Consider the following 144,179-nt stretch of genomic DNA (forward strand, 5'->3'; position numbering starts at 1 on the left):
CACACTCTCTCTCTCTCTCTCTCTCTCTCTCTCTCTCTCTCAAGTGTATGCGCGCGCGTACACACACACACACACACACACACACACACACACACACACACACACACACACACACACACATGTGAGCACACAAAGGAGAAGGAGACAGAGATGGAGGAAGATTACTTTTTAGCTTACACCTCAGAGAATGAGAATTTTTAGGTCAAATGGACCTTTTATAAGAGTTTGGCCCATTCACACATGGGCGCCCACAGTGGTCGGTCGTTGCTAAACTACTGTAAAATAAGATAAGTGGTGCGTCTCTCATTGGTGATCACCTACACAGCTATTGGACCGATTGGCCTGGTCCATGACTCAATCAAATAAATAAGATGCATCCGCCGTCAAAGGTGATAGGGTGTCTGTGAGGATTAACATGCCCCCCTTCCTGATGTAGATTCCGTCCTCAGAAGCTATTGAGATGAAGCCTATTCGTCGAGGTGGAAGAGCATTCAAGATTGAATGTCCTTAGTCTTGTTTAATCATTGCAAAATCAACCAAAATTGGCACAGTAACTGCATTCTCATATATAATAAAAAAGCATATGCAGTTGTAGGCAGATAAATTGATTGGTAACAGAATATTAAACAATTTGTCAGCAAAATAAACATCAAATTGTAATATAATCAAACGCATAAATAATTATAAATGATGTAATGATAGATGTTCTATCCAAGAATAATAAACACAAAGGTCATCTAAGAAAGCTTCGCAAAACTCCCTCAAATATTCTCTAAAAGTGGTGTTTATTACTCTTTGGAAGGTAGTAGGAGCATTGGTTAAGCCAAAAGCCATAACACGAAATGGGAACACTCCAAATTCACTTATAAAAGCCGTTTTAGCTTGGTCCTCTAGTGAAATTGTGATTTGATTGTATCGAGAGTACCCATCCAAAAAGCTATAAGCTTCCTTTCTTGCAACTCTTTCAAGCACATGTTCTGAATATGGCAAGGGGTAATGGTCCCTCCTAGTGGCGGCATTGAACTTCTTGAGATCCACGCACACGCTGAGTTTGCCATTCTTTTTTGGCACAATCACTATTGGAGACACCCATTCTAAATGCTCAATAGGATATATGAATCCGCATTTGACAAGCTTTTCAATCTCTTCTTGAACAATCTTTGCATAGTTAGGATTCATTGGGTAGGGTCGTTGCTGGACTCGTTTTGCCATGCTATTTATGGGAATTGTGTATTGCACCACGGAAGGTGGAACACCTTTCATATCATGATATGTCTAGACAAACATATCCTTGAATCCCTTGAGAAGTTCTTTAAGTACATACTCCTAAGTCTTTGTCAGATCTTGGGCAATGAAAACAGGTTTGGACTCTTCTCCTGGGTCTGCTAACTCTATCTCGTTAACTATCGCTGGATCGTCATAGACTCCATTGCTTCCATCGATATGTTTTCTTTGATCCTTTGTATACACAACCTTACGCTCCTCCATGGTGGAGGATTGAAATGATCAGGTGCAGGGTGTAAGTCTGTGGGGTCTTGTTGTTCTGTGGACTGTGATTTCACTTCTGCTTCCTTTTGTTGTTGAGCTAAATCTCTATTTTGTCGTCTCCTTACGGTACGGCTCAACTTTGGCTTCTCTGTAGCCTCTAGCTGTGCGATGTCAACGGGTTGTGGACTACACCACATAATGCTTTGAAGGTATTCACCCCAGTTATCTACCAAGTTTCGATGAGCATCACATGCCCCTATAAAATTAAGCCGGTAGATTTCTCTTCATTTATTCTAGCATGCACATTTGCTCGATATCATCACGTCTTACATCTCTCACTCTTCTTGTCTAATTTTTGATTACGACCGCTCTCTAGTGAAGAGCTAGTAAATGAATTGCTACTTGTGTCTTTTTCTCTCCTGGATAGATTGTCATCTAGGGTACCACTGGGGCTTGAATGGTTTGTCCCCACATTTGCACTAAGATTTAACTCAGATTCTTCGTCCTCAGAGTCAATTTCAAATGATGATTTTGACTCCGAATCGTGTAGGCTATAGTCTTGTGAGACACTACTGGTTCCAATGTCAGTCAAGCCTTCATCCTGTAGGTCATCAGAAGATATATGCATTGCTTCTAGCATATTTAAGGGCACGAGTTGTGGCATTTCATCCCCCTCAGGTGTTACCCAGGTTGTCCCCCTATTTCCCCAAGTGTCTATGGTTGCTACTAGGTGGACCCAACCCACATTGTCAGACTCAGTCATCCCAGGTAGAACATCCATATAAGGAGAATCTTCCCCAACATCAATGTCCATTTTACATGTGTAACAAGAGTGAAGTGCCGTGTCAGATTTATGATCAATTATAAATTTGTTTCCTAGAGGATGTGCTCGAACAGTTACAAGATCTACAACACCATATTAAAGAGTTTGAGACTTTATATGTAATTTGGGAATCACCAATGTCTTGAAGATTTGTCCATATGGACAAATCTCAAACTATTTATTAAGAGCAAAGCCTTCCACAAGGTAGTACTTGAAAAGATCTTCCAAGCCATTCCTCTCAAAACTTTGGCTCAGATTTGACCATGTGGTCAAATCTTAAGCTCTTGTTAAAAGTGGGAATTGGGAAACTCCCAGATTCACTAATATGATGCTCTACTTAAATAACAGAGTCTTGGAACTGCAATTAGACATGGTTTTTAGACCAGTCATGCACCATTTTTGATTCCCTCATGAAAAGGACGTCCTAAGATTATCTCAAATAACATAGTGTGCTTGGAGAAATCCATAACAGTGAAGGTATTCCTTATTTTGTGTCCAAAGACCTTGATCTTGAGATCTTCTAGCATCCCAATAGGTTTAACAATAGTCCCATTGGCCATCTTTACTACTATGTTTGTGGTCCCAAGGTGAGGTCTTCCCATAGTTTCCCAACAATTTTTAGTCACAATGCTGACCCCAGCATCACCCCATCAAGGATTCACTTCACAGTTAATCCCTTGGTAGTGATTGATATGGTCGCATTGGATTCATCGCCCTCAAAGTATTGTTCCAAATTGTTATAAGGTATTTCTAAAACAGAGTTCTCATCTAGGTTGGGTTGTGGATCTAAGTGTTCCTCCTCTATTGCCATCTCCCTAGCTCCATCCATCTGTGAAAATTGTGGTAGCCCGACTTTTAGTTCTGCATTGAGGAAAGCTCGAAGAGCTAAGAATAGCTCGGGGTCTCCATATAGTTTGGACATGATGGTGGTTCTAACTTCTGAAGCCATGAAATCCATCAATTTGGTAATATTTAGCAGTACCTTTTGGGCTTCAGTCCCTTGATGCGGGGAAGATGGGATCTCCATTTCTTGGATAGGTTCAGGTAGTCCCTCTGTAAACATTCTCTCCAACAAGAAGTGAGTACACCCACTTTCCCATGACTTCAAGTCACTTTCTTCTTGGATGACACTAGGTATGGCCAGGGGTCTATGGCTAGGGGTCTATGGACTTTGTGAGGTTGTTGTTGCATAGGAACATTGTGTCTGTAATCTGGATCCGCCTAGGTGCTGGCTCTAGATCCCTTTGGGTCTCTTCTATCAAACTCATTAAGTGCCTGACTCGCTCGATCTCCTCTGTAGGGTATGGGTAAGTTCCTATCTTCTTTTTGTGTCCTGGCCATTGTGGCTCATGACGATCTTCCTTGTTGGTTTCTTTCCTGGTGGTCGTTTTGCTCTCCATGGTTTCACCTAAATCAGAATCCTCTTTAGTGTCGCTCATATATACGTGGTCGTCATCAGTCCCTATGTTGGTCTTTGAACTGGGTTCTGACTTTGTTGCTATTTGCTATCTCTTCCTTCGTGTTTTCTTCTTCTTCTGAGATTGGGCAATTGATGTCGTGTCTCTTTCCTCAAGAATATAATTTTGTTTTTGGAGCATCGATCGTGTGAGTACATTTATTGGTACCACATGTGTACTTTGTGATGGCTCCTCGATAACCTCAATCAAGTTTAATGGCGTGATCTTTGGTGCATTTGGATTATTTTAACATGGGGCAATCAAATGATCTATGCCACATCAATTAGACATGAGTGTTGGCATTGTAAACGTGCTTGCTTGACTGGTTTGCATTAGTATAGCATTCTTTTGTAGCCTAATAGGACACTCGCCTACACGATCTGGACCTCCACACTCGTAGCATTGAAAAGGTGGTCTCTTGGTAGTGTAATTGATATTTTGGCCTCTTGCTGCAAGAGCAACTACTTGATAGAAAGGTTTGACTTGTTACCAATAGTCCTCCATGTATTATTGTGGACTTTCTTCAAGTGCATCAATCCCATAGGCAATATTAGTCTACATCTTTCTCACAACCTTCCAAACCAACAATAGATGACTCACAACCCACTTGATTCATAGAAGTGATTCTTGAATGTGGTGGTTGTGGTCCTAGCACTGAAGGTGGTAAGGGTGTTATTTGAACAACATTTTGGGCCCTAGGGACCATGTGTTGTGACGTTTGTTCAAGAGTTGGGGCTAGCATCAATGCAGGCAGTTGAGGTGTGTCCGTCCATGCTAGGGTTGGTCTATTGGCCATTGCGCGCTTAAATATATGCAATCCTTGGGTTGATGACCATACCTCCCAGAGGCATTGCAATTCCCATTAAATTTTACTCTACGTAGGACATTCATTGGTACTATGCGGACCATAGTAAACTGAGAACCATTGTTGCTCCCTTCTTGGATACATATGATTGTTTTGTGGAGCATGATTGTCTCTAAGACTCTCTTGAATGGCCTTGGTGAGGTTTGCTAAAGTCATCTCAGATATCTTTGGCTCCTTAGCAATAGGCTTTAGGGTCATTGGCTGATGCCCCGATGGTTGCTAGTTAGTAGATTTAGGCTCAATAGACACTCTTTCTCCCTGATACATTAAATTATCCTCCAATTGGATCGTATTGGTGGTGACTGCTTCCCAAGTGGCGATACCTCTAATGACTAGGCCATTGTAGATATCCTCATGTCATTATCCCCTGATGAATCTTTCAAGCAATTGGTTATTATTGAAGCGCTCATTTGGATTACAACGAGAATTCAAATGCTTCAAGCAACTAATAAAGTATCTCACTGATTCCCCTTCCTCTTGTTAGGCTTTCTGGAGCTGAGACACTACACCCCAAAGTACGCCCTCTCGTATGTACTCTTTCAAGATTAGTCTTCTAAGAGTAGGGTAAATCGTTTTTTCTTCCACCCTTAGGGTTATATACCAATCCCCAGCCTTCCCACTTAAGGTTAGGCTTAAAGCATTACTCTTATGCAGGTCATTGTGTTCTACTAGAGAATCACATATTTGTTCAAACACTTTGATATGCTTCCTCACATCCCCGTCTCCACTAAATTTTTGTGTGAGCTTGACTATTTGTACTGCCTTACTTCTAGGCTCCCTATTAGGTGTGTTACACATATTCTCAACAATAGATCGACCGATAGCTTCAGCAAACGTTGCCAAGTCACCTAAGTGAGCAAGCATCGTGGGTGAAGGCGCTCCAGAGACTACATGTGGAGTAGGTATTGGCATTGTGCTTGGCACATAGAAAGCCCTTGGGTTCCAAGTTTGGTACGGTGTTGTGCCATGTAGCGGCCCAAAGTTCATATGTGTGGCCCTAGGCATAGCAGACATTGGATGTGACATGCTAATGCTAGCCGGTATGGTCCCATTGAAAAAAGAGTTTGAGTGTTGTGGTTGTGGATCATAAGTTGTTGAAACAATGGGAGGGGTAGGAGCTATATGAGTACGAGGACCTATAGGTGAATATGATTGATACACACTTGTAGGTATTGCCGGCATTGAGCTACCATGTAGTGGTGCTTTACTAACAAATGAGGTCCATGGTCTGTTCCTTGGCATACCCATCACTGGGGTAGCCATGGTGTCATCAAAAGAAAGATGAGCTAGACTTGGAAAGGTAAAGCTATCACTTGTGGGCTCAGATTGTACTGAGACCCCTAGCAAAAAAACATATGGAGGATCCATCGGACTCACCAAGGGAGTCTCCATTTGTGATAAGGTTGGTTGTTTAGCCTTCCCTGTATCCAAGAATCTCATGAGACCCGTTGAAGGCATGTGGATCCCCTTATTCTGTCTCTCTAGCTCAATAACCCTATGGATGACCTCACAAACTCTTTGTTGTTGATCCTCTACACTAGTAGCACCCATTGTGGATTGTAGGATATCTAACCAATCCACGTGATAGGTGTGACATGTGTATAGGTTGGTTAGAGTCTCCATTTGTAGTTAATACTCTCAGTTTTTGTTTAGAAATGCTCCATCTAGGATTGAGGTGCTAGGGGTGTCCTTTGAACTAGATGCAATGTGGCTCTCTATGGGTTGACCCTTAGTGGTCGCTAATTTAGGAGCACTCGATTGCTCGCCTAGCATGGATGTTGAGATAGGGGCTTTTGCTTTTAACTCTCTTCGTTGCTATGCCCTATGTAAGCTCTCGTCTTCCTTTTTCCTTGCTCCCAAGGATATATCGCTCAACCTCTTGCACTTAGGCAAGGCTTCTCCCATCAGGTAGTATAACCTCGGAGGGGAATAGCATTGAAGAGTCAGGGGGTGCAATGAATGGAGTATTCATGTGCACACTCTCCAGGAGTATGGGGTCTACGTTGGTCATGAATGGAAAATTTACTTCTCCACCCCCCTCATTTATATCGTTAGATCTATGTTCGGAGTGAGTGGCTCTACTAAAGGTTTCCTTCAAGTGGCTAAGCACGCTTGGCCTGGACCGTGGGCCCATGTCATGCATGTCTTGGCTTGAGCTATCGAGATTAGGCATCGGGTAACCCTCCATGATGTTGTAGTCAGAGGAAGAGTCACTAGACGCAATAAGTGGGTCTTGAGTGGTGCTACCTTGGGTTCTTACTGAGAGTCTAGAGCCTAAGATAGAGGAATAATGAGTGCTAGCGTAAATAGAGACACTCTCTGTGTGCTCGTCCTCTAAAACACGACCAAAGCGTCCTCTAGCACACGACCAAAGCGTAGGTGCATGTGACTTCAACACTCTAGAGATGTTGGTGAGTGCCCGTGAAGGCTGCTCACCTAGTTCTTTAAGTGTTTACAACCCAAATTTTTTGCTATTTTTGGTTCATTTTTTTAACCAAGCCATGGAATATGGCGTGTGACAGCTCAAAACGAGCGTCTTGGCTAGGGGGACGTACCATGCTTTACATCCCCCCATTTGTTACATATAGCCCTCAGAATTCTAAAACTAGTCGTTTCCTAAGTGGGGAGAGGGCTAAAACTAGTAAGTCCAAAGGGTGAGTGTGAAGGGGTTGGTAGAGGACTTGAGGAACTCTTCCCATATGCCCTCCCTTCACTTGAGGTCCTAGTCTTATTATATAAAGTGGTGTGTATAATATATCATAAGACTGAGGATGGAGGCTTGGGCCTGGGCTTGGGCTTGGGCTTGGGGAAAGATCCCGATTCCCTTCTTTTAAGATAAGGTTTTTTAAATTTTTTGTTTTTTCTTTTGTCCCAAATATCTAGAGCGTTTTTATTTTTACATTTTTTCCAAAAAAACTTTTTCTGAGGATAATGTGGCCGCGTGGACGTCGAGCTCCCACAGTGCACACAACAGCTTCTGTGAGCTCTGTCTAACCTCTTTTGACCTAACATAGCTAATTAACAGCTAACTACCTCTGCTAACACACTGTCAATCAGAATACACTTCAAACTCACAGACATTCAACTCTACTTCTCACTGTCTACACTCACTAGCGGATCTACTAACACTTGCAAAACTAACAAAAATAGTACAATGCAGCACTAATAGAGCTTACAACCGCTTAATAGAAGTTGACAATACCTGCTAATTTGCCTTTTATAGTCACTTAACTGTAGCTAACAAAAACCTGCTAATCTGCCTATTGGCAGCCACTTACAATTCTCACACAACATAGCAAAAAAAAGAAAACAGATGGAAAAAAAGATTCTAGAGGTAGCACTGAGTGCTCCTCAAGCTTAATGCAAGGCATTCCTCGACAGTGGTGCCAAAAATGTACGCTTTGCCGTACGTGTTGAAGCTGGGAACTTGCTAGTGCACTGTGTGCGAGCCTCGAAAGACTGCAAACACACAACTAGAAGATCCTAGCAAGCTCAAAGGGGCAGGGGTGTGTCACTCATCACTCAATGCTTCTATTGTGAAGGATCCTGTGCTTCAAAGAAGAAGGAGCCGCCGCCGATGTCGCGCTCAACCGCCTCACCGCCGTTGATGATGTCGCAATGCTCGATCACACACACACACACACACTCTCTCTCTCTCTCTCTCTCTCTCTCTCTCTCTCTCTCTCTCTCAAGCATGCACACACACACACACACACACACACACACACACACACACACACACACACACACACACACACACCTGTGAGCACACAAAGGAGAAGGAGACAGAGATGGAGCAAGAGCACTTCTTAGCTTACACCTTAGAGAATAAAGATTTTTAGGTCAAATGGACCTTTTATAAGAGTTTGGCCCATTCACACATGGGCGCCCATAGTGGTCAGTCATTGCAAAATTACTGTAAAAATAAGATAAGTGGTGCGCCTCCCATCGGCGATCGCCTACACACCTATTGGATCGACAAGCCCGGTCCATGACTCAATCAAATAAGTAAGATGCATCCATCGAAGGTGATAGGGTATCCGTGAGGGTTAACACTTGGTTGAAATTGCTTAAGTGGATGCGAGGATCTACTAGGTCGTCTCAATGGATGAATATTTCTCTCTGCCCTATCAATTGGAGCACTACTTGTGGAAGGTGCATCACTAGTCTTCTAAGTTTTCACTGAATTTGAGGTAACGTCCTCAAATATGACTTTTCTATACTCAGATCTCTTTGATAGACTTCTTCTGCATCTTCGACCCACTTGAGATAGCATGTGAACTATAAATAATTTTACGATATTTTGGGTGCCAGAGAAGATATTCCATTTCTCCATCTACACCATAATCAAAGAAAATACATGTGTGATTTTGGGTCTAACTTCTTGCAAAGCTCCTTTGACACGTGCATAATATGCCTCACATTTAAAAACATGCAAATGACCATAATGTGGCTTCTTTTTGGACCACAATTCTTTTAGAATAATCTAATGGCATACTAAGAGACCTGTTAATGATATGTACTACTGACATTGCCTCTAACCCGAAACCTTCAGCCAGATTCGCTCGATTTGTCCTTTATGCAACTCCATTCTGATTAGGTGTGTAAGGGGTAGTGAGCTACCTTGTAATACCTCTATTGCTATAGAAATTCTTAAACTCCCTAGAGACATACTCTCCACCATCACCAGTTCTCAATTTTTAGCTTTATGCTACACTAATACTCTACAAGTGCTAAGAATTTTTGGAAGTAGAGACGACTCGATCATCATTATGACGCAAAAGATAAATCCACACCTTCCTAGTGGAATCTTCTATAACCCACAAAATAGCTAGGTACCCCTAGAGACTTAGTTGGCATAGCAATGCAAATGTCACTATGAACAAGCTCTAGTGTGGCTGCAAACGCTTCCTATTCAATGTCGATGAAGTGTTCTTAATCTTTTTGCCATAGATGCAATGTTCACACATAGAAAACTTGGTAAGTAACCAAAATGTGCCAATGTTTTCATTCTCTTTTGGATCATATACCCTAGCCGACTATGACACAACTCAGTATATGATAGCTCGACTATGGATATAAAATCCTCTTCTACACATGAAACAAACATATCATAGAGTGTTCCATGCTTCTAACCTATTAAGGATAACAAAGTTTCCCTTCTTGAACCATTCCCAAAAGTTGTCTTTAATCCCAAGTCGTCAAGCTGACTAAAAATATCAAACTCTTTAGTAACTTGGGGACATGTCTCACATTCTTGAGTATGAACTCCATGGCATTTGTTAGAACTAGCTTAATGTTTCCAACACCATGCATCTCGAGCTCATAAGCATCACCAAGCTTCACTATGTGTCATAAAAACGTGGCTCTGTGTGCCATGTGAACACGCTTCATTGAATTTCAAAACCAATTTTGTACATATCTAGATAGGAGTGTCTAGAATCCTAGGAGGATTAGTACTAGCAATTTTGTAAGTCTGCTTGTAGGACTTGCATGTATGGAGATGAGTCCATTAGATTCGGTTTTCCAGTTTTGGAACCCTCTTGTGTATATGGATTGTACAGACGTTTCGAAAGATGTTACTACACTTTGGTGGACATCTGATGTAGATATAGGCTAGAGCAACACGTCAATTCAATTCCTTCATCAAATGGTCCATAGATCAACGAGTTATGGCCATTCTAGCACTTGAAACTCACATGTGTGCACATTTGCACATTTCCTGACTTGCCACCCAAAAAGTTTGTATACAAGAAGCACAAGGGCCAACATTATTCAGTGCAAGTGCAGATCAACCCAATGTTTTTGCATCCTTTAGTGCCTTAGTATTTTTGCTCCACACCACAATAATAAGCCTAGATCAGCCAACATTTTGGTGTTTTGGCTGCAATAATAGGCCTAGACCAGCCTTGTGTTTTGTAGTGTTTTGGGACACTCCTCCCACTCTTGGAATAACATGCCTACCATTGCACATAGAACCATGTGCCTTGAGCATGGAAAAATAGCAACCAAGTTTATATCGGGCGTTGCATGTGGGGTGCACGACAAGAGGATAGATAGATGTCCCAAAGATAATGATGTGGATGATGATGGAAATGATGTTGTGGCAAGATGAGGCATGGTGACAAGAGCATGTGGAAGTGGCAGAGTGAGAGGAACGTCAATTGACGGCCAAAGCTGAGACCTTAGACAAGAGTGCAAGGCAAACATGGAGTCCAGACTGCATGAGAGTGAAACCATGCACGAGGCAAACGTAGAGGCTAGATGACAGGAGAGGGCATCCATTTGCGATTTCATCACCTCTCTTGAAGGTTGATCCTATTCCTCCTCATCGGAGCTGGATTATGAAAACTTGCCAAGACCATCACGGAGGTGACCAATCCTACATGAAACATCAATGAACCAATTCTTGAGAAGATTACGTTCAGTAAGTATGACAGTAAGATGGATGCAATTGTCATCTATTCTTGGCTGCATCAATTTACATCTTATTTTGCTGTTATTACAAAGTTTGATAAAAACAAAGCTCTCGTGGCTTCCATGCATCTCATGGGTGATGGTATCACTTGGAAGTATGAGTGGATGGAGAAGAAGGAGGACTCCCACAAGGTGGACCATGCCAAGTCTCTCCTCATTCCCCCCTCTTGAGCTTAATTGGGAGGAGTTTGAGGAGGATCTAAAGACTCACTTCTTGCCTCCGCAGTACCTGACGCAATTGGAGGATTTTTGTGCTTTGTCTCAACAAGGTAAACATGTGATGTCGTATGCTAAACATGTGTCCCAATTAGGTGGACAATTGAGGAAATTGGATAAGGAAAGGCTAGAGGCCTTTCTCTTTGGATTGGACCACTCGATCAAGTTGGACATGGAAGCCGATGATCCAAAGACATTACAGGACACGATGCAAGAAATAAAGCACAACAAGGGTGAGCTCAAGATGGCCTACGATAATGCTAACTCTTCCTCTACGGACTCCTTTAAAGACAAGGATTTTGTTTTAATGGGAATGGTAACAATGGTAACAATTATTTGTCTTAATTTAATTGTCCATCTACATCTCAATCTAAGAGTGAAAAAGGTAAGGATAAGCGTACAGGAAAATCTGATAAACACAAACTCACACCTAATGAGAAAGTTGTTCAAGGAATTGTAGGTGGTCAATTAAGTAAAGAACATGCATTGTATGCAAAGAAATGTAGATGTCTTTGTTGTCACATGGTAGGTCACATGAAAAAGGATTGTCTTAAGAAGGAATCTAAAAATGAGCGTGCTACTGCTTCACCTTCTAGCCTACCCCTCAAGTGAATGCTATGAGTGTGGTGGAGCAAGAATCTATGCAAGCGGGGAATTTTGATGATGAGGAACTAATAAAATTCTATGGACATGTTAATAGTCAAGGGATCATTGTTTTTTTGATTCTAGAATTTCTCAAGATTTTATTAATGAGTCTCTTTTGAAAGGTATACGCCTTCAACCTTCTCCTATTCCCACCGTTCCAATGCAAGGGTTCTCTGAAGGCATGTATGCTTCAATCTCTCAAAAAATGTAATGATGTAAAATTAATGATTCAAAAAACGCGATTCACTCATTGTTTTGTAGTCTCTAATCTTGCAAGGTGTGACATCATTTTGGGCATTAAGCGATTAAACTACATTTTAAGTATTGGAGAGCTATTAGGGAAACATTGCTAAGCTATCAAGTGCATTTTGAGCTGAAATGGATTAGGTCAAATCAACCATTTAGATAATTAGCATTTTTTGGCAAGTGACTAAAATATGGATTTGAGACCCTAGGTACTTGTGTTTAGATTCATCTATGTGGCCTATGAGTTGGTGATGTTTGGAGCTCATGTGCTTGGTGAATCATCAAGATTTTCTTGTTGATGTGACAATTGGCTTTTGCGGTCTAACATCCTGTTTAGTGTTTTTTTAAGAGTAGATAGGGACTGAGTGTGTTTTCTAAGAGATTGATAACCTCTTGTAGCCTCTATGCACTAGTTATGTCAACTTAGTCCCACAATATGACATTTATGTATGTGGTTCTTGTTGTCTTTATAACTAGATAGAGTCTCGAGGCTTTGTAACCCTTGAAATTACATTTGAACCTTTGTTGGGGACAAGGTGATCTAAACTAGAGAAAACCTCAATGCTTGGATATCATTGTCCATCACTTCCTCTAGGTTTACGTAGAGAAAAACACCAACTTTCAGAAATTGCATAGTTGAGGATCGTCGTCTTCAATTGTGTATAGGTGTATTGAGAGTAGTCATACTTGTTGAGGGCCTCTAGGAATATATTAGGTTGTTTTGGAGTGGTTGCTGGGGTTGGGATATGTCAAAGTCTGGAAGTTAAACTCATTCCATAAAAAAAAAGAGAAAAAAATCAATGTGTGGACACTTCCCGCTACTCGTACTGTGCTTTGAGTAGGATTTCCTGACTATCTCACCCTCAAAATTGTCATCATTGAGCTATGTGAGAGTTTTCAGGTTTCAGACTCCTAAGGTAAGCTTAAAAAGCAATCAAACAATAGTTTTGATCAAAAAATGATCTTGGGGGAGCTGAGAAAACATTGTGGTAAGTCAATACAACATCAAATAAAATTTTCACATTTCTTCTAAAATAGAGATCATTATCTCTTTTGTGAAAAAAGTGTCTCGATGGCTCTAAGTGTGTTCACACACATCATTCTAACATATATTGTAACAAATCCCCTCCTGGGAGTGATGCCGTGAATGGTAGCCAGCACATAGTGTATAGGGAAGTGCCATGCCCTAAGGACATGTTCAATCCACAAGGGAAGCAAGCCTAAAGCTTTGCAAAAAGCTTCAAACTTCTCACAAGGCAATGCCTTTGTGAACAAATCTACAAGGTTGTCCTTTGTCAGCACATAAGACAAGCTGATATCTCTCACTGAGAGTCTATCCATGACATAGTGAAATGCATCTCAATGTGCTTTGTGGGAGCATGAAAAATTGTGTTCCTTGCAACTGTGAGTGTGATTTAACTATTGGTGTAGATGATGTTGGTAGTGTCCTGTCCAACACCCAATTAAACATAAGGTGTCTAAGATATACACACTCAACCGTAGCTATGAAGACTTCCTTGGACCCAATCTCACAATTGAAAGTGGCCAAATTAGGTTGCTTCTTATTGAACCATGATATGCATGAGCTACCAAGCATGAAACAAAAACCACTTGTGACACTTGTAAGTCATAACAACCAGCCCAATCTGAGTATGAAAAAGCAAATTTGGTAGCAATGATCCCCCTTTGGGATAAAACAACCTAAGATGTAACATTCCACTCAAGTAGCAAAAGATTCTTTTGACAACCTACCAATGTTTTTTCCTAGGCTATGCTTAGAGTCTGATGACTTGTGAAACTGCAAAATGAATATCCAGCATAATATTGTATACATAAATAAGGCATTCGATAATTGCCTAGTAAAGAGTGACATGTGCAGGATCCCCACCATCATGAAGAATCAATTTTAATTTTTTTTCCATTGGAGTAGCAATGGAATTTTTTTTCCCATTGGAGTAGCAATACGTTCGCATTCCTCAAGTCTAAACTTACATAGTAATGTCTCTATGTATCTTGCTTGATAGAAAGAAATACCTCCATCACACTGTTTAAAATGTACACCCACATAATGATGCAAAGCCTCAATTCTTTAATCTTGAAAGTAGCATTCAGTTCAACCTTGAATTCAACAATGTGTGTCTCATTTGGACTAGTAATCAACAAATCATCTATATATAAAATGACGATGAGATATAGATAACCCTCACATTTTATATAAAAAGTGCTTTTAGTTGGAAAATTAGGAAGTCCTTGTTTAACCAAATGAGTGTTAGATTTCCCATACCAAGCATGAGGAGACTGCTTCAATCCATATAAAGCTTTCTTGTATTTGCACACTTTCTTTTCTTGTCTTTGCCAAAATTACGAGGCTGCATTCCATATACTTCCTCAAATATATCACCATTCAAGAACGCAATAACAATGTCCGATTGACATACACTCATTCAAAATAGGCTACCAAATTACATAGAAAAAAAATAGTATTCATATGACAAGTGAGAGCTCTTCATAATCAATGCCTTTTACCGTGCATAACTTTTTGCAACAAGTCTGGCCCTGTAGTAATCAATGTCATGATTTGGCTTACATTTTAACTTGTGAACCCACTTCATACGAATGGCCTTTTTTTCAGGAGGAAAAGCACATAAAATCCATGTTTCATTTTCTATAAGTGCATCATATTCTATCTCCATTGTAGCCATCACATTTTCTCAATTACGTGCTTCATTAAAAGAAAGAGGTTCCTCTTCATCACATGAAATAGGAACAACCAAAGCATAACAATGTGATGCATATGATGCATGGAAAGAACTTGAACAAGTACAACTAGACATAGGTGCATCTAATCTATTGTCACACAAAGTATACACTAGACATTTAGGCATACCCCTAGCCTCTTCATTCTTAGTCCTTTCCACATCAAGTACATCATGTACACTTGCATCAATAAGAAGCTGATTTATGAAAAATTTGAAGATCCCCATAGGATGTACATTTGCCTTATTGAAACTTACATTGAACCTTCCACCCTATAAAAAGAGGCAATAGAGTATCAAACATATCCTATGAGCTTACGTTGTTATCTTTGGTAAATGTATCAAGGGATGAGTGGAATCCTCTACAAATATTACATCTTGTGAAGCCAATGCATGCTTTATTTGAGGATGGTACAACCTGTAATCCTTGCTTTCACGATTGTAACAAAAAAAAAAACATTTGACAGCTTTATCATCCAATTTTTTGTGTTGCTCTTGTGGTACCAAAGCATAAGCTAAGAAAACCAAAGCATAAGCTAAGAAAGCAAAGATGTTCATGTGATCATTAGATGGCTTATTAACATGCCATGCTTCATAAGGAGTATTAGACTGTAAGGCTTTGGTAGGAAACTTGTTTACATAAGAAGCACACATGAAAGCCTCCTCAAGGCAAAATGAATGTGGAAAAGCTTGACTCTTGACCATACATCATGCCATCTCTATAATTGACCTATTTTTTTTTTCTTTCAGCAACACCATTTTGCCGAGGCGTATATGGCATTGTACATTGTTTCTTTATCCCATGACTAGCCAGAAATGCATTAAACTCATGAGACATATACTCCCCTCTCGATCTGAATGGAGGGTGCCTATAGCACATTTAGAGACACTTTTAACCATAACCAAAAAGTTTTTGAAGCACAAAAACATTTCAAACAGAGCTTTAAGTGGATACACCCACGCATGCCTGTAATAATTATCAATAAAAGTCACAAAGTACAGGTAATCACCCAAGGATGGAGTTTTCATAGGCCCACAAATATCACTATGCACAAGTTGTAACCTTCATAGAGCCTTACTGAGCTTTCAAAAATTTGAACACTACATCTTACCCAAAATACAACCTTTACAAACATGCTTAGAAGGTGCTTTAAGAGGTGAAAACTCTACCCACACTTCTCATACAAATTGAGCTTATGCAGCCTACAATTTGAAATGAATTTCATCTCTAGAAGTAAGATCATGAATTGTACATCTGTAATCCACAATTTTAATAACAAGACAAAGTCTTGCAAGTGAAAATATAGAAAAAAGGTTCTTTTTGATCCCTGGTACATAAAGTGCATCAACAAGTTTAAAAGCACTACCATTCATTATAGTTGGCACAATCTTTCTAGCTCCCTCGATTGGATAAGAGGCATTGTTGTCATGAGTGACTGTACTCCCATTGAGGATAACCTCCAAAATGGTAAGTAGGTTAAAATGCAAAGTAATGTGCTTTGTAGCACTATTGGAGAGGGCGAATAAGAAACACACCCAAAACACACACAAATGCACCTATATAGCTCAAGGTACTCACAAGACTAGACAAAGATTATGGCTATGTTGATTTGAAAGGCAACAACTAGATGGTGTACAATGATCGATTAGATTTCTCTAGTCCAATTTGATTTGTTGTTCTTGAGCATCACACTCCCTCAAGATCTCTTTTCTTCAATGACGACTTCTTTGGCAATATGGACAACCCTCTTCCTCCTTCTCTAGCACTATAGGATCTCACCTTCATGTGCTATGGCTGCCCCTCCTCCCTCCCTGGTAGCCTCCTATAGCAGTGGCCCCTCTAGTCTCCCTTTCTTTTTTGGTAGTCTATGAAGCTCTCTTCCTTCTCATGCTCTCCTTCTTGCTTGGTGGCCCTTCTCAAGTGTACCACCCTCATGAGTTCATCCCAAGGCAGTTCTCCTACATACATGGAATCAGCCCCTTCTTACTCCAAAGCTGTTCTTGTCTCCTCTCTCTCTAGTGCCATGGGTACTCCCTTTCAAGCCACGGTGAGCCTCTATATATTGCACACCTCTTATCTTCCTCTAGTGCTCCCTCTTTCCTCCCGTTTTCTTGGTCCCTTTGGCTTGCTTTGCTCTCCCCAACTCACATTAAATTTTTTTGATTTTTTTACTCCCTCTTCAACATTGGCTTACCTCCATGCAAACCTCACTTTCACTTCAAGTAAATTTCCAATGGAAGGTGACACATATTCGGCAATCCACCCACAATTTCTCATGCCATAGCACAATAAAAAGACTTTTAACTTCCTATGCCAAGGACTCATGGCCTCCTATGAATACAATGAGCCATAAGGGTGGCTCTTGGGTGAAGAGATCTCCGTTGGGAGAACACAACCATCCTTATAAATCTTGGAACATAGAATTTTTCCAAAAGACAACACATACATATTGTAAGGTCCTCCTCTTAGCCTTACTCTTGCTGAAATACATAAGCCATCGACTTTTCGAATACTATCGAGTAAAGCACCCTAGCTACCCACAAGACACTTTCGGTTTTAACCATGGGAACATGGATACAATCAATGCAAAGCTATCCATGAGACATTTTCGGTTTTCACCATGGGAACGTGGATATAACCAATGCATGGAATATTGGTTTTATCTCAAGAAAATATAAATGTGTATAAGAAAAACAAAGAAAGAATAGGATAAGGTGAAAAAGTAACTCGTTGAAAAAAAAAATCCACTAGTTGAAAGTATCTTGTTGAAGAAGCCACTTGTACTAAAAGTAGCTTCATGCATAAGCCACTTGTAGGAAATTACCTTCTTGCATAAGTAGCTTGTTTGAGAAGCTTTGAAAAGGAAGAAAGCCTATCAAAATATGTAAAGTAACTTATCACGATAAGTTAAAGGCCTAATAAAATTAAGCTTAAAAGGAGGCCTTCCCTACTCATTAAAAGGAGGCCTTCCCTACTCATTAAACACTTCTTCTCTTCACTTCACTTCATTTCTCTACATATTTTGATAGTGCAAGCTTGATAGTGAGCCATGAAAAGTCAATGCTAATCCTCCTTCACACACACACCTACACATCCCTCTCTCCTCAAGAGAAGCCATAACCATAATCCAAATCACCATTTCTCTCTTCACCTTCTCTCTCTTAACCTACAAGATTTCCATAGCTTGAATTTTTCTTAATCTCTTTCTATTCCCATAACCAAATTGGAGGTTTTCAAGCAAAGGGAAGCGGAAAAGATCCGGCCACCGTCAATACACTTTCCGTTACTCTTCCAAAGCAAGGAGAAGACCCTACTATCTACACATTAAGGTTCCGAAACCTTAAGCCTCTTTAAACCACTTGATTAATCCTCTCCACGGTATTAAAGGAATCCCTTTCTATAGGATAATTTGTTAATCATTCATACACCATTACAAGCATATTTTACGATACACTAGCAAGTCCACTCTTAGGAACTTCGCCATTTTTACACTACCATGCATAGAAGGGTTTTACTTGTGTATAAACACTCAAAGGAAGTTTTGATTAATTGCCCAAGTTGTAAGTTGGTGCATCTCGAATGTTTTGTGTGTATCACGCATAGATCACATCAAAGCAAAGACTCATTATAGAAAGCATATGCATTGTCCATTTCAAGTTTGTCTGCTTTCAAGTTTGTTTTGCAAATTCGAAGGGGGTAATAAGGGGATAGCTTCACGGATGTCGTGACCGTGTTGCTTGAACATAAAACTCCCATCGCTTCCATGGAGATGCCCCATGGATTGCAAATGATGAAAAGGGACCAAAATGGGATTCATCGAAGTCGGGGATAACTTGAAACTTACGTAGAGACAAAACCTTAAACTTCCATGAGATTCGTTGTTTTCTTAAGGTCTTGTTTGAATAGAAAATTAAAAGGAATTAGGAATTAAGGGTTTATAATTCAAGGAGCTTAATCTAAAATTTAAACTAGGATTAAAAACTTTACCGAGAAGAATGACGTGAATAGCCCTAGCATAACATAGCGATTTAAGTGTGAACCTGTCTTTATGTTTGGAAAAAGACCGGCGCAGGTGTTTACCTGTGGGATACAACGGAGGATGGTCCTTTTAGGCTAGGACTGATAACCGTTGGTCTATGTTTGAGCTCAGGGTTCATTCATTGCTTTAGAAATGGGATTGAATGGGAGTGTGTCCCAGCCGGGTGGATGTGACCCGCGGATGCGTATGGAAATCGGCCTAGTCCGGGTAGGCCCGATGCCGACGGGAAAAGGAGGAAGGAAAAAGGATCCATGGAGGGATCTTGATAAGGGAGGAAGATGTGATTTAATTAAGGAACTCTTCAAATTTTTTGGGAAAAAAGAACCTTGGAAAGGCTAGGAACCTAAATGGGCTATTCCGCAATTGTCCTCATCAGTCGGACCTTTGCTCTTCTTCTCGGGATTATTGATTTAAAAGGAACCTAAAGTAGATTATTTTTGAAGCCTTTCCCACACAAGATAAAGAAAAATAAGAATTGGAATCTGTGTAAAGGCGCCGTCTTCTCACGTGGCGGAGGAGACAGGATACCCGAGTCTTGGGACGAGGATCGGGATATGCGTGGAGAAGTATATGTGATTGTTCGAAAGATAACTAGATAATCTTACTAATATTAAAGGAAAAAGGAAGTGAAAATATTCTATAGAGAAAAATGTGGGAACGACCTGATAAATGCACATTTGCAAGGGTATGCAACAGTTTGCATGCTGTTTTCAAATGCTTGAAATGTATTCTTGGTTCGCCATAATTGGAATATTGTTTTCTAGTATCATAGTACTACCTTGTGAAGGTGCATTTATCAAACGGTTCGGTGGGTGGGCGGATTCCGGAGGGTTAATTATTGGCCAGAAAGTTGAACCCAATTTTATGTTGTCTTAGCAATTAAGTCCAGAGCGGGGAAAAAGGGATTCCGATCTACGGAGCGGGGAACAACTTGGGATCGAGGGATTCGTGTAGATTATAATATACTCACCTTAGGGGAACGCATTGACGGCTGTGATCGGTCCTAACCGGGAAAAAAACGTCAATGACCTTGAAACAAGGATGAATTAGATAACTCCTACCAGTTGACCCTAGAAGGTTGAGTTCCACGTTAGTTTGATGACTTCGATTGGTAAGATTGATCGGTAAGCAAGGTTATTCGGGGCTAAGGGATCCATATGAGAGAAATTGAATGTTATCACCCCCTTGAGTTGGCATCAAAGAGCAGGAGGAGTCCTGTCTTGGTGTCGGTCTCAAGCGGGAGGGATGTCGGAGATCACGGTGTATCCATGTGGAGATGGTACAGTCGGTGGTCCCCGGTCATGGCCCTCACAAGTGGTATCAGAGCGCAGTTTCTATCCTTGGATAGATAAAGGTTTTAACTGACTCTTGTAGAAAAGGGTGAGGTAATGGAAAATAACTTCTCAAATTGCAGATGAAGTGCACCTCTCAAGAAGAGGAAGTACTCGAAATTGTCCAAAAGCAAGAGATGGAAGAACTTGATGTCTAGAAATTACTAAAGAAGTGTAAGCCTATATCAATAAGTATTTCCCCGAGATGTAAAAAGTTTTTGGCATAATAGAAAAGAAAAAAAAAAGTTTTGAAAAAAATAACAAAGAGTTTACCTTTTTGAAGGGTGTATCTTTAAAAGAATTTAACTAGACTTGTATATCTGAAAGAATCCCAAAGATGGGCCGATTTGAAGGAATCTTAGGGATGGATTGGTTGAGCAAAAATAAAGCCAACATCCATTGCAGTGAAGGAAGCATCTCTTTTTCAAACTCAAAGGGTGAACAAGTCTTAGTGCAAGGCAGAACAGGGAAAGCTCCCTTGAAGGTGGTCAAAGCCAGTTGTTTGGTTAAGGGGTTAAAGTTTTTGTTATAAGGCTCAATAAACCAGAGACCAAATCAGAAGAATCAGAGCCTGAATGGCTAAATGAATATCAAGATATTTTCCCAAAGGAATTGACAACTCTTCCACCACCTAGGGAATTAGTACACGAGATCGAGCTCATTCTTGGTGCCCAACCAATAGCAAGGACTCCCTACAAGATGTCACCTTCCGAATCCATAGAGCTGAAGAATCAGTTGACCCAGCTTTTGGAACAAGGTTTCATCAAACCGTGTGTCTCTCCCTGGGGTGCTCATGTACTCTTCCAAAAGAAAAAAGATGGAACGTTCAGACTTTGCGTAGATTTTCAAGGCCTAAATCAGTGCACTATCAAGAACAAGTATCCCTTGCCTCGCATAGATGAGCTGCTTGATTGACTTGGTGGTTCCAAATTTTTCACCAAGATTGATCTCAGGTCAGGCTATTACCAAGTTGGGATAAAAAGGGAGGATATTCCAAAAACAGCTTTTAACACAAGGTTTGGGCATTATGAGTTCACTGTCATGCCTTTTGGCCTAACTAATGCCCCTGCCACATTTAACCGTCTCATGACCGACCTCTTCAGGATAGAGTTAGATGATTTTTTTCTAGTCTTCTTTGATGACATCCTTATATATTCAAAGACTAGAGAAGATCATGAACGGCATGTACGCCATGTCTTGGAGATTCTCAGAAAAGCCCAACTCTACGCCAAGCGTAGCAAATGCTCTTTCTTTGTAGAGAAGGTTGCCCATTTGGGATACATAGTTTCAAAGGATGGTCTTTCTCCCGGCCCAGCTAAGGTGGAAGCTGTAGTTCAGTGGCGCATTCCCAAGATTGTTTTAGAAGTACGGGGATTTTTTGGCCTCACAGGATGGTGTAGAGTATTTATTAAAAACTATGCCCTCATCGCAGGCCCTCTCACTGAACTCACTAAGAAGGAGGAACCCTTTATCTGGTCAGACAAGAGGGATAAAGCCTTCAACAAACTAAAGGAGATTTTGGCCAGTGAACCTATTCTCAAACTTCCAGATTTTCAAAAAACCTTTGAGGTGATAGTGGATGCTTGCATACAAGGTATAGGTGGAATCCTACAGCAAGAAGGCCATCCCATAGCTTATGAATCACGACAGTTCAGGGTTCATGAGAAGAATTATCCCACCCATGACCTCGAGCTACTGGCTGTGGTTCATGCGCTCAAAAATTGGAGACACTATCTTCTAGGTCAGATGTTTGAACTTGTTACTGACCACAAAAGTCTCAAGTGGATATTCACCCAGCCAGATCTCAATATGCGACAAAGGTGATGGGTTGAATTCCTACAAGAGTTCACTTTTGAGATCAAATTTAGACCAGGCAAGGAAAATCAAGCTGCCGATGCTCTAAGCCGACGAGTAGTGGCCCTTGCCATTACGCTAGTCCATTCAACTCTACCCGAAGAATTTCAAAACACCCTCCATACTGATGAGCAATTTGGTCCGTTGATCCAAGAAATCCAAGCTCAGGTTCAGAAAAGATATCTGGAAGGCTACTCTATTCAAGATGGACTCTTATTCTTCAGGAATCGATTGTGCATACCTACATGCTTAAGGATGCAAATTCTAAAGGAAGCTCATGAAACTCCCCTTGCAGCTCACCCAAGTTATCACTAAATGTTTGCCTCTCTTAAACAGAATTTCTACTGGCCTAAGATGAAAAAGGATACCTTAGAGTATGTTAAGAAGTGTTTGGTATGCCAAAAGGTGAAGGCTGAAAGAGTTAAGATTCTTGGGAATCTACAACCATTGGATATACCTACAATGAAGTGGGAATGCATCAGTATGGATATTGTAGCAGGGTTACCCAAGACTGTTGGAAATTTTGATTCAATTTTTGTGGTGGTGGATAAACTCACCAAAGTAGCTCACCTTGTCCTAGTCAAAAACACTGCCTCTGCAGCAGATATTGCTCAAATTTTTGTAAAAGAAATTGTCAGATTACATAAAATACCTGCTAGGATAATCAGTGATCGTGATGCCAAGTTTACCTCTAAGTTTTGGAAGGCCATGTTCCAATCCTTAGGCACTCAATTAAACCTAAGTCAGCCTATCATCCAGAGACAGATGGACAAACTGGAAGAGTTAATCAAGTCATAGAAGATATGTTGAGATCATACAGCAGTCAGCAACCTCATCTTTGGATCGAGTTTTTACCCTTAGTGGAATTTGCTTATAATTCTTCCTACCATAGAAGCCTAGGAATGTCACCATTCAAAGCTCTTTATGGACAAGACTATATCATTCCGCTCAGAATGGCCGACCCAAGTCTCCCAGTACCTACAACAAAGAATACACTTGAAGAAATGGATCGTCAAATCAAAATAATAAGGGAGAACCTTAAGAGAGCAAGTGACAGGCAAAAGAGTTATGCTGATTTACATAGATCTCCCAGCAATTTTAAGGCAGGAGATAGAGTTTTCCTTAGGGTCAAGCCAAAGAGAAGTTCACTCAAATTGGGAAAACACAAGAAGCGAGCATATAGATATTGTGGACCCTTTGAAATTTTAAGAAGGATAGGGGACCAATCTTACAAACTCGCTTTACCCCCTCACTTGCCTGTGCACAATGTTTTTCATGTTAGCTTGCTAAAAAGATATCCCCTTCACATCCTAAATGATGAAGATACTATTCTTATCACACAGGAAGAATTCCAGATGGAGCCAGAACAAATTTTAGACATGAAGGAGCGGAAGCTACGACATCGAACAATTCGGGAGGCTTTAGTCCAGTGGAAGGGCTACCCCATTGAAGATGCCTCTTGGGAAGATTGGGAATGCCTTACTTCTCAGTTTCCTCATCTTTTTTATCAGGGTTCTCCTCTTTTTTGTACTCAAACTAAACCATGTTAACCCATGAAACTATACAATCCAAGCTCTCTCTTACTGAACTTTTGTAACTGATCTTTTGCTAAATAATAACGAGATTAGCATTTTTCTTTACATCTTGTGACTTGGATCTGTGTATGGAATTACAAAATCAATAAATAGATTTAGTTAAGTTTGAAATTCTCTCAAGGAATCTATCAAATACAAGATATAAGAACTCTGACCAATTTCATTATATCCATCAAGAAAAATCAGAGAAAGAAGGACTTGAGACAGGACCAAGATCTAAGAACATGATGAACTTGTTAAGGGATATAACAAAGATACATTTTCTAGAGGTCAATAAGCCCATCCATTACATGATCACAAAAGCAACTATCACAAGCAGGGCACATATTAGGCTTCTCATCAATAGGAAAGATTCGCTCTGAAATTATTGCACTAATCTCTCTAGTATGAGGTGTGAAGTTAAAGGGCCCTCTAAGTGGTAAACCAAAATGAGGGTAAAGATATATCTTTTGATGAGGATGGAATTGAGCAAGCAAAAAGACCCGTTCTGAAAAACCTCGATGCCTTGACCTCATCACGCAGTAATACCGAGGACCCAAACCCATAGCTTCAGTAACCATAGCCAAATGGACATTATTACGAAAGTGATCCCAACCCCAAAGGGTCACCCTTGTTACACTTTGAAATGTATGCCATTTGGTTTGAGTTGCTGAAGCTCCCAAGTGAGGAAATAGCAGGCGCCCATATCGCTCCACAAAATCTCTCCTCACGGCTTCACTTGTTTGTTGTAGATGAGGAATGGCTACAGATAAAACAAGCTCTTGCCACAGATCCATAACGTAAGATAATGAGTAAAGAGACAAACCTAAGGAATTTTGACAAGGGATGGAAAGAAAAGTGAAAGACAAAGGGAATAATATTGGAAGAAATGAAAATATAGTGCACCTTATATAGGCAAGCCAGCCAAGGAAGGATAAATTAGCGTTACCCAGAATTTGAATGTGTAACGTGCGAATGAAGATTTCCCAGCTTCCTTATTTATTTCGAGCTGAGGACAGCTCTTTCTTTTTGTTGGGGAGTTTGTAAGGTCCTCCTCTTAGCATTACTCTTACTGAAATATCTAAGCCGTCGACTTTCCGAATACGATTGAGTAAAGCACCCTAGCTACCCACAAGACACTTTCGGTTTTAACCATGGGAACATGGATATAATCAATGCAAAGCTATCCATGAGACATTTTCGGTTTTCACCATGGGAACGTGGATATAACCAATGCATGGGATATTGGTTTTATCTCAAGAAAATATAAATGTGCATAAGAAAAACAAAGAAAGAATAGGGTAAGGTGAAAAAGTAACTTGTTGAAAAAAAAAATCCACTAGTTGAAAGTATCTTGTTGAAGAAGCCACTTGTAAGAAAAGTAGCTTCGTGCATAAGCCACTTTTAAGAAATTAGCTTGTTGCATAAGTAGCTTGTTGGAGAAGCTTTGAGAAAAAAGAAAGCCTATCAAAATATGTAAAGTAACTTATCACGATAAGTTAAAGGCCTGATCAAATTAAGCTTAAAAGGAGGCCTTCCCTACTCATTAAACACTTCTTCTCTTCACTTTGCTACATTTCGCTACGCTTCACTTCACATATATGCAAAATTTTTGCATCTAAAATAGGCCCTGAATAAAAAACTGTGCATGTTGAATCCACACATTTGTTGCAAGCGTTGAGCTTATACTTATCACAAAGTAAAGTACCAGATGCTACAATAGTATCATCTAAACTGAGATCATGCATAGTACATCTATCATACACAAATTTGACTACAAGATGAAGTTTTGTAAGTGCCGTATAGACAAAATATTGCTCATGGTCCTAGATACATACAAAGAATTCAAAAGTGTGAAAGGTTTGCTACCCACAACAGTAATCACAATATTCCCAACTCCTATAACTAGATAAGAGGCATTATTGGTAGACAAGATTGCATTTTTGTTATGAACAATCTCGAAAGAAGTGACCAATGATGAGACTAATGTGCATAGTTGTACCACAATAAAAGTACCATGTATGATCCATAGTTTTTCAAAAAATGCATCATTTTCTAGATGGGTCATATTGACATTGCACATTAAAAGCTGATTCTACATCTTGCACGACATTTGCAAAATCTGAGGACATTGCTTGATGAGATGATCTTTTTATCATAGACATTTTAGATTCTTCTTGCCTTTATCTTCAAACTTCTAAAACCTATTATTATTCAAAGAAACAATAGTTGCCAAGGCAATCTGTTACCTATAGAAGCATTGGGCGTGGCAATAATAGCATTATTCTTTTGCTATGAAACCACAAATGCTTGCTCAATGGCACATTGCTTAGCCCTTTTTTTTCCTATATTGGGACTCTTGCATCAATAAAAGACAAAACCACAAGACTTCATATCATCATGCTTATTCTTTTTCACAAGTCTAAATGTGGAGACAAAAAATCGATAAGATTCTGGCAAAGAATCAAGAACTGTTTGCACAAGAGTACTACCAAGAATAGATTCTGGCAAAGAATCAAGAACTGTTTGCACAAGAGTACTACCAAGAATGATCTCAACAATGAAAATTAAGTGCTCAATTGAGATCTTTTATCCTGCAAGAAATACATCCATATCATCTACCTTAGTGCATAACCTTCAACTCTAGTTCTTTATGCAAGCAAGCAATTTTGGCCAACATTGAATTTGCATGCAAAGTAGATAGTCTATCCTATCTCCACTAATAACTATAATTGCCACTACTCGATTCTCTTCTAATACATGAAATCTCACCAGATTCCTTTGCTTGTCCTCACTCTGGTCATCGGCCCTTTGTTGCTCTGTGTGTGTGTGGGCGCACGCACAGAGTTCGATATCACCATCGCCAAGGTTTCACTAATGTTGTGTGATATTAGGGTTTCTTTACTCTATCTAGGGCTCCTTTACGCTTACACATCACCAGTACCATTGACGCTTCCTTTTTAGTGTGTGCACGTTATTACGAGCTTGGAAGTTGGCATTTCTTCCTGCGACATTGCTCTGACTTTTTTCACGAGCAAGCCTTCTTCTCCTCCCTCTTCTGCAAGTCTTCACTCGGATTCGAGGTTCCGTCTCTCTGTGCAAGGCGTCAATGTTGGCGGGGTACGTCTTCACGCGCGTCCTTACCTCAACCCCTTGTGCCCCCGCCGTCTGTCCTCCGCCTCATGCCTCCATGCCTGACCTCTTCGCCGTCTTGCAAGAACACACACACACACACACACACACACACACACACACACACACACACAAAGCGAGAGAGAGAATCTATGTTGTTGCTTGCAGGCTTGTAGGGCCTGCGCGCGCGCACACACACACACACACACACACACACACACACACACACACACACACACACACACACAGAGAGAGAGAGAGAGAGAGAGAGAGAGAGAGAGAGAGAGAGAGAGAGAGCAAGGTAGAACAAGAGAAAGAGAGAATCCCTCTAAAATGCATGTCTCCTGCTGCTCTTGACGCACGTCATCTCTCTCCTGGATTGCGGACACAGATCCAGGCCTCACGATGGATAGTGAGATAGAGAGAGAGGGTCCCAAAATACTCCCAGTATTTTGTCATAAATTTCCAAAAGGCCCTTCAAATTTCCCTAAATGCCCCTGCTTGTAGCTTTTCATAAGAAGACTAATTGTCTATCATACAAGAATCTGCTAAAACTAAACTTCGAGTTGGCTGTGTCTGCTTCGGAGATGAATTGCTTTATTACTTTTAGACATAATTTCCTTTTTTTGCAAGGTAATTTGTGACAAAGTACTTGTTAAGTAAAAACGGATCTCAATTGTCAAAAAGGAATAAAGATTAGGAAATATTGAACAATTCAACCAAAATAGATACAAGGTTATTTTGGGAATTTTTGAAATCCGAAAAATATTTTGGGAATTTCCACAAATTAGAGGGGTATTTTGCCACCCGTCAATGCCAAATTCACACCCTTTTTGGTCTTTTGCTTTTCCAAGTAAAGTATCTTGGTTGATTCCCTTTAATGAGACATGAGTGTCTACTTACTTACTTGCTATTTAAAAAAAAATTGTGGAATAATGAAACACTTAACAAAAAGCAAAACCAATGCATGAGCCCATACATCCTTAGTGTCACAACAATAGTAGTCAAAACAATTCTTGCAACAAAATTGCGAGAACTTGCACAATCATCCCCAAAACCAATGTCGACAGAACGTGGTCTTACACAAAAGCCCTCTACAATGTTCCAAACACCCTTTGCAACAAGGATATGCTACATATATATATGCCCAAAGTGGATGGTAGCCCCATTCACTTTTTCCTCAACAAACAATATGTGAAAAATATCATTGTTGTTAGCCATAGCCAATAATTGCACCTGATGCAATAATTGCATGTGTCGAGGAAAAATTGCGAAAAACTAATGTTTGCTATTATAGAGCAGATCTCACAAAAGACAACAAAGTTCGTTTTGTAGAAATCTACAATGTCAAAAAACTATTCAGAAAGGACAAAATTGCCTATACAATACTACCAATAGTGGAAATGTAGGTCAAAATGAGCCCTATAAATGCTCACCAAAAATCATCTCAATTAAAGAACATGAGCCAAAGGGTGTAGGTGATGCTACCCTAGATGTTAAGCCTGCTCCGATACCAATTGTTGGAAATACGTCTACAAAATGCATGCAATGATGAAGAAGATGAAGGGGGAGCTCAAAAGTAAATGACATAGGAAGTAGTATTCCCAAGAGTGCTAATACAAAGATAAGACTTGCACTGGAGTGTTGGATGTATATACAAGCCATGGGAAAAAAATTTCCTAATGCGAGGAAAAGTGACCCTTTGGTCGTAAGTGTATTCACATACATCAATACCAAGATATGGTAGAATTGATCTTTTTCCCTATCTTTATTTCTACCTTTGTTTTCACCACATATATGCCTTCCTTTGCTGTATCGTTTTTTCTCCCTCTCGTCCTTACCGTTTAGCAATTTCTTGCTCTCTCTCTCTCTCTCTCTCTCTCTCTCTCTCTCTCTCTTACTCTTTCTATATTTTCAATCCTTCTCTTCCGCTTTCTCCATTCTCTATCTCTCCTCCTCTTGCTCTCTCTTTCTTTCTCGCCCCCCTTTCTTCTATATCTATCTAGAGTTTCTTCTCCATCTATCTAGTTTCCCCCCCTCTCCTATCTCTACTTCTGTCTCGTGTTTTACCCCTCTATCTCTCCCTTTCACCTCTTGCATACCATAGATAGTACCGGATAGAAGGAACCACCTTGCTAGAGATAGTGACTGGCTCTATAGGGAGCCACCCTTACAATCACATATCACGAGCAACCTAAAGACAAAGAGCATTACTTAATAGCTTTGAAAGAGTTAAAGAAAGAATATTGATGTGTCTATAAGGCTAAGACCATGCATGTGGCTTTTTTTGGCAATACCCTCCTATGGGGATATATGCATATGTTCTTGAAGGGAACTTGAAAAGTGGCACCTTTATTACTTTGCTGGAAATTTGGAGCCTCATAAATAAAATCTCAAAGGGTGCTCAAATATGAAATTGCACCACTTTGAGTAGAGCATCTGTGCTTCATGACATAATACAACACAATGTGAAGAATATACATGCGCTGAGATTCCTCAAGGGCGCAATGAATGAATACAATAGAAGTCCCAAAAAAGAGGCCATCAAGCCAAGGGCTATGTGTGCAACATTTGCAGCTAGGAGGACCGTACCACAAGCTAAAAGGGCCCCTAGGTTATGGTGTTGAGCATAATTATTGATGATGAATAAGGAGTCAAAGGGACCATCATGGGTATTGGCTTCCTTCAAATGTTTGTCCGAAAAGCCAAGTAGAATCAGCAGCTTCGTAGCTTACAGAGGTTTGTCCATCGCTAGTTGTGACCAAAAAGGACAAGGCTTGACCCACTAGAACTTTGGTGCATTCCCAATTTTGGCCCCAGTTACGTATCATTTTGATCCATCCTGTTTTGGAGCCCTTAATCCGTACTGACTTCACATCTCCTGCTCCCCCAACATTTGTGATGAGCACCAAATTGAAATTAGGGTTTCCATTGATTGTGAAATGTATTCCACCTGTCTTCGCACACCTCACCCTACATGGACAAGGAAATAAGGTGAGTTTACATTCTCATGATGCCTTACGGATTAACATTTCTCAAGGATAACAATATGCAAGTTGTTATATTCTAGCTAGTTGTCAAATCTCTCTCTCTCTCTCTCTCTCCCCCCCCCCCCCGCGCCTGCGTGCGCGCGTGTGTGTGTCTCTCTCTCTCTCTCTCTCAACTTTCACTAAACCAAGAAAGGTCACCCAAGCCATGGCATCAACCAACATCCAAATCTCCACAAGAAGATTTAGAAATTTTCTCATGTAGGAAAACGGAGTCTTTTCTAGTGTTTTTCGTACAATGAATAACATCATGAGCTTCTGCTCAAGAGGCACCGCATACTTAGCTAGGTACGATTGGGGGCAGGGGACCCCGGCCCCACCTCCGGGCCGACGATCCCCTGCCCCCAATCGTACCTAGCTAGATATGCGATGCCTCCCAGAAGCTCATGATGTTGATGTAAGTCACAAGGTGGGAATTATTGTGAGAATTTGTCCAAAACTTCTTGTGCTAGAAACACATTCTACCAAAAACAACCACCAAATATATATATTGGCTTATAAAAGGTGCCACCTTGTGATTGTCAAAAGCAAAAGGGTCGCTTAATAAAAGAGACTTTCTCAAATATTGATTAAAATTAATTCATAGAGTGCAAGAAAAGTTAAACCATGTGAAGGTGTGAAATCAAATGTGAAATAAAGGGAACTCATCAATGTGTGTGTGTGTCTCTCTAGAAATTACTAGAATTATACTTAGGTGAAGTTTCACTTTAACATTCTAAAACAATAGAATGCAAGAAAAGTCTAGCATATCAAGATGTGGAATGAAGGGTGAAATAAAAAGATCTATTTACTATTTTAAAATTGAAATCATGTTCAATAATTCTTAATCATCACTCAAAATATTGAAATATTGAAAGTATGCCTAACCGGACACTCTCTAAGACTTCTTTTAGAAAGCCAATAATGTATTATCGAGCTTTCTTTTTTTAGTATGCTCTCTTCTTGAAGGCGTAACTCCAAGTCATCAGAAAAGCTATGGAGATTGTACAAATGTTCTGGGTAGCTTCGGGTCATCGAACTTTATCTTATAACAAGGTTTTTTCATTCACTTAAAAGAAAAACAACTATCTTTTTTTAGTTTTTTTTTGGCAAAACTCACAATTGTGAGTGATTGTATTAGAAAGAAAACAAAAAATTACAGATCAATCTCAATCCCAGACCGAGCCTTGAGAGGCGGATATTACATCATACTTTACAACTATCTTTTTTTAGTTCTAAGCACAAGTTGGTATTTTAAGTTTTTATAGTTTTAAGGTTTTAAATGGGTACCTTCAAAATCACCTTTTGTTCTGTAATGCTATCAAAATCATCGTTTCTGCAATGCTAAATCTTGAGATTGAGAAAAGGAAGACCATTCCTTTTACTTTTCCGCTCATCTCCTCTCTCTCTCTCTCTCATTGTTAAACGTGAATTTTTTTTTTTAATAAGACAGACCACCTTAAATTTTCTAACATTTCTTATGCATGTTTCAGTAAAGAATGATAGCTACAACTTCAAATGAGCATTGTATAGATTATGAAGAAAAAGGAATCATACCTTGAAAAAATAATGGTTAAGAGATTAAAAAGAAAAAAAAAGTGCTCATCAATTGGTGAGTTGAAAAGAAATTAAATACCAAAAAATTTACAAGATAATCTCATGCACATCATGTGCCATGAGAGCCCAATATACCCTACACATCATCAGATACATAAATCAATCTATATGAGCCATGGGAGATCAGAACAAAGAGAGCTACATAGTATTTTATTGGAGCAATACATGAAAAAATGCAATGTTTGAGTATGCATTGAGCCTGTTGACATAGTATTTTTGATGGAATTTTATCGTTTCTATTCATGATTTGTTAAATAACTTGATATCATGTTAATGTTTCAATTGGATTTTATTTTCTGTCTTGGTGTTTTTGAACACCACACTCTTTTGAGGTCCCTTCAATTCTAAAATTCATTTTTGAGTATTTTAGTGTTTTTTTGGTGTTGAAATAACCAAAGCTTTAACCTCAATTTTGCAAAATTAATCTATTGATTTAAATCACTTATTTCATATCACTCACTATGGTGAATACGGTCCCCCAAAAAGAAATGTTGTCAATAATGAGTGTCACCTTAGCAAAGTTAGCACTAAGTTTGGGTTTGAACGATTTAAGCGGTTTGAGCCACAATAGTGACTTGCCACCTCATTCTATAAAATTTGTTGTAAATTGAATATTTTCAAAGAACCACGAGCATAGGATATCATTAAGGTCCTATCACATAGAGGAACATTTTAGTATGTTGTTTATGCAAAAAAGAAACACAATGAAAAAATATTATTTTTTATAAATAGTAAAAAACTATAAATTTGGCTTTTAAATCTGACAGCATACATCTTTTTTTTTCTTAAAAGAAGTTTGGAATCTTTTTTTCTAAATAGTATATGCATGGATTCTCATTGTGTACATGTCCAAGTATATTTTTGAGTAATTTTTGTTCGATTGTTCTTAAAAGATGGCTCTTGCAAAATACTAACTTTATATGAAATTATTTATTTTTATTCTTTTCAACCACCTCCATGCCTTGAGAACAAATCCTGAAAGGTTTTTGATGCAGTTTTTTGTGGTTCATGAGAACAAGAATTTACACAAAAGTGGCTCGAGCTCACATAGCCCTAGTGTTAAATACATTGGTAAAAATCCGACAAATTCATCACTCACACTACTTCAAACTTTCACTTTGCTCGTTCACCCAATAAAACAAGCGATAATGTCACAAAAGCTCACCTGCTGACAAAAGTTAAAAATCTCTCAAGTCCATAAAGCTTATTTATTGAAAGAAGTTAAAGATATCTCTTACTTTTTAAAGTTTAATATTAACGATATGTAATAGGTCTTTGAAAAAAAAAAACACAAATTGTGAGTGAGAATTGAATCAATATGTAAGAAAACCCTTTTATTAAGCCTCGTATATCATTGAAGGGATAAACCCTAGAACAAGGTAAGAGGGCAAAAAAAAAAAAAAAAAAACTTTGAAGGATAATATTGCATGAACATGAGGTCATCGATACAATTTTATTTCTCTATCAATAGTAAAATCTCTTGGAATAGCAGTGAAATTTTAGAGTTTTAGTAACGAAAAAAAGGGCGAGAGTTGGATACTACCCGCTTTAGAGAGCCAAGGTCTTTAGAGTTTGGAGGGGCTTGACACTTACTATATGTCGGTGTACGAGTTCATGATCGAGTGGAAAGCCTAGTGGTGGCTCGGGAGCAGGCACTTCTGTAAGCCAAACCAAGGACATCTACCATACTCTAATGATCTCAAATGATTGGTTCTCTCTCTCAACAACATTTTGGGAAGCAATGGTTGGTGGGAAGGTGGATGGTGATATAAAATAATATTTGGAAGCTGCAATGGCGGCTAACAATGAAGATCTTTCTTTGGAAGGTATTATGGGGTGCTATGCCAATTGGAGTAAAGATTTTTGCTAGATTAAATTTGATAGATGTTCGGGTTGCAAAACGACTCCCGAGGACCTCCCTCACCTGTTATGATTATAAGTGAAATGGTAGGAAAGACATGCAAATGGATACAAAAGACCTTGAAAATAGGGTTCTTTGAGAACAATCTATTCCTCAGAGGGATGGTGATGAAAATCTAAGTGTTACTATTTTGCACATAAGTCGTTAGATTTTGTTACTTTAAGCAAATATAGATGGCCAGGAACTATCCACGAGTCTTTGAGAATATTCTCTCTATTGCTACTTTCATGGAGATCGTGCAAGAAACAAGGGAAACAATTTGGTAAAAATTCAACTTTTTGTACCTATTTCTTTTGGCAAAACAAAAAATAGTGAGTGAGAAGCAATCATATGTTCTGATCACCAACCCATTGAAGTTAACTAGGGAATTTATCTCAAGTCCTATAAAAATCCCTAATCTTATTTTTATGCAACAAAACATAAGAAATGACTTTTTTGATGAAAATGTACTGTTCCATCAACTTTGGAGGCTTGGTGTGACCAAAAGATGAGAAATTTTACAAGTTTCTTATTTTTTCCATGTGTAGTAGGCCTTGAACTATAACCTCATGAAAGGATTTTACAAAATGAGTGGATCTACTACGGTTTTGGAGGTTTTTTTCAAAACCCTGAAAGGACACTTTTATGTCCTGTTAGGTTACCAACCTAGTGTTGAGGGTTGGCCAAATGGTCTCAAGAAGATTTATACGAGAGGCCCTAGAATAGTTGACATAGCTTGTGTGGTAAGCCTTTAAGTCAGCCTATGGATTTATATATTGATTTGAAGAGGAAAGGCGTATAAACTTATTGCCAAAACGGTCGCCCTCATGCTTTTTTCGCATCTTGGACAAAGTCATAAGCCCCCACTAGCATGGCTTTGTCAAGGGGAGGTCAATATATGATAACAATCTGGCTGTTATGGTTGGCATTGAGTATGCCTCTTTCACTAAGCAAGAGTGTAGCTTGCTTCAGATAGATCTAGATAAAGCCTATGATAGGATAACATGGTCATTCATCGAAGAAGTCATGAATCATTGGGCTTTGAGCAGGGCTTTGGGCAGAGGATGTGTAGGTTGGCTAGCACACTTGGTGCTGGTAGCCAATCTAAGCTCCTATTCAATGAGAGAATTGTGGAAAAATTTGAGGTCAAACGATCGATCAAACATGGCTGCCCATTAACCCCTCTAATGTTTGCTATTGGATCCTACCCTATGGTAGCATTACTTGAAGAGAGTGTTGCGAAAGGGGAGATTCAAGGGCTATCTTTGCCAAACAACGTCTAGCTTCTGGCAAAACTATTTACATATGACTCCTTGCTTTTCCTAAAAGCATTCCCTCACAGGTAATTAGGAGAGCTCTAGAGATAGTACAGTTGTATGCAATAGCTTTCAGCTCAAAGTGTGTACTGAAAAATCCAGACTGATTTCCCTCTTTGAAAATGACTCGTTCAATCCGTTGATGTGGACCAGGGAGGTCTTATCTAAAGGGAAATTTTGTTGGCACTTGGGAACTCCTCAGGAGGTTGACGTAACCCACAAGCAAGATAAGAAGATGGGAGTTTGCGCTTCTCCCTTTTTTGAGCAGAGTTAAAGTGATCAATTCATTCATAATTCCCTATACTGGCCAAATGAAACTTGAAAGAGTTCTTAAAACCGGAAAAAAGATTTTTGTGGAAGAACAACACTAAATACTTGATGCCCTGGCAGTGGAAAAAATGGGAGATGGTAGCACGACTTGTGATGCAAGGTGGCCTCGGGATTCTTAACCCTAGTACTCATGCGGAGGCCTAGTGCGCCAAGTTTATGGTCGCACTTGCAAAGCAAGACCATGTTTGGGCTATTATGGCCAAAGGAATGTTGGACAATGCCAATCTCTATTCAGAAGGAGGCCAGTGGAAAAGGCTCGAGGAGGGCTTGAGGTGCATGACACGTTGCTTGCCCCTCAATGGGCCAGCCTGAAACTTGAGGGAATAACATGCACGATGGCTGCTAGGAAATGCAAGAAAGTGACAGAGACTCTTGAATGGGTGAGTTATCAAGATATTTTTACAATTCGGTATCTCACTGGTTTCCTTGGCTCTCTAAGGCGGGAAGCATCCTTCTGAACCCATTCTGGAGGGAAGTGGCAAGAAAGGTTAGCGATTGGGCCAACTTTGGGATTACAACAGTAGAAGATGGAAGGAAAAAAACCATTTGATTGCCTAATACAAACTCAATGGGACAAAAAGGCTGTTGATCAACAGAGCCCTTGAGCGGATTAGCAGTTGGTGTCTACCTATTTGTGGATCCAAATTTCAGTGGAAAGCACGGTGGTGGCCCAAGGACATACATTTCAAAAAACCTCAGACTAAGGAAGTGTACCACACCCTTATGGCTTCAACAGATTGGTTCTCCCCTTTGAACAAGCCATGGGGAAAGTATTGGCTAGAATGAAGATGGGATGTTGTCGTGAAGAATATATGGTGTTCTCAATGGATGCACAGAATGAAGGTCTTCTTGTGGAAGGTATTATGGGGAGACCTACCAACTAGGGTTGTATCAGGGGTATTGGTCCTAATAGGTGCTCACAATGTGGAGTGGCTAGTGACTCTTTAAGGACTACCCAATGATTTGTGGCCTAGCAGGAAAGATTTGCAAGTGGGTTTGAAAGACTTGGAAGATAGGATTCTCTAAAAACGATCTTTTCCTGGGAGGAAAGGTGTTCAAGAGCCAAGACATCCTTATCATAACTCAACTTATTAGATTTTGCTACTTCAAACATGTATGGAAGGCCAAAAACTTTCAAGTCACCATGGATTCAACTAGGTTCATAGAGATAACGCAAGAAAAATTGGGGTGATTTTTGCCATTGGAAAACAGATGAACACTGATAAGTGGAACAAGGCTTTTGGCACAACAATGACTCACCTTTCTAGGTAAGGGCATAGGCCCTATCTTTATCGTGGGGTGACACCCCTTTCAACCGGTGTAACTATGGTCTTGTAAAGTTGTCATGGCTCAACACAAGCATGGCATATTGTTGTATTATTTTGGTCTTGATAATATAATTCACTCACCATTGTGAGTTTTTGGGAAAAAAAAGGAAAGGGGGATCCCGTTCATTGTAAGCTTCCCCCCTTTCCTCTTCAAATTAGTATATAAATCCATAGGCTATCTCTAGTCCAAGAAAAGATAATCACCCCCCACCAACATGGCTTCATTCAAGGAAGGTCAATGTACGACAACATTCTAGCAGCAACAATCGGCATTGAATATGCAAACTTCACCAAGCAAAAGTATCCTTCTCCAGCTCAACCTTGACAAAGCTTATGATCGGGTATCTTGAAGAAGCAATGAACGCTCTAGGATTTGGACTTTGTATGTGTCAGATGGTACACACCTTTGGAGCAGGCAGCTCTTCAAAACTTCCCTTTAACAACATAGTGGTGGGAACTCAAAGTCAACAGATCAATCAAACAAAGCTAACCTTTGGCCCTATTTTCTTTGCAATTGGCCCTTACCCCCTTGCTACCATGCTCGAGAAAAGAATTGAGATCGGAGACATGTAAGGGTGCTCTCTCTCCTATGCAACAAACAACTTCTGGCCAACTGCTTTGCTGATGACTCCTTGTTGTTCCTAAAAGCCACCCACAGGTTCTCAGAAAAGCGCTAGCAATAATACAAATGTTTGTCACCACCTTAGGTGCCAAATGAAACATTAAGAAGTAGAGATTGATCTCATTTACTCATTCATCCCTTCTGATTGGTTGGGAGAATTGTCATGGTGTTTCGCCACCTTGGGACCCCACTAAGGGTGGGTATCTCTGAAAAGCAAAGCTCAAGAAAAGGTTTGAATGGGTTAAGCATAAAATCAAAAGTAAGATGAAAAGATGTGAGTAGGTATGTACGCATGTCCTTTTGAAGGGAATCTCACTATATCCCTCTATTTTGCTCTTTCCACCTGGACGAGAGAGGGGATATAGAGAGAAAAGGAAGGTAATAAAAGTAGCTGAAGGATTTGAGCGTTGTTGCACGTCGGCAAGAGCTGGTAGAGCAAGTGGTGTGGGTCGGTGTTTGCTCGCTCTTCAATGTTGAGCAAAGATTGTCAACTCGTTCATGATTCCTTACTTATCCTTCTTCTCCCCTACTTTGAAGATGTTTAAATGCAATTGGAAAGAGTTCGTGAAACCTAAACAATTTCAAAGCCACAAAAACATGGGAAAATGGGAGTGGGTTGCTAGACCCAAGGAGCAGGGTAGAATTGGAATACTCAACCCAACTATTCATGCAGAAGCCCAAAGTGCCAAGTTTGTGGTGGCAATAGTGAACTAGGATCCTGCTTGGGCCATTATGACATGGGATATGATGGATAAAGTATAACTATGCTCCCTCAAGAACCTATGGAAAGGAGTAGGAGTGCACAAAAAACTATTCGCACCAGTTTGGGCTAACATGAAACTAGGTGGCACCACATGCGAGCTTGTGTGTAAGTGTGCCAAAGCTTCAGAAGCACGTGAATGGGGGGAGGCAACCAGATACTTCAAGAACTCCATCACCCACTAGTCCCCCTTGCTCGCTACTAAAATTGGAGGTGTTTCATTAAATCTCTTTTGGAGAGAAATAGGCAAAAAACTTAGCAATAAAGCAGTTTTGGGATAGAAACTGCCTAAACAAGAAAGAAGAACTAACTGACTACCAAGTTCGACCTCAATGGAAATGAAAGCCTACCGGTCTCCAGAGTGGTCGAAGGTATGAGTAATGTTATGGCACCTATTTGCAAGGATGAACTAGATTGGAAAGTCTGGCATTGGCCCAAGAACAAGAAGTTTTTTGTACTAAAAATAAAGGGAACTTATGCCACATTTTGCTACAAGGTAGATTAGTTCTTGCTGCTAGCAAAAGTTGGAGATCGCATTGGCATGAGGCAAAGTGGACAGTAGTAATAGGTAACATATGGGATCCTCATGGACACAGGTTTCATGCACTTGATGGACAATTGATGGTGATTGCATGCATTTGTTGCCCTTGATGAAAGGATTGTCTATCTTGGGCCCTGGAAAATTTTAGAGAAAGGTGTACTTGATGCAGTGGTAGACTAGAATTGTAGATCTTTTGGCACCCTTAGAGGTCTTATCTATCTATCTAACAGTGGGTGATAGAGCTTTGGAGGTCATCTCCTGAGTGAGGGCTTCTTTGTGGCTATGCCTAACCTTGTGAGGTGTTTCCAAGGGATTTTCTAGTTTTTATCCGGTCTTCTTGATGGGTGCCTTATGTTTTCCTAGTTTAAACCATTTATGGCGAGTGGGATTTTACGATTTGTACACACATACACACACTCTCTCTCTCCCTCTCTCTTCATATTATCTCTCCTCTTATCTTCTCTCTCTAGAAAACTTTTCTCTCCTCTTCTCTCCTCTCTCTTCCCTTGCAAGTTCCCTTGTTGCCACATCTTCTGTCGCACTTTCACAAACACACACTTCCAAGATAGAGACAAAGAGTACCTGCGATACTTGACAGGAACAACGCCTGCAATCTCTTCAGCAATCTTGATGAATGAGGGATAGGCCATATCAAAATGGACACGAGGGGGGTCACACCAACCACCCAAGCTACCAGTTGGACAAAAGTTGGTGGCCGTGATGGTGACCATGCCTCCCTTTACACACCCTGCATCTGACCCTGCATTATAACACTTGATTTGAAAGCATGCCCCACATGCAGCTCCTCCTTTGAATAAGGGTGCACTCAATGCTGCTGTTGCCGTCCCATACCCTACACTATACAAGTTTCCATATCCACATGCTCCACCTGTGCACATATATTACAATTTAGACATGCTTGGTATATTATTGAAATAAAATAAAGGTTCTGTGAGCTCTCTACCAATGTAGAGAATTTCATTCACAAAATGGGCTAAGATGGTGAAGTCCTTAAAAGTGATTTTGATACAATGTTGAGGATTTGCCCTCTTGATATTTATTTGAAATAAAGAAAGAGATAAATGTGTGAATGAAGTTCTATAAATTGGTCAATAAAAAGGTTATTTCATTTTTCTTTTCTTAGTCTCTCTCTCTCTCTCTCTCTCTCTCTCTCACACACACACACACACACACACACACACACACACACACACACACACACGGCCATGAGAGAGAGAAGGGCGGTAAAGCTCAGCGTGCAAGATCTTCCTCACTATGAATTCTTTGATACACCATCTTCTTGCAAGTTTGATTTAATAGACTTATTGGAATAAGAAAGATTTAAAACAATCATGATATTCAACATATTACCATTTTTGCCAATCATTTCTCATATTATTGGCTATTGTCCCCCCTCCCATAAATATGATACCCCTCTTCCTTATTTTTAAACTTGGGAGATAAATTATTGGGGGTCTGCTCCTAACTTATACGCTTATGTAACTTGTAAAAATAACCCCTCCCCTTCACTTATGTGGTGCGATAAGTTTTCTATGGTGAATCCCCTGACAATTTTTCTAGAAACTAAAATGACATTTTTTCCTCAGTCTTAAAATACATTTATAACGAGACAAAGAGAATTAAAATATGAATTATAGCACCTCAATTAAAATTACAATCATCTGTTTATATGGATTAAAAATTCAAGATCTGATATGTTAAAAAATATTACAATTACAAATTATTTGAAGAAAATAAGCTCTCCCTCTCCCTCTCCCCCTCTCTCTCTCTCACACACAACACAACACAGATCTCATGAGATACATGTTAGTTAGAGATTAAAATGGCATGCCTTTTTATTTTATATATGTAAAATAAAAAGTTATAAACATAAAAGAAAAGAAAATAAGTTCTCTCTCTCTCTCTCTCTCTCTCTCTCTCTCTCTCACACACACACACACACACACACACACACACACACAACAACGACGACGACGACGACGACGACGACAATAACAACAACAACATTGACGACAACAACAACAACAATAACAAAGAAAAGACAACTCATGAACAACTCAAACAAAAGTAAATTTTTTAAAAAACTTAATCTCAATAGAAAGTGAATAAAATCCAAGAAGAAACTTTAAAAGAAAGTGAATAAGATCTAAGATCACATCATGACATGTAACTTCCGAAATAGCTTATGTCAATGTGGGGTTGTGTAGCTCTAGGCACATCACGTGCGTGAGGATTATTGTACATTCTTTTTTGGGAGAATTTTGTACATCTACTCACAATTGTGAGTATGAAAAAAAAAAAAAGAATTAATAAGAAATTTGTAGCTTTCGTTTCAAAAAACAATCAACTCTTATAGAACCATCTAAAGTAATCATGGTACTTTTTAGAGAACAAAGAGAAAACACTCAAACTCATGTTAAAAGGATCGTTAGAACAACACATCAAACCAAAATCTCATCATCATTTGAAACTTGGCCCAAAAAAAAACCCTTGCTTCAAAATGTCAAATATGGAAACTCTCTTATCTCCATTTAAATTAATCAAATTAAAACTAATTTTCAATGAACCATGCAGATAGTGCTTAAGGTTTATATATTGCACGTCCATTTCTGAGATAGTTTTGCTCCAATGTTCACAATTGTGATTATAGCAAAAAGAGAAACCGATCATCCGTATCCTCTTAGGAAGTTAAGGAGAATCTCTTTAATGAAAAAAGCAATTTAGAAACTAAAAGAAAGTATTTCAAACAAAAAGTTGAAAACGAAGCTTTTAAACTAGGGGACTCATTTTTGTACAAGGAAGTGAGGAGCTGATATATGTGATAGGTAAAAGTCACAACTTGGATGATTGGCTGAAAGCAACACGGGCCATTCGGATGAGTCCTTCTCTATGACATTCTAATACAATCGCTCACAATTGTGAGTTTTGCCAAAAAAAAAAAACTAGGGGACTCATTTACTAAAATAAATCATTCAAAATTTTGTACTGCTTTCTTCTTTCCTCTGGTGCATGTTTTTTTTGGGGTTTTCTCTAATGCATGTTTTAACATGCCAATACCATACCAAATAACTTACCCCCTCCATATAGTCCTTCCTCTCAAAGGCCAAAAAGTCCTCGTCAAGGAGTTAAGAACTCTCAATGCATGCTTCTTCAAAAACAAGTGAAAGGGTCACATTGGCTTTCTAAAACAATAAGAAAGTGATAAAACCATTAGGTTGAGTTTAACAAAAATCAATGTTCGAAAAAGGATTACCTCAGCTCAGTCTTGAGCCGGTTGAAAATTGAGACTAGCTGGTTGTAAATAATGGTAAAGGGAAACAAATCGATGAAATATGTGAAAATAGTTCAAAAACCTTACTAATTTCAAAATTTTTGCTAGTGTTTTCGGTTTGCTTCTTTGCGAGGGAAAAACCAGAGGCTGCTTAATGAAAGAGACTAGTTTCTCAAACATTGATCAGAATCAAGCTATAGAATGCAAGAAAAGTCAAGCCATGTGAGGCTGCAAAATGAAAGGTGAAATAAAATGGCTGTCATTGCATCGAGGATCATTGCAGTGTTCGAAAAAAATCGTTTTTCCAAACATACAAAATTCCTTTTCTTGATTTTGTAAAGAGGAAATTAGGTCGTTTTTTGGGTTTTAACACTATTTTTCTCTATTTTGGGACGGAATTTCTCCTTTTTCCCTTGACCTCAACCAACATTTTTGAAATTGAAAACGACACGATATTAAGCTGAGACACATTTTTCTCGAAGACTGGTGCAAAGCCAGTGTGTTGCACGGCAAGTAAAATTCCAAAATTGAATGAAAGAAGACGATGGCACGAAGATTTTACATCCTTGCAAGCTGTAGGAAATGACTTGCAAATCAAGCTATCCTCCCCCCCAATTTTAGTGTTCTTAACTTGGGGGTTTCACCCTAAAAATTCACCCATGTTTATGTGTGTACACATGCATCTGCGGATAAAATTGTGTTGAGTATTCTTGTCGAGAAACGGATTCTCGTGACATGCTAATTATGGACAAGCTGAAGCAGAAATATTGGTATCCATAAGATGAGATGCTTGTCTATATATGTGTCCACACCTGTGCATAATTACATTTATGTGTATAGAAATAGAGGATATCATGTAGCTTACCCTATAAATTTGACCTACTGCCTTATCAAATCCTTAAATATGTCAACAATGACTCAACATTACCTAATGGCTTCTACTGACTCTAGAAATGTATGAAAATACATTAGGTGATTATTGACCCCATTGTGACTTGCATTGATCACCCTAAGGAAAAAACAAGACAAAGGAACATATTGGATCCAATCACTTACAGAGAATCGCCCAAATTGTGTTGGTGCTTCTCCCCACTGTGAACCTTAGGGTCTCTACAATCTCGATGCACTCAAGGGTGTGTGAGGATGTAGCAAACACTCGTCGGAGCAACATTTGCTATGGAGAAGGAGGGATAGCAAAACGTTGGGCACATCACCTTGGCTTTGTATAAATTTCGGTCTGCTAGCACCGTGTAGGTGGAGATGATCGGCATGCCCGCATGCGGGCGTAGTGGTAGAACTTTGCACTCGTTGGATGGAGGTGATGTGTGGAAACTGCGTTGATAATTTGGGTCAAACGAACACTAGCCGATTCATTCCATCGAAGATCAGTTCGTGCTTGCTTGCCACGATAGCAAGCAGGGCGAAACATAACCACCTTATCCATGTGCAAGCCGCGCATGACCAACACCCAAAGGCTTCAAACCAATGGGTGCTCCATTGTACACGAGCTGAAATTCTCTCGTATTTACACTCCCTTTTTGCCGAAAGGCAGTGCCAACCAATAATGGTGCAACCACTAGAATACATAGCTTTTGCTCGAGTTTTTACTTCAGAGAACAGAGACCTCAGCGAGTGTTAAACTCAAGACGCGATGAGAGAGAGAGAGAGAGAGAGAGAGAGAGAGACGTACCCATGGTGCCAGAAGCATCGCTGCCGCCATAGAAGGTAGCATGGGCTTTACGCCACTTGAGGGAGGGCGTGTAGAGCGTCTGCGCGGCGCTGCGGCGAAGTAGCGGGTGGACGAGCAGCAGCTGCAGCAGCGCGAAAGCAAAGGAAGGCTGCAGCCTCTTCGCCATGTCCCGCCTGCCCAAAGTAAGCCGACGGCTCTTGTGTCTCTCTATGTGCGCCTGTGTGTGTGCGCGAGCCCTCAGATGAAGAGAGAGAATGCGCGCGCGTCGAGAGCTGCTGAGCTTCGGGCTGAAGGGCAGTGATCTTGCGCTGATTGCGTGTGTGTGAGTGTCTGTGTGTATATATATGGGTATAGGGCCTTGCGCTGGAGCTTGTGCAGAACGTGCTCGCGCTTGCTTTTCGTCCTTCCTCTGATCGTGCCCCCACATATTCGTACTTCTCCTTCTCTCTTTCTCTCTCTCACTCACACACACACACACAATCAAACGTTCTTCCATTTTTACCATTAATGTTTGAATTTAGGTTTTGACGCGTCTCTTAAAATCTCTTCCAAGGGGTAAAGGTGAGGGGCTCTAAGCTCACCCACTATGGTTCATCTCTTGAGACATGCGGGTGTGGGTGAGTGGGCGTAATCTCGTAAAACTAGTCAAAGCTTCGAGCTTCGAACGACCTAAGAAAAAAAAAAAACCCTTCTACTGACTTGAATTTTTTTTGCCAAAGTTCCACTTTGCTCCCCATCTCCACCAGACTCACCTCAGAAAAAATTCCCAAAATTAGGGTATATCCATGGATCTAATGTTTTTTAAGAAACAAAAGCCGTAGGTTTCTTTTGAGGAGGAGCATAGGGTGCCAACACTCAGGTTGGTATCTGAGGAATTCTTCCATTCTTTCCATGCATCTCGCCTTGTTTAGTGTCTTTGACAAATAAAGAAACCAAATTAGCCACTTCTACCCCACCTTCTTCATCAAACTCATAACAAGGAATGATGCATGTGCTATTGGAAGACAAGCACCTTTCCTTCATGCATGTACTTTGAATGTAAAGGCATTGTTCAACTTGTTAATGATTGACCACTCAATCATGGGAAACTGATAATCTATGGGTGTGCTAAATTCTCAGTCGTTCGAGTTGCATGAGGCCCATGTTCCAAAAGGCGTAAAAGAATGCGATAACAAAGGTGATGTGGATGTTGCATCATTGATAACCAAAGTCCAAAAAGGGGTTATACCTTGGTGCCATTAAACTATGGGCTCAAGAACAAAGCCGAACATACTTCATGGATTGCAACGCGGTTCTCAACACGGGGTGGGAACTTGCACTCTAGAATTGATGGTCACAAAGCTAGTTGCTTGAAATATTTCTACCAAAAGACCCTTTGTGTCACATGATTGCGAGAAAAAAAGATAAACCATTGATTATCACAAGGTTTGCACTTATGTTTTCAATGACTTTTGTCTTATGATGGCCTCTTAAGGGATTAAGAACGTTTGTTGCTTTGGCTTTTGACTACTTAGCAACAAACTCTTAACTTATGTCCCTTCCCAACTTGAGGGCTTTCTTCTAGCCAGTAATAAGCTCCCCTCAAAGGTTGTGCGCCCTTCCTTTTGATTGCAATGTCAACTTTTTCATTCACACATTCACATTAGCTCAATATGTGGCACCGATAAACAGTGGCAAAAGCACTGTAGATGGGTGTTGATTGCAAGTAATATGTGGGACCTTCAGTGGCCCCCAACGATGGAGATATTCCTATGGAAAGTTCTTTGGGGGGCTTTTCCAACTCGGGTCAAAGTACTAACTAGAAGGATAGGCTCAGGTGCAAAGCGTCTAGTAAGGATCCCCTCCACTTGTTCCAAAACTATCCCATTATGAGACGTCTAGCGGGGAAACTATGTAAATGTGGAAGACTTAGAGGATCCCATTCCTCAAGAACAACCTACTCTTGAGAGGCAAGGTGTGGAAGAACCAAGCCATCTTGATCTGCGCTCAAATTTTTCCCTTTTGCTACTTCAGACAAACATGGAAGGCTAGAAACCAAGTGGGTCTTTGATAAAGACCTCTCAATGACCAGCTTCAAAAAAATTACTCAAGAAGGCAAGGAAACGATAATCACTATCGGAAAACATAAGAACTCCAAATGATGATTGTAATCAAGCAATCAATGCCCTCTTGAGTCTAGCTCCTAGCAATCGACAAAATGTAACGTTCTAAGTAGACCTCAAGGCACCCTTCACGCTTGAGGATTATTGGACATTCCTCTCTGGATTCATATAAGTCATCCACTCACAATTGTGAGTATAGAAAAACATAAAACAAAAATATGTGGCACTCATTTTGGACTGGGGATTAATTAGAGACTATCTAAAGAGATACCCTGTGTGGAATCTAATCTATGGAGGAAGACTAGCAATAGTTAACAACAAGCATTACCTTTCAAAATCTATTTGATCCTATAATGGAAAGCCCTTTTCAAGATTTCCACATGGAACTAAGAAAACCTTCAAGCATTTCGAGCTTCTTGGCATGACGTGTGGGAGACAAACAAGCAACGTGGAGGAGCGTGGGAGGTGAACACGTGGCTAGGGGTATTGAATACTCAAGAAAGAGCTTGCTGGATGTCAACCATACAAAGTGGAGAGATGACAAAGAGAGACTATGGTAGGCTCTAACACACACACACACACACACACACACACAGAGAGAGAGAGAGAGAGAGAGAGAGAGAGAGAGAGAGAGAGAGAGAGAGAGAGAGAGAGAGAGGATGCTCCTTGCCATTGCCACCTGAGTGGAGGGGTACAACTTGCAGAAGTCAAGAGGAGGGAGCAATTTGTTGCCGTGAGAGGAAGGGAGTAGCCCGCAACCACAAAGATGGTCACCTGCAGGCAGTTTCATGTAATTTTTGTGATTGTTTGGAGACAATTTTTCTTTTTGTTGTTGTTGAGAGAATGGGTAGAGAGAGAGAGAGAGAGAGAGAGAGAGAGAGAGAGAGAGAGAGAGAGAGAGAGAGAGAGAGAGAGAGAGAGAGAGAGAGAGAGAGAGAGAGATCATCTATTATGGCAAGCCTTATTTAGACTTTCCACGTGGTTGCCAATAGGGGAGCAGAGGTGGTGAGTTGGAAAATGGACACACAATAGGCAGAGGGGGTGAAAAGTAGAAAAGACGAGGCCAAGAACTTATGCCAACTTAACACAACAAGCCAAGGACATGAACATGGTTAGGAGGTGAATGGGGGAGATAGATGAAGAGGCAGTCAAAGGGGCACATGCACCCACCACTAGCTAAAAAGCGACGGTTTTATGTATGGAGCCACCACCATTTTGTCACCATTCCCATTGTTTTGAGATTGATTTGAACAAAATGTCATTGCCCCCCTCCCCCCCGGCGCCATTATGCTCTTGCAAATTCACTGACATTTGAGTGGAATGAGGGAGAGAGTGTGACCACGTAGAGATTTTTTTGCAGCTATTACAACTCTTGAACACCTTCGATGCTTTTGACAAGGCGTAAGCAAACCCAAGAATGCCCATGTGCATGTGCAAGAGACTTCCTGGGGGTAAGCGATGCTAAACATGGAAAATTTTGTATTTAAAGTCTTTTACACTAAATCGTCTGAATTTTGTAAGTTTTCTCGCCTTAAAATTCTAAACGTAGAGGTAGATTTTAAGTTTGTAGGTGGGATTATAGTAGTAAACCAAGGTTTTTTTTAGCACTACATCCATTGAATGGCCATTGGTGTAGAAAAACTAAACACCATGCATGTGCACTTTGAAAAGAGAGAGAGAGAGAGAGAGAGAGAGAGAGAGAGAGAGAGAGAGAGAGAGAGAGATGTTGAAGTTGGGCATGGAGAGAAAACTATCTATACTTTTCTATTGCGATGAAGAGGATTCACACAGTCCACATGGCACCAAAAGAACCTAGCGCACTCGAGAAGAGATGGGTTTGGTGAGGGGGAGCTGCTCTCGCCTACAAAAGCTGAAGAGCCTTCGAGTGGGAGGCGAAGAGGCATGAGAGAGAGAGAGAGAGAGAGAGAGAGAGAGAGAGAGAGAGAGAGAGAGAGAGAGAGAGAGAGAGAGACTCATCTATATCCTCTACATGCAACGGCTTGCGGTTTGGAAACCTACTGTATGGATCCCTATTTTTGCGTGATCAAATGTCTAATTGGGATGGCCCTTGGGCGGCCGGTCTCCCACAATCAATGTCGAGAGGCTATATTATTCAACTCCAATAGAGCCTCGAGTACCAATATGTAAGGTAACTAAATCATTTGACTCTAAAAACCCTCCATTAGACTTATTCTTAGTAAGCTCTAAAGTGGTCAGAGTCAACCACACTATTCAACCAAAGAATGGTATGAAGATCACTCAATCAATCTCAGACACTAGATGTCCAAATGAGTTTTGAAGTAACTAAAGAGTAACTAACAATCATTAGGACGACATTAATTCACATATATTTTGGGTTCCCACCATTAATCATTATGAGAAACAACCAATGCATGATTGCCATATCAATAAAAGATGTTGTTTTCTTGAGGTGCACAAAGCGTGGAGTATTCAATGTTCATAAGTCAGATGAGAATCACTATGCAATGAGTGCTTGATTGAGGCTCAATCGTGAGTCAATTGCATCTTTTCCAAGAAGGACAATAACAATTCATACAAGAAATGATAGAGGGCTTAGCAAAAGAACAATCCCAAATATCCATTTCATATTAAGCCACAAGCAAGTATGCCTTCAAAGACAGCGAGAAGGAATCACTCTAGAATCGGGGCATTACAAAGATCAAGGAGGCATCAAAGATCCCAACAACATGGCCATCATAGAATAGGACATAGAACATTTAATGTTGACATAGCTACAATCACAATCAATGGCCAAAATACTCAGTTAATTATTGCATCAACAACGTAGGGTTGTGCTTTCTGATTGAAAGGTAGTTTGAAGATGTGACAAATTAAAGAAGCAGTTAACTAGGTATTTCAACCATTGATCGTGAGTGTAGATGTGTCAAGAAACTATTGATGCAATCAATAGTTTCTTGAATGAAGCACTCAAATTTAGAGAGAAGCAAAAGTTAGGTGGACAAAGGATCCTAGTGTCAGCATTGGAGCAGAAAGAAGTATACAAGTTTTTTGTTGAAGCCATCAGCTTGAAGAACAACCCGACCTACTTGGCTAATAAAAGTTTCAAACATACTTTACTAGCCAGATAACTGAACAATAGATTCCCTATAATGTTGAGCTTGATTTTGCATCACAGTAGTCACAAAAACAGCAAAAGTCAAGACCCAACATCTCTTCAAAGCATGGTATATATGGTAGTAACTTTACTGGATCACATGTGTACCAGACCATTGGAATGCCAAAAATGTCGACCTGAGATTAGCATGACCAGAAAGAAAGAAAAGCCAAACGTTGGCCTTGACTAAAATAGCAACCCAGACAAATAAGAAGCATGCTTTGGAGCAGAGTGTGACAGAAGCTTCTAAAAAGGCTACTAAAAAACCAAGCCTTGACAAAAGAATTGAGGGATCACCTTAGTTCCAAAGCATAAGATGCCAATGGTTAACCAAAGCGGAATTTAATTACAAATGATGGCCATTAATGGCAGTGAATGCTAGAGAAATTATCGAGCTTGTGAGAGCTTAATCCTCCCAAAAATCTACGTGAGAGAGAAAAATTTAACCCTAGTTACACCTTAAAAGCTTCTCCACTTTAGTATGGCATCTATTAGAACTTAAAAGCTAGTGCTCCTTTGCCTTGGTAAAGAGAAATTGACTACCTGTACTTCTTCTCCTTTGTTTCTTCCTCCTAGTATGCTTCACAGAGTCGAGAGAGAGAACAAGCTTAATTTGAGCCCTCCTTGATGGCTTGCTTCCCCAAACAAGAAAGAGAGAATAGCCAAGCCCTTCTTGTTCACATAATTAACTAAGTTGAGAGAAAAGAGAGAGAGATTCCCCGCTTCCACTTCATATCCTCCCCCCCCAAATTGAGAGAGAGAGAGAGAGAGAGAGAGAGAGAGAGAGAGAGAGAGAGAGAGAGAGAGAGAGAGAGAGAGAGAGAGAGAGAGAGAGAGAGAGAGAGAGAGAGAGAGAGAGAGATTCATAGCTTGAGCAAACTTTCCCCTGCTTCCCCTTCGAATCCTCCTCACACACTTCACTTCTCTCCTCCCCTTTGCTTGTCAAGCGAGAGAGGTATAGACCCTACTCCTTTGATGAGGTTAAGTGTGAGAGTCCTTTTGAGCTTAGTCTAGAGAGGGAGAGAGAGCCCTTTTGAGCTTAGTACAAAGAGGGGGAGAGAGAAAACTTTGCCTTCTCCTGCTTCCCTAACTCCAGCTTCATATCCTACTCAATCGTCATACTTTGCTTGTATCCCTTCACACCATACTTTGCTTCCTTTCACACAATACCCGTCTCTCATGCCTCCCCCTTTCCCCCCACAACAATAGCTAGTCTAATAATTTTTAAGTTGGACATGGATAACAATTGATATGTTCTTTGAAGCTTGCCATACATAGCCAAGTCTAGCAAATGTGTTGTCTTGGTTATATGGATGCAAGTGATAATTCTAGACTTTAAAAGGTTTAGCGTGCTGCAGTCCGACTCTGAAGACCCTTGATGATTCAACTAGGATGACCTCAACAACTCTGCTATTTTTGTATAAAATCATTAAAATGATACCTCATTCTTATTATGTTGTACATTAATGAATCAAAGACTGAGTCATTTTTGTACTAATCCTTGCCTAGTCACCTAACGCCTATTGTCTTTTGAACGTCATGTTCTTTTGTGTATATGTATTCAATTTAATACTACTACACACACACACACACACACACACACACACACACACACACACACACACACACACACACACACACACACACACACATAGTGGTGTGTCCAAGTGAGTCAACAAGATGGAACCAAAATAGGCTCCCTTTGATCCCTCCAAAGGCCTTTGGAATGAGCTCATCACTTGTGATAGCTATTCCAAGTTGGTGAGTTAGAGTTAGCTCATATTAGACAAGAAGAATTAGAACAAACATTGAAATGAATTATAAGAGTGGAACTAAAATGGAAACTTGAACTTAAATATGTATTCAAATTAGTATAACTAGGGTACAACAATATGAGCCAAAGTCTATGTAACATTTAATGGCCTAAAATCTTATGTGTAGCGGAAATTAGCATGAACATAGTGGGCATTTCATTAGAATAGATTCCTAATGAGAATTACAAGAGTGCTTGGGTGGAGAGAGCAACAAAAAGCATAACACCTAGTTAGATAGCATCGACAATACTTTCAAAAGAGAGAGATATTAAGCTATTGACAACAGTTGAGGACCGGATTTGCATGGAGCCGGTCCCCCCTCCAAAAGGCTTTGTATTATGGTTTCTCCCATCAAGAGAGACATTGTACAATACAATTCTTTGTGTTCCTTCAAGACTAGCTAGTGCAATGAAGATGGAAGCTTCATACACCAAGCAAAACACTTAATCAAACACAACTTGAATTATCCCCGTTCTCAGACCCAAGACCTCACACACCTTCGAAGATGGTGAGAGCTAGCAGGGTATGAGAGTAGATTGAGAGGAAAAAGAAGTATCTTACGAGAAAGAAGTACATCTCCTCACATAATCACTCATATTAGCATAGCTTAGCTTAGTAATTAGCTTGGTAGAGAAGATGAGCATGCATTGAAGCTTGGCTCTTGGTTGGATTTGCATCCACATGCCAAGAGAGTGTTGATGTAGGCTTCTATCTCACAAGCTTGGAGTAGGTGATGAGCTCTCCATTAAAGCTTGGGAGGAGATAGAGTCTTTTCCCTTCACACATGGTCAAGTGTGAGAGTGTGAGTGTCAATGCCAAGCAAAAATCAGCCCCCCCTCTCTCTTGGGCGAGCCCTAGCTGCTAAATAAGTCTAGCCTTTGCCTCATTGGACCTCCCCAGGTCAAGCCAATAGGAATTAAGCAGCATAAGTGATAGCCTTCTGACATGTGTCCCCCTTTCCCCTTTTGTGAGAGCTTTAGGTAATTAAATAATTAAACTAAACTCTCATTGGACCCCTTTGCCTCCTGGCCAATAGGAATCAGGCAAGCCATGGGGCTCCTGAATGCTCATTGGACCCTTTGGGAGACTGCCCAATAGTCTTCTAGGAGACTTATTTCTCATTGGTTTCTTTTATTAAATGTTTTTAAATTAATTAAACTAGATTTACTCTAGCTTAATTCTCATTGGTCCACTTCAAGGGTCTTCCAATAGGAATTGGGCACACCTTGTGGGCATCTGGCCTAGGGAGCTGACATGTGTCCCTCATTCCCTTTGTGTAAAGGGAGCCTGTGTGTGTGTGTGTGGCTTTCTCTCTCATCCCCTAGCTTTGGGGCTCGCCCCCTCCCATGTAGGGATGTAGAAAGACTTTTTGGGCACACACTAAGCATCCAATTTTCCCTAGGGTTGACCTTTGGACACAACCTTTGAATTTTGGAACCTTAGCATTTTGGAAGTCTTAATGGGCTAAACCTTAGGGTCTTTTTGGCCCATTGTTTCACATGGCTCTTTTGCAGATGGCCCCCCCTTTGGATCCCTATTCTCCCTCCTTTGGATCCCTACTGTGGCCGGTCTGCTAACTTAACCAATATTCTAGCTTTTTCTCCCTTGGCACTTCCCCACATTAAATGATCAGTTTAATATGAGAAAATCATTTAGGAGAATTAGATATTGATTATTATGACATTACCTCTCTCTTGAAATCATAGTCGTCCTCGACTATGGTGTAGAGAAGATAAAGCATATGCATGAGTCCTTTTCTTAGCGGGTAGAGGATCCCTATGTTACCCTACGACATCATTCCATAATGGATGACTAGTCCATTTGGCGCTTGAGAGCCTGAGGCTGCCGCAAGCATGTCTGCACATTAGTCCTATCAGTCTTCCATAGTAGAGTGACAAGCTCTACTTGGTGTTTGGGAGACGTCGTCTCCACAAACTTGATCTAAGCATGCATACTACTTCATTTTTGTGCACAAATCAAGAAAAAGAGAGTCTTATAAGACAAAAATTTTTTGTTCATTTTTAACATTTTGTACATTTGCTTACTCTTGGGAAGCATTGTAAGCATTGACAAGGTTTAGGTTATCCTTTAATTGTATGCCTTGCATCCATCTAGCATCTTCAAAAGGATAATTCTTAAACTTAATAAGATATCGTCTGATAGTCTTACCGCCTCTTAATACCTTGTCTTCATGTCGGAGAATGGACTCGGGCTGCAGCACCTCCTCGTGGTCCTCGATCTCCGGTGGGTCTTCAATAGTTGGTTCTTGAGGTGGCTCTCCTTTGTAAGGCTTTAATAGGCTCACATGAAAAGCATTGTGTATGAGCCAATGATTGGGCAACTTAAGTTGATAGGCCATCTCATTGATTGGCCTAAGAATCTGGAAGGGACCATAGTACCTTTTTGCTAGTTTAGCATAGTACTTTTGGTGGCCCGTAGGATTCTTGCCCGTCGTGTGCCTTAATCGAGCCTTGGGAAACTTTAACAAGACCCAATCGTTTTCTTTAAAGGTTTGGGCTCTTCTGTGCTTGTCAGCAGCAGCCTTTTGCCTTTGCTGTGCGATAGAGATAGCATCCTTAATCTTTTGGAAAGATTCTTGTAGGTCTCGGCTATACTCATCTGCAGCGAAGATCTTCCCATGTACCTTAAGTAGCAAGGGACTTTTTGATCTTCCCTCAATTACCTCGAAAGGTGCTTTTCCTGTAGAAGTATGTACAGTGTTATTGTAAGCATACTCTACTAAGGGTAAGTACTTCTCCCATTGGGATCTTTGATCTACTTCCGTTACATAGGCTTTTAGTAGATCGAGAATAGTTAGGTTAGCTATTTCACTTTGGCCATCAGTTTGTGGATGATAGGCCGAAGAGAAGTTTAGCCTTGTTCCTAAATTCTCAAAGAGACCCTTCCAGAAATTACTGGTCATTCTAGGATCTCTATCCGACACTATGGACATTGGCAAGCCATGGTACTTGAAAATTTGTGAAATGAAGAGGGTTGCCATTTGATGGGCTTTGATAGTCTTTTTGACAGGTATAAAATGAGCTTGTTTACTAAACCTGTCTACTATCGTCCATATTCCCGTATTCCCATGGATAGACTTAGGCAATCCAAAGATAAAATCCATGGATATGCTCTCCCACGGTGAATTAGGGATTGGCAAGGGTTGAAGCAATCCAAGTTGCTTCCCTCTATCAAATTTTGTCTTTTGACATACCACACATTTGGAAACATACTCATGTATGTTCACTTTCATGGTAGGCCAATAGAAATATGTTTCAATTCCCTTTAGGGTAGACTGAATCCCTCTATGCCCCGCATATGGGGGAGCATGAGATTCATACATTACTTTCTCACGTAGTGAGTTAGTAACGCATAGTCTATTGCCATAGAGAAGATAACCATCTTGTAAAGTAAATGGTTCTTCTTTCTTCCCTAATGCAAGGGCTGAAATCACATCTCTAAAATCGGGATCAATAGCATACTCATCTATCATTGAAGATAGATCATTGTGAGTTGCTATGGAAACCGCATTCACTCTCGGTCGTCTTGAGAGTGCACCGGCTACTTGATTATGCTTGCCAGCAATGTGAGCAATATGAAAATGAAATTGCGAAAGGAAATTTGCCCACCTCATTTGTTTGTCGGAGAGCTTGGTCTGCGTCATGAAGTACTTAAGACTTTGGTGATCCGTTCGCAGAATGAAAGGAGTCCCCAATAAATAGTGCTTCCATGAGTCTAAGGCATGTAGAACTGCAAGGAGTTCTTTTTCGTATATGCCTAGAGCTTGCTCAACAGGGTCGAGCCTTCGACTCTCATAGCCTATGGCGTGCCCTTCTTGGAGCAAAACAGCCCCAAGGCAATCACCACAAGCATCACATTGGACCTCAAATGGTTTTGAGAGATCCGGTAGTGTAAGCACAGGTTGAGAGATAAGCTTTTCTTTAAGCTTTTCGAAAGCATTGTTCTCCTTAGCAGACCACGTATACCTAACATTTTTCTTTGTTAGGTCATGTAATGGTCCCGCAATTTGTGAGAACTTTTCTATGAAGCGTCTATAGTATGCACACATACCTATAAAGCTTCTTAGTTCATGAAGATTCCTTGGTTTAGGCCATCCTTTTATTACCTCTAACTTGGATGGATCCATTTGGATTCCATCTTGTGAGATAATGTGACCTAAATATTGAATCTCTTGCAAGAAAAATTCACTTTTCTTTCGATTAACATAAAGTTTATTCTCTCTTAAAACTTGAAATATTACCTGGAGGTGTTGCTTGTGTTCCTCTAATGAATTAGAGTAGACGATAATATCATCAAAGAACACTCCAGTGAAGGTTCGATGAGGTCTGAACAGCTTCTCCATCAAGCGGTTAAATGTGGCTGGTGCATTAGTCAAGCCAAAAGGCATGACAATGTATTCGTAAAGACCAAATGTAGTACGAAATGCGGTCTTTACAATGTCTTGATCAACTATCCTTATTTGATGATAGCCACTTTTTAGGTCAATCCTACTGAAGTAGGTCGATCCTTGTAGCTTATCAAATAGGTCTTCTACCCGTGGAACGGGAAACCTATTCTTGATAGTGATCCTATTTAGTGCTCTATAGTCGACACACATTCGATATGTGCCGTCTTTCTTTTGCACTAATAGCACAGGTGAGCAAAATGGAGATGAGCTAGGCCTAACCATGCCCTTCTCAATTAACTCATGCACTTGCCGCATAATCTCCTCTTGTTGAGCTTGAGAAACTCTATAAGGAGGTTTGTTAGGCGGTGAACTTCCTGGAAGAAGTTCAATTGCATGGTCGTCATTACCTCGTTTAGGAGGTAGCTCACAAGGGATGTCGTCAATAAAGACATCTTGAAACCCCTTGAGAAAATTGGACAACTCTAATTCCTTTTGGTTGTTTTTATTTTCTTTTGCTAAAGCATTAGGTTCATTTTGAGAATCTTTAACAAAAATCATGTACACGGAAATAGAGCTCTTTATTGACTTGTTGACAGCTGGTGTATGTACAATGGGGATGGTGTTACCCATCTCCCTAGCATCTATATACATGTCCTTTTCCCTGAACTTAAAGGAGATTCTCCTTTCAGGAAATTTAACATGGGCAGCCAGACGGTCAAACCATGGTGCCCCTAGGATTACATCCTCATGCTTGAGAGGAGAGATAAAGAAGTCCTCTTTGTCCACATAGCCTTGGACATGAAGCCTCAATTTCCCGATTAAGGGAGTGACTGAAGCTTCTTGCCCCTTGAAGGCACTGTCTGCGGGTAGGATATCTCCCATCTCGTAGGATTGTATGCCTAGCTTGGTGGCTAACTCCATAGATATGAAATTGTGAGTAGAACCAGGGTCAAAGAGAATAAAAGCATCATGTTCTCTCACCTTTCCCCAAGCATGGCATAGAGGAGATCCTTTGTGGTGAGTTTGGTGAATCTCCTCCTCTTGGATTTCAACCAAAGAAGCTCTAGGAGGATCTTGGCGGTTGTTCTTTTGGGGACAAGCGCGGTACGCATGCCCTTGTTCGCCGCACTTGAAACACCGGTTATCTTTACGATAACGCTCAAGCTTTTCATTCCACCTGATTACCTTCCTTTTATATGGACTCTTCTTCTTTGAAGGTTTCCAGATAACTCATGGAATACTGAAATTCCCTTGAGCACTAGAGACAACATTTTCCTTCTAGATGAGGCAATAAAGAGCTTCTTGCTTAAGTTGCTCCTTGAAAACAATCTTCATCTCCATCTCATATGGCGTCATAGCCTTCCAAGTTTTTTGTGTTAGCATCATAGAGAGTGTGTCTCCCTGTGGTCAATCTGGCTCTGGCAAGCTTATGAAAATATGATGCTATGTGTATCCATATTTCATGAAGTGGTTGATTGATCTTGATTTTGGCCTCAAATAAGATTCCAACCATTTCTCTGTATTGGGGTTCTGAGGCTACCCTATTTGCTAGTTCTTTTTTGAGAAGCGTGGAGGCCTTAGCTATCAACATAAGAAATTCATTAGTGATCTTTATCAGCTCTCTAATTTGTATGCACCACTGACCCATATTCAATCAAAATGTCTGCAAGGAATCTTGCAGTTCATTCACCTGGTCCTTCTTCACAACTTCATTCACGACATCCTTCCAGGCGGTCCATTCTATTGCGGTTCTCACATACTAGTCCCTTAGGTCATTAGCTATCTTAATATATATTGCTCAATTGGCTCAATGTACTTTGGGTACAAGGTTGGAAAGAAGCGAGGCAATTTTGCTTCTTTATCAGGTAGTGCATAACTAGGACTAGGGAATCTGGTACAAGCTCGGGGGGTGCACTATGTAATCATGTTAATATACCACATGAGTTCAACAAGAAGGGTTTTAAAATGCAAAATTTTAGGCAATTTAACCAAGATACATTAATTTTTTTTGGGGAAAAATATCATAAAATAAGGGACCATTTTATTCATTCAAACATGGTAAAAAGGAGGTTTTGTAATTACCCTATGAATGCACGTTATATAGAGGGTATTGAATAGTGCACCCCATGAGGATACAAGTTTTATGACGTTCATTACAATGTGATTCTCCCATTGCATCATCTTTCTAGTGATTCAAACTAGATGGAAAAGAATTCTGAGATTCATTTCTTACTCTCTAAGGGTCATCCTGGTCTTTGGCCCTTTGCTACTGGTAGCATTGCTTTCCAATGGCATCTTTACCTCCTGATCAAGGACCCCTCTGGAAATTTTTAGTTTGACGAGCATATCTTTGATTTGAGTCCTTAATTGATGTTGTGCTAATCTATTGACCTTTGTTGTCCAATGGATTGATGCCTCGCTAGGTTTCCTGTTAATTCTGATTGGGTGGAGTCTGATCCCCTTGTTGTTGCTCATTCCTAGCTTCTCCATCCTTCCTCTCCTCTAACCTGCTATAAATGTTTGTCTAATTCCCACTAGTTGTTGAGCCTTGTGTTGGAAGTTGGTCATCATTATCATCATAAGCATCATCATCAGTGTGATGACTTGTTCCGACTCCATCATCTTGGTCTTCATTATCGTCTTCAGTTTCATCATCTTCATCTGGGTTGTGGTTCTTCAAATAGTACATTAATGCTTGGTTGACCAGAGTTGCTATGTACTTTTTAGGTTTATCCTCCAAATTAGACTTTAGGGAGTCCACCAAACTCTATAGTTCGTCCATGTTGACAGTGAGGTTCCTTTCAACATCAAAAACATTCACCAAGGACTGATAGGTATATTTTTTGGAGATGAAATTCTTCAAAGTGGAATGGAATCCATGTAGTGACTTTAGAGAAGTTTTCTTTTCATTCAAAACACCTCTGGTGCCTCCTTTGTTTCAACAATTGCCTTCTTTTCCTTTGTCAAGATTCTGTTGTCGGTTTTGAGTGTCCCTATCTCCTCTTGCTGTGTATCTATCAATCTTACATATTTTTATTGGTTGATTGTATGCTCAAAAATCATACGTCTCAATTGAGCTAGTTCCTTCTTAGACTTTTCAAGTTTAGTCTTGGTTTCTTGGAGTTATGTCTATAAGGCAACTAGTGCCATACTAGAAATAGCCTTGGGCTTCCATCATTTTCCCCGTAGCATTCACAACTGTATTCCACCCAAACATGATATTAGCCACGCATCCATTAATACTGTTTCTACATCATTTTGGGTGCTCTCATATACTAACAAAGGAGTGTGGTAAGACATTAGAGATATATCATCTTTTTGAATAACCAAATTCCCTTGCAGGGGCTTCTTTTGCAGCTACTGCAGCCTATCAAGTCTATCTGGTTGAATTGGCTTGTGGGTGACCATGGCCATATAAGTTTGAGGTGCACTGTCTTTTCCCTTGGTAGGTGGAACTTGTTCCTTTTTAATAGTCTTATCTTTTTCAACAGTCGTCTCTCGTGGGGTATGTGGAAATTCAATTGCCTTGTCTGTCAAAATGCCTTTTCTCTTGTCAACATCAACATGGTTTGTTGATGTTTTCCACTTTAGCTTTAGCTGTGTGAAGAAATTTGTTATCTTCAAATTTTTCACTAGTGGCTCATGTGACACCAGTTGCACCAGCTCTAGAAGTACCGTCCTCTGCATATGCTTCTATCCTTTTTTCTCTAGTGGTAACTATTGCCAATTCATTTCCCTCCTCTACATCCTCTTGTTCTGTTTGTTGGCCCTTTGTTGCTTCCTATTCACTTGTTTCAGTATTTTCAAACCCTTTTCCCAAGACCTTCTTTTGGAATTTATCTATGTTAACATGAGCTGGTATGCATGTTGCGCAGTATTGAGAGTGCCAGGCATACCATGCTTTAAACACCTTATGGATTTTTACCTTTGTAGTTTGCTAGATTTGACTATTGTGCAAGAATGTCATTAAGTTGATACAAAATTTATGATTCTTAATCTTGACTAGTAGCATTTCAAACAAATTTTTAGACACATACGCTGGGTTGTTCTTTAGACTAATGGCTTTTGCTACAAACTTATATGCTGGCTTGTATTCTAGTGCTGCTACTGGAACTCCTTGGCCGCCCTTTTTTTGTCTCTTCTTGGATTGCTCATCTTCTTCCAAAAAACTATTAACTTCATTACTTGAGCATGGTTTGCTTTGGTGAGAAGTGGTATCTACATCACACGTAAGAGGGCTATTGATGTGACTTGTACATATATACTTGCCATTGATTTTAATAGTGCCAATGTCTAGGTCAAATCTATCCATTATCCTAGCATCAAAATTCAGCCTAGTAGCCTCTAACACTACCTCTAGATTCCAAAGTTTCAAAAGACTTTGTTTTGCTTGGTGAAATACGTACTTCATGATTTTGCTATGGGATACATGGCATTCTTGAGTAGTCTGGTTGAGAAGTGTCTCCATTTTCTCCATAGTCTAATCCATAATTTCCTACATCTTCTTTGATAGTTTTTTAGATTTTCCCATCCCTGGGTCCTGCATATATTACGAGAAAATTGGGGACTCACTTTCGGGCCTTTTAGTTCTAGAGAGAGAGTGGTGCTTGACCAATGAGGAAGAGGCTAACATTACATTGAAAATTTGTATTTTAGAGCGAAACTGGTTGAGAAATTAAGGAAGAACAAAAATTTTGTTATTCAAATTATACAATGTCACACTTTCAAAGCGTAAATGCCATAAACCGTACTAATTTTTTACCAAAGAATTTCAGAACTTGAAGTGAAGGCTCCATCTAGTATCTATGTTCCCACCCAAATGTTACTTAGAGTAACTCTACTTCCCTTTGAAAACTCTCTTCTCTTTTTCATATTTTTGTTAACTCTACTGTCTGTTCTAGTGTACACCTTGACTACCTCTTGAAGGCCTAGCACTACAATTGACTATGTTACCATTTTTAATAGCTATACTACAAATGATCAGTCGTGGATACCATCTAAAATATCTATCAGAGTTGGGTACTATTGCAGACAAGGAGGAGGAAGAGGAGGCAATGTAATGATTTCGTGGAGGCTTTCAAGGGTAAAGTTAAAGAGTTTAAAGTGTGTGCACAAAGTAAGCGGGTGAAAGAGGTCCTCATACAACATGATTTCCAACATGCAGACTTAAGGTTGCAAAGATCTCCTCCTAGTTTTCCACGACATCGACCCAACTATATGGTATTTTGAGCATATATCTCATTCAATGCATGTTTATTTTTGAAGGCTAATGGTTGATATCATGTTTGATATGGTGCATATATTTATCCATCAAGCAAGATAGACTTACAACTAGTTGAGAGCATAGTTGGGATTTTTGATGCTTTCCATGCATTTATTGGTTAGCTCACAAGGAGCTTGCAGATAATGGAATATTATTTTATGATATGTCATATTTGGAACTCTGAATATCATCTACCTGGGGTTACGTGCACTACAACATAACATGAAGATATCGACGCATCATATATCGACGGCCATGAGCACGTCGATATATGCGTCGTTATACGCGTCGCAATGCATGTCGATATACGCGTGGAAAGGCGTTATTTGCCACGCGTATACTGACGCAAATTTCCACGGGTATATCGACGTAGTTTGCGACGCAAAAAAATTTGGGGGAAAAAAGGGAAACCCGTGAGCGTAGGGGCCATTTTCACCTGCTCAAATCTTGGCCGAAACTTGCTGCGCAGGTATTATGTCACTCCCCTCCCCCCCAACCCCTCTCTCTCTCTACATTGTGTGTGTGTGTGTAGGGGAGAGAGAGAGAGAGAGAGAGAGAGAGAGAGAGAGAGAGAGAGAGAGAGAGAGAGAGAGAATTAATGTATGTGTAGGAAATTAAAATTAAAGAAAGAAAAATTAAAGAGAGAAATGAAATGAAATGTTATATTAACGTCTTCGAAAGGCCAAAGTGACCTATGAGACAAGAAAGTTACAATGTGGTGGATCTGATACAAAGTCAGAGCAAAAAGATGACAAAATGAAAAATAAAATATTATGGAATCCTAAACTGCTGGGTGTGGACTAAACGGCTAAAACAGCTAGCTAGGATAGGTAGATCATAGGAGATCCAACATCTGTCGTTGGCCGATCTCATCAATCTCCTCCATGGTCAGTAGTCTGATCGGGCGTTGTGCATGTCGAGCCAAAGTGACCTGGATCCTCTGATGCAGCCTCTGTCGATGTTGTGTAGTCCTCCGCAGTTGTGGGCATCTGGATCTCCCTACCTCAGTCGCTTGTTCGATCAATAGAGAGATAGGAGGGAGAGAGAGAGAGAGAGAGAGAGAGAGAGAGAGAGAGAGAGAGAGAGAGAGAGAGAGAGAGAGAGAGAGGGAAATAGGGAAATAGAGAGAGAAAGAAAGAGATAGCGAGAGCGAGATCGAGAGAGACAGAGAGAGAAAGAGAGATAGCGAGAGCGAGATCGAGAGAGAGAGAGAGAACGAGAGATAGGGTACGTAGACAGAGAGAGAGAAATAGAGAAATAGAGAGATAGAGAGTGATATATATATATATATATATATATATATATATATATATATATATATATATATATATATATATATATATATATATATAGAGAGAGAGAGAGAGAGAGAGAGAGAGAGAGAGAGAGAGAGAGAGAGAGACACTACTAGAGATCACTTGAATACCGACGCCAACTTACCAACGTCATTGGCGGGTGTCGGTATGTGCATCGGCAATACTTAAGGGAGCTCAGATTTAAAAAAAAAATCAAATTTCAATTTCCGTCACGTATATCGACGTAGATACCGATGCGTATACAGCAGCGTATATCGACGCGTATACAGCAGTGTATACCGACGCGTATACAGCAGCATATAGCCGACTGGTAAAAACAAAACCGCGGGCTTATTTTCTGTGCGTTTCCAAAAACTCATTCTCTCTCTCTCTCTCTCTCTCTCTCTCTCTTCGCTCAACTCGCGGCCAGATTTGCACCTTTGGACTACTACGGGCTTTGGCAAACACCATCACATCTTCTCTACTTGCTGTAGGTAAGCCTTTTTTCCTTGTTTTTTGATTATTTTTGTGTGTGTGTGTGTGTAACACAATGTGTGTGTGTGATGTGGAAGCTACTCCGGAAGCTTTGTGCACACATACGAGTGTATGTGAGTGCACAATCTCATTGCTCTCTCTCACACACACACACATTAATTTTAATTTTGGTTTAATTTTATATTTAAATTTGTTATTTAATTTTAAAATTCAAATTTTTATTGTTGTTTAATTTTAATTTGTTATTGTTTTTTAATTTTATATTCAAATTTGTTATTGTTAATTGTATTTTAGGGTTTCTTGAAATTAATTTTAGGGTTAAAGTTAATTAGTTTTAGGGTTTTGTATATCCAAAAATAGAATAAAAAAGCTTTAAATACATTAACAAAAAGTTTGCATATCCCTGCATGACCAACGGAAACGTTTGCATCTTACTGTCATCATTCGGCATTCTTAGTGACAGCATGTAAAGCACACACAATCTCTCTCTCTCTCTCTCTCTCTCTCTCTCTCTCTCTCTCTCTCTCTCTCTCTCTCTCTCTCTCTCTCTCTCTCTCTGCAAAGAACCAGCGGCCCGGGCGTACACACGCTCCGTCGGCGCCGCGGCTAGTACGAGAGCAGAATAGAAGAAGAAAAGGGGAAGGGAGGAGCGACCAAACACAAAAGGCAAAGATGGTGGCTCATTGCTTGCTCAAAAAACCATCACAGCGCTCCACAGAGCTTCTCTCTCACTCTCCTCTAGCATTTTTAATAACCGGCCGACATGTGACACTCCTCTTGAGATTCTTTGACTTCATTTGACCAGCTCAAAATACATTCGAAGCTCAACTCTCACCTTTACACATGAAAGTCCTCTAGGGAGCAACAACAATGCTGTCCTTGCTCTTAGAGACAAGCTTCCTCCTCAAAAAAGGTTGGGCAGGGGCATATAACAAGACGTAGGTCAAACGGATAGAAGAAACGCCCAAAATACAAGTCGTTTTTGAAGTCCGGTTGGGTTTTTCTACGAAAAAATGCAAACGGACTTCATAAACGGCTTCTACGTCGTAGGTCAAATCCGGTTGCGTTTTTCTATGGAAAAACGCAAACGGACTTCAGAAATGGCTTCTATGCCTACCGAAACCATCCGTAGTCCATTAAGTAGTCTTAAGGCAATGTCAAGAGCGTATATGGCAAGCCGTAGGTCAAACGGACAGAAGAAACGTCAAATACACAAGCCGTAGGTCAAATCCGATTGCGTTTTTCTACGAAAAAACGCAGACGGTCTTCGGAAACTAATTCTATGCCTACCGAAACCATCCGTAGTCCATTAGGTAGTCTTTAGGCAATGTCAAGAGCGCATATTGCAAGCCGTAGGTCAAACGGATAGAAGAAACGCTAAATACACAAGCCGTAGGTCAAATCCGATTGTGTTTTTCTACGGAAAAACGCAGACGGACTTTGGAAACTGATTCTACGCCTATCGAAACCATCCGTAGTCCATTAAGTAGTCTTAAGGCAATGTCAAGACCGTGTATGGCAAGCCGTAGGTTAAATGGACAGAAGAAACGTCAAATACACAAGCCGTAGGTCAAATCCGGTTGCGTTTTTCTACGGAAAAACGCAAACGGACTTCGGAAATGGCTTCTATGCCTAATGAAACCATCCGTAGACGATTGGGTAGTCTTTAGGCAATGTCAAGAGCGCGTATGGCAAACCGTAGGTCAAACGGATAGAAGAAATGCCAAATACACAAGCCGTAGGTCAAATCTGGTTGCGTTTTTCTACGGAAAAATGCAAACGGACTTCGGAAATGGCTTCTATGCCTACCGAAACCATCCGTAGTTCATTAAGTAGTCTTAAAGCAATGTCAAGATCATGTATGGCAAGCCGTAGGTCAATGGGTTTGAATTAACGCCAAATACACAAGCCGTAGGTCAAATCCGGTTGCGTTTTTCTACGGAAAAACGCAAACGGATTTCGGAAATGACTTCTATGCCTCCTAAATTATCGTAGTCCATTAGGTAGTCTTTAGGCAATTTCAAGACCGTGTATGGCAAGCCGTAGGGTAAACGGACAGAAGAAACGTCAAATACACAAGCCGTAGGTCAAATCCGATTGCGTTTTTCTACGAAAAAACGCAAACGGACTTCGGAAATGACTTCTATGCCTATTGAAACCATCCGTAGACGATTAGGTAGTCTTTAGGCAATGTCAAGAGAGCGTATGGTAAGCCGTAGGTCAAACGGATAGAAGAAACGCCAAATACACAAGCCGTAGGTCAAATCCGATTGCGTTTTTCTACGGAAAAACGCAGATGGACTTCGGAAATTGATTCTACGCCTACCGAAACCATCCGTAGTCCATTAAGTAGTCTTAAGGCAATGTCAAGACCGTGTATGGCAAGCCATAGGTTAAACGGACAAAAGAAACGCCAAATACACAAGTCGTAGGTCAAATCCGGATCCGAAGATAAAACGAGAACTCTTGAGACCGTTCACATGGATTGTCTGAAGAGCACGTCTGTGTGTGTGTACGTATGTTGCATCCACAAATATAGGCTTTAATTTGACCAATAAAGACATGATTTACCCTGTGGTCTTGATCTCCGTGCACCTCTAGACAAAGTGGAGATTTTAACCCACCCGGCATGAAGAGATTGTCTATTTTTCACGAACTGCCGTACTGGAGTGATTTGCTTATTAATCATCTGCTTGAACCAATGCACATTTTTAAGAATGTGGGAGAGATCATATGTGGGAGACCATTACTGGAAAAAGGGAGAGCAAAGCTCAGAGAGATGACCTACAGGCTGTGGGTCGAATGCCAGAGATGTGGCCTCGACTAAAGTCCAATGGAGCGTATGCTATTCCAAAAGGTCCATGGGTTTTGAGTCGTGCTGAAGAGCGACAAGTGAAGAAGACCATATCTTCTTTCCAGACTCCTACTGGGTGCATGCGATGTTTGAAAACGGCCTTTACTAGAGATGACAATCTTAGTGGTCTTAAGTTGCATGATTGGCACAAATTTTTATAGTTTATCTTACCAATTTCCATAAAAGATTGTCTGACAGATGACATCAGATGTACCATTTATAAAATTAGTGAGCTAGTGCGTTGGATCTCATGAAAAGAGATAAGAAAAGACAGCATAGATGCAGCTCACTTGAATGCAATCGAAGCAGTGTGTATGGTGGAGAAGTATTTTTCAACGAACATTCTTACCATCCAAATGCATTTTCTTGTGCTTGTGGTCGATGAAGTTGCAGTTGCTGGAACGGTCAACAACAGATGGATGTTCTTCTTGGAGAGATTCATGAAGACTTTAAAGGGGTTCGTTCGTCAAAGAGCTCGTCCTGAGGGTAGCATGGCTGAAGGATGGCTTGTTTATGGTTATGTTTAACTTTCTGGTTATGCTTATGGTTATTGTTTTGTTTGTGGTTATGGTTATCTGCATTATGGTTTTGATCAATATGGTTATGGCCGGTTATGGTTTTTATTTGGTTATGGTTTTGCACAAATTAAGTTCGTTATGGTTATGGTTTTAAGTTGGTACGGTTATGGTTTTGCACAAAGTTCATTTCATTTCTTTCATTGGCCTTAAATCTCATGTGAGATCCTACATGGATAGCATGTAGGAGGCGTATACATGATATGGTTTTTTTTGAAAAGTTTATGTAAAAACAAAGGGAACTCTGCCGAAATTTCTATGTGCGGGAGCACGGTTGATTTTGGTGCTGCTCGCTTTCTTGGACAGAGGGCAGAAAGTTTGGCTGTGGCTGTGTCCATCTTTTCACTGGGCACAGGCCAGGATACCTGCCCTCTGGCCAAGATTTTTTTTTCCTGTTATGGTCGTCGATATACGCGTCTATATACCCGTCCATATCTGCGTCTATAACTGCATCCATATCTGCGTCACAAATGAAGCCTTTCCACACAGATATCGACGCAAATAGCGACAGTTTTACAGGGACGCAGATATCGACGCAGTGCGTCGATATTTGCATCGATGACACCTTTTTTTGTTGTAGTGGTGACTCAATTTCCACTTCCATTGTTTGATAGCAAGGATTGGTCTTTGCCAGCATCCCAAACTAGTGAAAGGTTCATAAATAGGTTACTTTAGGATATACAAAAGTCCCTCAAGTATTTGATTGCTACAAGTATCTTTAGGCTCACTCTATTTCTTCGTGTTGAAGTGTTTGTAGATTTCTTCTTTGATGAGCAAATAAGAACTACCACAACAATGTTCATTTGAAAGTCTGAAAGCTGTTTGGACTTTTTAGATGATAATTGGGATAGAAAAAAAATCAAAGGACAAAATCTATATTTTGCAAAACAAGTCCATAATTTGCAAGTACATTATAAGCTCTCAAAATTTCATAGTGTCATTTTACTATTTTAGATATCATCTTCTTAGTGGGCAGCTTATTCCACTCGACCAAGATATAGAGTCTAGCTGTGAGAACAAACCTTTAGCAATGGAGATTTACTTTTGAGAGAGGCTATTTACTATGATGGACACAATGTCAAGTACAAATCTTGCACAAATTAGGATAGATATTATATATGAAGGCCTGCCACTCCTGCCAGAAGTGTATGCATTCAGTCTCAATAATCGAAAGGTACTAACTAAATGGATAAATTTCACTTGTCTTTAATGCCTTAAAGATATAGATACGAACACTTTGTTTCCTCAGATTCCAAGATGCAAGGAGAAAACAACAGTGCAAGGAGTCCCTCTCAAATAAGCTTCAGTTGATCGCTTCAACTGAAAGCTAGGTTGCAAACCTTGTGCACGTAATGAGTTTTACTACCATGCCATCCAAGATGTACACCCCAAAATGATTAATACAAAGACAATTTGTGACACTCAAACATTGTCTCAAAATCATAAACTTTGTATTGTCTCAAGGCTTTATACCTTGTAATTTCCCATTCAAAATTTATATAAAGGGACAATGATTACTGTCCCTTCCCTGTGTTGCTATCGTTTCTCCCCTACCCCTTGCCCCGATTGCTATCAATGCTCCCTTGCCCCCTGTCTCGATTTCTACCACTGCTTGACTGCCCCCCACCCTTGTTGCTACCACTGGTCCCCTACCCTCTTCCCTGGTGGTTTCTCCTTCTCCCTCGTGGGACACTGGTCTTGGGTGCCCTTTTGCGTTGCTTGAATGCCTAGGCTTTGTCCATGGCTTCCCATGCGTCTTGAACCTGTGAAGCTTCACTTTGTTCTCTCTCTTGCCATTGACGTGTAACCCAATTCTCTACTTTTGCAGAGTTCACAATGCAAAGTCTGCAAAATATTAGTTGATTGCTTCTTGCATGCTTCAAAACTCCTATTGAGTTTGTTGGTACTGATAGCCATTTTTTGGCTATCCAAAATTGCCATAGTGAGCTACCTCACCTTATCAAAATCACTTAAACACTGTGTCTATCCTCACCCTTTCAATATACATAGGCGTGTGTGAGTTAGGGGACTTTTCCAATATCTTCTAAAAAAACCCTTGGCTAGCTAGTCATTGGGCTAGTTGAGCCAAAATAAATAAATAAATAAAAAAATATATATTATGGCCCATTTGGATGTAGATATTTCATTGTATAAAGGGCCTGTGTATAGGGATTTTTATAATTTTTTTGATATTTATTTATATATTTTTACCAAAGTGTGTGTTTTATTAGACCTATGTATGCCTTCTTTCATCCTCTTGCACCATAAGTATATTTTTATTACCAATGTGTATATTCTCTAATCTCATAAATATTTTCTTTTATACGGATCACCTCCATATTTCCACCCTCACCTTTGTGAAAAAAAAATCGGTTTCTACTCCCTTATTCACTTTCACTACAAGAGGTACTTCACATTAGCGACGCTCGCAGTGTGACACTCAAAAATAAAAATCCACGGTGTCGTTATAAGCGTCACTATGGGCGTCTCTGTTGTATTGTTGTATAGCGAGCCTATAGTGACGCCGACAGGGGTAAAAAATAAAACCAAGAGCCCCAGAAACTTAGATCTCAGATCTGAGTTTTCGACGCTCAAGCGAAAGAGGTAACGATCTCTCTCTCTCACTCTCTCTCTTCCCTCCACACACACACACACACACACACACACACACACACACACACACACACACACATGAGGAGAGGAAGGAGAGCCAGGTATGCTCCTTCACTCTCCTCTCTCTCATGTTCCCTCGCCCCCCCCCCCCCCCCCCCCCCCTCTCTCTCTCTCTCTCTCACACACACACACACACACACACACACACACCCACACACACATTGTGTCTTTGAGAGAGAGAGAGAGAGAGAGAGAGAGAGAGAGAGAGAGAGGAGAAAACAAAGAGAAAGAGAAAGAGAGAGAGAATAAAAAACCAAAGAGAGAGAGGGGGGGAGAAGACGAAAGAGAGAGGTAAGGGAAAAAAACAAAGAGAGAGACTAGGTTAAGATTTAAATTAAATTAAAGATTATGTTAGATTACATTTAGATTTATGTTTATGTTGAGTTTAAGATTATATTAGATTTAGATTTACATTAGATAAAATTAGGTTAGATTTAAAATTAGGGCAAGATTTAAGATTAGCTAGCTATGTTAGATTTAAGTTAAATTACATTTAGGTTTAGGATTTAAGATTGGATTAGATTTAGGTTTATGTTGAGTTTAAGGCTAGATTAGATTTAGATTTAAGATTAACTAGATTCAATTTAGATTTAAATTAGATTACATTTAGGTTTAGTTTAGATTTAAGATTAGATTAGATTTAGGTTCATTTTGAGTTTAAGATTAAATTAAATCTAGATTTATGTTCGATTTAAGATTACATTAAATTTAGGTTTATTTTGAGTTTAAGATTAGATTAGATCTAGATTTATGTTCGATTTAAGATTAGATTAGATTTAGATTATATTTTAGTGCATGTCACTGAAGGCGCGCTTTGCCCAAAGAGCAAACACTAGTTACACAACAATATGTATATTCCCATCATAATTTGACACCTATTAACTCACACACTAACCATATTCAATTAGCCGCGAATCACCACATGTTCAATTAGCTTAGATTTAAGATTAGATTTTGGATTTAGTTTTTATATTAAAGTCTATATTCGGGATTACGATAAGAAAATTAGAGTTAGGCGAACGGTGATCCCTCTCTTCCTCTCAAGCCACAGATGCGACCTTAAGTTGGAAAGCTTTCAACGACATGATACTCAGATTGGAGGCCAACATGTAATGTGCTAAGTAATCCTTCGAACAAAGATATGCTATGAAGAGATGTTAAGATGCTGTGAATTGCTACAGCTAGAGAAGAGGCAAAGGGGTTTTGTCCACTACATGCACTATCATGTAGACGTGGGTGTGTAGATTTTTTGTACCCACAAATATAGGCATTGACCAATAAAGACGAGATTATAACCCAGTGGTTCTAATCTCCGTTCACCTCTAGACCGAGGTGTGCGAGGATTGGACATGACTAGAGAATGTGAGGTAGTTTACAGTGTGAACAAAAAGAGAGAGAGAGAGAGAGAGAGAGAGAGAGAGAGAGAGAGAGAGAGAGAGAGAGAGAGAGAGAGAGAGAGAGAGAGAGAGATAAGACGCAGGATGCCAATAGAAGATAAAATTTATGTCCAGGTTATAAGGTTTTTACCTTCATTATGAGTAGTGATGAGGATGTGGGGCCATCCAACCGAAACACCTATCTCTCAACAAGGATCTTATGTCCTTGTAATCAATGCAACCATGCTGTGTGACGGACAAGACATGTTTCTTTGTAGCACGTTTGCGAATTTGGCGAGTTTGATCCATCTATTATAGATCAAGTTGTTACCAATTATAAATCGTCAGACTCTGACTCTTGCCAACAGGCAACAATCTTGCAACCCAATAGACGTGTTCGCAGGCGCTTTGGTCAAACAGCATATGTGAGGCCACAAGATGTAGCCTCTGACAGCTTGGAGGATGATCATGCAGACCACATTCCCAACGGGCCAATGTTTGAGCCCGAGATCGATGAAATGATCGAGACGATCATGGATTCAGAAAGGCTTATCTATGATGATATGAAAAGTGAAGTCGATACGCTGTGAGCGGGATGAAAACACACACAGCGCCTCTATAACGACCCGACACACACTCTTGGGAAGATACACACACACACACACACACACACACACACACACACACACACACACACACACACACACACACACACACACACACACACACACACACACACACACACACACTAGGGGGCACCACTCGGCTTACACAACACACCTGGCCGAGACAGGAAACACACCTATGGAGTGAGAGGAGTGAGATTATCCACTTGCCCACTCCACACAGAGACACACACACACACACACACACACCCAAAAAAACTCAGCTCAAAAGAGGAGAATTTCTGATGTTTAGATACAATTGAGCTTGGGCCAACACCAATGGGGCAAATAGCTCACACAATATAGGTAAAATAAGCCAGATACAATCACAAACTAGAGCAGAAACTTCGCTCATAGGAGAAACTTACACAAAAAAACAGCAGGAAAAGAGTGAGGAATTTGGCAAAATGGGCAGCGCCGTCGTGTCCGGAACGGTCCAAAACCCCAGTCTACAATGTCAAAGTGCTCAAATCCGACCTCGGATGAGCAGTTTACGGCCAAAACAGGCTCCAAAAACACCAAAAACACACCTGCGGCTGTTCCTCCTCTCTTCTACACATTTTTTCTGGTCTTCTCTCTCTTTTTTCAGTTCCCACACTTAGCTTTATTACTTGGTCACCCTTGGCCTTTTAGATGACCTCAAACGGACCCCGAACAGGCCAAAAACTGACCTTGCAGTGCATAGTTGTCGCCTTTTTGCATCATCCGCACACCTGGCACTCAGCTTTTTTTCAATAATGCATCTCACCACCACGTGAAGTGGCCCCAAAAAGAGGTCCTAATGATGACCTTTTTGCATAAATCTCACAAGAAAACACCACTTTGTGTCCGTATTCATCCTCGTGCAAATATTGACCCCGTTCGGCCTCCTGACGCCACTCGATGCCATCTGACGCACCTGCTTACCTCATGTCGTCGGCCCACGGATAGCTTCCTCAAGATGTTTTACACGCTACCAACTACTCATTATTGTAGAAAAACACAGTGGTACTGGTAATAGTGAAAATCGATGCACTATGTACACCCTGTCCTACCTGTACACATGTGGGCCCCACATAACCACCTGGCTAAGGAAAATGGGCAATCCTTTATTTGATGCACCATGCATGTATATGTACATATGCGCAATCCCTTGCTCCAAAAAACTCCCCTAGCCTGCTAGATCATTCATGATCAGCAGCAGCAAAGAGAGATATGAGACTCGCCGCATCACAGGTCTCCTCATCCGTCACCAACACTGCTTGATCCACAGACAGCCCATCTTGCTCCACCATCATCAATCTAGCATGATACAATTTAAGACGCAACCCATTTACCCTTGACTTATGTAGAACACCATCCAAGTTAGCCAGCTGATATGTGCCATTTGGAAAACACTCCACTACCTTGAAAGGGCCTTCCCACTTAATTTGAAACTTCTTTTGGAAGGTGTTGTCCAGCTTACTATTGTAGCGCAAAACCAAGTCATGTTTCTTGATACCCTTACTTTTAACCTTTTCATTTATCTTTGCCAAAGCCTTATCCTGCATCTGCCCATAATGCTCCAATGCGCTCATCCTATCCAACTGGACCTCTTGTAACTGCAAGAGCCTCTCTTTGAATGCATCACTAGGCGACCCAAGCAACTTCTCTAACATCTTGACCGCAGGCAACTCTACCTCCACAGGCAATAGTGCTTCCTTTCCATACACCAAATGAAATGGAGTCAACCCTGTACCTGTCTTCACCGAAGTACGGTAAGCCCATAATGCACTAGGCAATTCCAAATCCCAATTCTTTCCTTGGTGCTCTGTCACTTTAGAAAGAATTTGTACCAACTCACCATTGAATCTTTCATTTAAGCCATTACACTGCGGGTAATAAGGAGTGGTATACTGGTGCCTAATCTTCATCTTTGTGCATAAGAAGTCTAGCAGTTTAGCTCTAAATCCTGGCCCCTTATCTGAAAGTAGCTCTAATGGCACCCCAAACTTGCAACATATTTCATCATACACAAATTTTTCCACATCCTTTGCAGTGATTTGTTTTACTGCTATAGCCTCTGCCCATCTAGAGAGATAGTCCACTGCAGTCAAAATATAGCTTTTGCCCCTGCTTGTGATAGGTAACGGGCCTATTGCATCAATCCCCCACTTTTCAAACACATCAAATGCCATAATGGTTTTTCGTAGCTCTGGCTTCAACACTCTCTTCCCAAATGCTTGACACCTATTGCAAGACCTACACCAATGGTGAACATCCTTGTGCAGACTAGGCCATACATACCCTTCTTGCAAGATCTTATGCAAGGTGATCTTTAGAGCAAAATGGCCGCCACATGCGCCTTCATGATTCTCTTCCAGCACTCTGTAAAGCTCCTCCCGCCAAGGTACACGTCTCAACACGAGATCAGACCCTTTCATGTATAAGACATCACCAATCAATTTGTACCTGTATGCTCTACGCACAAAACCATACTTCTTCGACTTTTGAATCTTCTTTGGAATGATTTCTGTTAGCAAAAACTCCTCTTCTTGAGCCAAACTTTCCCGCCATGATAAAGAGGTAAATTGGTCCTCAACACAAATAGCTCCCCAATCATGCCTTGAGCTGCTTCATGTGCCTCTCCATTTAGAGCACGTTCAATGTGTTTGATGCTCCATGCTTCAAACTTTTTTAACAGGCCTTTAATTCTAAAGCACATTTCCTTCAATGAGGTGTTCTTGCTCTTCCACACACCCAGCACTTGCTTCACCACTAACAAGGCATCACCTTTTATGCTCAACCTTCGAACCCCATGCTTCAAACAAATGTGTAATCCGGCTTCCAGAGTAGCATATTCAGCCTCATTGTTACTATGCGCATCCAATTTGAACCCTCTCTTGCATACTAGCTTCCCCTCTGGATCATAAAGTGCTATACCCCCTGAAGCTGCATCATGGCTCTTTCTGTATGAACCATCAAAGAACAACACATGTGCATTGTTGATCTGTGGCACTTCTTCAACTACCTTTCTCACCACCTCTTCCTTAACAATAAGAGGATTCTCCTTGTAGGTCAACAAATCAGCTAGGGTGGCCCTTGTACTATCTTCCACTAGAAAAGAGAACTCAAACTCCTGCAGCTCAATTACCCATTTCTTGACTACATTTGACATGTTAGTGCCATTAATTAACTGTGGCAAAAAGGAATAACTCGTCAAGAAAACAAAAGGCCGTGATAGCAAGTTATGACGAAATCGTCGACAAGCAAATATTACACTTGCCATCACTAGCTCTACTTCCGAGAACTTTCTCTCCGCTACCAACTTCACTCGACTTGCACAATACACTGGCCTCATATAATGGCTGCCCTTCCCCTTTTGCAATAGCATGGCTCCAATGGCATCATCCCCTACTGATGGATTTACATAAAAAACGTTCTCCCAATCAGGAGCCTGCATGGCTGACAACCCCCCTAACACCTCTTTCACCTCTTGAAACACTTCTTCACACTTGTCATCCCATTGCAATGGATCATGCTTTGCCACTTTCTGTAATGGATAAAGAAGCTGCGAAGACAATGGAATAAACCGTGCCATGTACTTCAATTTGTGTATAAAGGTTGCCAATTGCTTCGTACTCATAGGTGATGGAAGAAGAATAATAGACTTAACCTTGTCTGGATCAGCCTCAATGCCATTTTCTGACACCATGTGGCCCAATAACTTCACCCTTGGCTGTGCTAGATGACATTTCTTTGGATTTAGTTGTCCTCCACATTCATCATATCGAGCCAATACCATCTGCAGCTTCTCATGGTGATCAGCCCTACTGCTATAGACACAGAAGTCATCCATAAAAGCTTTAACACAACTACCAATGAATGGTTCCAACACCCAATTTTCTCTCTCTTGATAGAAGGAAGGTCCATTTGACAACCCAAATGGCAATACTGTGTAGCAATAGCAGCCCCATGGCGTAATAAAAGTTGTCTTTGTGCGGTCTTTAAGAGCAATCTTCAATTGAAAATAGCCTGAAAAACCATCACACACACTGTACCTCTCATAACCTGCCACTGAATCCAAGATCTGATCGATGAATGGAAGAGGATATGGGTTCTTCTTAGTGGATGCATTTAAGGGTTTAAAATCCACACAAATTCTCCACTTCCCATCCTTCTTTGGATTGACTACAACTGGACTCACCCATTCTGTGGTCTCCATTGGAACTATGAACCCTGCCTTCAATAACTTGTCCACCTCTACCCGCAAGGCTTCCATTTGCTCTTGAACCATCCTTCTTAGCCTTTGCCGCACTGGCTTAGCACCTTCTTTCAGCTCTATATGCATCTCTTCACCCTTGAACCCTCTGATCTCTTCATATGAAGTAATGAACAAATCAGGAAAACTAGCCAGCATATGCAAAAATATATCCTTCTCCATAGCTGAGAGGTCTCCACTAATCATTTGCGTCATTAATTCCTTCTTCTTTGACAACTCAACCTTGGTTTGCATCAGCCCTTCAATCACTTCATAAGGCCCTTCACTTTCATCTTCAACCTCATTCGCAAATGCAACTAAACCAATCTCCTGGATTTCTTTGTCCATCAAAAGAAATGCAACATCAGTATCCTCATCACTGCTGGTAGTGCTATCACAGTCCTCATCTGTCACCGTGGAAGAGTCTTCATCACTAGACTCATCCTCATCTTCATAAAGCTCCTCTAATTGTTTCCTTGTGTCCATATTATAAAGCTTCTTGGTACCTGTCTTTCCATAGAGGCTAATCGTACCATGTCGCCAATCTTGAACAGCTCCCACTGCACGTAACCATGGTCTTCCCAGTATAATAGGATATGCTCCCAACCCTGCTGGTATCACATGAAAATCAACCACTGCCTTTGCATCATATGCCTCCACTTCTAAGCTCTTTACAACACCTAAGCATTTTACTTTTTGATGGTTTGCCAATCTGATCCGAAAACCTGACACCCCAGCCACTGTGAGACCCATCTTCTCAACGCATGAGTGTGTTATGACGCATATTTGGGCTCCGCCATCCACATAACCTTGTCCCAAATTTTTCCTTTTATGCCACACATCTACTATTGGACAAATGTCTGGTAGCTCGTCCATTGCCAACACCTTCACTGAACCTCTCTCTGGCTCTTTCTCCATTGGGTTAACCATCCTCTTCCACTGTCGCTTTAGCTTAGGCACCATCTCTATAGGCTGCCCAAAAGTAACATCTGCCTTCTGCTCGTCAGATCCTCTTTCAAGTCATAGCTTAATTGCCCATCCCCTAGTGGAAAATCTGAAACATGAAACTTTCAACGAGCTCTCCTTTTCCTCTTGGCCTTGACATCCTCGCCTTCATGTCTCTTTCCTTTCTTCTTACTAGGACCTGGGGCACTTCTTCCTTCCTTATCCTCTGTGGTCCTCTTCCCAATAGGCATCACTAATGTATCCTCTAGCTTTGATGCCTTCTCCAAGGTGACTACACTTAGCACTTTTGTCTTTCCCTTTTCCTCCTGGGTCAGTCCACTGGTTCCTTCGTCTCCCTTAATTTCGATGCCATAATCATTTGAACTAGTTAGCACCTGTCTTGGCAATGGATACATGTCTCCCCCCATCCTTGGTGGCTTATCACATTGCGGGCTGATCTGACCCAACTCTCACAATTATAACATGTGGGCGTCTGCCTCCAAAACCTACCATTGCTTTGTCCAACACCATTCCTAGGCCTTTCTTCACCTCCTTGCTGATTTGCAAACCTCCCTCGACCTCGATTATTTCCCACTTGACCTAGCATGTTTAGGCTGAGATTCTTCATCAAATCTACCATTTGCCTCATGTCTTGCCTTAGCCCATCATCTTGCACTGCTGTAGTGACCACTGCTGGCATAACCTGAGTAGTAACAAGAACTACTGGTTCATGATGAACCCCTGACATGCGCCCTTGTAAAGACTCTATAGGCATCCTCATATGTCCTAGGCTTCTTTAGCTCCACTCTCCAACGTATATTCTCCCAAAGACTAGCCAAGAACCTGTCCTTCTTCATCATGTCAGGCGGAGGTACCTGTGGTGATAAAGCCTTGCACATTCGCTCCCATGCCAATGAAAACTTACGTATGTACGCATCTACTGGCTCACCTTTCTTTTGCACCAAAGCCTGTACTTCTTGCCACACCTTGTCAGGATCTTCTATCTTCACAAACTCCACTTCCAACCCATGTCGTAGATTGTCCCAACTCAACCTTACAGGTGGATCAGCCACACGCAACTCCTCTTCAAATGCTTTAGACCAAACTCGTGCATCACTCTTCAAACAAATTTGGAGAAGGCGTAAAATTTACGTAGGGTCATGAATCTGGTTGCTAATGCAGGAAACCTCCATCTTTTCCAAAAATTCTTCCACATCTTCATCACTTCTTCCATGAAACTCGGGATAAGAGAAAGCCATGGCTACCCAAATTATGATGCTTTGAGAACCCCTTCAAACACAAGTGCAAGAACCCAAAACTTTTCACTACCCAATCCCTAGAAACTTCAATGGAGCTCAGCTTTAGATAAGGACAAACACATGCACATCAAATGAGTTTTCATAGTTGATCATTGGAATTACAACAGGCAAAGGACATTCCAGGATCTCTCTCAATCTTCTTGGCCCAAACATAAAGACTATACGCTGCTGGAAAAAGATCTTCCTGGACACATGAACATTAATCTGAATTCTTTGAGTTAAATGAAAAGGAGTGAAATGAGGGCCATTTTGATCATCCATTAAAGCCAACCATGAAGCTCCCAAGAAGGCACACCTGACTCAACCTCTGATTTTGCCAAAATTTTAGCAGCATAACATTATAAATGGCTCAAAATACCAAAAAACCAGCCATCATAACTTGGGAAAATTTCGACAGAGTTTCCCCAGAAGTAGAGCAGTAGGAACCCAAAATATAGACTGTCTATGTATGCATAAACTGTCAACAATAGAACCCGAGCATCAAGTAGGACTCACTAGTACATAGCCTATGGCGAGGTCACAAAAAGGGTGCTCCAGCTACCTGTATCACCGAAAGGATCTCCACATTTGAGAATCCCCGAGCTCAATAAAAACCTCACGCTATCGACCCTCACACGAAGGCTAATGCAAATCGCATATAGTCAAGTCTCAGAAATGACTATCTTCCAGACCAAGTCTCAGAAATGGCTGGGACTGCCAAATACAACCAAGTATGGCTCCACAAATGCGTACAATGGCAGTTTCCACAAGTAACGTACAATCCAGCAGACAATGCGCTCAAATAGGCGCCAAGTGATGCATACCCACAACAACTGCAAGTGACATCACTGCTAGTATATCACTGTACTCCAGCTACCTGTACCTGTGTGAATCACCTGTACCTGTACCTGCCCTATAACCTATAACCTGTAACCTGTAACCTGTAGCCCTGAATCTCGAAGCTTGAAGCTCGAAGCAGAAGGTACTCGAAGAAGATCCTCCGTGGGGGCACCAAAAGAATGTGAGCGGGATGAAAACACACACATCGCCTCTATAACGACCCGACACACACTCTTGGGAAGATACACACACACACACACACTAGGGGGCACCACTCGGCTTACACAACACACCTGGCCGAGACAGGAAACACACCTATGGAGTGAGAGGAGAGAGATTATCCACTTGCCCACTCCACACAGAGACACACACACACACACACACCCAAAAAAACTCAGCTCAAAAGAGGAGAATTTCTAATGTTTAGATACAATTGAGCTTGGGCCAACACCAATGGGGCAAATAGCTCACACAATATAGGTAAAATTAGCCAGATACAATCACAAACTAGAGCAGAAACTTCGCTCATAGGAGAAACTTACACAAAAAAACAGCAGGAAAAGAGTGAGGAATTTGGCAAAATGGACAGCGCCATCGCGTCCGGAACGGCCCAAAACCCCAGTCTACAATGTCAAAGTGCTCAAATCCGACCTCGGATGAGCAGTTTACGGCCAAAACAGGCTCCAAAAACACCAAAAACACACCTGCGGTTGTTCCTCCTATCTTCTCCACATTTTTTCTGGTCTTCTCTCTCTTTTTTCAGTTCCCACACTTAGCTTTATTACTTGGGCACCCTTGGCCTTTTAGATGACCTCAAACGAACCCCGAACAGGCCAAAAACTGACCTTGCAGTGCATAGTTGTCACCTTTTTGCATCATCCGCACACCTGGCACTCAGCTTTTTTCCAATAATGCATCTCGCCACCACGTGAAGTGGCCCCAAAAAGTGGTCCTAATGATGACCTTTCTGCATAACTCTCACAAGAAAACACCACTTTGTGTCCGTATTCATCCACGTGCAAATATTGACCCCATTCGGCCTCCTGACGCCACTCGATGCCATCTGACGCACCTACTTACCTCATGTCGTCGGCCCGCGGATAGCTTCCTCAAGAAGTTTTTCGCGCTACCAACTCCTCATTATTGTAGAAAAACACAGTGATACTGGTAATAGTGAAAATCGATGCACTATGTACACCTTGTCCTACCTGTACACATGTGGGCCCCACATAACCACCTGGCTAAGGAAAATGGGCAATCCTTTATTTGATGCACCATGCATGTATATGTACATATGCGCAATCCCTTGCTCCAAAAAACTCCTGACAACGCCATTGTATGATGGAGCACATGTGTGTAGATTGAAGGCGCTCCTGGTTCTTCTCAGCATGCAGGCAAAGTTTGGATGGAGTGACACTACCGTCACATCGCTTTTCAGGTGATCTATTACAATATGTTTTCTTTAATAAAAAACTCCAGATGTATAATGATATGATAGATTACTTACACAAGTGTACCACATTATTTTTTGCTTTGTAGATTGCTCAAAGAGCACATACCGCCAGCTGATAATGTGATGCCAAATTCTAGAGAGGAAGCAAGAAAGATCTTGCGAAACTTGGGGATGGATTACAATTCGATTCACGCTTGTCTTAACGACTGCATTCTTTTCAGAGGGGAATACATAGACATGGAGAAGTTTCTGAAATGTGATTCTGAGAGATATCGAGTAGATCTCCATGGAATAAAAATTCCACAAAAGGTTTTGCGACATTTTCCTCTGCTTCCTCGCATCAAAATTTTCTTCAAATGTAAGTCCATGGCCGCCCTAGCATCATGGCATGAGGAGAATAAATCTTTGGATGGTGTGCTACAGATTCGTGTAGATTGCGCAGCCTGGAAGCATATAAATGAAACATGGCTGGATTTTTCCAGGGAAGCTCGAAATTTCACCTAGGCCTCGCTATGGATGTCGTAAATCCATTTTGTCAGAGATCAACATCTTACAGTGTATGGCCTGTTGACCTTTGCTATAAGCGTCGCTGTTTAGCGATGCATATAGCGATGGTTCTAGTGACACTTATAGCGACGTTCCCGTATCGACGCTGTTAGTGACGATCTTAGTGACGCCGGGGAGTATAAAAACCCAATGATTTCCGTCGCTAAAAACGTCACAAGTGCACACAAGCTCTTATATGATTTTTATTAACTTGCATACCTTTTTCTCTTTCATCCAAAATAATACAAAAGAGGGATTGTATCGTATGATTCCAATATCTTTTCTTATATCCATAATTCCTCCATATCTTTTATTTTGTACTCATAATTCAAACACCATGTGCTCATGAATAGTCCATACACTAGTCTCACAAAGTATATATTTATTTATTCACCAATGACCCTTCTCCATGCGTGTGTAAAGATAACTTGGGTGCTTTGTATCATGAGATGACTCATGGAGGGGCTCACTCTTGGATGCATTGTGAAAATTCAATAAAGGAGGGGTCCACTAGAAGAAAAAAAAGGCTTTTTAGTTGAGATTTTTGGCACCTATCTCCACTTGCCATTTGAAGAAGTGACCAACAAAAAAATGTATCCCACAAGCTGAATATACACCTTAATTGTTTCCATAGTTTTTGGAGCTACCATCTGTAAGATATGAATTTTATGGTGGACCCCAAGCTGCCCACCTTCTCTCACAAGTCACCCTAATCTTCTCTCACAAGTCACCCTAATCTTCTCTTATCTTCCTTCACACTTACACACACACACACACACACACACACACACACACACACACACATGCGGACACACATTGTCCTTCCTACTCAACGATTGATATTAAGAAGGCCTATCTCTTACATACGAGCATCTTTATGCATGATTCCATCTCCAAACACACACACACACACACACACACACACACACACACACACACACACACACACACACACACACACACACAAGCACTCTCCAACTCTAGTTGTGTGAGGAGATTGTAAGCTTTGAGAGCTCTCTATCACATTATACTCATATGTGCATAGAGATGCTTTGAGGCTATTGAGAGCAATTGAGTGATGCCTTACTCTCTATCACATTTTTAGCTTCCATTTGCTCATAAATAATATTGATACTTTGGGGTGCAGTTGTCTACGCCTCTTCTCTCCAAAATCAGATCGGCAAGTTGGCTCAATGACTTGTAGAAGGTGAGCTTGTCGTCAAGGTTATTTGTGTCATTTCATTATTTGTGGTTTTAAGGGACTTGTTGAATTGTTGCCTAGGACTAGTTGTAAGAGGGTGATATGGTGAGACGGCCCCCGTAACCCTAAGACATTGGTATAATGGCAATAAGAGCAAGCCTTGTGTTGTATCTCTATTTTTTTCTAAGCTTGGAAGCATCTAATCTTTTAGGCTAGGATCTAGTCGTTCAAGTTGATTTGTAGTCTCTAACTTACTCTCTTCCAAATCCCTATGGTTGTGAAGGATTGTGTTTGGTGTGTGTTTGTGTGTGGTAATTTTGTATTCCTCTCTTTGAATGTTTGGCTACATACTCTTTGCATCCTAGTTCACATCCATAACTAGGTGGTGCCCCTTTCTTTTGTTGGGTTTGGTTGTGGATTTGTTGTTGTCATGTGCGTGTCATCATCCCAGTCCCAATTGAGTAGCACGAGAGCCTTGAGAAGTGTTTGTAGGTCTCTTCTCTTGTTGCCTGCCGCCCCCAGACCATCCCAATTTCGGTGCCCCACCACTGAGGAGGACTTGTGTATGTTTTTGTGTAGGTTCAACCTTTAAAATAGTCAATTAGTTTGCATGGATCATGAGAATTTGTATGATTCTTTGATTCCCATTTCAAGGTAAAAGGTACACAATTGTTAGTAGTAAGTTGCAATTTCAACGTGTAAATTGTAGAATTCTAGGTCCTCTTTGGTTGACCAAACTAAATGCTTCAGTAAATCCATTTATTTTGCCTCTCATTAGGCAGGATCTTAGTTTGGATGTATATATCTTTGCTCTATTTTAAGTGTTAGGTTATGTCTAGAGTATGGATAATGGCCCAAAAATTTTCTCTTTTTACTTCACACCGCATCTTAGAATAAATATTACACTCAGTAGAAAGATACATTTTCAGCAACGTATGGTGTTTATATTTGGGACTGAGAGAATAGGGGAAATTGTAGTATCTCCACAACCTGTCATTTTACATGTCATCAACTACCACACTTCTTTTGATGTACATGTATTCATTTTATTTTAAAATGAAGTGCAGCCCAACAAAATAATGTGTATGTTTTTTTTTTACTTTGTCCAAGTTTGTTACAAAAAACAAAAAACGATCATTTATTCTAACAAGGAATGTGTGTACAGTGAAAGCTCAATTCTTAGAGATCTAGCCCTATTAGAGATTGAGTTGCATGAGCAGGTAGTAAAGCATCTCCCTCATGACAAGAGTGTGGTGAAGTGAAGACAAAAGATCCTACATGTGGATTCTGTTTTTCTCTTGTTGTTGGGAACTAAGTAAGACCTCTTGTTGTTGGGAACTAAGTGAGTGGCCTTGTTGAGCACAAGGTTCATCCAAATAGTTTGTGTCCTAAGACTGCTTAATAGAATAAAATTTGGTGTTTGGCAAGTGCATTTCACAATTGAGGAAGACTCTACGAAAAAAATGCGGCCAGAGTTCATACTTCATAGACTCACATTTGGTGAATTTTTTCTCATCTGCATCTTATCAATAGTCTTTCTTTCACTTACAACAAAGGAAATAGGGAGTTATCTAGAGCTATAAAGAGAGTGTAGAGAAGATTACAAAGTTGTATAAATTATCATTCTTCTCTACTTTTTATGACACTTTGTTCATAGAGACATTGTAAATCTCTTTATGCATATGACTGATTTAACCATAATCCTAATGATTTTTTTTCTAGGAATTTTGTAGCACAAGTGGAGTCTTTAAATCTTGCAAACTTGATTGAACTTGATGAAGATGCTCTTTATGAAATTGTGAGAAGGTTGCCTCACTCTGACTATGTGGAACTCGAAGGAAAGGAGCTCCTAGTCAATTGCTACTTTTTCACAGCCTTCAGCGAGCATGAAGATCTAGTTTTCATACAAATCGCTTGTGCGTTGAAAATTAAAGAGCAAGTGCAATTCATCAGTTGGGACGTGATTTATCTTTTGGTTCAAAGAAATAAAGTTCTAGAGATTTCCATTTATTGCCTTAGCTTTGTAGAATTTCAACCCTTCTTAGAGCTCATCAATAGTCTTCCTTTTTTGTTTTGATAAAAAAAATTGAGACCTCGTTGAAGCTTGGATAGCTGAAGAAGAAAACCTAGGGTGGTACTTTCTTACTTCTTCATTTGCAGACGAGTGGTCTTGAATCTCTTATTGTCTCCCTTGTTGTAACTCGTGCTGTTATCTTTCATAAGAATGGAAGGCCAACACCAAATATATGGATTTCCTCTTTTTTTTAGAGATCTTGGCAAGGATGAGTTGGCTTGCTGTATAAAGAGAGAGATAGGAGATGACGAATGCTTAGAAATATCTGAAGTGGCCCTTAAGAAAGATGTTGGCACTTAGTTTGACTCTCTATTTTAGGTTGTTAAGGAAAACTATAAGGAAGTCCTTGAAAATTTCAAGCGATACTTCTTTGACTCCCAAAACACTCAAAAGCTATGGCAAGACATCGTTTCTCACAAGCAAAATGAGTTAGATGACTACTAAATTTATAAACAAGAGTTTCTAAGTCTTTGAACTATATGGGTCATAAATGTTGCCAACCTTGATGACGGTGCAGAGTTCCTAAAGAAGAAGAGGGTCATAGACGATCTCTTTCCCACACTCAAGATAAAAGTTGAGGCGGGTGCACTTGCTACCTTTGATGCAACTAAAACTAGGGTTGTTAAGAAGTATAGAAAAATCAAGTGCCTAAGGAGAGAGGTTTCAATAGAGGGTCCTAGACCCAAGGGAAAATTGCAAGCATCAACATCTAGAGAGATTCCTGAGGTAATACCTGAGGTAATACCTGAGGTAATTGAAAAGTTAAATAAATCCTTAACCAACTTGTCAATTCATTTTGCACAAGCTATAGGTTGCAGGGGACAAACAAAGAAAGTTGAGGAGCAAGAGCCACGACCCACGAGAGTAATACAATGTTGGAATTGCGGGGAACTCGGGCATGGGATGTATAATTGTGGGGAATCTAGGCATGGGATGTATAATTGTCATTGGCCCTGTGGGGAGCCAAGGAGACCTAACTCAATTTATCTAGTGATGAATGCAGGTGAAGGAACTAGTCAACAACCAATGCTTTTGCAAAGATCAAATGGGGCAAGACCACCTCCACGAGGAGTGGAAGGAGTTGCACCTTTTCCAGATCCAAATGTCCATCTAGTAGAGGTGACAAATTCAAATGAGATTGACATAGAAGAAAATGGCATCAAGCGCGGATGTGGAAAAGGTAAAGAGAAAGAAGAAGTCACCAATCAAAAAGTGACCATAAATGAGGCAGACAACCCCTTGCACATAATCACTCATAGCTCTTGTGGCATAGCTTAGCATAGTGTTAATGAAGATTAGAGAGATTGATAAGCAAGCATAAGCATTCTCTTGTGTGGATTTGCATCCATAGCCAAGAGCTTGTGGTAGTAGGCACTCAAGTTCTCAAGCTTGGAGAAGGAGATGGAATCCTTGCTTCACAAGAGTGTGTGAAGGGAAGAATGAGGGAGAGAGAGCTCGTGGGAGCCTCAAATGAGAGAGGGAGAGAGCTAGCTAGGTAGACCCCCTTTCCGAGGCTTCCTTTGAAGCTGATTGGGCCATGTAGCCCTCTAGCCAATGAGAGCTGGGATCCCTTTGGGGCAAGGTGTGTAGCCTCTTGAAAAGCGTCCTTATTTCCCCTTGTGAGGCTAAGCTAGCACCCCCCTTGCTTAAGCACAACCCCTACTTGCTTGAGTAATGTGTCTCTACACTTGACATGTGGCCCCTTTCCCCTCATGAGATTATGGGTCATTGGTGAGGTGCTCACATACTATTTACCTCCCTTATTTGTAGGACTCTCCCCCTCATTAGTAGCAAGTAATTTGGACTTGGTAAGCAGGCAGGCCCCCTGCTTAAGGACAGCCTTAGCTTAAGCAAGCTGCCCCCTTGGCTGTTTGGACCTTAGTGACTAAAGAGTAAAATTTTAAAGACTATGTCTGAAGGCTTTTAACACTTACCTTTGGAGGCTTTAATGAAGACAACCCTAAGGTTTTTTGATCCATTGGTTAACCTTGCTCTTTGAGAGACCTTTTCTCATTTGGGCCCCTTTACCATTGGCCTCGTGCTGAAATAGATCTATAAGCACATCTGTATCTTAACCCTTGTTCCCGTTTATTCTCCCACATTAAGTGATCAGTTTAATATGAGAAAATCATTTGGGTTGGTAAGATATTAGATTTTATGACATTACCTCTCTCTTGAAATCATAGTCGTCCTCGACTATGAGGTAGAAGAGATAAATTCATAGTCATTAGTCAATTTTATTTAGCGGGTAGAGGATCCCTTTGTACCCTACGACATCTTTTCAAGATGGACGACTAATCTATTTGGTGCTTGGGAGACATAGCTGCCGCAAGCATGTCTGCTCTTTAGTCCATTTCATTCTCCCAAGTAGAGTGACAAATTCTACTTGGTGTTTGAGAGACGTCGTCCTCACAAACATAATTCTAAGCATGCATACTATTTAAATTTGTGCACAATAAAAAGAGAATCAATCTTATAAGACAAAAACATGAGTCATTTAAAAGAAATTTGTACATTTGCTTACTCTAATGTAGCATTGTAAGCATTGACAAGGTTCATACTATCCTTAAGCTGTATTCCTTGCATCCATCTAGCATCTTCAAAAGGATAATTTTTGAATTTAATAAGATACCGTTAGATAATCTTACTATGTTTTAGTACCTTGTCTTCATGCCGAAGGATAGATTAGGGTTGTAGCACCTCTTCTTGGTCCTCAACTTTGGGTGGATCTTCAATAATTGGTTCACTTGGTGGCTCTCCTTTGTAAGGCTTCAGTAGGCTCACATGAAAAGCATTGTGTATGAGCGAATGGTTGGGCAACTTGAGTTGATAAGCAGTCTCATTGATGGGCTTCAAGATTTGAAAAGGATCATAGTACCTTTTTGCTAGTTTAGCATAATACTTTTGATGGCCTGTAGGATTTTTGCCCGTTGTTTTCCTTAATCAAGCCTTAGGAAACTTGAGTAAGACCCAATCATTTTCTTTGAACATTAAGGCCCTTCTGTGCTTATCAACAACAACTTTTTGCCTTTGTTGAGAGATGGATATAGCCTCCTTAATCTTTTGAAAAGATTCTTGTATATCACTGCTATATTCATCAGCGCGACGAAGATCTTGCCATGTAATTTGAGTAGCAAGGGACTTTTAGGTCTTACCTCAATGATCTCAAAAGGTGCCTTTCCCGGGATGCATTTTATTTGCGAGCTTTTTAAATCGTTCTTTTATAAGCATCATACTATTCTTAGAGCTTTTTGGCTACCAATTATCTATGATCCATCACAAAGGAGCTGTGAAATGTACCAACAAGATTAATTCCTACAATGCACACCTTTCAATATTCATAAGAACCAAAGCACTCTAATAGCGATCCCATCATGATTTTAACTTACCATTGTTCTTTAATACACAAGAACCTTAAAGCACTCTAATAGCAATTGAGCATTCACAACCTTTAGTCCCAAAAAATGTACCAAAGTCTAATCAACTACTTCAATGCTCCCACAAGCAAACTCCCACTGATATCTTAATTTGCTACCTCTGCTATCCTCCCATAGCCAATTATCTATGATCCATCACAAACGAGCAATGAAATGTATATCAAAAGGAATAATTTTCATACGATACCATTTAACATTATAAGAACCAAAGCACTCTAATAGCAACCCCATTTTGATTTCAGCTTAGAATTATTTATAAATAGACAAAAACATTGAAAGAAGCATTCAAAAAGGTCAATCCAAAAAGATGTACAATAGTCTAATCACTTCTTCAAAGCTCCCACAAGCAAACTCCCATGAAATTAGCCACATCGGCTATCCTCCCATAGTTGTCTTTACCTTCCGTGGTTGACCCAGAACAAAGGCTAAATCTATGACTGTGAATGTTGGCTGGTGAATGACCATGTGCTCCTTTGGCTGAAGACCAAGAACATGTGCATACACATAGTACATGTGCTTGCATGCAACGAAAGTCTTTTTTGCACACTCTCTTTTCTGAAAATCTGGGCACGTGCATCTAGGCTCCTCTTTGATTTGAACATCATAAACATTTTCTGTCATTACTCTAAATATTACATGCTGCTTTTGTATCATAACGATCTCCTCCAAAAGTGTCATATCCAATCTGTTAGCTGCGTCAATTCTTTTTTGAGCTTCTTTGGAAATGCCATGTCTCCACTTTCGCTTCCTGCTACCACTGCCCAACTCTGAGGTACTTCTACATATGTTGGTGGGTGGTGTCTGCAATGGTGTGTTAACACATGCTATCTTGAATCCAGCTGCTCTTAAACTAGAGAGCTCCTCATCTGAAACATTTGTTCCACTCGCAATATCCCAAAGAGCAGGTACCTCAATTAACATTTTCACTTGCTTCTTGACTGCTTTTGTATGTTCCACATCATGATTGCAAAACCACAACCACTGTGCAATAGACTTGTCTTGATAAGTCCTTTCTGACCAGATCGAAGGTGCCACCAAACCTCTTTCACGGCTTTGGATTAAGGTATTACAGTTCTTCCTACCCAATCTACCAAAACATTTTCTAACACAATTAGGTGGCATCCTGCGAAGTGCCCATTGCTCGCGCGATACCTCAACTTCTTGTATTAAACATGACGTCGTGTTCGGATCATTGTTATCATACTTGTCATTGCCTACCTCTTGCATCTCATCCTCCTTGCCTTGAACAAACTTCTCTTCAATGCCAATATTATCAAAGTGGATGTGCCTTGGCCGCCCCTTTGGGTTACGTTGTCTTGACTCCATGAAGAACTCCGGCCAATGAGAACTGAAAGCTTCCGTGCTTTTTTTTTTCTTTCTTTGGACAGACTCCTTGTCTCCATGCACAGTAGGATCTTCATACATTGGTGTCCCCGCAACAACTTCTCCAATAACCTTTGCAATAGAACACGGACTCTGATTTCTCTGATTGGCTGCCTTGCTTAACATGGACTCCATTGAAGGCCCAGTTCCAATAAATCTACCTGTCATAAAACCCAATCGCTTTGCACACTGGATATACGAGTTCAAGACGTCACTGACGCAAGCATCATAAAGGGATATATTTTTTTTGCCACCTTCTCCTGACAACCAGCTTGCATGTACACTTTCTGAGAGGTTTATACTGGGAACTTGAGCACGCTCCCATGGACTCATCTCAATCTGCACAATCATGAGTACATAGAAAGATTCACATATAAATGAATGAAAAACAGATTTACTAATAGAATTGAAACTCACCGTAGTTGTGATACTTCCCCAATGCGATATTCTTTTTTCCCACCATTTAAACCATCTTTGCAAAACAATGATATTGTCTTTGTTGACATTATCGGTCCACCATTCTTTGATTGCCTTTGCACACTCATTTGCTTCATGAATAGTCATTGCGTTTCTCCATGCTTCACATATGGAGATGTGTTCTCGTTGTTTACTTGAAGAAATGAGCTTCTTGGTGTACTTGTGTAAGCTTTGTTCCCAATGAAAGAGGCAAGAACGCTCTCTTCCCTCAAGTACATTTTGAGGTCCTCCATTATAAACTGTTCTAATTGCTAGCCAATTTGCTCCTGCCTCATCTGACATAAAGCCAGCAAAATCGGGAGGTGCTTGTCCACATTGCGCTACTACACTATTGAGCATCTCCCAGAACAACACCTGAGACTCACAATCTTCCTCTTTTGATTCACAGATAGCTATTACTTGCAAGGCTCGCATGCTGCGTAGACAAAAGTTGTAATTATGCAATGTAAACATAGCAAGAATATTACTAAAATAATCAGTTGTCAATTTTATATACCTAGGATCGTACACAGAACATGACATTGTTGCCCAACCTTCTATGCGATGTGTGTGATCAAAATGTACCCAGGCATTTCTCAGATCTCCTGTACGTGTGCGTCGCATGCGATTAATCAAGTCTACTCCAGAGGCTGGACCTTTGGTGGACATTTTGAATAGGTAACATTTGTCTTTAAGCCCTCCCTGTCCTGGAAACCTACTTCCATGGAAGAAAGGAAACATACAACGTCGTTGCAGTTGCAAAATATTATCATAGCCATCGCCGATCAATACTCCTTGTTTTGATTTTTCTTGTGTCACTATTCCCTTGAATCTAATTAACAATAAACAATAATCATACGTTTATAAAATGAAAGTGCTATATCAAATGTTTGAAACCAAAAGATAACATATAGATCTTACCCTTTGTTTTGAACGAGTGGCATCATTTCTTCCAAGAAATGATTGAGATCTTTCTCGGTTGTCATTCCATCATCTTCTTTGGTTAGAGAATCGAATAATATCTGGCGTGCAACCATCATCTGAATTTTTCTAGGTCCTCCTCTCTCAATCTTCAATACCGTGCTAACTAGACTTCTCACTTTCTCAATGGAGGCTCTGTTTGTTCCTTGTTGAACGCTGTGTGAATGTTCACCAACATGTATTGCCAAGCGACTCATTTGGTTATCTTTTGGAAGAACATAGTATATCTTGCAAATACAAATAGCAGAACATGTAACAATTCTCTGACAATAGTGACATGTGATGCCTGAGTTAGCTTGAGCTGCAGGTAATCCCTTGCTGATTGGTCGATCAAGATGTCCATGAAAATATGCATCGTTAAATTTTTTCTCATTTTCAAAGTAAGAACATGTTATCCTGTGACACATCAGGTAGCCCAGACAAGAGCTGAGACGGATTGTGCAGTCTATCGACATGTTTGTTTGAGAAGGTCGACTCCATAAATGACCATCAAATTTCTGTTCCATTCCAACCATCCGATTTTTTTTTCCAGATGCAGGTGGTAGTTCGAAGCACACTGTTCCATCATAAACTGCAGGAAGCTCTTCTACATGAATCGAATCTCCACAAATGCTCAAAAGTTTCTTGAGTCTAGCTGCACCTGTACTTTCTTTTATCCAGTTGATAATAGATTTTCTTTTCACATCTGCATCGTCACTGTCAACTGGAATGACAATAGGGTTATGACGCAAACCTTGTATAACTTGATCTTCCTTTTGCATGTCAAAGTGTACATCAGACATTGCCTCATCATCCAAGCATAAAGGAGATGACTTAGCTCCATAAGATGTGAACTGAAACATAGTGTGTGTATCATCTTCTGCAGATTCGATACTATCAGAAACATAGACGCAATCATGAGAGTGAGCTATTTTATATGTTTTTGAAAGTGTTCCATCAAGCAAATAGTGCTCGTTTCCTTCATGATCACTTCTTGGTGTCACACAGATCTCAGATGGTTTTTTATTGTCAGTTTCAACAATGGCACTCAAACCCAAAAGTTTACAGTGAGGAGGCAATAAGCTCTGCAGAAAAAATGCACTCAATAGAACCTCATTATCTCTCAAAGACACTTCATGCTGCAGTAGCATTCCATCAACTTTCCAAGTTAAAATGATAGAGCTAGAAGGACTCATTTAGGGTCAGTAAGAGAAACTAACAAAGAAAGCAAAACATATAGTGATAAACATGGGGGTAATAAAAGAAGATAACTTAGATAATAGAACCTAACAACAGAAACCGAAACTACAGAGTTTTTGCTATGGCAGGAGAAGCTAAAATGTGAACAAGATGACAACTCTCTGTCAATGTATTTCGTGCATTCAAAACGTATTTTTAAATATTTCTCAAACTTTCTCTCTTTCAAAATACTACTCTCTGTCTCTCTCAATACTGTCATTACTCTTTTTATCATTTCTCTTATGAGCTCTCTTTCTCTCTCTTGCATCCCTCTTTCACTATATCTCTCAATATCTCAACAAATCTCACCGCCGTCACTGTTATCATACTTCTTTTTCTCTCTTTATTACTTATTCACTGTTATCATACTTCTTTTTCTCTCTCTCTCTCTTTCCTCCTCTCTCACTATATCTCTCAATATCTAAACAAATCTCACCGCCGTCACTTATCTCTCTTTATTATTTATTCACTGTTATCATACTTCTTTTTCTCTCTCTCTCTCTCTTTCCTCCTCTCTCACTATATCTCTCAATATCTCAACAAATCTCACCGCCGTCACTTATCTCTCTTTATTATTTAGTCACTGTTATCATACTTCTCTTTCTCTCTCTCTCTCTCTCTTTCCTCCTCTCTCACTATATCTCTCAATATCTCAACAAATCTCTTAACTGTCACTTATCTCTTTTTATTACTCATTCACTCCTTGATTTGATGTAAATTGATCTTGTTTATTTGAATTAATTTAATTAAATGTAATTTGATTTAATGAAGTAATTTTGTTTGTTTGAATTTATGAAATATATTTTGACTTAATTTAATATAATTTGATTACATTTAATGTTATAAACTACATATTATTTTTAAAAATTGTATGATTTAAAGCTTGCTTATTAAGTTGGGCGGACAAAGTGAACACTAGAAAACCCTGGTCGGACAATGTGAACACTAGAAAACCCTAGATCTAAATGTGTATTTTATCAATACATTCTTTCATTCTCTCCCTCTCTCTCTCTTTCTCTCTCTCTCTCTCTCTCTCTCTCTCTCTCTCTCTCTCTCTCTCTCTCTCTAACTCGTTGCATGTCGACTCCTCCGTTCTGAGGTACTCACCGTCGTTCGTCGGTCACTGTCTCCTCCGTTCAACTCCTCATCAGGTACTCTTGAATTCTTTTTGCAAATCTAGACCCGACCGTTCAATCCCAGTTCAACTGTGTCTCCGCCCAACACCGTTGCCCCTGGCTATGGAAAGATAGGAGGAGCAGGGGGCTCCCCCACCACAGAGCTGCTAGTCATGCTGCTATGTACTGTGGTGGGGAAAAATGGGGGGGCCAAGAGCCCTCCCATCATCCGCGCGCGCGCGGATGATGGGAGGGCTCTTGGCCCCCCCCCTTTTTCATCTCACTACTTGGGCCAGCTGAGGGCTGCGGCTCATGTGTCAAGAGTGGAGTGCTCCCTGTCGGTCCTGAGACCGGTTCTGAGAAGAGAAAAATGGGGGGCCAGGAGCTCTGCCATCGTCCGCGCACGCGCGGATGATGGGGAGGCTCCTTGCCCCCCATTTTTTCTCTTCTTTTTCTGAGTAAATTTCATTCCAAATACTAGCACAAAGATCTTAGTTGATGTAGTCAAAATATCATCTTATTAATCCTTGTGAATGTGGCAGAAAGCTAGCGAAGAAGTCTAAATGCTACAAAAATAGCCTATTGATCCTTAAAAATGAATGTAGCAAAAAGCTTATGATGGCTAGTTGGGTTAATTAATCAGATCAGGTAGAACAACAGCTAGCTGTGGATAGGAAATAGTGATAAATTTGATAAATTTGGGTACAATGGCTAAGACGGAGATAGTACTAGTCTTTAAACTGGGTGTCATGATTCCTGGTAGGAACACTGATATGTGAAAGTATATATATTTTGATGGAAGGGAAAGAGTCAAATTTGAAAGCAATTAAGGGCAACTTGTGTCTGTGTGTACAGTGTGTGTAAGAGTGAGAGAGAGAGGTATGAATAATTGTAAGCATGCATACGAGATTGAGGATGGCGAGTACTTCACACTAGTCATGATGTTTGCTACATATGAGCTCCGGTGTGTGTAGGTGCGTCCAATTGAGTTGCGTCCAATTGAAGTGTGTAGGCGCGTCCAATTGAGGTGCGTCCCATTGAGGTGTGTAGGCGCGTCCAGCTGTCTAAATGAGGCCTAAATGAGGCACGTGGGAAGGAGAGTTATGAGGCCTAAATGAGGCACGTGGGAAGGAGAAAGGGGGGGCTCCTGGCCCCCCCCTTTCTCCTTCCACCTACCCACCCACCCTTTCTCCTTCCACCTACCCACCATTCGGCGTTTACTGCATAGCGCACAGCATCAGCGTTTACTGCAGCGCACAACATCTTCTGCTCTACAGCGTTTACTGCAGCGCACAGCATCAGCGCACAGCATCAGCTTTGAGTGTTTACTGCAGCGCACAACATCAGCGCACAGCATCAGCTTCGAGTGTTTAATGCAGCGCACAGCATCATCTGCTCGCTGAGCATCACCTACACACATAGCAGCACACAGCAACACACAAACAGCAGTGCATAATAGCAGCGTTTAAAGCACATAACAGCGTTTATCTGTTTACAGCAGAGCACAGCCTCATCTGCTCGCTGAGCATCACCTACACACATAGCAGCGCACAGCAACCCATAATAGCAGTGCAAAACAGTGTTTACGGCACAACAGCATTTAAAGCACAGCAACAACGTTTACAACATTGACAGCATTTACAACAACAACGTTGAAAGTGTTTACAACAACATAACAGCAGCTCAGAGCATTCCCACAGTATTGTTCTACCCCGTCGCTCAGCAGTGCACACACAGCAACACACAAACAACAACATACAACAACGTCGAAAGGCCTTCGAATAGGTACAATAGTTTAATTGGCTCGAAAGGTTTCACATTAATGTATTGGTTCTCCCCTCTGTGAGTACCCATGGCTAGGTTCTATGATGCAGGATTGTCATTCTTAAAGCTTTAGTTAGCTGAACACATAGACGTACATTTAAGTGCCTCTATAAATGAAAAGGTGATTCTCCCCTTTAGTTAGCTGAAAATAAGAGAAGCAGTGAAATTAAGGTGTCTTAATATCTTTCATGGTGGTCTTGTTAAAAGTTATGGAAAAGTGTTTTCTCAGTTCTAAATTACATACTTTTCACCTTGTTTCCTTTTCTCTCTTTAAGAATTGTTGTTGTTTGATTTCAATTTTTCATACCTCTTAAGAGATGGGAGAGATAGAGAGAGAGAGAGAGATAAAACATGAATGAAAACGAGACAAAAGCGATTGAGAGAGACAAAAAAATTTTAAGTGAAAAATGATTTTGTTTTGTGTTCTCAAGCTGTGAACATGGGTCCTAAGAAAACTGCAAAAAGAAGATTGCAATCTTCATCACCAAACAGTAGTCGCTATGTGAGCATGAAGTTAAGAAGTGGGTCATTGCCTAAAGTGACGTTTGAGCAAGAGGCATCTTCACGTGTAATGTCTCTTGCCACTCCGCTAACAAAGAGGGGGCGTCTACAAAAGCGTTGCATTTATGTGGACGATGAAGCTGAGGTTGAAGAGGATTCCAATAATTTAAATGATGTCACAGAAGCTACAGGTAAATTAATGGTGGTCTTTTGCTTTGATTTATTTTCTTTTATGCTTGGTAAGAATATTAAAAACATTTATGCTTTCTATCAGGAACAAACGTGGAAGAGCAAGGAGAAATCCCTCACGAGAAAGATGACAGTCAAGAAGAAAGTAGCGACAGTGAGAATGAGGACAATCAGAGAGCCAAACATAAAAGACAATTTGGAAAAAAAGTTCCTCTTGGACTCATGAAAGATGTGCTCGGACAGTTTTATGTGAAGAGAAGGAGTGTTCCTCCATTGGTGCCTCTTTGTCGTTTGGTTCCTCATGAGGCTGTGAGATTTGCTTCAGATTCGGCATCATGGTTGGTGAGTACTTTTGACACTGCTGCATATGTGGAAACCATGGGTGTTTTCTTGGTTTCATTGGCTGGTCCTAGTGGTAGTACTATGCCAGTCACTACCCAAAATTTGGAGGAGTGGGGTCCAATATGGACACAAAAACATCTAGACTTTGAGCGTTCTCTTAACAAAGAATGGCAAGATTTAAAAGGGAGAAAATTTCTTGTATGGGATGGCAATCATCGCCTCAAAACTTGGATGAAGCGCATCAAAGACCGTACGTTCTCTTACTTTATTTCATGATTAAAAATATAGCTTATAGCTTTTAGTATGATTTATTGATTATAATTTTCTGAAACATTTGAATGTAGTGTATGCTGATTCTCCTGAATATCATAGTTGTGTTCGTTGTCAATTTATTGAGGTTGACAAAGCCAAGGAAGGCGAGTTACTTCTTGCATTGGATACTACAAATGCGTAAGTTATTATTTTGATCATCATACTCGTTTATGTTGCTATTATAATAAATTTTATATGTTTTTAAATTTTTCGTTGTTTTGTTATATTTTAGTATTTCAAGAGCTCATGTAACTCCGAATATTAGCCATGAGGTGTACATGTTTCAAAAATTTGGCATAGCAAACAAAGATAGTATCTTGAGCAAGTTATCTGAAGAGGACCGAAAGTGGGCTGAGGTGGAGATGTCCATTGAAGCAAGATATTATCATGGCACTCCGCCTTGGTACAACACACCATGTGTTGTTATTGCACAGCTTGTATGGAAGGTAACTCTTATGGCCTTTCTTATGTTGAAAGATTTATTTCTTTGAGAATAACTTAAATCCCCTGTGGGAGCCTCTGCGATATTGAGGTGGATGTTTCTTTTGCAATTTTGTTCATATTACAAAGGAGACTCTGTCAAAAAAAATTTGGGAGGGTTTTCATTTATCTTGTTGATGTAGGATGAGTTCAACACCTTTATTTCAAATGAAACTGCAAAAATCAAAGGGAAAGGGTTACCTGAGCATGAAACAAAAAAAAAGATTGATGCTGCCATAAGGTCAGAAGAAGAGAGGCTTAAAGATCGAGGATACAAGTATCTCTGTATTGCTAATCCTAATAATGGAGAGGAATTTTTCAAAGTTTTGTATGGACTTAAGTGGGATGAGCCAGGGATGTTAAAGATTACAAGGGACAAATTGTATTGTCTTACAAGCTCTAAGATTCCATCTGACAGGTAGATTCTTGATATTTAATTTGTAATGTTTTCTATATTTTTTTTTGCTCTTTACTCAATCACTATATATCATTTTATAGAAAAAAGGTTCTTTTGCAAATCATGAGTTTGACAAAAGCCAAAGATCCCCAATGTATGCATTTTGGAGACTACAAAACATTTCGCAATTACATGAAGAAGGAAGTTTATTGGGCACACATGTTTGTGGAAGCCTCGTTGGTTATTCGAAAGCTCGAGGTGGAAGGTCCTCAACTTCCATCAGATTTTGAGGACTTCTATAAGAGTTCTCTCAAGAGTCATATTATAGAGGTAATAACGTTTTGAGGTGCATTGTTACTATAAGTTACTATAGAAATATTTTAAAAATGTTAATATTGTGCAGGCTTTTGCTTCTCTTCTTAATGTGGTGAAATCTTCGGATGACCAACAAAAGATGCCAGAGTTAGATTTTTCGGCAAGGAGACTCCTTTTTAGGTGAGGATATTATTCTTTACATATGACTTGTCTATGAGAGATAGGGTTGAGATAGAGAGAGATTGTCTTTACTTATCAATAAAATGTATCGTTTTCTGTAGATGGTTTATGTTTTGCAAGGAAGAAAAGATTCTAGGAAGTATACCATCTGTGGCCAAAGAATGGGTTGACTTAAAGGATGAGAACACTATGTACTCTCCAACAATCCAAGATCGTGGAATCACTGATTGGGAGGCTAGCATGTGTCCTTGGTGGATTGACTATCCCATTGGAGTTATCCCAAAACAGGAGAAGGAGTTGAGGATAAGTATGCAACTATGTCACTATTGTGAAGCCTCTTTTGTATCCTACACAATGTCTTGTTGTTTTGCCTTGTTATATGCATAAATATAATGCAAGAGATCTTGTAGGGTTCATGACGGAGCATGGCATTGCTGGTACAATCGACACTCATGTAGATGATGCTTCTGAGCCAGCTAACATTGATATTACGCATGTTGTGCAAGACAAGAAAGGTAGGAGGATGTTTATGTATATGTTTTATGGATTATGCATGCTATGTTTAATATGTGTCATATTATTGTTGTACTAAAATTACTTTTGTATGTTTTTGCATTTTTTCTTAGGTAAAAAAAAGGTCAATGATCCTCCACAAAAGACTCCACAAAGGACTCCAGAAATATCCAAATCTCAAGGTCTCGAGTCTGCAAGAAAGTCTGATGCAGCTCCATCTTCATCATTCGTTGCAGAGTCCTCGCTAGGACGCCCTGCATGGGAGAGACGACCTGTCACACGTAGTGTTGGTATGCAAATAACATTTTATCCGCAAATGTCAAAATCGTATCGTATTTTCTTTTCTATTTAGTTAGTGATGCGTACTCTTTGTGTAGGTTTCCATTACACTACTGTGGTTGATGCTTTGCTTGTGGATATTAGGGGTGTTGATAAGTTTGCTTTGAAAAGGTAAGTTTTTTTCTTCACTAATAGTAACACAATAGCATCTTTTTTGAAAGTTTTTGTTGTAGTATACACATGTTTCTCTCCCCCCAAAAAGTTGATTTATATAGTAAAGATGGGGTTCCTTGCAAAGAGGTTGCACGATTGATTTTTGCCGACTTTCCAAATGGTTTGTTGGTAGATGCTTTGGAATCAACTCCTGAAGGTGCATTATTTTTTACAAACGAATCTAATCAACAGGTGGCTCCTCGCTACTTTCACTGAGCGATATGATTATGTTGTGGACGTGTTCGCTGGATGCGGTGGCCTTGGGAGAGCGAGCATTGAGGAGGGACGACATTGTCTTTGCATGGAGATTGATGATGTTCTTTATGAGGGGTGCCTCTCTACTATTGCATGTGGACCTATGCCTCACGTTGGGCATTCACAGCCGATCAGTCTAGATTTACAGTAGACATGACACTTGAGGTCTCACTTTCAATTTTATATGTTTGGACTTATTTATTACGTGAGCCTATTTTGGTCATTTTGTGCATGCACGTCGTCACTAGTTTTATTGACTGGACATATATCATCACTACTGATGACATTCATATTTTGATATATGGCTCCTTTCGCTATGTTTTTATGTAGTTATTTTTGGAACATTGCTACATTTGTTCCATATGAATGTTGTTTCCATTTAATTCCATTAGAAAGAAATGTTGTGTTTATGTCAAAGAGGGTTTTTATGCTCGTCTCATGCTTACAATATTTGAGATACGTTAATAGTGTGTTCTCATAACTTTGAAAATATATTATTTCAAACTTCTCCTACTTATTCTCCATTGAATGCATAAAAGTTATTAAAAGAACGAAAATCAACAATAAAATTAATAAGAACGAAAATAGAAGCTCGCAAAAATTACATCCCCCCTTTCCCGTAGAAGTATGTACAATATTATTGTAAACATACTCTACAAGTGGTAACTACTTTTTCCATTGTGAGCGTTGATCTACTTCTGTAACACAAGTCTTTAGTAGATTGAGTATTGTAAGATTGGCTATCTCACTCTCGCCATCCGTTTTGTGGGTGATAGAATGAGAGACGTTCAATCTTGTTCCTAGATTTTCAAAGAGACCTTTCCAAAAATTACTGGTCATTCTAAGATCTCTATCTGACACGATGGGTGTGGGTAATCCATGGTGCTTGAAAATCTGAGAAATGAAGAGAGTTGCCATTTGTTGTGCCTTAATAGTCTTTTTGATAGGAATACAATGTGCTTGTTTGCTAAACCTGTCGACTATTGTCGACTATTTTTCTTAGTTAAGTCATGTAGTGGTCCTGCTACTTGGGAGAATTTTGCTATGAAGCGTCTATAGTATGCGCACATACCAATAAAACTTCTTAGTTCATGTAGATTCCTTGGGTTAGGCCATGCTTTTATTACCTGTAACTTTGATGGATCCATACGGATACCATCTTGAGAGATAATATGACCTAAGTATTGAATCTCTTGAAGGAAAAATTCACTTTTCTTTTGGTTGAGAAAAAGTTTATTCTCCCTCAATGCTTGAAAAATCACTTGGAGATGTTGCTTATGTTCCTCCAAAGACTTGGAGTAGATGATGATATCATCAAAGAACACTCCAGTGAATTTGCGGTATGGTCTAAAAATTTTCTCCACTAGACGATTGAATGTAGCCGATGCATTAGTCAAACCAAAAGGCATGACTAGATATTCATAAAGACCAAACATTGTGCAAAATGCGGTCTTTAAGATATCTTCATCCACTATCCTTATTTGATGATAGCCACTCTTAAGGTCAATCCTACTGAAGTAGGTAGAGCCTTGTAGCTTATCAAACAGATCTTCTACCCGAGGCACAAGAAATCTGTTTTTTATAGTGATATGGTTTAATGCTTGATAGTACACACACATGCGGTATGTACCATCTTTCTTTTGCATTATCAGGGCTGGAGAACAAAAGAGAGAGGAACTAGGCCTCACCATCCCTTTGTCTACCAGTTCCTGTACTTGCCTCATGATCTCCTCTTGTTGAGCTTGTGAGACTTGATAAGGAGGCTTGTTAGGTGGTGAGCTTCCAGAAAGAAGCTCAATACGATGGTCATCATCCCCTTGTTTTGGAGGTAAGTCCATAGGGATATCATCGATGAACACATCTTGGAATCCTTTTAGAAAGTTAGACAAGTCTAACTCTTCTTGATTCCTAGAATTTACCTTTGATGAAACATTAGGATCTTTTGAAGACATCATCGATGAACACATCTTGGAATCCTTTTAAAAAGTTAGAGAAGTCTAACTTTTCTTGATTCCTAGAATTTACCTTTGTTGAAACATTAGGATCTTTTGAAGACTCTTTGACAAAAATCATACACGCAGAAACTGAGCTCTTCATTGGTTTATCAAAAGCAGGAGAATTTACAAGTGGAATACACGCTCACTAGCATGTATATACATATTCTTTCCCTTGTAAGTGAAGTAAATTCTCCTTTAGGGAACTTCATATTGGCAGCCATGCAACCAAACCGTGGTGCCCCTAGGATAACATCCTCATGTTGGAGAGGAGAGATGAAGAAGTCTTCTTTGTTGACATAGCTTTGGACATGAAGCCTTAACTTCCCAATCAAGGGAGTAACAGAGACTTGTTGTCCCTTGAAAGCTGCATCAGCCGTTACCATATCTCCCATCGCGAAAGCTTGAATGCCCAATTTGGTGGCCAACTCCGTTGATATGAAGTTGTGAGTAGAGCCAGGGTCAAACAAGATGAATGCATCATGCTCTCTTACCTTTGCCCAAGCATAGGAGAGTGACGAGTCTTTGCAATGAGCATCCTCTTTTGAAGCTTCGATGGTGGAAGCCCTAGGAGTCTCATTGCGAGTATTCTTCTTGGGAAAAGAACGATAGCCGTGTCCTTGCTCCCCACACTTGAAACACTTATGGTCCTTGCGAAAAGCTTCAAGCTCTTCAGGAGAGAGTTTGTTTTTACCTTTGTAAACTCCCTTCTCCTTGGACTGTTTGTTGTTGTTGTTGGAAGTGCCTTGGGAAGAATTTTGAGCATTGGTTTTCCCCTTTGAATCATTTTTGTCTTTGTTGTCCATGGGTTTGACATTACGTCCAACCCCTCGATGGAAATTGATACGTGAAGAAACCATGGTGTGATGGATTACTTCGCTAATAGTACCAGGCCATTAAGAGTTGATGTATTTGGCCATCTCTTTAGGTAATCCTATCTTTTGAAAGACAGTAGCCTTGAGATGTAAATCCCAAAGCTTGTCTACATACTTGTGGCTAGACTCATGAGAGAGAAGCTTCAAGATGCACCATTCGATAAGCACTTTTTCCTTTGCATCGCTTGCAAGGAATTGCTTCATGATGGAAACTCGTAGAGTTTTCTATCTCTTTGGGGCTTCACGGTTGCCACGAAGGCTAGCCCACCATTGACAAACTGATTTTTGAAAGTGCATAGCTACATGGCGTAGCTGGGAGGACTCTGTAAAGCCCTCGTGTCCAAAGGCCACATCAAATTTCTGGATGAAGGCCACTACTTTGTCAGTAGCATCAAAGGTGTCATCATAAGTGAGAAAAGAGATACTCTTTCCTCCCTCCTTGAATTTCTTTAACTTTTGAGACCTTCCCCATGCAGGGAATGCTTTGCGATGTCCTCCCCTCTTGTATTCTCTAGGAGAATATCCATAGCTTTCATTGGAAGAGGAGGAAGGTGAAGATGAAGGAGAAGAGGGTGACCTCTTCCTAGCCCTTTTCTTCCTTTGTTTCCTCTCCTCTTTTGAAATGACAAGGAGAAGGACTGTGTGTTGATCTTTTCCTCTTGGGAGGAGTAGGTGATCGTCTAGACCGCTGTCTTCATGGAGCTACATCTTCAGCGGAACTTAAATTTTCATTGCTTTCTTGATCTTTGGATTCCTCCTCTCGTATGGGAGAGAGTATTCTTTTGGGGGTCTCTTCAAGAGGCCTCCTAAGCTGTCTCTCCTCTCTTGGAGAGGAAGGAAAATTCCATAAGCACGAAGCTGTTGAGTAACTTTGGCTTGCAAAGCAGGGTTGCCCAATAGCTTGCTGCAACCTAGTGACTAGATAATTCACAAACATGGGAGCATCATCATTAGCACCTTCATGTGCAAAATCAAAGCTATCAATGTTCATTCTAGTCTCTTGATTATTGTTAGCCATGTTAGCAAAATTTATGTATGTACTTAGTGTATGCTTTGGCAATTCAAAACCTTAGTTGCCACTCCTCTTAGCCTTTGAAAATAGGCTCTTAAATATCTACACCCACGGCTCAAAGTGGTTAATTATAGAGAGTAGAGGAGTAGGTCTAACATAGCAGAGTTGCCGAGGGATAGCTCCTTTCAGACTTCTTATGTATCAATAATGGTAAAGACATAGGCAAGTCTAAAAAGACTCCATTATTAAGTCCAAAGCTCCCAAGGTGTGCACCATACCCCACATAGTGGGCTCAACAAAACCGATAATAAATCCCAGTTCCACTTGCCCTAATATAATTAACAACATCAACCATTTATAGGCTACTTAAGGGCCTCTCTTCTTAAGCAAGAAAACAGAAACCAAATGCTCTGATACCAATTTAATGGAATTAGCCTTTTAACTTGAGTTGGAGCGGAAAGTGAATAACATATTAAGCATTTCCTTGAGCATTCCTTTATATGTAGATGTGGCTTGAGAAAGAAAGTGCTTGGATGGCGAGAGAAACACTAACACATTACTTCATTAACATGGCATGATCAATACATGTAAAAGAGAGTGAGAGTTTAGAGAAATTGACACCAATAGAGGACCGGATTAGTTGGAGCCGGTCCCCCCTCCAATAGGCATTTGTATTATAGATTCTTCCATGACGGAAGACTTGTTTACAATACAAATTTTTGTGTTCCTTGAGACCTTCTTGATGAGATGAATATGGTAAGCTTCACTCACCAAGCATTATCATAACAACAATAAACATGATTAGCATGAACTTGGAAAATGCCCAACCTCAATACCAAGACCTCAAACACCATGAAAGGTGAGGAGAGCTGGGAGGGAGTGAGGAAGAAGAGAGAAGCAGAAGTAGCTCTACAAGAAAGCAATAACCCCTTGCACATAATCACTCATAGCTCTTGGAGCATAGCTTAGCATAGTGTTAATGAAGATTAGAGAGATTAATAAGCAAGCGCATAAGCATTCTCTTGTGTGGATTTGCATCCATAGCCAAGAGCTTGTGGTAGTAGGCACTCAAGTTCTCAAGCTTGGAGAAGGAGATGGAATCCTTGCTTCACAAGAGTGTGTGAAGGGAAGAATGAGGGAGAGAGAGCTTGTGGGAGCCTCAAATGAGAGAGGGAGAGAGCTAGCTAGGTCGACCCCCTTTCCGAGGCTTCCTTTGAAGCTGATTGGGCCATGTAGCCCTCTAGCCAATGAGAGCTGGGCTCCGTTTGGGGCAAGGTGCGTAGCCTCTTGAAAAGTGTCCTTATTTCCCCTTGTGAGGCTAAGTTAGCACCCCCCTTGCTTAAGAACAGCCCCTGCTTAAGCACAACCCCTACTTGCTTGAGTAATGTGTCTCTACACTTGACATGTGGCCCCTTTCCCCTCATGAGATTATGGGTCATTGGTGAGGTGCTCACATACTATTTACCTCCCTTCTTTTTATGACTCTCCCCCTCATTAGTAGCAAGTAATTTGAACTTGGTAAGCAGGCAGGCCCCCTGCTTAAGCACAACCCTAGCTTAAGCAAGCTGCCCCCTTGCCTGCTTGGACCTTCGTGACTAAAGAGTAAAATTTTAAAGACTATGTCTTAAGGCTTTTAACACTTACCTTTGGAGGCTTTAATGAAGAAAACCCTAAGGTCTTTTTCTCCATTGGTTAACCTTGCTCTTTGATAGACCTTTTCTCATTTGGACCCCTTTACCATTGGCCTCGTGCTGAAATAGATCTATAAGCACATCTGTATCTTAACCCTTGTTCCTGTTTATTCTTCCACATTCAGTGATCGATTTAATATGAGAAAATTATTTGGATTGGTTTGATATTAGATTTTATGACATTTGGGATTAGGAAGGTAGTGGATTTTTATGTTATGTCGACCAAGGGAGGTAACTATCGATTTATCCTAGGAAGACCATGGCTAATAAAAATGCAAGCTTTGCAGGATTGGAAAAGTGGAAAGTTGATTTGCAGGAATGACGATCATAAGAATATTATCTTTGACATGAAGGAGAAACCTCAAGAGGAGCTCCATGAAGAATCATCTCAAAGTAAGACAGAGGAAGACTGGACTGATAGCACCTCTCAGAGGAAGAAAGTAGCGGTAGCACTACGAAAGAGGAGTCTTCCATTGAAGGCAAAACAACCAAGAGACATATTGTCAAGGTTTGGAGGAGGTAGGTTTCAAAGAGAACCAAAATGTTCAAGACGAAGGGATGATAGAAGGTATGTTATCAACAACACTTAGAGATGAAGAAAGAGAGGAGTTCAAATGTGTGCTAAGGAAATTTTCTAGGATTTTTGCTAAAGACTACACCAACGTGCATGGAGTAGATGCTATTCAACACAAGATTGAGTTAAAGCCTGAGGCCACACCTAAAGCTCAAAAGCTATGAAGGCTAGTAGCTATCAAGGAGCAAGCTCTAGTCAAGGAGGTAAGAAAGCTTCTGGCAGCAAGTTTCATTTGTCCAGTGGAGAATTCACAGTGGGTCTCTCACATTTTGTCACTCCCAAGAAGAACTACAAGTGGAGGGTGTGTGTGTACTACCATCCACTGAATGAGGCAACAAAATGAAATCACTTCCCCCTCCCATTTTAGGATGAGATACTAAATGAGGTAGCTGGTCACAAGAAGTACACCATGTGTGATGACTCCTCATGTTACTTTCAAATAGGTATCGCAGTGGACCATCAGTTGAAAACAACCTTCATCACTCCTTGGGGTTGTTATGCTTTCAAATTCATGCCATTTGGCTTGACAAATGCTCCCGAAAATTTCCAACACTTCATAAATATGGAGTTTCAAACATTCTTTGGAAAGTCCATTAGGGTTTTTATTGATGATTTTTGCATTTATAACTCAAAATCATTGCACCTACAAAAGGTAGAAGAAGGTTTGAAAAAATTTTACAACATGGGAGGTCAGCTCAATCTCGACAAATGTCACATAGGTGAGGATGAAGTGATCTTGTTCGATCACAAGGTTTCCTATAAGGGTATTGAGGTGGATCCTTCAAAGGCAAAGGCTCTTATTGAGCTACCATCACCTAAGAATGTTAAGGAGGTCATCTAATTCATTCAAAAGGTGAAGTATATGTCCCGTTTCATTCACTTAGTCTCAGATTTACTTCACCCATTGCAAAAACTGACACAACAAGTAGAGTTTGTTTGGTCTGATGAGCTTGAAGTAACATTAAAGTCATTCTTTCCGAACTACCAACACTCATACCTCCTTGTTGGGAGTACACATTCTTTGTTAGCTCTAGCATTGGGAAGGAAATAGTTGGGGCTATTTTGTTAGAACAAGATCCCCACAATACCAAGATGGGGCCCATCTACTTTGCTAGTAGGGTCATGAACGCTTTGGAGAGTGGCTACACGGAAGCAAAACTCATGATGCTTTCTCTCATGTTTGCGGTGAGAAAGTTTAGATCTTACTTGCTACCAAAGTTATTTGTAATTATCATTGCAAAATTTGTTCCCTTGGATGTCATCTCAAATGAATCTTAGTACTAGGATCTCAAAGTGGATTATGGAGTTGCAAGAGTTCCAATACTCTTTCAAGGTAGAAGATAGTGTGCGTGCACAATTAGCAGGGATTCGGGTACATGAGAAGGAAATTGAGGTGCCTAAAATAAAGACCCTATCATTGCCACCACCTAAAAGTATTCCTAATGCTTTTAACTTGTTCTTTGATGGAGCGTTTTGACAAGCCACTTGAAAAGCAAGGGGAGGACTAGTGTTGCTCAACCCAAGTGGAGAGGTAGTCATAAAGAAGAAGGTCAATCTATCGGGTTCAGTAAGCAACAATGAAGCAGAGTATGAAATTTTACTTCATGGTTTGAATATGTGCATTAGTCAAGGTATACAACGACTCATGGTAAAGGGGGATGCACTTCTCATTGTGAATAAAATCTTAGGCATTTGAGCATGCAAGAATGAAAGCCTAAGGACAAAAGTTCATGCCGCTCGTAGGTTGTTTAATCAATTTGAAGAAGTGCAATTGTATCTTATTCCTCAAAACTTCACAAAAGCTCAGAAGAGGAGACTCATGATGAAGAAGGCAGGTTTCTATCTCTTCCTAGAAGGCTCCCTCTATCAAAGAAAGAAGGATTAAGTGTGAAAAAGAGTACCAACTATCGAGGAAATTCCAGCCATTCTAAAAGGTTTGCAAGAAGAAGCATGTGGTGGTCATTTTGCCCAAGAGTTAACTGTGAAGAAGATTTCACTTGCGAGGTATGTTTGGCCGGGCTTGCATGTGGATGTCCAACATTGATGTAAAATCTATCACAATTGTCAGGCAAATGGAAATAAAAGATTGGTGCATGGTCCAAGGCAAATTGTGCTTGCAAATGGACCCTTTGAGAAGTGTAATAGGCATGGCTACCTATTACGAGACTGTGCTCACAGAAATGCAGAGAGAGAGAAGCACAACACATCATTAGAGAGAGAGAGAGAGAGAGAGAGAGAGAGAGAGAGAGAGAGAGAGAGAGAGAGAGAGAGAGAGAGAATAAGAATACATCAGATTCCATAGCCTTTGATTATGAGAAAGCTCGATACAACATACAAAGGAAACCCTTCCTTATATAGAAATAATGAGCACCCTTTCATATCCCCGTAACCCTTCCTGATTATGCCTCTTGAGATCCCCTCCTTCTAAGGTCTTATTCCCACATGAAGGTACACGAAGACATGCCGGACACTCCCAATGTGATTAATGCGGTCATGTGCAGCCATGTGCGGTCCAAGCACATACACTTGGCACGCATGGTGGATTGTGTGAACCTTCAAGTGCATCCCTTGATTGGTTTTTGTGAAATTCAAGAAGTGTGATGCAAGAATGATTGTCGAGGCCGCTTCCTGGCTCTTTGCTCGTGGACCAACCATCTTCATCTACCCGCATCTCGAACTCTGACCAGAATTCTCTTTCTGGGATCCACAAACCTTGGATACTGCAACTTGTGCTCTTAGTTTTCCGCATCATGCACATGTACGTCCAATCATGCCTTTTGTTTTAAGATGTATGCAGTGCTGCTTCCTATCTCCCTGGCTTCATGAGATCCTTGCTTTGCTGTACCTTGACTACCCAAGTCTTCAGATTTCTTAGCAGTAGCGGTACAACGACTATGCTTTATCATAAGCCCATTGTGTCCAGCTTTGGATGTCTTCCTTAGCATCTTCCAATCACTCTTCAACACTCCCCTTCAAGTGAGCGTGCTCACCATGCTCTTTTGCGCTCTTTGCAGTATCTTCAAATTCCTCATTTGCGGAGTTTGTGGAATTCTTTCCTTTGCGTTTCAGGCTATCCGCAGTCACCTTTACACTCTCTGCGGTTTCTTTGCTCTTCTCCTTGGCAGTCTTTGCAACAATCTCGGACGAGTCTACAGTGTTGTCTACATACTTAGCTGCCCTATCCTTTGCACCATCAGCGTTCATATCTAATTTTCCTCCCAAACCAAGTGCGCTATAGAACACTGCATACCATGGATTGTATCCTCCATTCTGGCAGTGGTGCTGCTGGTGGCGAGCGGGCCCAGAATAAGGAAGTGGAGTGAGAAGGAGAGAGTGCCCTTGTAGCAAAGCAAGGGGCGCTGCACAGGGACGGTTACGGGATGGCGAGCACCGCTCATGCATGACATGGGGTGGCCGCTGTCATCAACCTGGCGGAGGATGTTGGCAGAGAGGACGATAGCAATACGCATGCATGGTCCCTATCTTATTCACGTTCTTCAGCCCCTCTGTCCTCTCTACTCTTAGCTCTAAGTCCGCCATCTCTGCTCATGTTCTTGCTCTTGCTTGCTCTGCCCTTCTCTGTACTCGTGCAGCCGCCTCACATACATCCCCACCGCCCATTCGCATATTGGCACCGCACAGCAAGCCACCTAGCATGATCCTCGGATAAGGCCTTGTTTGAGAAGGTCAGAAAAGTTCGACGTGTTTTGGTTGCTTTGCAGGCGGTGATGGTGATGCGGATTCAACATAACAGCACTCATGGACATGGCCGGCAACCCTTTGCCGCTTCATATGACAAGGAAAAAGGCAATTTGCCCCCAATGCCTTCCTGCTTGCAGCCAGCATTTGGTTCAAAATTTTGGCGTCAGTAGTTGGAAACACCTCCTTCGTCAACAAAGGGGAGTTCGTTCCGTGCGTGGTTGCCAAGTGTAATAGGCATGGCTGCCTATTACGAGACTGTGCTCACAGAAATGCAGAGAGAGAGAAGCACATCACATCATTAGAGAGAGAGAGAGAATAAGAATACATCAGATTCCATAGCCTTTGATTATGAGAAAGCCCGATACAACATACAAAGGAAACCCTTCCTTATATAGAAATAATGAACACCCTTTCATATCCCCGTAACCCTTCTTGATTATGCCTCTTGAGATCCCCTCCTTCTAAGGTCTTATTCCCACATAAAGGTACACGAAGACATGCCGGACACTCCCAATGTGATTAATGCGGTCATGTGCAGCCATGTGCGGTCCGGGCACATACAAAAAGTGGAACATTGATGCTATGGGTCCTCTACCTAGAAAAAAAAATGGTAAAGTCTACATTCTACTTGCTGTAGATTACTTGAGTAGGTGGGTAGAGGCTCAAAGTGTGGCAAGGGTAAATGGGAAAACAGTGAGCAGGTTTGTCTACACGAATACTTGCTACAAATTTGGTACACCTTTGGAGATTGTTTCTGATAATGGTCCAAGGTTCAGGAAGGATTTACTCTAGGAAGTTTGTGAAAATCTTCACATTCTACATCATCATAGCACACCCTACTACCCACAATCAAATGGTTTGGTGGAGAAGGTTAATGGTGTTATTGCAAGCATCATTAAAAAGATGTTGGAAAACAAGGCAAAGTTGTGGGATGAAATCTTGGATGGTGCCTTGTGGGTGTATCAAACCACATATAGGGAAGCCACAGAGTTCACGTCATTTCACTTGGTTTGTGGTTAAGAGGCTTTGCAGCCTATCGAGATCAAAATTCCAACAATACGGCTTCATACCGAAGGGGTACAAAATGACCAAGAAGCATGGATGGATTGACTTCTTACATTAGTGAAACTTGAGTGGAAGAGGGGAGCAACCTATCAATGCTACAAGAAGAAAGATACACAAGCAAAGAAGGACAAAGGCATTAAAAAAGGAGATCTTGTGCTAAGGTATGACAACAATCGACTTGAAAATCATTCTCATGCCAAGTTTGAAACTAGATAGAAGGGACCATATGTAGTAGTCAAGAAGGCTTTCAATTCAAGTGACTACCAGATCATGGACTTGAATGGTAAAGAGCACTCTAAGAAGGTAAATGGGTATCCTACTTGAGTTGCCTTCTACCAAACGATCTACCAAACAATTGTTAGAGCTACTATCTCATATAAGTTTTGTTGCACAATGCATGTGTGTAACTCAAGCCAAAGTGACAAGGAACTACACAATGAAATCTTGTCAAGATACCAAGTATGACAGACGACTCAGAACCACTCTCTTTGGAAAAAATGCCTTATGATGGTACTTGAATGTACCATCATCTTGGGGGAGGGCTAATGATAGCCCTTTTTTGGCTATCCAGAAGTAAGCTACCTCACCCTATCAAAATGACTCAAACACTATGTCTATCCTCACCCTATCAAAATCACTCAAAAACTATGGCTATCTTTACCCTTTCACTGTACATAGGCGTGTGTGAGTTAGGGGACTTTTCCAATATCTTCTAAAAAAACCCTCAGCTAGCTAGTCATTGGGCTAGTTCAGCTTAAAATAAAATAATAAAATAATAAAATATTATGGGCCATTTGGGTGTAAATGTTTCATTGAATATAGGATTTTTTATAATTATTTTGATATTTATTTAAATATTTTTTCCCAAGTGTGTGTTTTATTAGACCTAGGTATGTCTTCTTTCACCCTCTTGCACTATAAGTATATTTTTATTATCAATGTGTACATCCTATAATCTCATAAATATTTTCTTTTATACAAATCACCCCGATATTTCCACCCTCACCCTTGTGAAAACAAAAAATCGATTTCTACTCTCTTAGTCACTTTTATTATATAATTTTTATTTACATGCATACTTTTTCCTCTTTCACCCAAAATAATACAAAAGAGGGACCATATCATATGATTACAATATATTTTTCCATATCCATAATTCCTCCATATTTTTTTACTTTGTACTCATAATTCAAACACCATGTGCTCATTGAGGTAAAGTCAATGAATAGTCCATACACTAGTCCCGCCATGTATATATTTCTTTATTTACCAATGATCCTCCTCCATGCATGTGTAAAGATAAATTGGATGCTTTGTATCATGATATGACTCATCGAGGGGATCACCTTGGATGCATTGAGAAAATTCAACAAAGGAGGGGGCCACTAGAAGACTTTTGCAAGAATAAATAACAAGCTTTTTGGTGAGTATTTTGGCGCCTATCACCACTCTGCATTTGAAAAAGTGACTTGCAGACAAAATGTAACCCACAAGCTAAATAATCACCTCATCTTGTTTCATAATTTTTGGAGCTATCATTGGTGAGATATGAATTTTATGGTGGACCCCAGTTTGTCACCTTTTCTCACAAGTCACCCTACTCTTCTCTTATCTCCCTTCACACTTCTACTCTCTCTCTCTCTCTCTCTCTCTCTCTCTCTCTCTCTCTCTCTCCTCTCCATCCCTTTCTCAAACCAATAACTCCCATGGTTTCTTTCACCTTCTTCACCACTATCCACCCCTCTCACCCCCATTAGCTCTTATATAAACTCTACATGTATGTACACCCTATCTATGTCTCTCTCTATTACCTCTAAATCATAATTTTATCTTACCACTTTTCTATATACATAAAATACATCATGTAGGCCATGCCTAACCTCTAAAAAATTGGAAAATCTTGTCACCAAATCGTTATTTTCATAATTGGTGATCGACATCGGCAACAACGGTGTAAAAAAGAGAAGAAGAAGAAGAAGAAGAAGAAGAAGACGAAGAAGAAGAAGAAGAACAAGAAGAAGAAGAAGAAGAGGATTGGCAGTCATTCTTGACAATCTACACAAGGTAAGTCCAAGCTTCTTTAAGGCTCCTGTAGGACTCATCTATGCGCCTCATATCAATGTCTTCTTGCATGAGCATACAAGGACTCACCTGTTGCTCTTCTAGGTGTGGCCTTTCCACAAGCCATCTCTACAAATAGCATAACAAAAAAACAACCATATTATGTGAGCAAATGTTACTTTCACATAAGGAGGTTCCACGTGTCAAACATAGCTGCAAATCATATGGTCAATATCAAGCAAACCAGAGTATCAAATACAGTAATGACACCCCTATTTGCTTGGTATTGACCTTGTAAATTTGAACTGCAAAAAAGAATAAAAGATCTACACATAGCACATAAAAAAACCAAAGAAATTCTGTGAGCGAATGTGATTTTTACATAAGCGATTCCAAGCAGCAAAAACAACTGCAAGGAATATGGTCAGTACCAATCAAATCAGAGCCCGAAACACAGTTCTACCACCCTTATTCGCTTGGTACTGACCTTTCAAATTTGAATTGCAAAAAAGAATGATAGGATACCTGAGAAAGTGTAGAGATAGATCTATGTCAATAAAGCAAGGTAGAAGAGGATGTGGCAAGTGGGTGAGAGTAATTGTCCTTTTACTGTTTGCACACTACATGAAGACTCAATTGGGGCGGGGTAGACTTAAAATGCGAGGGGAGAAGGCTAATGCTCAAAGGAGGGGCTACCTACCTCTAAACTTTGGACCATGCACCTCTTTAATGAGCATCATTTCTATTTTCATGGATTTTGGTTGATCGTACTGCATGAAAATTTGAGTTCATTTATTGTGTTTACACTGGTTTTCCTTGGGTGAGTCCAACCCATGTGTCCTTTTGGAGTTATTGTTTGCCCTTAGAAATCGATCACTGTCGGGGTTGGCATCACCATCTCCAAATAGGAGAAACATATTGACCTTGCCTTTTTTGTGATCTTGCTCTCACCCACCTCTCTTGATCTTGCTCTCAGCGACCTCCAAATCTTTGAGTCGGTTATTGCTGCATTGCCATCACCCTTGCCTTTTCCTTTTTGCAATCTTTCTCTTAGCCCCCTCTTGCGATAGTGTTCTCAATGACCTCCAAAGCTTTGCGTTTGCTATTACCTATCACATCCCCATCCACCTTGGTGCCATCGGATATTGCGAAGAACTGTTATCTCTGTCTCTCTCCCCCCCCCCCCCCTTGGCTATCTCTCCTCTACCTGTGTGTTTCGCGTTTGTGCACACATTTATCATGCGGATAGGGCACAAGGGAGAGTAGTCGTTAAGGTCGGAGCATGGTAATTTTATTTATGGTCACGCCATACCAAAATATGCTAAGTTACAAATTGTAACAATGGGTTGAGATTCTCCATGCGTAGTTGTGAGGTTCAAAGCATAATGACCCCTTGTCTACTAACCGTGCAAGGCTATGGTTGCTCATTTAATGCTCTGTTTGGGCATTATGACTGAGTAGGCTTAGATAGGCTATGGTCACACCAGGCTTTGTGTTAAGGCGGTTACGCCGCTAGCGAAAGCTAAATAGCGAGAACTCAACCAACAATAGAATTTGTCAGACGAGGACGGAGCTTGACCCGCAGGCGCATGGAAACAACTAGGTGGGTGTCAAATCACCTACTCGACCTTCTAATGACAATCACTACTAAGGAAATCAAATCTAAGTTCTAAAATACGTAAGTGACTGAAATCCGTACTACGAACGAATGCTATACGAAACAGGATCTAGAATCATTGAATCGATCTCAAACTCAAGGGGAAGTCTATACACTAGGTAAGAACAACACCCTAAAGACTTGAACTGCAAAATCAACCTACAACCACTCCGTGCGGTAAACGCGTATGAAGACAGGCCGAAAAATACAGGTGACCGAAACTTGACCCCGATGGTACTAATGTGTAGCTCTACTCGTTGTGGTTCTATAGATATGCTGCATGCTCTATTCCGACACACGAGTTGGAAGAAAACTCACACTGAAGCTAGTAGGAACTTACCACACATATAAGCCGATAGCGCACACTCTTGGTATGCATGCGTAGCTCTCACCGTTGCTAACACAATGGCGGTGTCGCTTCTCCAATGGCGGCTCCGTAGCTCGCGTAGCAAGTAGATAAGACTCTCTCTCTCTCTCTCTCTCTCTCTCTCTCTCTCTCTCTCTCTCACTCAGACACAGTCACGGCGCTCAAAAACTCTCTTTGATTAATAATCTGAATCCCTTAGGTTACAAAAACTTTGGCTTATACACCTCAGCCTTGGAGGTGAGAACATCTCTAACTAATTACATCAGCAAGTGAAATTACTTCGGGATTACAAGCTGGAAACTCAATTGAGTCCCGTTACTTAATGAATGGCTCAATTCAAAATCAATGTCAGAAAGACATTTATTACAATCAATGGTTACAAAAATGATGAGTGTGAGCAAAAATGTGGGTGTGATCCTCTGCTGGCTCAACACTCCCCCCCTCCGCGTTCATGTCGTCCCTGACATGACTTTTATGCTTGGTCAATAAAGTCTTGTCGTCTTGAGCATCTGCAAATGTGATTCGTATCGTAGGTTGCCGATGGTCAAGGTTGGGCCGAATATTTTGCTTTCGTGGGTGAAAAAGCCGGTGTAGAAAGCTTCTTCGAATGTTTGCATGTGGAAGCTAGGCAAAAACATAATCCTCTGGTATAGGAGGTGCAACACTTTTGGAGAAGGCTGGAATGAAAGGTCATACATCATATCAGTCACTGTGTCGGCCGTCGATAGTAGACTCGAGGTCGTGGCTTTATCTGGTGCGAACACTTCAATGCAAGCTAAGAGAGTCCTACAAATTTTCTTGAGCATCTGACACGAAAGGTCAGGAGAGCCAGTAAAGAGCTTGATGGTGCCCGTTAGGGTTTTCACCATGTAGGCTTTACCTATTCTCTCTCCTTCCTTTGGTCCTGGCATCCTGGGGTAGTTAAGCCAATTTGGCTTCTTTTCTGCAATCCTGCCATGCTCTTTCCAGCTTCTGACTCTTGGCACCGGGCAGAAGGTTGCATCCTCCCGAATCTCCTTTGGTGCCTCTACCAAGTAGATGAGGTAGGCTGGGTATTTGTTCAGCCAACCTTTCCTCCATCTAGGCTGCGAATCTACAATCTTCTTTGATTGTTCCTCTTTTGTGATGTCGCCTTCGTAAAGAGCGACATACTGCTCCTCCTCTATTCTCTTTTTCGTTTTTATCACTTCAAACTTCATCAAAGGGAAAGGCAGGCTGGGTTGCATCCACTCTTCATGGAGCACTTTTGTGTCTAATCCCTGAAGTCTAATGGAGATTAGGAGTCTCCTCTCCCATTCCATTTCCGCCTTGGCACTCTCCTCTGTTGACTTTTCTATTTGGTCATGGAGCCTTTGTTCTTCTTCTTCAGAGATTCCTGAAGTTGAGGCCACCTCTTGAACTGGGGTTGGATCTTCAATTGTGGTTGCCTCTCCAGTTTCTGGTAGCTCTATGGCTGCTCCACCTGATCCTTCTTGTGGTGTCTCTGTCTCTCTTCTTTGTTGCTCTTGTAGATCTTGGAGCTGTTTACGGAGGGTCTCATTCTCTGTTCTTAATGTTTGATTTTCTAAAGTGAGCCTCTCCTCTGCTGCCAATGATCTCTCCGCAATGTGCAACCTTTGCACTTGCTCTAATCTTAGCTCTCTTTGTAAGCTTCGGACCTGGTCTTCCAGAGCTGGTACAAGAGCTCCCTCTTGTTCGGTTCCTGCTCTGCTAGCTCTAGGGGTAGTCCTGAGTCTAGTGATTGTTCTTTCTTGGAGCTCGACTCTTTCCCTTAGCTCAATGAGCTCATCTTTAGCCGCCTCCAAGTCGTCTTCCATCCGCTCCCTTGCTTCCTGTGCACTTGTTACTTCTCTTGAAGCCTCGGCTAGATGGAGTATCAAGCCATCTCTCTCGTTTTCCGCATCATAGAGTGATGCTTTATGACTTTCAGATTCAGTCATAGCATCCTCTAATTTCCTCTGCAACTCGGCTTCTCTTTGTTTGGCTGTCTCAATCTCCACTTCCTTTGCCTTGGATCTTTCTTTGATCTTGTTGAGCAGTTCATGCACCATGTGCATGTCTTTTTCATCTTCATCTGTCAACTCTAAAGCTTTTTCGGCCACCACCTCCACTGGCTTCGGCTCTTCTAGTACGTTCTGCTCGTCCAGTTTCTCATCACTTTCTTTTGTACTCTTTGTATTTTCCTCTGCCTCTCTCCGATCATCTCGTTTTTGTAGGGTGATCCCATAAACCGCCTCAAGGGCCTCTTCTTCAGTGTACCCTATCGCTACCAGATCCTCATAATCGTTTTTCTTTTGCTGAATTGGATCTATCTCCTTTTCCTTGGTCCCAGCCTCCGACTTTTCCATACCAGCCGTGTCCATCTCTACTGTGGTCTCTTCCACAATGATTCCCGTCTTCTTCGGGCTTGGTACATCAGTAAAGGAGGGCTGATTGTATTCAGTCATCTTGGCTTTCCCTTTGTTTGTTTGCCCGTCTTTCTCTTGAGGTTCAGTAGACTCATCTACTTTCTTCTTCCCCTTGTCGTCCTTTTTCAGCTCAGCTTTTAAAAGCTGTACTTCCTCTTCAGTGTATGGCTCGACAGGTTGCTGCTCCAGTATAGCCTCTGACTCCTCATAAGCTCTAATATATTGATCATATTGATCAACATGTGGCCTGGCTGAGCTAGTTCCGACTTTAGTGGGGTCTGACACCCACTTTTCTTCAAAGTCCCCCTTTAGAGCTCTTTCCGCTCTAAACTGCTCCACCAGTCTTTCCATTCTTGCCACTTTCTGACTTTTGGTTTGCTTGGGAGCAACCTTCTTCTTTGATTTCTTCATAAGCGGCTCATCCACATTCTTTTCAGGTTCTGAAACTATTTCTAGTTTCCTGCATGCTCTTGTGGACTCCCTCTTGGATACTTCGGGCTGTTCTTCCTCCTCGTCGTTTTCTTTAAGCCACTGGGAACCTTTGGCCACTGATCTCTAGCTCCAATAGCTTCATAAGCTATTCTTGTCAGAATTTCCGCTCCTCCTATGTACTTTGGCTTCTCGTTGTGCATGGCAATTACTTGCTCGTGGATGTGTTGAGCATAATTCACCTCTTTTGGCATATTGCTCTTTAATGCCCATGTGATGGTGGTCGCAATGGCATGGAGCGGTGTCGTATACTTTTGCGGTCTTTTACTGCAAATATGGAGAAACTGGTTGTACAGTCGGCAAAGGGTTGCCGCTCTTTGGTCTGCCATATCTCCATAAGTTGCATTCTGTTTCTTGGACCCATAAACCTCTATGGCCTCCCTTCTTTCCCTGACAGAGATCCCTTTGTTGTGCAGCTTCAATGCATCTGCAATGAGCTGTGGAGTGATATGTACCTCTACTTTCTCTCCATCTATTGCTGTCAATGTGGCTTTCCCATCCTTCTGAATGGAGGTTGCCAACTCATACACTCTTCTTGTATCTACACCTGATGGTCTCGAGGTGAAGAATCTGTGCAAGTCTGCCCTTTCCAGGTACCTGCTGATGTTCTCTGACCTGCTATAATTCACCAATTCTTGTGGGATCATCGGTATATCCACCGCTTGCCCTTGAGGATCTCTGAAAGTCCCCTGGTAGATCTTTATTCCCTCTTGTTCCAGTACTGCTTCCTCCACCCAAGTTTTGGTTGGCTTGAGGGTTTCTGCTGGAATGTCAAAGGGTTCCGCTTCTGCAAGAGCATCTTTGATTGTCGGTCTTTTTCTCTTCGTTGCCGATAACTTGGCGGAATCCATGGATCCTGTAACTCCAATTTCAGAAGTTAGCGTCTTTTTAGTACTGAAAGCCGAAATGAAGCTTTTAACTATTCAAATGACTTGAAAATTGAAACATGAGCTATTCAGGGCCTAAGGATGCAGGGTAGGTGAAAAAATATGCAAACTGGGCTCAAAATCATGCTGGAGACATCATACGCGTATGATGTCTTTTGTGTCAAAATGACTTCATATTGGTTGTGCTTGTAGCTGATAGTGTATACATGAGTATCATATGCTTGGATTTGAGTTTGGATCCCATTTGGTCAAGTTTTGGCTAGTTTAGTCCAGTTCAGGCTCTTGGAAAATTTTTGAAAGGGAATTGGATTTTATGATCCAAATTGGATAAAACTTGGTGGTTCACCTTCAAATGGCATGTAGATCACTTCTGTTTGGTGGTTGAAGCCCTGAGGTGCCAAAATCACATAGTGAGACATCATACGCGTATGATGTCTTTTAGTGTATTTTTGGACCAAATTTCTCTATAAGCTTGGATTTGGCTTTAGATAGGCTTATTCAATGGATTTATGAAGTTTGGATAGATTTTGGGCTAAAAAATGGCTCTGGAGACATCATACGCGTATAATGTCTTTTTCATCAATTTTTCATGGGATTGGTTTTGTGGACTCCCCATGTACTAGTGAAGGACTGTCCCTACTCAAATCTTGGTTTGGACTTGAGTATGTTGGATTTGGGCTAAAATAGGCTTTGGATGAAGGATTTTCCCTCAATTGGGCTAATGGGGTGATCCACTTGACCAAATGGTTCCAAACTTCATTTGTAACATGTATTAGATATATATAATGGATGTATGATGTCAAATGAGCAATTTTGGCTCTGTAAGTGCAAATAGACATCATACGCGTATGATGTCTTTTGTGTCAAAATGGTGCTTTTTGGTTCCAGATAGCTTATAGATGTGTTAATCAACAATCCTACAAAGTTTCATTGAGTTTGGAGTTATTTTGACAAAATTAGGACCAAAAATCAATTTTATGGCCTACTTTGCGTCTTTTTGGTTTTCCTTGGGTTTTCTAACTCCAATTCTCATGATACTTGGTTCATAGGATGTGATTAACATGTGGAATGAGGCTATGCACTCAAATGTTGAAATGGATGTGAAAATCATGCTGTGAGACATCATACGCGTATGATGTCTTTTCTTGAAATGTTGGTCTTTTTGTGCAAAGAATGCTTTGTGCTAGTGCCCTAAGCCCTGCTAACTAGTTTTCAACTTAAAAAGTCATCAGTTTAGCTAAAAAGCCCCCTTATAGGCATTTCGGTCTCCGAAGTCATCTTTTTGCCTTGGAGTTGAATTTCTTCAATTTTTCTTCTCGAGAGTTGCATTTCCAGATCATTGGATATGTTGTGAAGCCACCTATCTGGTTGAACTTGACTTTGGCTCCCCGTTCTCCATCTTTCTCCATTTGGTTGCCCGAAAGCGTCTTTTTCACCATCGGTAAGTGAATCAGCTTTCTTTTGGGTTTTGCTTGCAAACATCGGTCATCCATGTATATTTGAAGCTGCTTGTGAAGTTTCACGTCATCTGGTCGTCAATTTTAGCCGTTATGCCAAAATGAAGCTTTGTGTGTCCGCAGCCGTGTCCGCAGCCGAATCGGTTGTTCCGACCTACTTTTGGTGATCCAAACCCGGAGATACTCCATGGTTGCATTGCCCTCGATGTTGTTAAGCTTCCTGAGAAGTTTTGTGTCGTTTCGACAACTTTTTCCTGTTTGCCTCTTGCAGGCTCTGTTGACCTAGGGTTTTTCAAGTCGTTCTTTCTCGAGCTTTGAGTGTTAGAAACCCATCTTCTATGTTAGGGTAACCCACCTCTAAGTTCTTGCAAGGTTTGGTTAGGCGGTTGTGCCCCTACCTAGCGTTCCTCCCCATTCCCCGTCTGCTCTTGTTTCTTGGTTTTGGTCAGTTTTCGCGACAAAAGTTAACGATAAGCATCAAAAGCTTATGGCAATGAGTCTACCTCTCATGTCTGGTGTCCTCTGAGCTCTCGTAGCAGTCGTAGAAGGCGGTAGAAGGTCGGATGCTCATGTGTGCTCTTTGCTCTCTCCAAGAAGGTAATAGTGGAAATGAGCTTGAAAGTGATGTGAAAAATACTTAACTTCGGACTTCCCGGATCACTTGTTACCAAATTTGACATGTGCTCCTATCTCGTCGTGAAATGCACTTTAGGATTTGAAATTTCTCAATTTGGACTCCGTTTGACCTGTTTCTGAGAAATCTGTCCACTTTGCCAAAATTCTGTCATTTCGGGCTTTCCGCAACTTTTTCAGAATTGTACCCAATTTTTACCATGGGTTGCCCTTGTCATTAGGACCATCACCGTCTATTCTTTTCTTTTTTCCGATCTCGTTTCACCTGCTTTTTTATTTTTCTTTTATTTTTATTAAGAAAATCATAAAAAATAAGGAAAATAGCAAATTGAAGCCAAAAAATTCCAAACATACACGATAAATAGCTGGTAACCCTGTGTATATGAATATACACTTATTTGTGATTTTTGGACTTGGATTACCACTTTTTTTCACTTTTTAGCTCCAAAAACACTCTTATTTAGTGATATTTACACGTCTAGAGACCCAAATTCATCATTTGATCTCTTCTTGTTGCAAAACAAGGTATATAAGGGCATAAATATTATCAATATCCGCAATCAAACATAAAAATTGCAAAATCATGTAAGACACTGCCCTTGTAATATAATTTTTGTTTTTCTTTGTTTTTGGCGCTTGTAGCTGCTTTGTAACTCCTGTATACCTGTATACCTCCCCCCCTCCTAGTCTGAGTCCTCTCGGACGACTATCAAGTGTCTGTGGGCGAAGCATTGTAGTTCTTTTGGTCATAAGTTCCAAATGCAATTGCAGAGCGATGATACAACAGTCTTTCCAGTAAAGCTGCTCTTTGTTTGATTGAAGGATTGGTGGTCGGGTTTTGGGTTGGTGATACTTCGGTAGTAGAATCAGTAGATGGATTCATCTTTACCTTGTTGTTCTTTTGCACAATCCAAATCTGCTTCTGCTTTGCTTGTGCTTGCCACAAACTCTTTGCGACCCAAACCTGCTTTGTCCTTTGTGTTGATTTCCTCGCCTTGAAATACCTAGGAGATTCCGTTGATTGTAATGAAGGGAGTTCCTGTTTACAAATCTTTGGGATCCAAATTTGCTTGCTATGGCTTTGTGCCGTCATGAATTTCTTTGGAATCCAGATCTGTTTCACTGTTCTTGATTGTCTGGAATCACTCTGTTGTCTGGTATTGAAGACTCTGTTTTCCACCTTTGTTTTCTCTGGCACAACCTTTTTTGGTCTCCATACCAACTTTGACTCCGTTTTTTCCCAAGGTTGAGCTGTTATATTATTGCTTGTCTTCCTTATCCACTGTTGAGAATTCCTCGTCGAAGAGTAATCCGGTTGTATAGAAACTTTTGGTTGCCATTGCTTCTTCTTTTTCTCTGGTTGTTGTTTACCTTTGTGCTTGGATTCTTCCTTTGGAGTTGGCTCTGTTTCTTTGGTGAACTTAACTGATTGACTTTCACCTTCGTATTTGATAAGCACTGATTTAGAACTCCAGTCAATCATTGCATTGTATTGCTTCTGCCATGGTTGTCCTAGCAATAATGGTTGTTGTGTAGCTTGGTCTTCAACCACGTAAAACATATGAGGATACACATATTGGTTAATCTGTATATGTAAAACTGTGCATCCGACAGTTTTGATTGAATTCTCAGAGTAACTCTTTAACTCTTGCTTGGCAGTTTGTAGTTTAGTGTCATTTGTCAATTGTCTATACAAACTGAGTGAAAGTAGGTTAGCTTGAGCTCCTGAATCCAATAGTGCTCTGGCTTTGATTTGGTTGGTTCCTACTTTGCATTCAATGATGGGTTCTTCTTTGTCATTATCCATTTCTGTTATACTGACTGCGTTTATTCGTATTGCTCCTTCATTGCGCTGTTTCTGACGCAGTAGTCTTCTTTTCTCCATTTTTTCCTTCGCCTCGGCTTGCGCTTCCTCCACAATCATTTTCTTTTTCTGGACACACACTTTTCTTGATGTATTTTGAGAAGCATGTCTTGGGTTAGCGGCAAAAGATACTTTTTCACTCTGCATCCACTAATCCAATTGGGCATTTCTTCTCCGTCTAATGTAGCAAGCTTGACGGCTCCACTTGGTGATAGATCTTTAATCACCAGAGGTCCCATCCCTCGCTTTTTAAGCTTCTTAGCATGCTGTTTCAGAGTGTAAACTAGGACATAGTCCCCAACCTTAAACTCTTTAGTCCGCACATGCTTATCAAAAAATTCCTTTTGTCGCCTTTTTTGAGCGTAGATAGAAGCTACTGCTTTTAGGCGAAGCTCATCTAGCTTTTCCAGGTCATCTATTCTATCAGAAAGCTCGTGCCCTGTCCACTCTAGATCCTTAGCCACCCTTAAGGTTGAAATCAAGAATTCTATTGGTAAGATAGCATTTAGCCCAAAAACCATGTTATATGGGGTCGTTCCTATTGATGTTTTATATGCTACCCTATATGCCCATAATGTTGAATGCAACTTCTGGTCCCAGTCAGTTCTCGACTCAGATACAATCTTCGTAAGGACCGTGCATATGGTTTTGTTTGTTGCTTCAGCTTGTCCGTTTGCTTGTGGATGATACGGGGCTGATTTCCTATGGATTACCATGAATTCATCTAGAAGGATCTCTATCACTTCATTTATAAAATGTGTGCCTCGATCACTCACAATTTCTATTGGCAATCCATATCGTACAAAGACGTATTCATATAGAAATTGTGCCGTGGTCCTGGCATCTGCTTTTTGAGTTGCCTTTGCTTCGACCCACTTTGTTAGATAGTCTGTAGCCACAATGATGTATTGTGCATGAGTCTTATATGCAGGAGGTGAAATGGGTCCGACATAATCAATCCCCCATTTTGCAAAAGCTCTTGCCCCCATCATTGGTCTAAGCGGCATATCATCTCTTTTAAGTGGTACTTTGGTCCGCTGACAGTCATCGCACCGTTTAACGTATTCCTCAGCGTCCATATGTAATGTTGGCCACCATATTCCTGCGGCTAAGACAAGTTTTGCTGTCTTATCACCTGAGAAATGGCCTCCACCTACTCCTCCATGAGCTTGCTCTAGGATTATCACATACTCAGACTCTGATGCGCAAATCCTAAGCTGGTTGTCTTTACCTCTCTTATAGAGTTGATCTCCTATTAAAGCGTAATCTCTAGCTTCTGTCTCTACAGATTTCTGACGAGCTTTTGACGTTCCTTCTGGGAAAGTTCTATTTGTGAGATATTCAACAATATACTGACTCCATTCTGGAGCGATCATTATCTGATATAATGTCGAATACTCTGCTGGCGGTTTTGATGAACATACAATACATACAGTGACATATTCATGTACGCTTTCTTTCATTCCTGGCCAATAGACTCCCAATTGTAACAAATTCCTATATGTGTTCCTTCTTGAACAATGAAATGCACATTCCTGAACATGTGCTTCGCGCAGATATATATTATATTCCTCAGGATTGATGCATAGTCGTAAAACATGATCATTTCCCAATTGATACAACCTTCCTGCAACCAATTGAAGATTCTTGGATTGCTGAATAGCAATATGTTTCTGGTTGTATTCTCTTCTATCGAACTCTCCTCCATAGGTTAATAGGTTAACGACATTTTGAGACCACTTCGGTATCATTTCTATGTTGAACAAGTACGCGTCTGGCATGTCGTCATCTACTCCTATAGGGTCTTCTCCATTCGTCAATCGCGAAAGATGATCAGCTCTAAGATGTGTTTTTCCTTTCTTTACTACTACCGTGAAGTCGAATTCCAGTAAGATAATGAACCATCTCACTATTCTCCCGGTATTGCATGGTTTATTCACTAGGTAGAGCAAGGCTTGGTGATCCGTAAAAAACACAAACTTGTTGGCTAGAAGATAATGCCGAAATTTCTTCACAGCATATATCATTCCTAATCCTTCTCGCTCTGTTGTGGTGTAATTCTTCTCTGCATTGTTGAGCTGTCGACTGGCGTAACAGATAGGAAAATCCATGTTTCCTTCTTCTGGCTGAGCCAGAATGCATCCTATTGCATATGCCGAAGCATCTATATGCACATGGAATATCTTCTCCCAATCTGGTGATTTCAAGACTGGAGCAGTAATGAGTGCCTCTTTCAATTTCTTGAACGATTCCTCACACTCCTCTGTCCATTCAAAGTTCACTATTAGCCTGTAAAGTGGTTGGCCTATTATAGCGTACATGTAAATGAATCGTCTATAATATCCGCAATGTCCCATAAAGCTCTGTACTTGTTTCGCATTGGTTGGTCTAGGCATATCCACTATAACTTTTATCTTCTCTAAATCCGTGGATATTCCGTTTTGTGAGACAATATGTCCCAGAATTCTGCCCTGTCGGACCATAAACACACATTTCTCAGGATTGAGACAAATGCGATATGTCCTACATTTCTCAAATACTTTTCTTAGGTGTTCTAGATGCTCATCTCTCAGAAGAGAATGTACACATAAGTCATCCATGTATATTTCTAGAAACAACCTTAAGTATTCTTTGAAAGCATGCGTCATCAGCCTCTGGAAGGTTGCGGGAGCATTGGTTAGACCAAAAGGCATAACCCTATAAGCATAAATTCCCCACTCCGTTGCAAAAGCTGTTTTATGTTGATCTTCCAGTGCTATGGCTAGCTGGTTATATCCTGAAAAACCATCAAGAAAGGAGTATGCTGTTTTCCCTGATACACGCTCTAGAACATGATCAGTTATCGGCAGGGGATAATTGTCCCTGATTGTTGCAGCATTCACTTTCTTTAAGTTGACACACACTCGGAGTTTTCCGTTCTTCTTGGGTACTACCACAATTGGAGATACCCAATCGGTGTGTTCAATCTCGTATATGAATTCAGCTTCCATTAGCTTATCTATCTCTTCTTTGATTCGCTTAGCAAACGTATCATTATATGTGTATGGTCTCTGTCTGCTAGGCTTTGCGTCTTGTTTCAGTGGGATTGTGTGTTGGCATATCGATGGGTCAACTCCCTTTAAGTTCTTATAAGACCATGCAAACACATCCCTATATTCTCTGAGAAGACTCAAAAGTCTCTCTTCCTCGCCTGGAGACAAATCTGTGGCTATGTACACCGGTCTGGGTGGCTCACCTGGAGCTGCTAAATCAACTTTTTTTGCATCCTCCGGTCCGTCATAAGATTCGTTCTCCTTTCTCTCTCGAATAGGTTGGGTTAATGCCACCTTCCTATCCTCTATTGTGAATTTCCTATAGTGAGAGGGAACATCCATGTTTTCCTTTATTTTGGTGTTTTCGTCCTCTCCACTCTCAATTTCTGTCGTCCAAACTTCTTTCAGAGTTTTCTTGAGCTCTCTGTACTTGTTTCTATGTTCTAGCTTGGACTCCGTGTGTTCTCTGTTGCGCTTGTTCTTGAGCTCTCTGTACTTGTTTCTACGTTCTAGCTTGGACTCCGTGTGTTCTCTGTTGCGCTTGTTCTTTTTTGATTTTTCAGTTTCAGTTTTCGTTCCATTCCTTTGAACTCGATTTCTTGAGCCTCTTTTATTTTTTCGTAAACTCTTTTGATCGTTGCCTCTCATTCTTCCAGAAACCTTATCCTTAACACAATCTTCCGCCTTTACTAGCATTAGGAATTGATTTTTTCCTCTTATTCTAGGCATCGGATTGGTTCTAACCCCCTTTGTTTTTTTCTTTGCTCTATAGCGTTTCTGGCGTTGTTTAGTTTGGTTCGGAAAATCATAAAATTGGACATCCGTTATAGTTTCTTCGTTTCCGCTTGAATTGTCCGTTGACTCGTTGTCTTCTTCATTTCCCCACTCTGGATGATCGGGAATGTCATGAAACACCTCCTCTTCATCTTCCTTTTCCAGTGTATCGTTCTTTTCAGTTTCTTTTTCGAGTACAATTCTCAACATGAAGTACGGAACTACGTCGTACCCGTCCTTGTCGCAAAATTTTGTTGTGGGACCATCCGGAATTGCACAAACATCTAGGGTTGCTAGAATGTGTGTCCATTCTAATGGTTCAAGCGTGTCCTCTGGAAAGGGTTCTCCTATATAAGCTTCGTCTTCGATAGCCCTTTCTAAAACACATTCTTCTCGTTTCAGACTTCCACATTGCGAAGCTCCACACATCCATAACTCCTTGGGTTTACCTAACCAAGCTGGAAATTCGGATCCGCCAAAGTAGCTGAATCAAACTCCTCCACCGGTGTTCGGTTCACATCTTTGTAGCTATGGTCTTTCAGGTTCACACGTGTAGTGGTTTCCATATTTCTCAGGTATATGTGATCGTAGCCCCAATCCTGGACCATTTTCAACTGTCTCATGAATGGTCTTCCCAGTATGATATCATAGTTATTCTCCTTGCCAAAATCGACAATAGCAAAAGTATGTTCGTATTCAATGCCGCAAGAAGTCACTACAACTTTCTCTAATAACCCCATAGGTTTCTCCATGTGTCCATCTGCTAATTGGAGTTTCAACCTAGTCTTCCTTATTGCTGGTTTCCCCCATTTTTTCCAGATTTCTTTTGTAGCAATGGCTACCCCAGCTCCGCTGTCTAGTATTGCCATCGTCTTCACTCCTTGGAATTCAACTGGTAAGGTTGTATTCCCCTCTTCACCTTCGCAATACTCTCCGACCTTGTTTAAGGGTACAGGCTTAGCGTTCTTTTGTGGTTTACTCAGCTCTTGTATTCCCTCTTGCAGTCTCGATGTTGGGTCTTTTATCCCAAATTTCTCCAAGCATTTTCCTACAGTGGTCCACATATGTGGTCTTAGCCTCAAAAGCTCAGCTAGAGTGATAGTGCATGTCACTGGTGTTGACAAGATCTCTATCAATCCTTGCGAGTCCATGACTTTTTCTGATGAGATTCTTCGTGAGGGAAGTGCTCTAATCTCGGATTTTGCTTCATACTCTCCTAAGTATGAAGGTAAGGTATTCAGTGAATGAGGTTTGCTCTCCATTGTTCTAACAGAGCCCCCATCTCCCCAGTAAGATTGCAGATCCAAGTCCACTTGAGATCCTGCCTCAAATTCCACTATGGGAGGATTCCTGATGTCCTTTTCCCAATTTGTCTGATTAGCTTGGCAACTTAGCTCGTTTGCAAAGTTTGCCTCTCTTGTTTCCAAAATTCATTGTAATCCTCATCTCTTCCGTAAGACCTCTGTATGACTGGATGAAAACTCTCTATCTCCTGATCGGTTGTGTTTAATACTATGCGGTCATCCTTGTATGTATTTTCAGGCTTTTGTGCACTGGGAGTCTTTTCAGCTACCCGTGAAACGACAGTCTCTTGCTGAATTGGGTTTTCCGTTCCACAATTCATTGTTTCTCTTGGTGGTTCTAATAAGGCTTGTGCAGTCTCGATCATTCTCTGGCACATTTCAAGTCTCTGCTTTTCCAAATCCGCGTTTGGGTATGTCATCCACCTCTGTTCTTGTGTTTGGTTGTTCTTTAACCTAGCTTCGTAAGCTCTCATCAGTGCGTCCAATGGTTCGTGTACTTTGTCGACTAGCATTGATCCCCTTGAGCTTAAGCTAGTTGTTTCTTTGATACTCTTTTGTTTCGTTCTTTCAGGGCTCATCTCTCGTTTTCCGTTTTGACTCTCAAGTTTTTCTAATCTATCTTTCGTTTGCTTTAGTTCCTCAGCTAGAATAGCGTCTTCATGTTCTTTTCTCAACTTCATGCGTGCTTTTCTAGCTTTCCATGTGTTTCTCTGACTCCGCGGTCCTTGACTAACCACTTCAGTCGCTAACTTTCCATTCTCAGGTTCTCTAGTGGTTTTCTTAGCTTGAGCTCTAGTAACAACTTGCGTTGGTATCAGAGTTTCATTTTCAGACCCACTGCTGGTAGGAATAGTTTCTAGCATATTCAATGTCGTCTTTTGCACTTTGTTTGGATTTTTTGAACAATCCTCAATGAAGTGAGTAACCCCACACTCAGTGCAATAAGCGTTAATTCTAATGATTTCCGTATGTGGACAAACATTCATCAGATGGTCACCTCCACACTTGTAACAGGGTCCTAGTGCTGGTCTTGGTCCCATTTGATTCGTCCTTTGTGGATAGGATGGTCTTTGTCCTGTTAACCCTCCATGAGCTATGAACATCAATGTTCTTGCGTCCAAATTGTATCTCTCTTCATCAGAAGCACTTATAACTGTTGGTATTCCAACATTCCCAATCATGCCCCATGGTTCTGGTTGTTTGGGTTCTTCTGGTGGGTAATACACAGTTGGAGACATGTGTGCACCAGATTCTTCATAATAGGCTTGAACATGCACTAAGGCTTGTTCTTCCTGATTCTCTAAGGTTGGTGCATATCTAATGCCTACTGGTCTTGCTCCTGGTAAAGGTGGTTGTTGTCCCAATACTGGTTGCGGTCTTTCTATCCCCATAGGTCCTGGTACATTTCCCTTTGGGTATCGAGGTACTGGATGTACTTGAGGTGGTGCTAATTGAGCAGGAGGTGCATACTGACGCTCCCTTACATACCCTTTGTTGTAATAGCACTCCTCTGTTGGATGGTTTGTCCATTTTTGTTCAATAGCACACCATTTCAGTGTTTTTGGCAATGGTTTTTGGTATGGTGCCATCCTTTTTAGAGCATCTTCTATCATTTGCTCTACATTTGGCATGGTTGTTGTTTGAACATTCTTTTTAGTGGTAGTCTCGCTCGCTACGGAGGAAGAGCTACTGGATGCAAAATCTGTATCCGTTGACACCTCTCCATAAACCGTACAGTTATCCACTAAGTACAATGCTTCTCTTGTTACTTGCTCGAAACTTGTACAAGCTTTCAAGTGCAAGTCCTTCTTGAGAGTGTCGTTTCTCAATCCCTCAATAAAGTGAACAGATAGTCTGTCATCTTGTGGTCGTTCACGTACTGGACATCTCTCAATGTATTGTTTGAAGCGAAGTGAAGCTTCCTTCACTTTTTCGTGTTCTCTCTGTTTAAAAGCATATATTTGTGAGACCGTATTGTGCTTAATCCCTTGTTTTGAGAATTCCTCAGCAAAATCTCTTAGCAAATGGTCAATGTCATGGAATCCCCCTATGTTCAGTGGTTGAAACCATGTCAATGCCGTACCTTCCAGAGTAAGACCAAATCCCTCGTATTGTGTATGGAAATCTGTTGTCTGCTCAGCTCTTAAGACTTGCTTAAAGAGTGACACATGTGCATACGGATCTCCTGAACCACCATACTTCTTTGGCATACACTTCGCTACTTGAGATGGTCTCATACGTCTATGGTCTGCTACCAATCTCATTGCTCCTGTGTCCCGGCTAAAGCTTTCTCTAGCATCATGGACTTCATGGGTTACCCTTGTCGGTTCCCCTGCCCTGAATCTACTACTAGGAGGTAAATGTGATGGTTCCGCTTCGAACCTTGGACCTGGAGTGGTATACGTGGGGATTGGAACTGCACTACCTCGATTCGTATCCATTGACTCTCTGGAATGTAATGATCCCATTGGTCCGGGCTTCGAGTACTGAGGTTGACTGAAAGAGTCAGCAGCCTGAGTTCCTTGTCCTCCTGTCGTCATTGGGTTTTGCCCTCCATTTGTTGGTGCTGGTCTTTGTGAGCTAGAAGTAACATAATACTGAGGTAGTGGTCCCCCAAAGTATGTATATCCTTCTAATTCTTTCTTGCCCATTGTTGAGTATTTCCTGCCATACTTGTCGTAAGCGGCAATTTTCACTTCCGATCCCTCTGTGTAGGTAAAGACATAAAGTCTTTTTTGGTCTATCAACTCTCCGGTGTAGGGTTCTTCACATCTATAATAGAGATCTTTCTCCCCATTATTATATTTGTATAGCCCCACATCGATGTTATCAGTGTTGATCCTTGTAGTTTCATTCTCTCTTCTTAACCTCGCATCAGGGAAGTTCATTATTGGTGCTTTCTCCTCAAGTTCTTCATCTACTTTGGCTTTGGTGCCCATCAATCCCCACTTGTCTATCTATCTCCGCTATAGCTCACACGCACTAAGTCCTTGAACTCACTAGGTCTCTCTTCTATCTTTACACAATAGCGGTCCATTCCATCCTTGTAGATCTTGGCACCTTGCTCATTGTCGTACTGGTATTTTATGAACAATAGCTTCATGGTGGCGGAAGGGTTTGATGATCCTGCTGCCATATTTTTTCTGTTGTTCAGGTTCAAGTGTTCCAAGTGTTCGGTGAAAATCTCGTAAGATCTCTCCGAAGAAGTATCAGAAACACTTCCTTCAAAGATCGGCTCTAATGGTTGCACCCAACTTTGGTTTACACTTCCCTCGGTTGATATGACACTTGCTGGTTCCCCTTGTTTTGGTTGGTTATTTTGGAGGTTCCTGCCCGATCTCAAATTCATCAATTCCCCTAAAGGACTTCAACTTTCCCGTCTCGGCAATTTGTTTTCCCCAAGTTTTTGTGGTCAGAATTGATCCGAACTGATTGATACTTGGTCAATTGTTTAATCTTGTCAGTTGGACAACTTCTGTTTCATCAAGTGAGAATTTTGTTGCAGTTATGCTGAAAAAGACATTATACGCGTATGATGTCTTTTTTCACAGATTTAGACTATTTTGGTTATGCTCACTCTCAGTAGGCCCCTTATGCTCTTTCCACTCACAAAATTCAGTTTGAACTCTGTTTGAGCAAGTTATGGCTAATTTAGGCTTTTCTTGGCAATTTTCCGCTTTTAACTTGTTTTTTGGGTCAATTGTGATACAAATGGGATGAAACTTGAAATATAACCTCTAGAAAGCTATTACAATGGATTTGTGTTGGCAAAGTATCAGAATATGTCCAAAATTAGGTAAAAGACATCATACGCGTATGATGTCTTTTTCATCAATTTGGGTCAAAACTTGATATTTATGCTTCCTACAGTGCTTGTAACAATCTTGCCAGGTCAGATATAAAAAATAAGCAGTGGATGTGCCAAAAGACATTATACGCGTATGATGTCTTTTGTCCCAGATTTTGACTATTCTTGGTTTTAAGCCTTCTCCAATGTTTATAATTGAGTTTCAAGTGTTTTTGTCAGGTTTGAATGTAAAAACAAGATCTGAATCCAAAATTTCCTCTTCTTTGCGTTTCTTGGACTCCGACTTGTCTTTTTGGGTTTCTTTGAGTGTTAATGCTCTTGTTTTAAGTTGAAATTAGGGTATAACCCCCCTTTTGAACACTCTGGTAAAGTCAAAATTTCTGTTTTGGTCTCTGTTTGGTTATTTAGACATCATACACGTATGATGTCTAAAGTTGCAGATTTCCAGTTTTTTGGCACAGAATCCTTCCTAAAGCTTTCTCTAGTGCTCAGCAACTCCCAGATACACAGAAAATTTCTCTGACTTTTGTTTATTGCAAGTTTCACTACTAACTCGACGGTTTAGTGATCTAACATGCAATCAACCATATCAAGCAAATACTCCAATGATTACTAGCTCTAGATCAGGATCAAATGAAGTCCTACCTAAGCTATTCCTAATCATAAAATGGGTTTGGTAATTGTGATTTTAAAGAGATCCACTGCCACTCACGGACTAGCAAATTCTTCTTCTATCAACAACTACTCAACACCAACAAAACAACAAACAAATCTAAGCTAATCTAAAAATACTGTCAACACGGGAGACCCATGAATACCCCACTTCCTAGTATCTCTCGAGATCTTCGGAGTCCACCACTCCTAGATCTTTTCTAACTAACGTATACAAAGTAGTTTATACGACTCACCTCGTAGGATTAGTCTAAGGTCACCTGCTTAGGGCTCTCGTCCCCGGCAGTGGTGCCAAATGTTAAGGCGGTTACGCCGCTAGCGGAAGCTAAATAGTGAGAACTCAACCAACAACAGAATTTGTCAGACGAGGACGGAGCTTGACCCGCAGGCGCATGGAAACAACTAGGTGGGTGTCAAATCACCTACTCGACCTTCTAATGACAATCACTACTAAGGAAATCAAATCTAAGTTCTAAAATACGCAAGTGACTGAAATCCGTACTACGAACGAATGCTATACAAAACAGGATCTAGAATCATTGAATCGATCTCAAACTCAAGGGGAAGTCTATACACTAGGTAAGAACAACACCCTAAAGACTTGAACTGCAAAATCAACCTACAACCACTCCGTGCGGTAAACGCGTATGAAGACAGGCCAAAAAATATAGGTGACCGAAACTTGACCCCGATGGTACTAATGTGTAGCTCTACTCGTTGTGGTTCTATAGATATGCTGCATGCTCTATTCCGACACACGAGTTGGAAGAAAACTCACACCGAAGCTCGTAGGAACTTACCACACATAGAAGCCGATAGCGCGCACTCTTGGTATGCGTGCGTAGCTCTCACCGTTGCTAACACAATGGCGGTGTCGCTTCTCCAATGGCGGCTCCGTAGCTCGCGTAGCAAGTAGATAAGACTCTCTCTCTCTCTCTCTCTCTATCTCTCTCTCAGACACAGTCACGACGCTCAAAAACTCTCTTTGATTAATAATCTGAATCCCTTAGGTTACAAAAACTTTGGCTTATATACCTCAGCCTTGGAGGTGAGAACATCTCTAACTAATTACATCAGCAAGTGAAATTACTTCGGGATTACAAGCTGGAAACTCAATTGAGTCCCGTTACTTAATGAATGGCTCAATTCAAAATCAATGTCGGAAAGACATTTATTACAATCAATGGTTACAAAAATGATGAGTGTGAGCAAAAATGTGGGTGTGATCCTCTGCTGGCTCAACACTTTGTTATTAGTTATTGATAACTAAGCCAACTGCTCCCAGAAAACTTATTAGATGAATAAGTAAGCTTCTTGCATGGTTTTGACCAGGCCTCTCAACGCACAGGTCAGCACCAAGCAAATAGAGGCCTTTATAATTTTCCAAGGGCCTCCTTTGCTTGGTTCCGATTGTCTATGCCAAATGGATGCATATATACCATGAATTGTACTGATATTCTCTTGGGTTAGAACCAAACAAAGAAGGGCCTGAAGAATCCTTCAAGCCCTCTCTTCGCTTGGTTCTGACCCCAAATGGGCATGGAGATAGCATGAATAGTACTGAGATGATGACATTGGATAGAACCAAACAAATATGGTCCCTGGGGGACTCTTCATACCCTTACTCCTTGGTTCTGACTTTGACCACATCATCGGTTCTACTAAACAAGCGGGTCAAAACCAGGCGAATAAAGACCTTTAGGGAATCCCAAGGCTCCATATTCTCTTGGTTCTGGTGCCAAATACGTTCATTATATAAAAGTAGCTTTGTCTTGCTATTTCTTTTAGACATGATGAGGAACATAATACTAGAGATGGACAATATAGGGAAGGATACATGTGAAGAAAATTTGTACGCATTTCTATACAGCACCCGTGCTCATCACCATGCACTAGAGCTATCAAACATGTCTAATGAAGAGTTTTGTATCCAATGCATTGTTGATTTCTCAATGGAGTACCTACAAACGCATTTGCAACAGTACAAAACAGTCATTTGTGATAGCTCCCGAACAATTGATGGCATGCAATTTGTGCACCCAATTGATCTTGACCCTAAGAAGCGTGCTACAAGAAGGTTGAATTTCTATCTAGAAAAGTGTCCCTCCAATGCATTGCTTGTCAAAGAAAGATGCCCTAGGCTCTCTAAAAAGTGTCGTTTAGTGGAATTCAACCACAAATTTGTGTCTTAATTGTACCTGTTGATAAATGGTGATTAAGAGACTTTCCAATTGTTAAATTTTGGTAGTTTCCCATTGGCATAGGAGGAAGAGGTAGAGGACATTGAGTTACAGTCTGACCCAAAAGGAGAGCGGGTAGAGGTATTGAAGGAGACATTTGATGCAGGATTAACTCTTGCTTCTCTTGCAAATGCAACACTTGGAAGAAAACAAGAAATCCCGAATGAGGAAGGGTCTTTGCCTTTGAATTGTGCTTCCAATTTTGCTATGGCCGACAACATTCACTACACTCTCCTCATGATATTATGCATGAGCTGAATATACTGGATGAGTACTGCTTAGCTGTAATTGTAAATTTCTGTGAAACAGAAATGGGATTTGTGGAGGATGGACTGGAAAAACATCTTCTTGCTGACACATCTATCCACAACACACAATTCACTTCAGGGGGTCAAATAATCAAATATATATTCAACAAAGCAAAATCTAGAGAAGCCAAATTGCCAACAAAGGAGCAGTTCCAATCGACCATAAGAAAACTTGGCTTAGAAAACATGGGTATCCTTGTGGCACCTCTAGCCCAGCTGAAAATATAGCCACTCAATTCACTTGTGGGGAAGGTTCATGCTGGAAATGGACGAGAATCAGATTGTAATTTCTTTTAGGCATGTAGATGGTTTTGACCATGTCCCAATGATGCAATACTGAGATAAATCTGATTGTTGATATGTGCTTGTGTATGATGATCGTTTCCTTAGAAGAGTAGGAGGCTCAAGGCAAGGACTTTTCACTGGAGTGCAAGAAAAGGATGCGGCATTGTCTCAGTACATTGGGTTTTTTCACGACAAAAAGGTTTGTAGAAACAATTCAAGTACTCGACACTATTGTATGCATATCAATAATAACTCATGAATGTTTTGATATTTTTTTGTAGATCATAATAAACCACAAGGAATACTATGAGGATAATGAAAAGTTCCCTTTGTTGCAATGAAAGTTATTACAAGATATTGTGGTGGGTATCTTGTGCCACTGAATGTAGAAAGGATAATCTTGACAGAGAAACATTTTGCTCTATGCATTTTTGGCACCGAGTATGGGTGCCAAGAACTCAGGGCCCCCTATTTCATGTTGTACACATTTCATGCCTTGGCGGCAAGAGTTAAAGACCAGGAGAGCGTGAATCCATATACCAAAAAAATAGAACCCTTTTCTTTTTTGCTTTGTAAATAAAATTAAGCATACAATAACCAACTATCTACCCCCAAACTTTCTTACCTCTTGTGAATTAGTAGTAGAAAAATAATATATCCATCTTCCATCCCATATAGATAAATTACCATGGAAAATCAACTCTCCACTTGTCTTTACCAAAGATTATGGTCCATCTCTACAAGTCTTCTATGCCCCCTACATAGGTGGCCCAATATCTCTTAAGAATATACATATAGTTTTTCTCCTTTCAAAAAGACTCAAATTGTATATTCTTTTCACAAGAAAATAATATTGGGCCCTCGTCTATTTGTTTAAGCATCATACCCTTTTGAAAAAGCATGATTCCCCTTGGATGCATACAAGCAAAGGGCCCATACAAGAAGACTTGGAAGCAAAAGGTTCCCTAGCCTAGTGTGGACCTTCCAAACCGAATTCCTTGGTGCATGGGCATGAAGAATAGTCCAAATTCATATCAAACGTGTTGAGAAGGTCAAATTTTCCTTTTGAAGCATGCCATTCCGAGCTACAGGTAAAAAGTTATGGTCAAAATAGTGTAAATCTGTCAGATTCGCAGCAAAAGGGAACTGTAAATCATGTAAATAAAGAGGGTGAGATCTTATTTTTCCCCTACTCATCTTCTAGAAGAGAAATGAGTGTTCAAGGTCACTTGCATGTGATGGGACCAACCTAAAGATGCTTTCTAAATGCCAAGATAGACAAGTTGAGATACCCCGCAGGAGCCACCCGTAGGGCCTCATGGTGGGCCCTACCTACATTATGCACCGCTATGGAGCCTTCACGGTCTAAAATGATATTTTTGGTGAATGAATAGTACCTTTTATGTCCAATATTCAATGAGTGGTCAAAGGATACTTAATTAGGGCTAATCACTCACCCTAATTAAGTGTAGCATAATCCCACTCCTACACAACTATAAATAGCCCCCCTTGGAGAGACTCAAAGACACACACCTATATTTTCAACTTCATGTTGTTCTTGATCAATAGTAGAGAAACCCCCAACTCTCCCTCTTTCACATCCTCCCTCCTAACCCTCCTCTTTGGAGGAAGTGCAACTCTATCCTCCACTCTTTCTATTCTACAATCTCTTACTCCATCAACCCAATAAATCATTGTAGCACCTCAATAACTTGTAAATACATCATGATCTCTCTCATGGTTATGTTAATGATCATTAAATCATCTTCAAACAATCAAGTGTCGCAATTCGTGATGGTTAGCAAGTGTCTGTCTACCCCTTAAAAGGTGTGCGAGAAATCAATTAAGTGTTCTACTCTCAATTTACCATTGGTTTGTTTCTCCACACTTATTCAATTAGTCTAAGGAAAATTCTCACTCCAACTCTCTTTTGCTTCATTAGCATGTGGCTACCTCTCATGGTGATTTTATTTGTCACAGCATTGCATAGATGGAGATGAGCTCTCTATGCAAAGTATGCTAGTTCGATGTAGGTGATTCTCTTGTGTGTTTGAGAGGCAGGTCTTGTGCGCATGATTTTTTTGATGAGTGCTTGATAGAGGAGAAGTTTGGATATATCATGGTGAGGGTGAGCTTTTTGAAATGGGGCCTCTAAACCCAAACCAATGGGCCTACCCTCACAAAATGTTCGTAAAGAGGTACGCACACTACTTGGGGCACCACCTTCTTTTGGGAGTGGAGAAGGAAACCAATCAAAATAACACTTGCACTCACCCACTCAAGCATCACACTTTGAGAACCCTTACTCTATGTACACTTTGGACACTTGACACCATCAACTATTATGCAACCCAATGACTTGAATCAAATGTAAATATGCAATTTGTGGAATAGCATTCACCGTCTCCCCATAAGAATAACCATGATAAATCCAAACTCCTCCTCTCTCAAGCACTCTTAAAAAAAAAATCATGTGCACAAGACTTGCCTCTCAAACACACAAGAGAATCACCTACATCGAACTAACACACTTTGCATAGAGAGCTCATCTCCATCTATGCAATGCCGTGACAAATAAAATCACCATGAGAGGTAGCCACATGCATATGTAATGAAGCACAAGAGAGTTGGAGTGAGAATTTTCTTTAGACTAATTGAATAAGTGTGGAGAAACAAACCAATGGTAAATTGAGAGTAGAACACTTACTTGATTTCTCGCACACCTTTTAAGGGGTAGACAGACACTGGCTAACCATCACGAATTGCGACACTTGATTGTTTGAAGATGATTTAATGATCATTAACATAACCATGAGAGAGATCATGATGTATTTACAAGTTATTGAGGTGCTACAATGATTTATTGGGTTGATGGAGTAAGAGATTGTAGAATAGAAAGAGTGGAGGATAGAGTTGCACTTCCTTCAAAGAGGAGGGTTAGGAGGGAGGATGTGAAAGAGGGAGAGTTGGGGGTTTCTCTACTATTGATCAAGAACAACATGAAGTTGAAAATATAGGTGTGTGTCTTTGAGTCTCTCCAAGGGGGGCTATTTATAGTTGTGTAGGAGTGAGATTATGCTACACTTAATTAGGGTGAGTGATTAGCCCTAATTAAGTGTCCTTTGACCACTCATTGAATATTGGACATAAAAGGGACTATTTATTCACCAAAAATATCATTTTAGACCGTGAAGGCTCCATAGGGGTGCATAATGTAGGTGGGCCCCACCATGAGGCCCTACGGGTGGATCTTGCGGGGTATCTCAACTTGTCTATCTTGGCATTTAGAAAGCATCTTTAGGTTGGTCCCATCACATGCAAGTGAACTTTAACACTCATTGGTCTTCTAGAAGATGAGTAGGGGAAAAATAAGATCTCACCCTCTTGATTTACTTGATTTACAGTTCCCTTTTGCTGCGAATCTGACAGATTTACACTATTTTGACCATAACTTTTTACCTGTAGCTCAAAATGACATGCTTCAAAAGGCAAATTTGACCTTCTCAACATTTTTGATATGAATTTGGACTATTCTTCACGCCCATGCACCAAGGAATTCGGTTTGGAAGGTCCACATTAGGCTAGGGAACCTTTTGCTTCCAAGTCTTCTTGTATGGGCCCTTTGCTTGTATGCATCCAAGGGGAATCATGCTTTTTCAAAAGGGTATGATGCTTAAACAAATAGAGGAGGGCCCAATATTATTTTCTTGTGAAAAGAATATACAATTTGAGTCTTTTTGAAAGGAGAAAAACTATATGTATATTCTTAAGAGATATTGGGCCACCTATGTAGGGGGCATAGAAGACTTGTAGAGATGGACCATAATCTTTGGTAAAGACAAGTGGAGAGTTGATTTTCCATGGTAATTTATCTATATGGGATGGAAGATGGATATATTATTTTTCTACTACTAATTCACAAGAGGTAAGAAAGTTTGGGGGTAGATAGTTGGTTATTGTATGCTTAATTTTATTTACAAAGCAAAAAAGAAAAGGGTGGTAATATAAATATATAACTAAGGTCACATTTTTGGGAATGAGTACAATTTATGTGTCGCCACAAAGGTTAAACGAAGAGGGGGAATTTACTCTATATAACTTAATAGCGTAGAAAAATATATACACATATGAGGAAGAGGACGTTGAGTAGGCTGAAAAATGTTGCAAAAAGATGGTTACCATTTTAGTCCATTCAATGGGTATTCTTATGGGGAGAAGGTGAATGCTATTCCACAAATTGCATATTTACATTTGATGCACGACATTGGGTTGCATAATCGTTGATGGTGTCAAGTGTCCAAAGTGTACATAGAGTAAGGGTTCTCAAAGTGTGTTGCTTGAGTGGGTGAGTGCAAGTGTTATTTTGATTGGTTTCCTTCTCCACTCCCAAAAGAAGGTGGTGCCCCAAGTAGTGTGAGTACCTCTTTACGAACATTTTGTGAGGGTAGGCCCATTGGTTTGGGTTCAGAGGCCCCATTTCAAAAAGCTTGCCCTCATAAAGTGGTGCCCCCACTGAGGAACATATTTCCAAGTTACCTTCAAATTTTTAGTGAGGAACAATGGAGTCCCCATCTATCCATTTCATTTTGCACAACACATTAGAGTAAATATTCACATAGATAGAAAAGTCTTTTTCTAGCAACGCATTGGTTTTATGTTTGGTGCAGAAAGACTTAGAGAAATACTGGCATCACCCAATCCAATTATACTTCCAATCATCAATTATGAAACTTTTTTTGATGTTCACGTGTTCATTTTGTTTTAAAGGCAGGAACAAGGAGTGGTGAAGGGGTGCTCAAGGGCCATATGAAGGAACGAGGTCTTCAAACCAACAACGAGGAGTAGCACATGAATCACGATCAAAACAATGAACCTTTTAGGCCTATTGCTTGGCAATCCATTCATATAATCATTGCAACTAAGTTTAGGTTTCAATCTATCATAAGGAGGATATTTGGATCCACTCGCCTCAATGAAATCAATGCTTCAATTAATCCATTTATTCTACCTATGATAAAGTACGAATTAAGAATGGATGTGTACATCTTCATTTTAATGTAATCAGATTTATAGTGTCATCAATCTTGTGCGGCCCGTAAGAGAAAAGTTTCTTAATTTTTTTTTTCAAAAAGTCTAAACAAAATGTCAAGTTCTTTTCCCACGTTCTATGCAAGAAGTGGGGAAGATGCGCAAGAGTTTCTTGACAACTTGGAGATGGCACATCTCATATCCGGGAGAGATGAAGAGGAAGTAAAGCTACGAGCCTTCCCGTTGGTTCTAAAAGCAGAAGCTAAAGCATGGTATGAGACCTTGCAACCCCAAATCAAGTCCAACTGGGAGAGACTGTGAGCAAGCTTCCTCTCCAAGTTCGGGCAAGGTGATACTTCTGAAGGAATATGGAAATGTCTTATTGGATATAAGCAGGTATCACTTGAAGACTATCCCTCTTATGAAGCAACCTTTGTCAATCTATGGGGTAGGTGGGAGGCTACATTAGGAAATCATGGTGGTGCACCTAACTTTCTAAAAAAAGAGAGATTCATGGTTGGCTTGTATCCACTTTTAAAGGCTACAGCAGAGCTAAAATTCCCATCCACCTTCGAAGAAGCAGGTGAGGTAGCCATCATCAAGTTTAGAAAAATACACTTCCAAGCACATAGAGCAAGGGGTTTGAATGAAGTGAGTGAGAGGGAGTCTTCACAAACCATGGAAGCACCAATTAGGGCCCCTCTTGCACAATATTCACAAATAGGAGATAACTCTCAACAAGAGGTTTTACAAAGGCTAACTCAACAGCTTGAGAACCTCACTCTGAATCTAGTATAGGGCCTACCTCAACAACGACAACCAAGAGAAGGGAATCGCAATCAACGAAGACAAGCTCAAGAGTTGCGATGTTGGCATTGCAATGAAATGGGCCATGGAATGTACAATTGTCCACATCCAAGGCGACTTCCGGGAGACATATATCCCCCTAGACTGCCTCCTCTCACTGTGCAGCAAGAACTAGCTCAAGGCCCACAAATCCTTCGTCGACCACCACCACCAGCAAATATACCTCCCGTCCCACATAAGGAAGAAGAAAGAGGAGTCAACATCATCAAGCTAGAAGAGGTAATAGATGAGCATACTCTAAACTTTGATGTTATGCCGGCAGAAAAACGCACAAGAGCACATGATAAGGATGAAGACATGAGAAGTGAAGGAACAAATTCAGCCAGAAGGGACAAGAAGAAGAAGTCAAAGATGGAAGAAGCTGAAAGTAGCAGGAAGAAAAGATCAAGGCGAAGGGAAATTGGTATCAATGATTTCCCATTGGGAAAGGAGCTAGAGCCCTACAACATCCTGGAGGATTTACAAACCCAAAAGCCAAACATTTCATGGCCTCAACTTCTACACCTATCAGCCAAAGTAAGAAGGCAATGGCCAAAGTTGGTAAGTACAAGAATTCCAAAAAAGAAAGCAAATCTTTCCATTAAGGTTGTGGCCTCAAAGCTACAAAAAGATGTGGAACCCATTGTGGATGCTTACATAAGGGGTAAAAAGGTGTCTAATGTATATGTTGATGGTGGAGCTCAAATGTGTGTGATCATGGAAAAATCAATGAACAGGTTAGGGATTGAAATTACAAAGTCCTCTAATTGTCAATCTAGGCTAGCCAACAACTCAAGTGTGAAGTGTTTGGGGATCATTGAAAATGTAAAAGTCTCTGTATGTAACATAGATGAACGAGTGGATATGTTTGTCATGCCAGCTAAGGGGGAGGTCTATCCCATCATCCTAGGGAGGACTTGGCTCATTGCTATGAATGCAGATCAAAAATGGGGAAGTGGTCGTTTGATTCTTAAGAAGGGTCAACCGGTGGTGTATGATTGGCGAGAAGGAAAGCAACTAGATATCAACTATGAAACCACGGCAGATGAAGAGAGCGAGGAGGAGAGTCCTTACTCAAATGATGAGGAAGCATCAACCAGTGCATCAACTAGTGAAGAGGAGTCTTCTTCGGAGGTAATGGGAATTGTATTTAACGCCAACACCCAAGATGTTTCTGTAGAAGAAAAGCCAACAGACAATCACACACAAGGGGATGAAAGATGCCACCACCTTGAAGAAGGATTTGAGAAGATGCTTGCAAAAGATCTTATTTGTGAGGAGAAGAGGTCCTACATCAATATGTTAAGGAGGTATCCCAATTTGTTTATCACTGACTACTCACAAATAAGAGGTGTAGATGTAATAGAGCATCGAATTGAATTGAAACCAAGGACCAAACCCGTGGCTCAAAAGTTAAGGCGACTAGGATCTGTGCAACAAAAGGCCCTCCTACTAGAAGTGAATCGACTCTTGAAGGCTGGCTTCATCTATCCAGTATCCAACTCCGAATGGGTATCACCTATTGTAGTCACTCCCAAGAAGAATGGTAAGTGGAGGGTCTGCCTGGATTACAAACCCCTCAATGCTGCGACAAAGAGGGACCACTTTCCTCTCCCTTTCCAAGATGAAATTTTGAATGAAGTAGCAGGTCATGAATGCTACACTGTGTGTGGGTATTCAGGATATTTTCAAATTAGAATAGCAGAAGAGGACCAACCAAAAACCACCTTCATCACACCTTGGGGATGTTTTGCATTCAGAGTAATGCCTTTTGGGCTCACCAATGCTCCTAGCACCTTCATGAGATTCACAATATTTGTATTTCAGCCATTCTTTGGAAAATCTATAAGAGTCTTTATGGATGATTTCTGTATTTATAGTTGTAGATCACTTCACTACCAAAAGGTTGAAGAGGGGCTTAAGAGGCTCCATCAATTTGGGGGACAACTCAACCTAGAGAAGTGTCATATCGGTGAATCTCAGGTGGTTTTGCTAGGCCATGTGGTTTCTTCACAAGGAATTCAAGTGGATCCCTCTAAAGTAGAGGCCCTTTTGTCATTATCTCCACCAACAACAACTAAGGAGCTAATGACCTTCAATCACAAAGTGAGGTACATGTCTCGCTTCATCCATCTCCTAGCAGAAGCCATCGCCCCTTTGCATAGGTTGGCAAACCAATCTACATTTGAATGGGGGAGGGAACATGCAAAATGTTTTGAGGAAGTGAAGGGCATTCTTAGCTCTCTGCCAATCCTAATGCCACCAGATCCAAAGGAGACCTACTATGTCACTCCAAGTGTAGGTTTCGAAGCAATTGGTGTTGTTTTGATGCAAAAAGGTCCTAAAACATCATACATGAGGCCAATCTATTTTGCAAGCAAGGTGATGACTCCGACCGAGAAGGGATACACTGGAATGGAGAAAGTGGTCTTTGCAATCTTGTTTGCGGTAAGGAAGTTTCGATCGTATCTTCTCCCTGTGCCATTTTTTTTTCTCACCTTAGAGCACAATCTACCATATGTAGTACAACACATGAGCCTCTCATCTAGAATAGCAAAGTGGGTGCTTGAACTCCAAGAATTTGAATACACTTTCCTTGTAGAAGATAGCACAATAGCAGGACTTGCAGACATTCTCACCTACAAAGTGAGAGAAAGGGAAGGATCACGACTACAAAGAGAGGAAGGCTCAAAACAGTTCAAAGTGAAGGAGATTGATAATGACCATACTTTATGCTTTGACGGAGCTTATCAACGCCAACAAGACAAAGCAGCAGGGGGGATCATCATTTTGAACCCACAAAAGGAGGTAATGGTTAGAAAAGGTATCACTCTACCCAATGTTCACTCCAACAATGAGGCTGAGTATGCTACTCTAACCCTTGGGTTAGAAGAATGCAAAGAATTAGGCATACAAAGACTTATTATAAAAGGTGATTCTTTGCTAGTGGTTAGGCAAATCCAAGGGACTTGGAGGTGCAATAATCGTACATTGTTTGAGTGGCTTAGTAGTGTAAGAGCTTTGATGAAGGGTATTAAAGCAACACACGTACAACACATTGTGAGAACTCATAACAAGGAAGCAGACTTACTCGCAAATGAAAAGCTTCAAATGGCAGTAGGAGGTGTGAAACTATATGAACCCAAATATCAAGGTCAAGAGGAGCTAAAAGACATTATTTTCTTTCTACAAGCAGGTGAGTGTCCCAAACACTTAGACAAGGTGCAAAGACATAGACTAGTTAAGAAGGCCACACCTTACCAGTTGATTGGGGACGATTTATATCACAAAGGGAAAGATTTGGTCTTGAGGAGAGTACCAGGTGTGCAAGAGATAGAGAAAATTCTTCTTTCATGTCATGATGATGTCTGTGGTGGTCACTTTTCTCAAGATATTACAAGTAGGAAGATTTTACAAGCAGGGTTTATTTGGCCGAGCTTACATCGTGATGTCCAACATTGGTGTAAGGCATGTAAGCAATGCCAAATTGCTAGGGATAGACGACTAACATATGAGCCTCGAGTCCCAATAATATCTTATGGCCCTTTTGAAAAGTGGGGTGTGGATGCAATAGGTCCCCTACCTCGTACTTCTACAGGGAAGGTTTTCATCATCATGGGTGTTGACTACATGACACGATGGGCGGAAGCAACAAGCACAACCCGAATCACAGCTGAAGAGGTATCAAAGTTTATTTTTGATCATATTTGTAGTAGGTTTGGAACACCCCTAGAAATATTATAAGATTGAGGCCCGGGTTTTAGGGCTGACCTTCTGAATGATCTCTTGAGGAGGTTAAAAGTGAAACACCTGCATTCTACACCCTTCTATCCTCAATGCAATGGATTGGTGGAAAAAGTGAATGGAATGATATGTAAGATCATTTCTAAGTAGGTTGTGGACCGGACTAATGATTGGGATTGCCATTTGACGACTGCTCCTTGGGCGTATAGGACATCTTTCAAGGTATCTACCCAATTCACCCCTTTTCATCTAGTTTATGGCCAGGAGGCACTTCTCCCCATTGAGGTAGAGCTCTCAAGCTTGCGCGTTCTTGCAAGAGTGGAAAAAAAACCAAAAGAGGTTCTACATGAAAGGATCATAGATCTCCAACGACTTGAGCTAGATAGAGAAGAGTCCATTGATCACTACATCACCAAAGCGTCAAGCCAAAGGGACAAAATTAACAAGAAGCTCAAGGGGAAAGGATTGAAGGAAGGTATGTTGGTTCTTCGCTATGATAACCGACTTGATACTCGACTTGACAAAAAGTTTTTGCAAAGATGGGAGGGACCTTTCATGATAAAAACAAATTTTGGGAATGGCAGTTATAGATTAGCAGATTTATCAGGAAAAATCCACAAGACCAGAGTCAATGGATGGAGATTAAAGCCCTACTTTCAACGTATCAATCCGTTGATAGGAAGTCATATACCTACATCGTCTAAGATCCAAATTGGCATGGCTCCCTTCGGCTTGGAAAATGCTCCATCTATTTTTAAAGCTTTGATGTGCAAAAAAGAACCAGCCTTGGAATCTGAACATACCCAAGGGAACCCTCCCATCTCCGATTTATGGGATTGAGGTAATGAAAAGCAGGTCTAATGGAGTAAAAGAGTGCATGTCGCTCCTCCTATTATAAAAAAAAAAAGGGAAAGAAAAAAAGAGAAAAAAAAAGAAGAAGAGAAAGAAACAACACCGTCCTCCTAAAGATATGAATATATCTAGGCTTGGGGGAGGGCTAATATGAATGGCATAAAATGGTAACCATCTTTTTGCAACATTTTTCAGTCTACTCAACGTCCTCTTCCTCATATGTGTATATATTTTTCTACGCTATTAAGTTATCTAGAGTAAATTCCCCCTCTTCGTTTAACCTTTGTGGCGACACATACATTGTACTCTTCCCAAAAATGTCACCTTAGTCATATATTTATATTACCACCCTTTTCTTTTTTTCTTTGTAAATAAAATTAAGCATACAATAACCAACTATCTACCCCCAAACTTTCTTACCTCTTGTGAATTAGTAGTAGAAAAATAATATATCCATCTTCCATCCCATATAGATAAATTACCATGGAAAATCAACTCTCCACTTGTATTTACCAAAGATTATGGTCCATCTCTACAAGTCTTCTATGCCCCCTACATAGGTGGCCCAATATCTCTTAAGAATATACATATAGTTTTTCTCCTTTCAAAAAGACTCAAATTGTATATTCTTTTTACAATCAAATAATATTGGTCCCTCCTCTATTTGTTTAAGCATTATACCCTTTTGAAAAAGCATGATTCCCCTTGGATTCATACAAGCAAAGGACCCATACAAGAAGACTTGGAAGCAAAAGGTTCCTTAGCATAGTGTGGACCCTCCAAACCGAATTCCTTGGTGCATGGGCATGAAGAATAGTCCAAATTCATATCAAACATGTTGAATAGGTCAAATTTGCCTTTTGAAGCATGTCATTCCGAGCTACAGGTAAAAAGTTATGGTCAAAATAGTGTAAATCTGTTAGATTCGCAGCAAAAGGGAACTGTAAATCATGTAAATCAAGAGGGTGAGATCTTATTTCTCCCCTACTCATCTTCTAGAAGAGCAATGAGTATTCAAGGTCACTTGCATGTGATGGGACCAACCTAAAGATGCTTTCTAAATGCCAAGATAGACAAGTTGAGATACCCCGCAGGAGCCACCCGTAGGGCCTCATGGTGGGGTCCGCCTACATTATGCACCGCTATGGAGCCTTCACGGCCTAAAATGATATTTTTGGTGAATAAATAGTCCCTTTTATGTCCAATATTCAATGAGTGGTCAAAGGACACTTAATTAGGGCTAATCACTCACCCTAATTAAGTGTAGCATAATCCCACTCCTACACAACTATAAATAGCCCCCCTTGGAGAGACTCAAAGACACACACCTATATTTTGAACTTCATGTTGTTCTTGATCAATAGTAGAGAAACCCCCAACTCTCCCTCTTTCACATCCTCCCTCCTAACCCTCCTCTTTGGAGGAAGTGCAACTCTATCCTCCACTCTTTCTATTCTACAATATCTTACTCCATCAACCCAATAAATCATTGTAGCACCTCAATAACTTGTAAATACATCATGATCTCTCTCATGGTTATGTTAATGATCATTAAATCATCTTCAAACAATCAAGTGTCGCAATTCGTGATGGTTAGCAAGC

At 40.6% G+C, this 144,179-nt stretch overlaps 3 protein-coding genes across 3 annotated transcripts; 1 reads left to right on the plus strand and 2 right to left on the minus strand.

Annotated features, from left to right (window-relative positions):
* Window positions 1-29,237: 29,237 nt before the first annotated feature.
* LOC147420190 (expansin-A4-like) lies at window positions 29,238-43,955 on the minus strand. Its single transcript, XM_086504927.1, has 3 exons — window positions 43,327-43,955; window positions 38,927-39,233; window positions 29,238-29,877 (listed from the first exon to the last, which is right to left on the minus strand). Exons 1-3 carry the CDS (start codon window positions 43,829-43,831, stop codon window positions 29,571-29,573), a joined length of 1,119 nt encoding a protein of 372 aa, XP_086361053.1. The 5' UTR covers window positions 43,832-43,955; the 3' UTR covers window positions 29,238-29,570.
* Window positions 43,372-97,292, plus strand: LOC147420191 (uncharacterized). The gene is made up of 14 exons (XM_086504928.1): window positions 43,372-43,508; window positions 46,789-46,879; window positions 93,404-93,664; window positions 93,748-94,254; window positions 94,349-94,454; window positions 94,549-94,762; window positions 94,940-95,214; window positions 95,295-95,523; window positions 95,597-95,688; window positions 95,790-95,995; window positions 96,099-96,203; window positions 96,315-96,491; window positions 96,579-96,651; window positions 96,886-97,292. Exons 2-14 carry the CDS (start codon window positions 46,846-46,848, stop codon window positions 97,097-97,099), a joined length of 2,493 nt encoding a protein of 830 aa, XP_086361054.1. The 5' UTR covers window positions 43,372-43,508; window positions 46,789-46,845; the 3' UTR covers window positions 97,100-97,292.
* An 8,754-nt stretch (window positions 97,293-106,046) lies between these two features.
* LOC147420192 (uncharacterized) lies at window positions 106,047-106,298 on the minus strand. Its single transcript, XM_086505030.1, has one exon. The coding sequence runs from the start codon at window positions 106,296-106,298 to the stop codon at window positions 106,047-106,049; it is 252 nt and encodes an 83-aa protein (XP_086361156.1).
* Between the last annotated feature and the right edge of the window lie 37,881 nt (window positions 106,299-144,179).

This window comes from Adiantum capillus-veneris, chromosome 28, assembly GCF_014529385.1.
Source record: "Adiantum capillus-veneris isolate H3 chromosome 28, ASM1452938v2, whole genome shotgun sequence".
NCBI classification, from domain to species: Eukaryota; Viridiplantae; Streptophyta; class Polypodiopsida; order Polypodiales; family Pteridaceae; genus Adiantum; species Adiantum capillus-veneris.

Excerpts from the sequence above, each read along its gene's own strand:
- LOC147420191 (XM_086504928.1), top strand. The coding sequence starts at position 46,846 with ATGCCCATGTGCATGTGCAAGAGACTTCCTGGGG. Across the intron at positions 94,455-94,548 it reads GCATTGGATACTACAAATGC|TATTTCAAGAGCTCATGTAA; the intron begins GTAAGTTATTAT and ends GTTATATTTTAG. Across the intron at positions 95,215-95,294 it reads TCTAAGATTCCATCTGACAG|AAAAAAGGTTCTTTTGCAAA; the intron begins GTAGATTCTTGA and ends ATCATTTTATAG.
- LOC147420190 (XM_086504927.1), bottom strand. The coding sequence starts at position 43,831 with ATGGTAAAAATGGAAGAACGTTTGATTGTGTGTGTGTGTGTGAGTGAG. Across the intron at positions 39,234-43,326 it reads CGATGCTTCTGGCACCATGG|GTGGAGCATGTGGATATGGA; the intron begins GTACGTCTCTCT and ends ATATGTGCACAG. Across the intron at positions 29,878-38,926 it reads GTTCCTGTCAAGTATCGCAG|GGTGAGGTGTGCGAAGACAG; the intron begins GTACTCTTTGTC and ends TTGTCCATGTAG.
- LOC147420192 (XM_086505030.1), bottom strand. The coding sequence starts at position 106,298 with ATGAACGCTGATGGTGCAAAGGATAGGGCAGCTAAGTATGTAGACAAC.